We start from the raw sequence: 144179 nt of genomic DNA on the forward strand, positions 1-144179 counted from the left end.
GGGATTTGAACACTTCCTCCACCACCTTTTCACTGACATTTCCCTCTTCTCTGTGGTCACATTTCTACACTTCCACCTGAAGATAAACACCTGGTTGTTATGTTTGCTGTGAACAGCACCGTGAGGGTCCCTGCTCCACCCTGTCAGAGCTGTGCGACCACCACACAGCCATGCGCGGCCAGTAGGAGGGGCCATGAGGCGCTGAGGTGTTTGAGAAGGTGATGCCGTAAAAGCGGCCAGTGTGTCGCAAACCAGGTGTTTTTTCTTTTTTGCTGGGGAAGGTGATGTCGTAAAGCGGACAGGGGAAGGGAGGGGTGAGAAGGGTGAGGAGGGAGGAGGAGGAAGGAGAGACAGGAGGAGGGGGGAGGGAGGAGGTGACTCGCAAGCGGCTGCGTTTCAGACCCAGCGAGAGGATCATGGCGGATGGCCCCAGGTGTAAGCGCAGAAAACAGGCGAACCCGAAGAGGAGCAGCGGTAAGTCCGAACTCCTCCGTAACCGCCTGCGGGCGACCCAGGCGGGCTGCCGGCGAGCTTTCCACTCGGTAAACTCCTTCTGGAGACTTTTTGGGAGTGAGTTGGAGCACGTTTCGGGGAGTTTTGGGGAGTATTGGTTTGTTCATAGACCAGTGTGGTGGTGTACCGTTATACCTGGCTGGCTTCTCTCTCTCCGCCTAGTGGTGCACGGGGCCGCCTGACTGGGTGAACCGTTATCCGCCTCTTATAATAACCCGAGGAGCGCTTCATACTCTGTTTTTTTTATTTATTATTATTTTTTTTTGCAGTTTTCTACACTTTCCTACTCCTTTTTTGTTTCTTGACTTTTCTGCCACTTTCCCACTCACTGCAACTCTTGGCGGCAGGTTGCGGGGCTTTCACATAACAACGTGGCCCGTTGAGCGCAGTTTGTAGTTTTAGTGGATGAAATTTTCAGGGCGAGGTTGTTGCGGGATTAGTTTCGTGCTAACTTGCTGCTCACTCGGCCCCGGACGGCTCGGTTGCTCGGTACCGTTCAGAATAATCCAACTTCGGCTGTTTGTTTTGATGGTCGGGGGGTAAATCGTGCTGTTGCGGCGAACGCACTGGATTTTTTGCATGGGCTTTGGTCGGGTTCACTGCTGCTCCGGTGATGGCAAAGAGATGGGATGTTTATTTTATCTCCAGTTCACCCCTCCCTGCTGCAACTGCAACACCACATGCTCCCGTAGTTAAGGTAAGAGTGGAAATTATATTGTTGATTCTCCAAAAGTAGATTGAGCATATATTTCTTCATGCTTGCATGCATTTCCTTCTCATCCGAGCCAGTTTGGCTTCAGAAAAGCAGCAGTTTTTGTTGTTCGGTGTGGGTTTTTTGTTGATTGTCGTGCATATTGCTCCTATTGCACATTCTCGACTGTCGCTTATCGCACCTGTAAAATCGGGTTTGTGAACCCTTTCGCTGCTGGAAGATAAATGTTGTTTTTGGCCTCATTTTGGGCGTTATAACCGGATATATGGACTTGGAGCATGTCTTTGGCTGCCGGTGCTGATATTATCTTTACTCTCTTACGTTGTCTCTGTCGTAATATGGCTCTAATAATCCTCTTATGTCACCTGCAGGGGTTTTATCTCCATGATATCACTGTAAACATGATTTCAGAGTAGGTGTTTTTGGGGGCTGGGGCATTTTCTCTCTCAATAAGAGTCCACCTGTGAAGAAGTAGAGGCTATAAAAAAGAAATTGTATACGTAGCTTTAAATTTAGACAACCCCTCGGATCCGGAGTCTCTCATTGGCCAGTTTCTCACCTGTACTCTCCCCCTCTTACATCGTATCAACCAATAAAAAAGTAAAGCCATAAATATATATATTTTTGGACACCGTTATCAGGCATGATGTGTGTGAGCCGAGGGGCTGGAAAGCACCTTTTTTTTTTTTTTCCCTCTCTCCTCCTGCTGACGACACGACGGTGACTCTGTGCGTCCGTGCAGGAGCCATCATCATCATCACCATCATCATCATCACCATCACCATCATCACCATCATGTTTACCTGAACGCGGATAACGGGTCTGACAAATGGCCTGGAAATAAACACAAATAACACCTGCGGCTCTCGCTTGTGAACGGAACAGGATCTGCTCGCCGTTTCCTAAATGCTCGGTGTCTCCTGAGGAGCCAGGAAAACCGCTCCAAATGTCAACTTGTGCAGGTAGAGATGATGATTTTTTTTTTTTTTTTTTTTTTTTTTTTGGGGGGGTAGTTTTCACCGTGTACCGTGGCAGCTTCGCATGGATGCTCGTCCCCCCCCCACACACACCCCACCACCTTCACTCTCGCGGGATTTATCTCATCGACACGCATTTCTGACCCACTTGTGCATGTCTCATCTCTGCTTTTATGTATAATTTCTTTTTTTTGTGTGGATTTGTTGGCTCGTTTGGTCGAGTGCACCCCACAGCTCTCTCTCTCTCTCTCTCTCTCTCTCTCTCTCTCTCTCTCTCTCTCTCTGCATGTGTGTGTGTCCAGGAAAATGAGCGCTGCATAAAGTGGTTATTCCTGTTATTCCCCCACCGTGTGCAATAATACCGTCAAAAACCTTTTCGTTTCCATCTATTGTGTTGCGGTAATTCGTTATACAGTTTCCTGAAGGGAATGGCGGTCAGTACCATTACTGCAGTGAAGGCGGGGTTGCTGCTTTTTTCTGGACCGGAGACAGCCAGGTACGCAAGGTGATGCAACACCTATGTAGGTGTATTTTTAACCGATTTTCCCCGTGATATTCTCCCCGTGTGAGGGGCAGATACTTAACAGAAACATCCCTGAGCGTCTAGTTTAGATTGATTTCCACAGGAATATGGGGTTAAATGAGATTATAATGTGAAAGGAGCGCGTCCTGGTCCGTGTAACGGTGATTCAGTGCGCACCGCTTTGATCAGGTGCTTGCGAAACTCATCTGCCTCGTTTTTGTTTCATTTTCAACCTGCCTCACTTCAAACGTGTAGTTTTTTTTTTTTTTTTTTTTTTTTTTTTTAGTTTTCATCCACATGACACACACTTCTCGTTCACAGCCCGTTCACCTCTTTGAATTTCAAAAGATCTGATGTGCCAAGCATTAGCCTGTGCTAATGTACCATGACCTCCAGCCTGTCATCAGCATGAGGAGGCTGCTGATACTATTTATTATACCGTCACAGAAGCTTTAATTTGCGCCTGGCATTTTCCCAACACTTCATATACTGCATTACTTTATAGTACTGACTGTGTGTTAACTCAAACTCATTAACATATATATATATATACTAATATAAAGGTGGACAAACCCTCTGCCATGTGTTTGAAATTGAGTAAACAGACAATAGATGGAGGGATCTATTGTCTGATCTGTGTAACAGCTGATCCTCCTCAGGTGACCATAGATGTGTTTCACTTAAAGCATTTTCAGTCATTATGGAGCCTCCTATCAATTATTGTTTACCAGTTAATCTGCAAATTATTTTCTCAACAATTCAGTGATGATTATGGAAAAAAAAAATGCTCATTATAATTTCCCTGTGCCCAAGACATTCGGATTTCTTCTTTTGTCTGTCCAACAGTTCAAAAGCTAAAGATATTAATTTACTAAAGCGTCTCACATCTGAGAAGCTGGAACCAGAGAAGTTTGGCGTTATTGCTTAGAAACAATTGATTGTTGAAATTGATTATCATCGCCAATTAATTCATTAAATGACTAATTAGATAGTCACCAGCTTGTGTAAGCTCTGCTCCTAACATCTCACATGTCCCAGGGACACATGTCCTGTCCACACTTGAAAGTTTTGCTGAATCTTGTTTATTATTGATTAAGGCAGCAATTATTATTTTAATTATCGGTTTACATCTGATGATTATTTGTTAATTTCATGGCCTTTAATGTTTTGCAGGAGAGCAGTGCATAGCCATATTTACAGTCATATAAAACAGAGAAAAGTAGCAAACCCTTATATTGCAGAGAATTGTGTCAGTTTTTGCCTGAAAAATGACTGAAACCATTAATCAGTCATCAAAATGATTGCCAATTAATTTTCTCACCATTGATTTATCATTGCAGCTATATTATGGATAATAACCTGAGAATATTTTAGGCAAAGTATTACACAGACTTTTACAGTCCGCAAATTACATACACACAGGTTAATAACAGTTTTTCATTTTTAGAAGATATGTGTTATCATCTCAACACTCCCTCCAAAATGTTTTCCTAATTTTCTTTGATTTTTTTTTTTTTGTCGCTGTTTATTTGCATGGTTGAGCTTTAAGTGAACCAGAACTGCTAACAAAATCATTAGTAGATCGTTACCGGATAGATTAGGTAGATTAGGTGTCATCCTCTGGTTAAAGGCAGAGTTGGGGGTTGAAGACAAATCTACTCCCACTCCATGAAGGTTAAGATAAACACTGTCTGTGCACCTCCTCCGGTGTTTAAACTAGTTAGGAACACAAGAAAAAGCTGGATGTGAGCAACAGCTCAGACTTTGTCCTTGAACATTTTTATACATGAGCATCACTGGCAGTCAGGTGTTGACATCCATCTTTTCATACCCATAAAACCTTGTTTTGAAGTAATTTCTAGGATTTCTGATCTCTTTTTTTATAATTAGCCACATTGGAGTTTGTTTGAAAGAGGCCTGAGACTCATTTTCTGCTGTCCCTGAGCTGTTATATTGTTCTGCGTGAATTCAGATGTTTTTGTTCTCACCTTGCTCAACAAACAAACCCTAACCTGCCTGGTATTAATGATAGTTCACAGTCAGCTGCTCTTGCTCTGCTTCTTGACAGAGATGATTTCCCACCAGGCGGAAACTGTAAACATGCCAGTACAAAAGCCTTGCAAATGATGAGAGTTATCTTGATATAGGTCTGCAGAGACGCCCAAAAACTTTCACTTCTCCCTGACTGCACTTGTTTCTACCTGAATTATATCTGTTACACATTAAAGTGAGTAGTAGCAGCTTGTACGGTACATAAGACAGTTACTCCTGTGTTTCTGAAGTAGTTATAAACAGACATCAATGCACGGAGAAAAAGAGCAGAGGAGAAATATGAAGTTGTTTTTGTTAACTGCAGCCTTGATGATCTCATTTTCGGCTCTACCTCATGCCAAGTGTCTGGAGCTCCACTGTGAATGGCAGGTGACAGCGCTCCATGTGCACTGCCTGTTGCTGCTGCCACCGCCGCCGCCGCCGCTGTGCGCACTGCTTCGTCATCCAAAGGCCTCTCCTCTCGCTTTGAAGCGCTCCATGTTTGTGTGCCCTCTCATCTGGGCTGTAATCTAACACTGCAATTTGGGGACTACAGGATTGAGGCCTGGTGTTAACATACCTAGACAGGATAAAAACACTACCCTACTCTAAGGCTTGGGCTGCCCGTGCGCACAAGCTGGCCAGGGTTCGACCTTTAGCACGGTCTGTCCGCCTGTCCTGTCCTGTGGAGGTTTTTGGAGAAACGGTAGCTGGAGTGGGTGGTGAGGTAGGTTGTTTTTGTTTAGGTTCCCTGTTCTGGGGGTGTGGTAAAAATGTTGTTTATTTTCATATTTAATAATAATCCCACACTTGATGGTTAAATTAGATGGCGGTGCATTAACAGACAAGTGTAGTGTTTACAACAGCTTTCAGTGACTTCTTATATCAGGTCAGGCTGATATAAACAGACATTTGTTGACATGAAAGTGCTTTGAATCACTGTTTTTAAGGAGAACGCTCTCTCTTTGGTGTTAGACTGTGTCCAGCTGCGTAGATGAGGAGCATTTTCTCTCTGCGTCTCTTTTACAACATGAATGACCCTTTGACTGAGCATGTTTCTTCAGATAAGTGCTGTGTTAAACTATATTGTGTTTACCAGCATGTCTGGACTATGACACACGGTGACATGGCTCAAAAACCTCTGTCTTGAACACTCACACTCTCTTAAAGGAAAAGGGTTGAATGTGAAAGCTGCAGCATGTTTTTCAGGCCTCTTTTGTCTTTATGTATGAATGAACCATTTTCTTGAGGTCACCCTAAGGTGCTCCAGTTAGAGCTTTCCAATGAAACAGAGCAGTCATGTGAGTGTTTTGCCTCTGAGTTAATACTCAGCATTTATTTGCCTCGCCATAGTCTGGGTTCATCCTATCACACTCATTTGATCAGACTGATAGAAAATAATAGATGTTATAATAATGTATAATGCAGTTCCAGAAAATCAAACCATTGATTTTTGCCTCACCCAGATTTTTTTATCTGCATTTGCTGAACCCCAAACTGCTGTTATATGGAGGACTAGTGTGTTTTTTTTTTTTTTATTATTATCTGTTTTTATTACTTCAGTCTGATGTCAATATTTATGCACACGCCCACCTTTGTTTGTTAGTGTCGGAGGGAAAATGGTCCTGAGTGGGATTAGAAGTGGTTGTGGTCAACAGTAGCTGTTAATTGATCCATGACCATTGGTCATTCATGTTACTTTCTCCTTGTGCATAACAGCCTGGGGCTGTGTGTGTGATTGTGTGTGTGTGTGTGTGTGTGTGTGTGTGTGTGTGTGTGTGTGTGTGTGTGTGTGTGTGTGTGTGTGTGTGCTGTTTCCCCTGCACAAATGGGCCTGTGGAATGACAAAGCACTACAGGATGTCTTTAGCAAGTCAGCATCAATCCCTCCCATTGCCTTTTATGGTTTGGAGGGGGAGGTGCATCAGGGCCACTGATGCTGCTGCTGTGACTAATTGAGTGGTGTGTGTGTTTATGTGTATGCGTGTGTGTTAGTGTGTGTTAGCATCAAGGTGGGAAACTGCTACTTTCCTCCAGGCTTTGCATAACAACACGGTCCTGCTTGTTGGGATTTACATGCATTAACATGATGCCTGTGAGGGGAAAAATCTTCCTGCTGATGCTGTTGCGTTTCAATTAGGTGACGTCAGCTGATAAAGGCACCTTGACAAACAAGCCATGGAAAGTTGAGGCAGGTGACTCAACACAGCCAAACAATTAAACGCATCAGTTTTAAACTGGTTTGAACAATGTACACCCTTGCGTCTGACTCGTAGTGGGTGTCTGTATTCATATGAAGTTAAATTAAATAAGGTAATCAGAGCACGATGAAGATGATAAAGCAAATGTATAAAGCAAACATCGAAGTTCTAACACAGAACAGCTTGGTGGATATAAATAGTAATACATGCGTCACTTGAGAAAACCTCAAACCACTATGATATCAACTATGGTATTTTTTTTTTTTGTTTATTTTTTTTTTTAAGTTTCCTAAGCTGAAACATAGGAACATAATGACACGGTTTTCACACAGCATCATTGATTTGCACTGTTGATTAGCAGATGTTCATGAGGTGTCTTGGAAAGTTGCGGATGTAATCTCTGACACTTGATTTTACTGAACTGCAAATTCACAAAGTTTACTCAAATGTGCCTGTTTGTCATGCAGGTGGGATTTGTCCCAGCAACTCAACCTGAGAACTATTTTTAGTAGAGGTTGAAGGGAACTGGTGAACTGCCTCTGATTTAATACAAAACTAAAAGCAACACATCTTTTCATTCATGCTGCACTTGAATTGAGAAATGGAAATAAATCTGAAACTCGCATGGCAGTGTGGCCTTTTTAACAACAAACTATACATCGTCTATACCACACTCCCTACCCCCAGTTCTCCACATCGAGGTCAGAGGTCAATGAAGCAGCCCTGGAGCTGTGGTACACCACAGAAGACATGAGCCAAACGTGCTGTGGAGCTCTGTGGCAGTCAACAGGATGTGGATGCTCCGTAGGGTTTCAGTGTTTGGCACAAGTGTACACAATAAAAATACATGGAGTATTACAAATACTGTGTCAATATAGTAGTAAACCTAACTGTGTCTCACCTGCTCTGATGTCACTTGCAAAACTAGAGCTGCTGGAAAAACTTAAAGAAGTGACGGATCTTTAAGGCAACGTTGAGAAAAATAAATTTACTGTAGCAGGAATTTAAGAGTACTCCTTTTAAAGTTGGTCAGCATAATCAGTGCCTTCAAGAGAAATCAACAGTTTAATCTCTGTTCTTTCTGAATAAGTAGAAAATGCTGTAATTTAATGAAAGACATTCAAATTTCAAAGCTGTTGTGCCCTTATAAAAGTGTAACAGGACAGGAGGAGGTGAGACGAGTGGTAGAAAAGCTCTGTTTGCTGTACAGTCTGCTGTGTTCAACTCAAAATAAGATTACAGCAAAGCCAAATCCTGCTTTAAACTTACAATGCTGTTTAAAATTGATGTTATGAAGACAAAGTTTGCTCACTGCCACCTACGCTCAAAACAAAGCCAAATGTGGAACCAGAAGTGAAATTTACCTCCGGCACCACTGGTGCATAAAATCTCTGAGGAACTGCCAAACTCGTATCGGCACCTTCCTTTCTTAAAAGTGGCCTAAACCGTTTCCACAAGTAACCTGCTTTGCTGCTGCCTTTCATCATTCTCATTCAACCACCTGAATATTCATGTATTCAAGAGGCTCCCTGAGCAGCTAACAGCTAAAACTTTAATCTACGCTGCTCTGCAAACCAAGGCTGAGCTGTGAAAGACAGCCTGTGGAGAAGGGACCCAGTTTATTCTGCTGCTGCTGCTGCTGCTGACCAGCATCCCACCTCAAATCATGCACGTGTGTGTTTGTGTGTGAAAATGTGCATGTTTGAATGCATCTGTGCATTTTTATGAGTGTTAAATTAGCTTATACACATGTTTGGGTTTTATACATTTGTTTGATTGTGGGGGTTATGTGGGCATGCAGGCCAGTGTGTGTCAAAAGAAAGAGTCCCATTCAAAGTCCTGTGTGTGTGGGAGAGGGGGAGCACTCTTTCACACTCAGCTGGTGGGAAACTCCTCTCCCTCTTCTTTGGTGGTGGTGTGATTTGCATATTCTGCCATCCTCCATTCTCTTTTTTCTCCTGCCACCTGAGAGGCAGAACAGAGGCTGTCGGCTCCTCGAGCTCAGAGGAAATCATTGGAAACGTAGCCCAAAGCCGCCGCCTGCCTTCAGGCACAGTGCCGAACCACAGCCGAGGGTGCCATGCAGCAGAGACTAAGTCGAGCCGTAATCCTGTGAATGTTGGTAATTGAAGAGGAATGCCGCTTGCCTGTGATAGGCCACTCGCTTTGATTTGCTTCCACTGAAAATTGGGACACATCTCAAAGGTAAACCGAAAGGAAACAGGTACAGGAAAGTTGAAACAGAAAGACACGTGGAGCTGAGAGGAGGAGGAGTGGAATAATGAAAAGAGTAAATAAAACAGCGAAACAGTACAAAGTTACAGCCCAGCTCATCATTATCACCTCTGTGATTGGCCCTCTAATAAAATATTGTTCTTCACATTAGTATTAAGCTGTTAGTGTCATTCAATCATAGAATCAAACCGCTGAAACGACTGATTGGATCATTGATTAGTCAACTGACAGAAAAATAATTATCAGCTATTTTTGTCACTTAATCGTTTATATTTTTTCAAGCACAAACATTTCATTGTTCTACCTCTTCAGTTGTGAGGATTTTCTGCTTTTCTTTGGCTTATGTGGTGTTAATTAGATATATTTGGATTTTGGACTCAGTGATACCAACAAAGCATCACAGATGTTCACATGCTTCTTTAGACCTGCACTGTGGCCTATCCTCTCAGCTTTTACCATGCTTGCATACCTTTTTACAGGAACAAGGTTATTTTCATATGACTGTTATTATTATTATTACAATAAATTCAAGAACCACAGTGAGTTATTTATTATATATTAACAAACCAAAGCTATATAAAGTCAACACCTATACCGAAGCTTAAAAAAAAAAGAGGAAAATCTACAGTAGGAGCAGGGGAGGCAACCTCCCAGCAGCCCCAGTGGTCTCAGGAGACATAAATCATGAGTGGTGGACAGGTGGGTTAGGAGGGGCCTGGACTCACTAAAGACACCCCAGGGACCTCAGAGGGTGCAGCAGCAGCAGCAGGACAGGTGGGAGTGGAATAGAGAATTAGATTAGAAGCACAGCAGTGATTTATCTGCCCTCTTTTACTCTGTAGCTGGGATCTCCATTCAAACCCTCTTTGTTTCAGATGTGTGTATCAAACAGGAGGAGGGGGTTTGAGAAAAGTCTGCGGTTACTAATCTCCTGTTCACACATATGTAAAGTGACAGGCGCTCATGAGCCTGGAGCTTGTTGCCATGTTTAGCATTGAGTCGGTGATCTACATACCCAGCTCTGATTGGACAGTTATTTCCTCCTGTTGCTGCTGTTCTGGTGCATGATGGAGTATTTCATGTCTGGAGCGATGTGTTTCCTTGTATTGTTTTTGTCTCAGAGTCATATCTTAGGGGTTATCAGGATGATTTTTATAGCTGAAAATAATAATGTGCTTCAGATTCAAAAGGGAATCAAATGAACTTGATTGGTTGTCCAGTTTTTGTTCTTTATGCATAAATACTGTGAGTTTTGAGTCTTTCAGCAGTGATTGATCTTGCCAGCATGTTTTTCAAGACTCAGTCTACATCCACATGAAGTTTTAGATTGAAATGGAGAGTCGTGCTGGCCGTGTTTTCGTTTGAAAATTCATTTCGCTCTTATAATGTGACCCTTTTCTGGAAGAAAATGACGACTCCCAACCTCCAAAATGATTATACAGTTGAATCATCACCTCTCTAACATTACAACCAGGCAGTGCTGCTGTTGGTATTTGAACATTGTTTAGTTTGCTCAGTTTTGAAGAAGCATGTGACAACCGTTCTGCTAATGGTGATAGGAGTGTAAGTGGTGCACCACTTTCCTGTGGTTCTGCAGACAGGTTTCTCTTTATTTATTGTGATCTTACATTTGTTTTATAGCTGGATGGAGACAGAGCTGCTGTCTCTCTGTTTTCCCTCTCCCGCCGTGCAGGATGGATGGTGAGCGAACACGTTGAAATGGAACAGAGGATTTGATTAGAAGCTGAGTAGAGATGTGCAATGTGGATTCTCTTTGTGTCTGTCCTCCATCCTGTGTCCTGTGGGCTTGATTTGCAGTGCGTGGAGCCACAGGGATGATATATGACGCTTGTAAAAGTGAACACCGGGAGGAAGAAGGGAGGGGGGGGCAGACACCTCTTGCTTGCAAACAAAGTATGCAAGTCTATTCAAGCCCCTTAATAAACTGTCAGTGTAGATTTAGATTTGTCCGTTGATGTAGGAGAACATTAGGAGTCGTCCTTTTTAAATCACGCAAGCAAATTCACGGTCGAGTGAAAGAGGGAGCGGGAGAGGCTGAAAGAAAGGGAGTGTTGTTATTGAATTACAGGTGATGGTTGCTAATTGGGCCCTCCAGAGGTTGTGTGAGTGTGTGTGTGTATGTGTGTGTTTAGTGCGAGTGTGTGTGTCTGGCCCTAGGGATGCAGAGTTGATGAAGCTGTTAGGGTAAAGTGCGGGGCCCCAGTGTGCTCCCTGAGTGCTGTGCTTTAGAGGCTGTCCTGTCCCTGCGGAGGAGCGCTAATGGAGGCCACCCAGCCCTGATGAAAATACAGCCAGACTGGATGGATGGAGGGACAACTGATCCGGGGGGATGATGCTGCTGTAATTGAGGCGGCTGCTGGGTGAGAAGAGTGCTCGGTTTTTGATGAGCTGTAGGCATGAAGCAACACGTTTACACCAGCGCTGTGACAATAACTGCATTACTACCTCACCGTGTTTCTTGGCAGGGTGTCAGCAGGGCCTGAAAGTCATGCCGCACAAGCTTTTTATCTGAGTACAAGTGATTCTACCATCAGCCATTCATGTGACACAGTCGCGACTCAGCTTATAGCCAGTCCATGAAATCGTAACAATGTGATGTTGTCAGTTTTCTGGGAATATCTTTTGTTGTAAAAGAAGCAAAGTGTTCTTTACTACGACTGCTGCAGCTTGGATAAATAGAAATGCTGGAGGCTAATATCAGCAGTACCCAACAGTAGTGTTGAAAAGATTCCTTTAGGACCGATAATTAGGCGGTTCAGTCACGTCTCTTATCATCTTTATGCTGATGATATTCAGCTGTACTGCTCTTTCAAGCCCACCCAGTTCCATAAACTATCCTCCTTAATCAGCTGCTGGACTAGCATCAAGCAGTGGTTAAGTGAAAACTACCTACAATTAAATTCTGACAAGACAGAAACCATAATCATTGCCCCTGATGGTAAATCCCTTCTATTAAGCAGCACGTTGGTTCCTCAGGCTCGGCTGGACAGACGAGTTTAAGGAATCTGGGTGTTGTTTTTGACTCAGCAAAGTCCTTGGAGCATCACGAGCATCAAGAGCTTGACCGTCTCCGGGCTGTCCAGACCTCTGCTGCAAGGCTTTTAACCCACACTTGCAAAAGAGCACATATCACACCTGATCTGCTGCATCTTCATACTCGCGTAGTTTAAGGTCGTCAGGTCAGGGTCCTTCCAAGCAGTAGCACCCAAACTGTGGAATGCCCAACCTTTGTCATTACGCTGCTTTGATTCTGCAGCTGAAGACTCTGCTTTTTAAACAGGCCTTTAGTTAAACAAGGGTTTTTATGGCTGTCTGTTTTATGTTTTAAGTCGTTATTTAATTGTTATTTTATTCTTTACTACGTTATCTCATTTATACTGTGAAGCACTTTGTGATTTTTATCTGTGAAAGGTGCTATATAAATAAATTTCACTTACTTCATAAAAATCTAATTAATAATAATCTTTTATTTACTTAAGTGATTTATCAAGGGAAAATGTTTGATCTTTGCTGATTGCAGCTTCTCTTTATCTGACTACAAATTGAATATATTCAGCTGGAGAATTGTTGGTTGGACAAAATAAGCAATATAAAGATGTTATATTTGGCTCTGAGAAATAGATGTGGACATTTCACTATTTGTGGAGTTTTTAATTAACTAATTCACTAACTAACAGCAGCGCCCACCACATATTTTCCAGCTCTCCATACTCTGCCCACAAGTGATTGGTTTGTGGTTGGCTGAACACGCCTGATCAAGCTAGATCTTGGAAAGATGGTAAACTATGCAGTGATGGGATCCTCTCGGACCAGGAGGCGAGAAGGAGGACGACCTGTAAACTTTTTCTAGGATTTTAAGGACATTAACACTCAGTTATGATGTATGATTTCTGGTAGTTTTGTCCTTCATTTCCTTGTATAGTTTAGAACTGCAACAATTGATCAGTTGATTTACATACAGTAAACACACCAAACATTATCATCTTCCTGCTTCTCAGTTTCCCAGGATTTGCTGTTTTTATGTTTTATGTGACAGTTAATTGTCTTTAGCTTTTTGACAATTTAAATACATAATTTTGGGCTTGAGGAGATTGTAATTTTTCACTGGTTTCTAACAGAATAATTGGCAGATTAATTAATGAAATGGAAATAATGATTAACTGCAGCTCTAGTGTAGTGTCGTGTGTAAATACAAGGCGTTTTGGGTAAAAACAAAGACATTTTTCCTTCCCTTTCTCTTTCACTGTATTTTTGTATTCATCATCACTTCCAATTTACATTCTCTCTGTAATTGTTGTTCTCTTTTCTGCTGAGTGTTCAGGATGTAGGACACAGTCTTTTCCACTGCTGCTGAGAATGCCACCGTGCTTATCCACTTTGGTAGATTTTTGTTGATCAAAGCAGTTTTGGCCGCGGTGTTGCTGCTGCAGAATGACTGCTGAGGTGTCAGCTGTTCAGTCTAAAGAGATGTAGAGCAACAAGCTGCAGGCTCTCTCATCATTTTCTATCTACCTTCGCTGAGTGAAACCTGTGGGGCAAAGCCGGAGCGCCTTTAGATATGTTTGTGTGTGTGCATGTGTACTGTACGTGACAGCATCAAAGCAAGTGCCTGTGACACCATTTGCATTACCACACCTGTCGAAAGCTGCAAAGCCTCGCTGTTAAAAGGTTACAGGACTGAAGTTATCAACAATAAACAAATGTGCAAATGATTGTGTGGCTTATTTACTTTGAAGAAGGTGTGTCTGTTATGGCAGGATGTGAGTGACGGGGGCTTCTGTGTGTCCTGACAGGGTTTCCTCTGCACCAGTGCTGCAGCAGTGGCTGTTTGGATCATTGCAATTTTACTGTTTGGAAATTTTCTATTTGATTTACTTACATTTTTTTGACAAAAAGCTGATATTCTTAATATTACACTATACCTTCAGCTGTGCATCTGCTTGGTGCACCACAGCTGAGTGAATGCAGAGGAAACTGTGTGTTATCTTTACACCTGGCTAGGTAAACCGTCATCTTCGCTTTGCAGTGTGAAGTATAAACATCAGATGTCAGATCACTGCCTCAATAGGTCACAGTTTATAACTAGCAACATGTGAAGTTTTGTCTATGGATGGTTAGTCTGGGTAAGTTTTGGAAGTTAGATTTTTTAAGAAAAGTTTTAGACTGATATCACAGATTTTCAGATTTTGGCCTTGGTCTTTAAATGTTGGTATCAGCCATGTTATTCTAAATGAGCTGTTGACTTGAGGAAGCCATCAGCTGGTGTAATCGATGGGCAGAAAGTTTAATTTCCTGCCCTCATCAAGTATGAAACCTAAGCAGAAGTCTGGCTCGGCTGCAGTTTTCCTTTTTTGGCTGATGGTTATAGGAGAATTGGCACAGGTGCAGCTCCCAGGCTGCAGCTTTTACGCCTTGACTGGGTTTCATCAACGCTGTTTGTTTTCCCCTCCAGTCTCATGCAGCAGGCATCTTAATGTGAGCTCAGAGATACTTGGAGTTAATCTCGCCAACCTGTAGTGAGCCTCATTAGTCACCAGTCGCTCTGGCCCTAACGATCTAACGGGGAAGGCAGATGGGGGCCGGGAGTTCAACAACAGGACCATTTTTACAGCGGTGACCTGAACTTTCATGTTTTAACTGCTCTCTCCATCTATAGTCAGTCAGCTGTTTGTCTTGTACCAATGTCGCAACAACAATTAATCCATAATCGATCAAGTGATGAATCATTACAGCAAAAATACAAAAAAATTTAACTTATTCTAGCTTCTCTGTCTGTTGTGTTTCTTTGCCTTTAATGGAATCAAACTGAATATCTTAACGGGCATTCACTCCACTATCTGTAAGACTAAAGGAAAAAAAAGAATCAGTGGATTAATTGATAATGAAAATAACCTTTAGTTGCAGCCCTAATTTGATGAATGTTTGGCTGTGAAATAAACTTATGCTAATTTAGAAAAGTATAAAGGTGCTTATAAAGCTAATTAATCCAGAATATGCCAGGTGCTGTCTGTGGAACCTAAATTTAAAACTCTCTTTACTTCCTCCTTAGAAAATCTGTTGAAACACAGCTCTTGTCAACCTCTTTTCTCCCCCTCTCAGTCCATGTCCTAGACAAGTCCAGTGTATTTATGTACATAGTGCCTTAATCAGATATTTGTAGTAACACAGGGCTGTAAATGTAGCTGAAACAACAGCTGAAATCAAGCAGGAACAAGCAAAATCCAGGATTTGTTGTTAGTATTTGTATTTTTGTCTTTGTGTGGTGGGTGTGTGTGTGTGTGTGTGTGTGTGTGTGTGTGTGTGTGTGTGTGTGTGTGTGTGTGTGTGTGTGTGTGTGTGTGTGTGCGCGTGCCCTTCCCAGCATAGCAGGTGTGCCTGGGCTTCAGTCCCATTACAAGTTTCATAAATACCATCTGACACCGTTACAGCAGGCAGGCCTCAATATAAAACTCTCCTCCTGTGGCGCGAGCTCGCAGCCCTTCAGCACAATCATATTATAGCACACTTCATGGGAGGAAAGCTACACCCCTGCCCAGCACCTCTTAACAGACCGAGCTGGTCTGAGCACACATAGTTTCTCTCAAGCTGCGTCTCATGACTTTGAAATTGAGCTGCTTTTATTTCTGTACTTAAAGCACTTTGTGTCAAACCTGTTTTCTTTAAAAGCACCTCACGAGTTCATTTGACTTTACTCAACCTTAGCTGGCTCCTCTTTTTTAGCGGATCCTTCTGCAAGGCTATAATGTGTAATGTCCACTTCCACGCATGTTTATTTGAGAATTTTACCCTGTCCAAAACACACACAGTTGCTTAAATACACACACTTTCAGAGGCTTCAAGTTTACATCAAATTTAATCGTGTTTAATGGAAAAAAAAAAAAACACGGAGACCTTTGTGTTCCGGATTGTAATTCATCTGTATCCTTTAACTGTTATGGCAAATTGGGTGCAGTCAGTGGCCAGAAGGTGTAATAAATGTGTCTGGCATTCACTTTGTGCAGATACACCTCTGCAGTGTTTGCCTCTCTGCTGCCTCGTCTGGATGACATTTCGGTCGACTAGCGATCTGAACGTGCTTGACATTTTGCTAAACTGCGTTCGGAAGGTCCTGCCTGTCCCTGTGTTTTCCTTCCCCCTCCTCCCTGTATTGTGTGACTGGGTAAACAGGCACGAACACACACACACACACACACACACACACACACACACACACACACACACACACACACACACACGCGTATATCCTCACACACTGCCTGTACATCTAGGGAGTTTGCTTTGTACGCCTGCAGGCTTAGGATTATGCCTTTGTCTTTTATTGCTTACCACGCACCGAGCAGCCTTGAATTGTTTATTTTTGATGTTTTCCCTAAACACACCTGTAAAGGAAAAGTAGGCTAGCATCTCATTATGCTCTCAAAGCAGGCCAGCATTGTCTGTATATGGAGGCTCTCGACTGCTCAGTCGCTCCTGTGCCCAGACATCCAAACAAAGTAGCTGGAAGTGTTTAAATGCACCAAATACAACCGTTTGATCTCCTCGCATGCAAGTTAACAGACTAAAGATCATGTAGGAAACGTTTCCAGACAATGCTGTGGGACCAGACCTTTTGAATTTATACCAAACATGCCGTTGTTGTGTCGTGAGGTAAATATTACGCCTGTAGCAGTGCCCGCTCCAATCGTCCCGGGAGTTCAGTGGAAGTTTTAATCCCCTGGTTGAAAGCACACGGAGATCGTTCTCCCGCTCTGCTTGTGAGCCACTCAGATAATGAAGCCTTCCCTCTGCACTCCCAGCTCTCCCTTGCCCGGGCACAGCCTCATCTCCCAGCTTGACGCTCGCCTCGCTGACAGCCCGTTCAAAGCGAGCTAGCTAGCCGTCCGGCATCCAGACGGCAGCGGCATGGTCTCCATTTAGCGAGGACAGAACTGCTGTGCCAACCGAGGCTGCGTGCCAGAGAGCTGCCCGCAGAGCACGCCATGGCCACTGCCAACTTCTGACATACAGTAGATGGGCGGTTTTGTGCTGGCACTGCCAAAAATACAGTGGTCTGATTAAGTAATATGGTGTAAGATGGTGGGGTGGTGTGAAAGTAGCCTGCTGGATTTGGAGGATGGAGATATCGTTAGTGGGGAAGGGAGGAGGAAGCTGCAGCTCTGTCGTTCTCCATCTGTGTTCTGATTATGAAATTAGGCTGCTGAGTGGATACACAGACCCATTCATAAGAGCTTAATCTTCCAGGAAGGTTGGGACTTTGCAGTTACACAGGTGGATTAGTACAGTGACTATAATAATGTAGCATTTGGATTGTGTTGCAGGATAATATTGTTTGATGCTTTACAAGAAGAAGTGCCTTGGTTAAAAGTAGGGCTGCATCCAACTTTTATTTTTGTTGTTGATAAACCTGCCAATTTTCTGTTTTTCTGTCAAAGGAGACATTTTCACATGTTATTTTTGTCCACACACAGTCCCACAGCCAGAGTTATTCAGTTTACAGTCACGTAAGACAAGAGAGAAGCAGAAAATACTCACATTTGAGGAGCTGCAGTATGACTGAGGTAACTGACAAATACTTTTAGCCTGCGTTGAAAGTTTAATCCAGTTCTGTCTGTATGTCTTTGCACTTAAGAGTCCTCTGGTTTCTTACTGTGGATGACTCCAATACAAATCTTCTGATTTAATAAACCAAATCTAAGTAAACAGTCACAACTGCAACTGACTCAGACTGTCCTGAGCTCCTGTAATGTGTCGTCTGTCTGAGGGAAACAGGAACGTTTGGGTGCAATTTTGAGACAGATATTAACAAAACTTTAGGAGTTTAGGAGGAGAAAAATGCCTGTGACTTTGCAAGAATATAGAGTCTCTGGGGAGCAACAGTAACACAGAGCTGATATAACCCTCCACCCAAACCTCCCTCATCTGTGTTGTTAGAGCAGGAGGTGAAGCAGGAGATGAAAATTGATAAATAAGACAACATGAGGCACTATTTCTGAAATTCAAGCACCTGATATTGATCCACAAGCCACTACAACACACAGGTTTTGATATGTAAATGATCAAAAATGTTGCTTTTTGGTCAAGAGAGACAATAACAGTTAATGCAGGGACCAGGAACAATGATACAATAATTTGAAAATGTATTTTTTGTTCTCTCTGGCCTTAAGGAAACTATATGTTGTGTTTCAGTAGGTAAACCAGCATCAAGCCTTTGCTCTCATACAAACATTTTGACTGATGTCACCTTACAGCTGACCTCAGTTTGCCCAGACAGCCGAGGTCAGCCGTGTTATTCAAGAGCAGTTTCCCTGATACGACAGCAGTTGTGTGTGCTCCAGCCTGTTTACCCAAAAGCTCAAGGCAGACCCACACGAGGCCTGCCTGGTCGAGTGTTAAGCCAAGTGCTTAGTTTAGCGTAGCCTAGCCTAGCGAACCATAGCACAGATACAGAAATTGCTCAGGGCAATACACACTCCCCCCACAGGCTAGCTTGTGTTGCAGAGGCAGCTAAACACACAGATGCCATGTTTTACTCATCACAATGCTCAGCTTTAACTGATGCTGAACAGCTCTTTGTAACCGGTGAAAGTCTACAGCTCTGCGACCTATTTCCCAAGGAGTTTTATGCCAGGGAGAGAGCCTGTGTGATGTGAATACTGAGCAGGTGAGAGAAGGAGGGAAGTGTAGGGGAGCTGGTAGTGAGCAGGAGATCATGACCACAGCAGTGCAGCAGTACCTGCTGGGCCATAAATCAGGCTGACAGAGATTATTATTATTGATAAGATGGAAGTGTTTTATCCTGCTGGAACTCGCAGTGCACAGCCTCCTGACTACTACACCAAAATGAGAAACCCATGTTTTGTCAAACATGATGCAGAACAAACAAGCCAAAGAAAAGTGCTTTGTGCTACCTCGTGATCTTTCTCGGTAAATGTGTAAACGTGGGGAATAAACTGTGAACATCTGGGATATGCTTAAGATCTTAAGATGTATCGTCATGTCAGTCACGCTACGAGCTTGTCAACCATTCAGCAAGAGGTTTTGCAACCTAAACATGTGCATTGCAGAGTCTCCACAGGGACAGATTAGGCGGCAGATATGTTGACTATAGGTTATTGATCTGATGCTTGATTGGCTGAATGCCTCTGCATTACTGCGATTGCCTGTAGGATATCCTTTTTTTGGCTTCAGTGGAACAGAAAGCCTAATGGATATTAAATTAGCCCTAGTCTGGACTGAAAATACATTATGAGTTGTAATGAAAGCATATCTGGAAAATCAGGGTGTGGATTGAAACACAAGATGTGTTGGAGGTAACTGAGTCCTCTGCTCTGCACTCTAGCTGTCACTCGAGTGGAGCTTCATCTTTTCTATTATATTTCATGATAGTCATTGTGTTATAAATGGTTTTTAAGGCTGTGGCAGGCAGGGTGAATCTCAGCGAGTAGTGAGAGTGTGATTAAAGACTTAATAGGTGAACCTGAATGGCATCTTCAGTGCGATAAGCCCGACGGTGTTGTAGAGAAGGTCAGTGGAGGGTGTATGAACACACAGAGAAAAAACACACACATGTTTTTCTCTGAACTTTGTGTTTTAACTTCCAGAGAAGAGGTCAATAGTCTGTGTAGCTTTTTTCTCTGTGGTTTCATTCAGCAGTTTTACACTCTGCATCCTCTAATGGAGGAGGCTTGATGGAGGGGGTATTAACCTTGTTGCACCTAGATGAGATGGCCCCCACCCCCACTTGCAGTGTATAGTGACAGGAGAGATGGAAGACAGAGAAAGGGGGTTGGGCCGTGTGTTAAAGGTCATAAAGCAGTGCTGAACCCACAGCGTAGAGAGTACACAGCACATGCATCAGTCCACTGAGCAGCCTGGACAGCAGCAGACTGTCTATCACTTTGTTTTGTAATATTGTCCAATCTAATACCTGACTGATGCCCGCCGCAGAAATCCTCCTCCTGCACGAAGGGGTCAGAGGTCAAGATCAGCTGCATAACAGCCACTCTGGAACAAGGAGGGATTTCCTGTCAAGGACACTTTATCGGGTCGGGTGGAGGGTGGCTGAACACAGCTGTTTGGTTTTAAGAGCGGTGTCCTCTTCCCACAATGCCCCTGCGCTGACCACCAAAACCCTGCTGGCCTGCTAAAGTGACCCTGAAATCTAGAGCTGCATTATGGCCCTGTGCCATGATTATATTGTTAATTAGTCTACCAATCGTTTTTGTGAGCGGTGAATTAATAAATTATTTGTTCTATATTGAATTAGTTGATTCAAATTAAAATAACTGTCATCATGAAGTCATTTTTCAGCATAAATACTTAACTTTCCCCACTTCCAGTCTCTCATCTGTGCGGATTTGTGCTTTTCTATTCATATGTGACAGTAAATTGAATATCTTAGATTCTAGTTTCAACTACAAGGAATTTAATGGCATCATGGGAAATTTTGAACACATTCGTAATCAAGAAAAAAATTCACAGATTTATAGAATATAATGAAAGGACTTGATGAAATACAAGAGAATATAATGAAAATATATATTGACCAACAGTCCAAAACCCAAAGATATTCAGTCTACTATCATTGAGGATGAAGAAAACCAGCACATCCTCACATGTAAGAAGTGGGAACTGGTGCATTTTTTGCATTTTTGCTTAAAAGTTTGACTTGAATTATCTATAACTTGTTGCAGATTAATCGTCTGTTGTTAAACTCATTTTTTAATGGAGCAATCATTTCAGCTCCACTGAATTCACTCAGGCTGAAAATCAATGACTGTGCTGCCATCTTCTCTTTCTCGTGGTTGCTTCTAATGCTCAACAGTATCTGACAAATACAGACAATTAGCTCATCTGTCATTTTTCAGCTGCATCATTATAAGAATCACAATCACTTGAATGACTGAGTACAATGTGTGGGAAGCTCATTTGTCTGGGAGAGGTTGTATACAGACGGCAGTGTGCATAAAGAGCAGTACGTCACCAACAGACCCAGGGACCTGCTAGATAAAAATATAACATGGGTGGTTGACTCTGGAAAACCAGTGCATGCTGTTAACAATGGATCAGTTTTACCTCTCCACTGAGATTCTGCTCAAACTCAAAACTACAAAAATGCAGCAAAAGTATCACATTTATTCAATTAAAACCCTGCTGAGAGTTTGATATCGCACATAATATTCACCATCTAATTACATGGTTGTTCTGGTTCTACTTTCACTTTCTCATCTCTTACACAAGCACAAGGTGTTGTGTTTCTTTGCTGTACTTTTTTTTTTTTTAACCAAGTTGAGTTTACTCAGCACACAAGCTCAGCAGCTACAGCCCAGTTCACATTCACACAGAGCTGGAAACTGTGTAGTCAGTCTTCTGCTTTCTACCACTCACTGCAGACGTTTTTCACTTTCATGCTTTTCAAAAAAAAAAAAAAAAAGCATGAAAGTGTTGTCAAAATTGTAAACTATCACAGTGTATCTTCAGTTGAGTGATCTGCAGATGGAGCTTAAACAGAATAATCCTTTGTTTTTCACTGCTTTGGGATCCTCTTCCCCTCATTTTGGTGATTTATTATCACCAGATTGAGAATTTGAGATTAATTTTTGCATGTTTCATATGAAATCTTACTGTGAGGGAAACAGGGAGACAATGAAATGTGACAGCCTGTGGACAACCAGTGGCTGAAAAGTTCCACCTGATGTTTGAATGCATGGGTAAGACTGCTACACCCCACACCAAAACCACTGTGCAGTGAAACAAGTAGGTCAAATACTAGTACTGGGCATCCACAGCACAGTGATGACTCAGATTTGCTCCCACCAGTATCTGTCACTCCAGCAATACAACAGGGGACCATAAGGGGCTGCAAAAGCAAACAAATCCCCTAGTACCTTCAACGCTTTATTAAAGTGTCATCTGCTGCATGTCTGCCTGTTTGTTGTTTGTTTTGTCGATCACAAGTCGCACAGTGCAGCATCTGTGCACGGCAGGTAAAGTGTCACATAGGCACATTTCACAGGAATCTGGGGCTGGATAATAAGCTGGTTAGAGCACTTCCTGATCCAGATGTGCACCAGGTCTGACAGATGACAGAGACTCAGAAGATGTTTGAATTTTTTTTTTTTTTTTTTTTGTTCTGTAGCATGTTAAGCATTAAGCTCACGTTCCTGTCCTGATTGATCTGGGTTATGTTGAAAGAGCAGAATAAATCTGTATTCATGAATCAACAAAAACAGAAAACAGGCCGCTGGGATACAATCTAAAACTGAATCAGTTTGTTTGGAAAATGGAACAACTCTACATGGATTTCTCTCTGTGAGAATAGAGAGGAGGCCTCTGTCCACTAAACCTCTGCTGGTCTCAGAGGAACTGACAAGAAAGTTCAGATTAAAAGCCAGTAGCAATGAATAAATTGATTAAAAGTGAATCATGTCATCTTTGAAAATATCTAGAACAAAAACGCCAAAGATTTGCTGCTTCTTGCCTCTTAAATATGAGAGTTTTCTTTTGTTCCTCTGAATATTTGTGGAACTTGGACTGTAGGTCAGACAAAACAAAACAAAACAAAACAAAACACTGGAGGATGTTATCTTGGGTTCTTGGAGGCTGTAATCGGCATTTTTCTGTGTTTTAATGACATTTTATAGACTAAATAATTAATCAAGAAAATAATCTGCCAATACATTTTTTTTCTGCAAAATTAGGATTTTCCAGTGGGAGTTCTGGCAGAAGGCATCACATTTTATTCAGTTTGTCAAGGCTGGGTGACCTCCTCAGAAATCCTGAGTACCCTGACAGGGAAACTTAATATTAGCCCAGACTGTTATAGATTATTTCCATAAATAACATAAAGAAGTTCGATAGAAGAACATGAATCATATCGGAGGCTGGTATCTGTGTCTACATTAAAGTCCAGTATTGGCAGATACTGTAGATATATCAGTCGACCTCTGGCAGGAGCATGAAGACAATGTGATCACAGTACAAGTGTCAGGGGACAACACACTTGATGAACTATGTGGTTCATAAAGTCTAAGCTGCATTAATTGCTTTTGAAGAACTGGCGCTCTGTGGCTCAGTGGGTGGTAGTTGGTGAGTTGACTTCTGGTCAGTGTAGTGGGAGCAGTAAAGCAGGAACACTTCAGAAAGCTGCAGTCTTATAAACAACTTTAGAGTATGTTCCTGTGATATGATGGCCCTTGTTTAACACCTGAAATTGTCACTAGTTGGTTAAAAATAGTGTAATTTTTTTGAGACAGTGTGTGCGAGTTTTCCAGCACATTGTGTCAGAGGGATCGGCAGCTCGGGCTGGAATACAAAACCTGGTGTAATGCTCACTGTGTAAACCGTGTCTGTGCTGATGCCACCAGAGATCCCCCTGCATCTGCTGCTGGATAAACTGATTTATATTCAAACGACTAGATTCAGGAGCAGCTCCAGCTCTACAGCGTCCATTGTTGCATTTCCCCCACATGCTAGCTGCCCTGCTTTCTTCTGTCCTCCAGTTTGTCATGTGGTTAAAGGCCATGTGGTCAGAGCCCCCACCCCCACCTCAGCACAGTGACCTGTCCTGCTTCCTCCTCCTCTCCATGCTTTGTCACTGCTCGTTCCCAGCCAATGAGCACCAGCGGCTGGGTAGCGACCTTTCCGACCTCTTTAGCACTGATTGGCATAGCGTGGCTCTGGGCTTGGCTGCACTTTCTTCTCTCTGGCCTCTGGTCTTACTCTGAAACATGGCAGCCCACTGGGGGGTGGCTGAGGCTGTGGGTAAGCATCAGCATGGTGGTAACCAGCAGCACTTCCATCTACTCTGAGCAGAATCAGCATTGATGTGATTAATGATGTCAAGGCACATTTTATGGTGAGAAATTTGGTCAGATGGCTGCTGGATCTATATCATGTTGCGGCTCCTTTGCATTAAAAACCAGGTAGGCTGGATAAAAAGACCACAGGCGGCTGTTGATATATAGCATCCACATAGATGGCAACAGATTTACTGTTAACAGTGTGGATGAGGCATGTTTTTGTATATGGATTACTTGAGGACAAACTGAAATTGCTGAGGCACAAATAGCTTGTTTGGAAACTGCTGAGCACTAAGAAACACCAGGAATGCATCAACTCAAATCAAGCCACTGAATATGAGAAGAGACTGAAATTAATCTCCATTTGGGTATGAAAGTAGGAATTATAGGCCCACACACTGGATCTTGGTGGAAGTGCACATTTATCTTTATTTTATCTTTATTCATTTACATATTTATATATACCTCCGGAGACTCTGTAAAACTGCTAGGAATGAATCGACCTCACTACCTAAAAAGAAAAGGTCTTGTGAGTGCACCAAGTGAAATGGAAAGCAGCAGGTCTGACCTCGTTAATCACATGTATCGATCTGATGGTTAGAATTATGGTATTGGCATTACATATAAGAAAATCCGTCACTAAGAAAAAAAAAAACCAGCTGTGAACCAGATTTAAATACTTGATTCACTTCAGAAAACCATTCAACCCATAACCCACTCCCAGATGTGGCTTACTAATACTAATGATCTCTGAGCATGGCTTTTCTCTGCACCATCTGAACTGTGCAAGCAGCAGAAAGCAAATGTTGGACAGCAGCGTGGTGCAGTGTGGTCTGCCTCCACGGCTGTGGGGACTCTGTATTCCTTGACCCTCTCATGCTCTGGTTGCCAGGTCTCATCTGCACTGAAGCATAATTAGCCGGAGCTCTGAAACTGTGTTTTCAGTAAAAGCGTGGACTGGTTTCACTGTAGGGCCGACTGCAGCCGAATGCTGCAAAGACCGATATCTAGTCCTGTGTGACTGTGTCTGTATGTTCCTGTATCTGTCAGTGTGTTGGCCGTACTTGTGATGTGTATTTCACAGATGCAGTCAGGCTTCCCAGTGCAGTAAGGCTGAGAGTAGTCAAGAGGTCAGAGACTCACAACTCTGCAGAGACAACAAAGCGAAGCAGCAAGTAGCAGGAATCAAAGTGTAGCTTGTTATCACCTGTTTTCTGTCACTCTCTTTCCAAAAGATTTAAGTATCTCAAGCTCCAAGCACATTTAATCCTAAAAGCTGGGGTCACTTTTGAATCCAGTCCAAGAAATTTTAATCACATTTCACACTGAGACAAGATGTGACACCCCGACAGGCACAGGTTGTAAGCTGTGAGTGATAAGAAGTGAGATACAAGCCTGCTATGAGCTAAACACAGTTGGTATGTTATCACAGCATGTTTAACAACCCACTTATCATCATGATTTAATGCTTGGATCATCTATTTTGTTTATACCAAACTCTGTTCACAAACCTTTCTGTTAGGAAAGTACACTGGTATATAAACTGGGCTGATGGGAAAGACCCACAGGTGTTTCTACAGTAAGCAAGAGCAGAGGGGGGGCTTTTTAACAAGCGTTAGAAGTTCTGTGTAGTGTTATGCCTTCCAACAACTGAGTTTCTCGATATGTCAAACTAAAAGTTAACTGAGCTACACTCGACCTTAAGGACGACGCATTCTGGTGTAAAAGGTGCAGACTGTAAAACTAATCTAGCAAGAACCAGGAACAGGGAAATGAGTCCTGAGCAGCTTTCGATAAGGAACCTGGTCACTGGGGGTCACGCTGCGCACGCACTGCACTCTATTTGTGCCCATAATGAAATCAGAGTCACATGTCGGTGATGTATGGATAATATATAGCCGTCATGAGCCTAGGCACTGTGAAAGAATGCACTCACACACACACACACACACACACACATTCATTTAGCGAGCCAACAAGATTTAATGTCTTAGTCTCGACTCTCATGTCTGCAAAAGTGGAGACTGACATAAAAATGGAATTACAAAAAAGGGAGAAGAAAGGAAAATGCTAGTATAGTAGTTTTTCTTGGCGCTCTGTCTCTCACAGACACACACACACACACAAACATTGACACACCTCTCTCTCTCCCTCTCTCTGTGTGTCTCTGTGTAACAGCTGGGCTTCTTAGGTAAATTGAATCAGTCGCTCCCTGGTCGGTCGGGCTCTTGTGTGGCCCCTGGCATGGAAACTCAAGCTTTCAGATTGATTTTCGCTGTCTCTCGGCCTACCTCCCCCTCACTCCGCCTGGTGTCTCACAGTTGGTCGGAGCAGTCGACTGAGTCCAGCAGAGTTGAAAGCCGGGGAGGCAGGTAAATGGCTGCTGCCTGCTGGACCCATCAGAGTCCATACAGGAGCCACAGCTCATCACCACGTCTGGCTCCTGTATGGACTCTGTCACCAGCGGTGCTCGTAATAAGTCTGTGCAGCCAGTCAGTCTCTCTGTGGCTGTGACTGTAGATGAGAGTGTCTTCTGGGAGTAGAGCTTATGTAACCTCCCTAGTCTTTTATCCTCACAGGTCTGCTTCAGAGACTAGAAGAAAACGGGGTCAGTCCAGCTCCTGTTAATCGCTTATTCTTGGCGAGGCAGCCTTGAGACACACACAGACACACAGACACACACACACACACACACACACAGACACACACATTCACAGACACATGCACACACACATACACATGTATCTCCTTGAGCTATTTTCTGCCTGACTTCAGGTCCTGCCCTCAAACCTGTCCTCCATCTAAGCTTTCAGACTCAGAAGGCTATTAAAGAGATATTTCACCAAAATCCAGCCTCTGGTTCCCCAGGCTGTTTGTCAAACCACAGGGAAGCAGGTCAGACAGGCAGACTCACCACATCGCTGTGATTAGCCTGCTAGCCTCTTACCCCTGGGTGACTGATGTTACACCAGCTCAGAGCCCATCAGCTACTGTGTTTGTCCTAAATAGTATTTTGAAGGTGTCCTGGGACTTAAATACAGCAGTAGTGGTGGGAGGGGTCCACATTGATACATCCGTAATGACCCAGTGTCTCTGACATTAGAGCTGTGTTCATGCTGTTAAAGTTGCATGAGCCTTCTGTGGTAAATCTGATTCTTTTTAAGGGAAAGAATCACAACTAAAACAGTTTAATAGTGTAAATCCTGGATTTTTCTGTTTGGTGGTGTATCTCTTGTTTCTGCTGTGCATATGTGGCTGATTATAAACGATGACAAGATATATTTGAGCAAAAATACCAAACATTTGCTGGTTCAAGCTTCTCAAATGTGCAGATTTTTTGTGATTCTGTGTCACATATGAGAGTAAACTGATTATCTTTGGTATTTGAACTGGTCTGTAAAAACAAGACAAGCTGTGGGAAATCATGACGGGTATTTTTCACTATTTCCTGACTGAATGATTAGTTGCATCTGCAGCCCTGTGCACATGTGCATACTTACGTACATACATATGTGTAACAACAAATTTCCTGAAAGGTGTCACATTTTCTAACTCTTCAGAGCAGAATGAAACATTTTATGCCTTTGCCACAATTTTTTTTGGAGCTTCCTGTTTCATAAATTATGTTTTTGATATTACCATTTTAGGGACTGTTCCAGCGAACAGGAAGCAGTTTATTTTGCTGCTATCAAACCTGTAAGATCCACCCTTCATTGTATCCATGAGAAATTGAGCAGAACCTCATCATTTAGAGGCTGATTTCCTGTTTCATATCTTTTTTTTAACTGAATATATCAGGGTTTTGTTCTGCTTTTTTTTTTTTTTTGCTACTTTGTGACATTTTCTAGACTAAAGGATAATAAATAAAAAAATGAACATGTCAGAGTTATGCTTTAAAATTTGTAGGAGAATATAAATGTAATTTGGAGGGTGTGATGTCATCTGCAGCCGTCTCATTAACTTTTTATCTTGTCAGTGTTTGTCTGCAGCTCCTCTCTGATCACTGACTTAATTGACACTCATGGGATAAAACTGCAAACAGTAACTGTACACAATAAATCATGCATGATAGATTACTGTATAAAAGCCTTTAATCCAGGAGTGGAGCTGCTATGGATGGCCTTTTGGCAGAGGAGATTAGTGCATGTGTGTGTGTGTGTTTGCCTCCCGATGCGGCAGATTAATGCATGTAGTGTAGTATTAAATTAAATGTAAGCTGGTGCATGAGCTCTCCTGTGCAGGGAGGATGGGAAACGCCCTGCCAGAGGGGTTGTAATGAGAGAGGATGAGTATGTGCTGTCGAGAGCTAGAATGTGTGTAAGTAGGAAGAGAGAGTGTGTGCGCATATGTATGTGAGTGGGAGGGAGGTTATGACTGAGGATGACAGTGCAGGTTATGTGATCGACAGCCTGCCCGCCTCATCCCTCACACACCTCTCCTGTACTCCAGCCCTCTCACATACTCTTACTGACAGGCTGCAGGGTGTTAGGTACTCGCCGTCTCGAAGTGACTACTTCTGTTTTTCCTCCCGTGCATTTAAGAGACCTGGACTGGCAGCAGGGAGTTTCCACCAACAGCCTGCTGATAGCACTGATGTTCTTCTGGTTTCCTAGATGTGAATCAGCAGTGAGCAGGTGACAAATGAGAAGGGGATCGGTCCATTAGGCCAGAAAACAGTTACAGACCTACAGCCACGCTCTGTGACTCTGTCTGTGTCTCTCTCTCTGTCATACTTTGTCATGTTAAATGTCATGTTATCGACACTGGGAATTTATTGCTGGGTATTAAATTATGACAAATGAAAACAGGCTTTTCTGTAAAGCCAATGTAAAATGTGGCAAATCCATACAAGAAATTTTCCTGAAATAAAACTTGGAAAAAATAAAAAATCAGGTAAGAAGTCTGATCAGACTATAGCTTCTTCTTTGTAGCACTTTTGGACATTTGGTTCCATGGAAACATTTTGGTTTGTTGCATGAGAGTATGCCGTGTTGTTTTGCAGATGGTCAAATGTTTGTTTTGTGAGTGATTTTTTTTCCTTCTGACTGCTTGTTTGTTTGTTCATGCATTGCTTTGCAACTGCTGATCAAACTTTGACAAGGTTTAAAGAAATTCTCCACAGCACAGTAAAGCTAATATCACGTGAGACGTTTGCTCATGTTTTGAAGAGACATGCACCAAAGCCATGTGGTGGATTTGTGCTGGAGCTGATACTGACATCATAAAAGCAAACTTGATAACGGCCATGAAGTGATGGAGCCACATTAAATAGAATCTCTATGAAATTCAGTGTTTCCACAATCAGTTGCATTGATTTAGTCATGATGAGCCTCTGACTCAGGTTTTACATCCACAAATTCTGGCAACATTTTACCATACAAAGAAAAGATCCTAGTGAGAACCACACAGATTTTGAATATGAGAAACAGAGCACTGGTATTAAATCAGTACTTAGTGTCAGGAAAGAAAAAGTTGGATTGGTCCATTCCTAATTTTTCATTCAAAGATAAAAGGAGCAAGTTGTACTTTAGGTGTTATTGTTGTTTGTTGTGCTGTTAAATGTAACCGAAATGAACAGTATTCTTGCATTTAGTCACATTGCAACATAGATCCAAGTTGCCCGGTTTCACTTTTATCTTCATCAACCGTGGAAAACTGTAGATATAAAACATTCCCTTTATAATTCAATCAAATATACTTAAATGTTGATGCTGTGGAAAGTAAAAAATGATATCCAGTGTCAAAATTAAATTGCAGTGTCAGGCCTTTAACATCTGCCTTGTGACACATCACTTTTAAGTGTACTCTAGTCTGCAGATTCAGTCACTGTGGCATTAGTATTAAAAAAAAAGGCTTTGTGTCCACTAATCACTGATGTTTGCAGGGAAGGCTGATCTGTTTTAACCCAGAGTAGAGCTGAGAGTGGAGGACGGGGTTGAGAGGTGAAGGCAGGGCGAGGGAAGGTACTAAGGTAAACAGGAAGTGACCACTCACCACTTTTACCCCCCACTTCCCCATATGTCATTTCCTGTATGTGGAAGTCTGATTACTGTAAGTGTGTTTTGGTTACTCTGACAGAGGGAGAATACCCACCTCCTGTCACTGAGCCAGATGTGTGTGTGTGTGTGTGTGTGTGTGTGTGTGTGTGTGTGTGTGTGTGTGTGCGCGCGTATGTTTGTGTGTGTGTTTTTGTGTGTGTCGGTGAAGAGAGAGATGTGACATGTATTATAAATGACAAGGCTCGACTGTGATGTGTTGATATGTAGGTCGAAGCTGTGTTTATACTTTACGTCTGTATATATATATATTGCATGTGTGGGAGTAAATTCCTAATAGCACGATGTTAGCGTGTGACCCAGTTGTTTTCAGAGAGAGTTAAATCCTGCTGATCGTACAGTTGTCTCTCTCACACACACACACACACACACACACACACACACAGTGGATGTAGTATGCGTGTGTGCGCTTTGTCAGGCAGGCAGCGGTAAGTCAGTGTGGCAGGTGAATGAGATGCTTGTTGTTGCTGATCTCTTTTTACAGTGGGACTCGGTGAAACTGCAAAACCAACCTTTCCTCTCACTGTGGAACCCTATTCACAAAAGCTCTGTTTCTTTTGTCTTGTGTCGCCCCCCCTGTGGGGTCAGAGGTCAGAGTGCAGGTTGCATGCAGAGAAATGCCCTGGAACTGGCAGCTGCAATAACTTTAGACTTTTCAGTTGACAACAGTGCATAATTAAGGCTCTGTCTGTAATTTTTGACCATTTAAATAAACAGATATATTCTCATTATTGAACAGTTTGACTTTAAGATTATTTAGCCGTTGTTAAGCTTGAGCAGCCGTTTTAAAAGACCTGTCAATCAATGTGGTTGTGATACCAGGTTGCTTTGTGCAAAGTGGCCACTTTCACTTCAATACAGGACAGGCTCAGTCGTACAGCATCCTGTCTGCTTTACCTAAAACAAAAGAGCTTAATGGACTTAGCCTGTAGTGTTAGTATGTTGAAACGGAAAGAGTCAGATTTGAACATTTTGTGAAGGAACGTAAAATCAGGAAAACACTCAAACATTACTTTTGCTCTTTGTCATCTGCAGACGCTGAGCACTGAGAAAGTGCTTCTCACTGTGGCGTCTGTTGGGCGGATTCATGTTGTCTTGAACGTTCATATGAGAAGTAACAGCGCTCTGAAAATGTGTTATACAGAGAATATAAACTGGTTTCATTCTGACTTGACTCTGAAGTTATGTAGAAACTGAGAACTGCAGGTGAACAGAAACAAATTGTTGGTGTTTGTTGTGGTTGTTGTTATCTAAAAAATTTCTCCAGCACATTTCCAAAACCTGTTACATATACCGTAAATGTCAAGAAAGTTTGACCTGTTTTAGCCACCTCACACTTCAGTTGACATTAAGGAGGCAGATTTGTCTGTTTGCCTCCCCTGTTTTACCAAAGTATAAATCAATGTTGTATTATTACTTGGGTCATTGTTAACTCTAATGGCCTTTTTGATTGGTAGGTGGCTGATTATGACTCATGGATTACTTAAATATCTAAAGTAGAGCAAGACTGCTGAATCGATCAGGCTGATGAATCAGCTGGTATTAGCTTAATGCAGACATATTGGTGTCTGTGTCTGTGTCGACCAATAAGTGACAAGAAATTGTATCAGGGAAATGCCAAAACCAGGTTTGAGAATCAGTGTTTCCATTACAACGTGTGTCCACCAGAGCGCACTGACAAGTTGATTTATCAGTTGTCATGGTCACAGTTTAAAAATAGGGAACTATATCAATACTGCTTATTATGTTAAAAAAGGATTACTATTGGCGAGTATATTGAGATCTGATGTACTCCCAAATATCAGTATTGGCCTCAGATGCAGCATCAGTGTGGTTATAATCTACAGTGGTTCAGCTGAGGGTGGATACATTTCAATTGAAGTTGGCTTTCTATGAAAAGGACAAAAGAGGAAATGATTGAATGTTGGTGAGGCTGGTGAGCTTACGATAAACATAGCACTCTCTCTCTGCTGTTTAGAAGACATTTTGGATTTCTTTAAGTGTGTTTGACTTATGCAAAGATCTGACTCCAGAATTTAATTTGTATGTCTCAGTTAGAGATACTTTACGTCTTCAACTTAAGGAGACTAATGAGACAGGAGGATTTTTATATAAAGTGCTTGCCCTGCAGCAGCCTCAGTGCATACCTCCTCTCCTATTAGTGTTTATATGACTCAGTGATGAACTTCATTTGATTAGACTTCTGATTTGACTCTAGAGGTGCTGTGTGTTTTTTCCAGGCAGCTGTAACAGGACTGAGATCAGAGCTGAGAGTGTTATGTAATACCCCTGTGTACTGCCACCCCCTGTAGAGCATGAATCATTACACACATAAATGCTCACACACTCACATTCACAGCATACAGCACGTACCAGAGCACCAGTACGTCATCAACCTGATGCAGATGATCACTTTCAAAAATGGACAAAATACGTCAGTCACAAATAAATTTTTGTCACTTTGTCATCTTTATCAGTATAATACAGGTTTATGACACTGATGCAGGCAGCTGAAGGGCTCGGTGTGCTTAATACACAATCAAATTAGAGATCAAAATCCAATCGACTAATATTGATCCAGTATAGTATATATTATTCTATTGTCAGAGTGGCCTTTAGCAAATCCCCAAATCATCTCCTCTCTGACCTCTGACCCCTGCAGTGAAACGCACATTAGAGCTGAAATGAAATCAACATTATCTGGCAGTATCTTTTCTCTGACATATATTATTACAAAGTGAGTATATTTAGGATTTGAACTGTTGTGCAGCCAAAACAACACAATCTGAACATGTCACCTTGGAGAATAAATGAATGTACCTGTAACCAGCAGACTAGTAGAGAGTGAAAATAATCAATAGCTGCAGCTCTGCACACGACTGTAACTTTACAGACATGAAGGATTAAACAGACTGCGTACTGTTGTGGTTAAAGCAGCCCAGTAAGTTATATTTACACAACACATGTCGATCACACTTCGCCCTCTCAACACTTTGTACACACAGACTCTAGCAGTGATGTCAGTAGTTTCTTAGGTGTAGCGTCGTCTTGTGAGTCACAGTCCAGTCAGCTACACTTGCAGTAAACAGGAGTTTGGGGAAATGACATCAGCCGCAGTGCTGTACCACTTGTATCACCTGTAAGTCCCCTAATAACGTCTGGGAAGTTTGAACATGATGTAAGAGTCACTTTGCTTTTATGGGCAGCTGGAGACAAATTCTTAAACTGCTCAAACAGTTTCATTTTTAAATGTGATCTACACCATTAACATTAAAATGCATTCTGGGAAGATTAGGGCTCGCATGAAAGTAAAGCCTAATATGAGTCATCCCAAGGAGACCCTGATATATCCCTCTATGTTTTTCCTTTTCCTCTTGTATGTTTAATGTGGACATGAAATTTTGATTTAGTTTGAGTGGCTGAGTTTAAAGTGACTGCTTTTCTAAATATTACATGCATTTTAAACGCCGTCCTCTAGTTTGACGGCAGAAAGTGGTGCAGTGGGCCGAGCACTTGGGCAGTAACAGAATCTCCTGGTGTCTGATGTGATATATGAGCTGCAGTTACTGTCCAGGAGCTGCATGCTCAGGTGAACGTCGTTAGGTTTGTCCACAGCCTGATGGATCTCAATGATTCTGATCTGAAACCACAGTGATGTGAGCTCTGATGAAGATACTTGTAATCAGCAGCTCGTTTGGCAGACACCGCACACAGATTACTATTTATAATCTTCGCCTTTTAGTTCATTAATATAGATTCACTGATACATATATATGCTGCTTTATTTGTTGATAGAGTGGCATCAGTGCAGTCAAAGTAGATACCTACATCTAGTAAACAGTTCCTGTTTATTAGGATCCCCCCTTTACTTAACTATTGGAATATTTCTTCTGTTTTTCAATGTTTGACTGCACCACACACATTTCTACTGAAATCACAAAATATCCCCAACCAGTATTGGTGGTAGTAGTGTGTAACTGAAGAGTATTTAATCAGAAGATAATGAAAGTAATAATGAAGTAACTCTGAACCGTTAAGACCTGTGCTGTGACTGGAATGTGAATTTAAGGTAGTTTTCCTCTGTCCTTTCAGAGCGAAATGAAACTTTTAAAATCAATCGCTGACACTTGACTCTCATGACGGTGTGCTAAAAGGTCTACCTCATAAAAGAGGATCTGTAATCTCACTGGGACTAACCTAGATTCATGATGACTCTCTCACACAGACTCACTTGTGGAAGGCAAAGCCGGCTGTCAGTCTGGTAAATGAACTGTTTTGGTAACCTGCTAAAGCTAAATAATTCATGGAATACAAGAATATATTGCTGTTTATCATGCACCATCTATTTTCATATAGCAATATAACGTTACGTATACTGTGATACAGACTTTTATCCATATTTCCTCTCTTTTTATATTGCACAAAATGAAAATGTGTTTGTTGTTGGTTGTTGTGATCATAACTGGAACAACTGAGGTTGAATGCTCTCTCACAGGGGCCGTCGTCTTCAGTATATTTATTGTTCGGGTGCTTTGTATCTATATTTTTTGGTTTTATGAACACCTCACATAATTTGAGGAATATATCTTTCACTCGCCTGCACATTTAGTGTCAGTTCAGCTCAGCTTCAGAGCAGCTGCCCCACACTACGTCATGCTTTCCCTGAAAACTCATGCTTTAATCTTCAGTCTCTGTTCATCATCTGGGATGTGAAAACATCAGATTTCCACACAAAGAACATAAAACTTGTCATCTTGGTCATAGCTCAGGTATGAAATCCTCGTCCTGCTGCGCTGCTGACAGTAGGATCTGTTGCTTTGTCATTTCAAGACTCGGTTTGTGAAGTTTAAAGTGCTGTGAGGCAGCTGGAAAAAAAAGTGCAGTGAGCTGACTCACGAAATGCAAGTCGACCTTGGGGTCTCCTCACATTGACTCATCGACTGCTAAATCGATGCCAAACATGAAGCTACAGCCAAGATGCGATTAGCTTAGCATAAAGACTGGAAGTAGGGGGAACAGCTAGTCTGGCTGTGTCCACAGTTCATAAATTCTGTGCTGTGTCTGAATCAATCCTGTTCACTCATTCAATGGCGAATTAAATTAATGACTAAATAATGCCATTAGGTTCTCCACTGCAAATATTTTAATTCCACAGTACTTTGTGACAAATAAATAACTGACAAGCATATACAGCTCCATTGCTTCACCTATTACATAAAGATTAGCCTACATATTGTGGTAGGCCGGTGAGCCAAAACATGCAGCACGTTGGTGAAGACACTGACGGGGATGGTTAAAACTTGATGGATTTTTTTAAGATTCACCAGCCCACTGATGTTCTGGGATTTCTCCCAGGGCTCCCTAAGACCAAAGAGAGGCCGAGTGAATCACTGCACTGGGCACAGATTAACAATGAAATAAGATTTTACCCATTTTAAATGGTAAAAAAGAATAGAAAATCAATATATGCCGACCAATGTCAATTTTGTGGGGAGTTGCCACAAATAAATCAATGTATGGGAAACACTACCAGCCCCTCCAACATCCAATTTAAAGTCTCAGTCCTCTGTCTCAGTGTAGGTTTAGAGCCCTGTGCAGAGAGAGAGAGAGAGAGAGAGAGAGAGAGAGAGAGAGAGAGAGAGAGAGAGAGAGAGAGAGAGAGAGAGAGGGGTCTTATGGGGTCTGATTGAGCACCTGGGCTGAGCAGGAAGCAGCTGGAGAGTCCTGATTACTCTGGACACACACACACACACACACACACACACACAGTCCTGAGACACGTTGGACTTCAGTGACCTACCAGGGTGAATTATAAAGATTCACTTAACAGTTATTAATCACACACATGCACATAAAGGTTGTGTCTCACCCTCCTCTACTCTCACTGTAACACACACACACACACACACACACATTATATATATATATATATATATATATATATATATATATGAATATACACGTGGCAGATGCTTTGTCTCTTGATGAGGGGGAAGGGGGGAGTCCCTGGTCCTTGGCTTACATTTCTGGCTGCAACCAGAGGGGCTTTCCTGTGTGTGTGTGTGTGCGTGCGTGTGGAGCTGGAGCATTTATAGCCCTGCTGTGTGTGCTTATCCAGAGGTTGTTGGTGGTTGTATTAAAGCAAGGTGGGGATGGAAACCCGGCGCGGTGTGCCAGGGAAATAAGCGACCACACCCCTCCTCTCCTGTCTGTCTGTGAGGATGACGCAGCCTCAGTCTTACCTCATGATCGTGACTCTTAACAGACACCTCAAGAATATGACTCAGTGCTACACAGTTAACATCTCCCACTCCTGCAACCAGGCTGCTGCTTTTACTCTGTTGGAGCCCTTTATTAACCTGGAAGATGCTCAAGCATGTAGCAGCTCCTATAAATAACACAAACAAACAATAGCAGGATGGGAGTTTTAGATTTTGTCAGTGTCAGTGCTGCATTTGACATTTGATGGTTGATTGCTGCTGCTCTGCTGAAGCTAAATCATTCAAAGATTGTGGTGGGAGGAGTTAAAATCTGCTGTAGAAATAACTTGAGACTTGGTTATCATCGAGAAAGGAAGAGAGGTCAAGAATCCTTTCGCAACAGGAAACAGTAGAATTTTTAAAAAATATTTTCTTTGCTATTATACTTTGATTTTTTCCATCAATTGTTTTGTCTATTAAATGTCAAAACAAAAGTGAAAAATTTCTGTGAATATTTCCTAGAGTCCACAGTTATCTATTTGGATAACTTGTTTTATTTGACCAAAGGTCACAACCTCCAAAATATTCAGTTTAGTGTCATTTATGACAAAGGAAAAGTATCAGATCCTGACATTTGAGAAGCTGGAACCAGCAACTGTACCTTTTGTGTTTGATAATAATAATAATAATAATAATAATAATAATAATAAGTGATTAGTTGTTGCAGTTCTTAAATTTTGCACTAACAACACCGCTGGCACCTTTGACTTTTTATCTCAACTGTGATCTCAGTTGTTTATGGAAGATGTCATGTAAATGTTATTGTTGGATTGATCGGCCAACTGATAAGTTATCAAGGAAAAATGCCAAACTTTTGCTGCTGGGAGCTTCTCAAATTATGACAGATATTTTTCAGTATTCTAATACATTATAATAAAAAATAGAGCAAAAAAAACAGAGAAGAGATTAATTAATGATGAAAATAATGTTTAGATAATAGATATTTATACTGTAAAAAGCTGAGCATGTTGTGTTCAAGAGGACTTTAGAAAATATTGAAATTGTCCTACAGCATTAGCTAGCTGTCTAATTCAAAGGACAAGAAAATATGTGACTGTCCCTTTAAGTGGGCTGACCGCGCAGCTGCTCAGCATGTTAAGTCTGGTCACATCTAGTAGCAGACAGACAGCTTTAGTGATGTACACTCTTCTGTTTGGTCTGACACACACACACACACACGCACACACACACACACACACACACACACACACACACACACACACACACACATTCAAACTCATACACATGCACATGCACACCCACGCACACAGTGGGGTAATTGTCTGTTAGAGGCTTGGCAGAGGTCCCATCCTACACAGCTGCACTGGGTCAATACGCACGCACACACACACACACACGCACACACACACACAGCAGGAAAACTCGCTGCGGTCATGTCATAGAGTCTAATGTTTTGTTCACACATCTTTCTTTCAGACTTTTCAATAATGGATCATAAATAAAGGAGTTTACTTGTTTTCATTCATGTCCAAAACAATGAGTGTTTGTTCAGCTGCGGCAGGAAATCATCATGTCTTTAATTAATGACTGATTGTGAGTCAGTCACTATTTATTTGTTATCCTATTGACCTCTGACCTTTCATCTAGTGTCATCATGAGGTTGGCACTTGTGGTTTTCCCCTTGTAACTTCTATGATATCTCAACTTTTAATTTCGCACCATTGTCAGGTCAGAAAATATAATGTGTCTAATACCTGAAAAGATCACAGCATTCCCATCAACCTCAGCAGCACTTTGAATTTCATGCTACTTAGCTAATGTTTGCATGCTAACCTGTTGAAGGTGAACATGGTTAGCATTATACCTGCTCACCATCAGCACATTAGCATTGCCACTGTGTGTTAGCATTTAGCTTAAAGCACGGCTGTGCCCAAGTGCAGCCTCTCAGTCATATGATTAAGATCAATTTAATCCTGATGTATTGTATCTGCTGACTGATACGCTATTTTTAGCCCACCCTCACTCTTCCTCCTCCTCTCCCCACTGCATAGCAGCTGACCTTTGACCCAGATACTAGGCAATGTGGCTTAGTCAGGGTTGTGTTGTGGTGTGTCAGACACACATGATTTCCCCTGCAGGGTCCCGTGTCCTGAAGTGGGTCTGGCTCACTGATGCTAACACTGCAGAAGTCAGATGCTTTGTTGCCTGCTCAGTGAACAGCTGGGCTCTGTGCTGTAAAATGTTTGTAGAAACTATTTATTTCCTCCTCTATCAGTCATTGAAAGTCAAAAAGGAAGACACCAGAGTTGATACAGCTGTATGACAGTGCAGGATATTTGCAGGGGTGAAGCATGAACCTCAGCTGTAAATGCTCATTTATAGAGTGAAGTTTCAGACTTGATTTGTTTTTAGTTTTGTGTTTTATTTTCAACCATGTTCATTGAGGTGACTGTTGCTTATCAGTGGTACAGCTTCCTTATTAAGGTCTTATTGCATTTCTCCTTTTTTTAATTTCAGTCAGGCTACCTCATTAAATGGTTAGATCCTCTAAAGTCAGATGAGGCCGACAGGATATTATGAATTCCATCCTCTGACTTATTGCTCTCACCCTCTCTTTACCGTTTCCTTTGTTTTAATTGAGGGAAAACTTCGACCGCAGAGCTGTTGGCTGTGCACCTTTAGAGTTTTATTATGTTGTGGTTTGTTTTTACTGTGACTGCGTAACAGAGGTTATGTAAACAAAGTAGGCTATTGATTACCGGTATATTGAATATCGCAATATTTCCAGCCATATGCAAATTTTTTTCATTATATCAGGGAAATTTAGTCATATCCTACCTGGAACCCTGCCCCAACCATTTAGTCATAGCTTTGGTTGATTATAGATATTACATTTTGGATAGCACCCAAATGTTTTAGTGTTAAAAACTAAAAATATATGAATATAGGCCACCATAGGACTTTTCTATATGTACCCAGATGTGTCTTGTTATCAGTTTTGTTGAATATTTATGAGAGAAAAATGTAGTAAGACTACATCTGCTGCTGAAGTGACCATATTTTCCATTATAATTCACTCACAAATGGAGTGAATACAAGCTGATTTAGAAGTTGAGGCTTTAAAACTAGAATGCACTCCTTGTTTTCATTACTCCTTTTATCGCCTCTTTTGTGAGCTGCTTCAGTTTTCAGAAGTGCAATATGCATCACATTTATCTTATCAGTGATTTGAAATGCTGAGCCAAGGCTGCTATGAGTTTAGTGTCAGTTAGTGATGTTTTATGACAGATTGCAGGCTTGAAGTGGCAGAAATCCTTTCAGTAAGAAACATTAGCTCAGAGGAATAATGAAGGGGCCTGTTACGAAACAGCTTCTTAATCAGAGAGATGGATGACAGGAAGGGAGGAATGCTATCGTCTAGACTTCCCTCTTCCTCTCTTCGCTGGCCTCTCCTCTCTACAGACCTCCAGATGGAGGATTAACAGTTCACTTGATGCATTTCATGATGATGTGGACAGGTCTCTCTCTTTCCACTTAACACACACACACACACACACACACACACACACAGAAAGTTGCTGTCTGTGTGTTGTCATGTTTGCATCACGTGCTGGGAAGCAGTAATTGTCTCTCTGTCTTTTCTACCCTGCTAAGTGCTGCCCCCTGTCTGTTGTCATGGTAACTGCACTCTGACAGAGAAGAGAGGTCACAGCAGAGCAGAGATTCTCCAGTTGTGGATTATTTGTGGTCAGGATGTGCTGCTCCACCCTGTTTGTCATGGAGATGCCTTCAGAACATCTGTTGGACTTGTAAATGACATGTGAGCCGCAGCAGGATGAGTTTTGTTTCTCAGAGTTGTGCTGCTGAGACGTAACCGTCTATAATACCCAGAAATCCTGAATCTAATGTCATTAAAGCACACACAGGGGCTCATGTCTTCTAACCTGATCAGTCTGTAATTGAATCCAAACAGACAAGAGGAGGCGGATCTAATGTTGCTGAGTTCAGGTTTCTCAGGACAGAGCTCTGGGTTGCTGTTTTACAGTTTCTTCTCCAGGTTTTGCTCTCCATCACTTTCTTTGCACTGGTTTTATTTCTTCTTTAAAATCGTGCTGAATGCATTTTGAATGAACATTGACGAAATCTGTTCGTCTGCTTGATGCACATTTTTAAGCACTAAGCTTATTTCAATCTCATAAAACAACCAAGAAAATGAAATGTCACCTCCATCATCCTCAGTGATTATTTTTTAATGAGAACATTATCATACTGAAGAGACTCATCATAACATTGTAGACATTAAGATCAATTTATCTTTGTTATTTCACAGGGAACAGAGACGTCTTTCTGTTCACCATCTTCAGGGTTTCTGCTCAGATCTGCCAAGTCTGGAATAACAGAGACATATTCAAATATTAATTAGTTGAAGGGTTATATTGAGAGACTCAAAACACGTGGAAAATACACTAAATTAGGTGTGTACCCACCAGTTCACATGATTTACTGTATTTAGTCTCCACCAGATACAGCAGATTGAGCCAAGTCTTCAAATTCAATGTAGGAATAAACGTAGACTATAAGAGTATGGCTCCTCAGCTTTTACTTAGTGCCTCTTCCAGTATTGTGTGTTATCTGGCGCTCAGCTGACTGCTGTTCCCTCCAGCCAGCACTGTTAAGAATAACTCACCAGTTTGCAACAGGCGGCCTCTGGTGTGTAGAACAGACACAAGCTGTTTATCTGAAAGTATAGACCTTTTCTATTATTGGAGCTCGCCTCAAGCCTGTCTGGTTATTTTGTCTGAATGAAGGGAGCCACAGTTTGTTGATTTTCAGGAACTCGCTGCCTGCACCAGGGCTGCGTTTGAGCCGACCGTCTGGCGTATAGATATTAACTTCACCACTTCATCTGCATCTGGCCAAACCACAGAGGTTCACTCAGGTTAACATTTAGATACACTGCCTCTCAAATATTGATATCTCTGATGGATATACATAAAGTAGTCAGATTAAAATCAGGTCTTTCAAGACAGTTGATGGCATGATTGCAGATGTTACACCCCCTAGATGACAGTTTTTATTGGTTGTTTATGTTTTTATTTTTTGATAATCAATGTATTGTTTAAGTAATTTACAGATAAAACTCCTGTTCTGATTCTAAATCTGAGTATTTGCTGGTTTTCTCTGTCTTCTACTGAAGATATTCTATTCTCTAATCTAGAACATAATCTGTAGTTAAAGCAATAATTAAAAATAATCATAAGTTCTAGCACCAGTTTACTCAGCTCAACCACAACTCTGTCACAGTAGACACATGAAGGATACGATGTGGAAAATGAACCATGGTCTGTAACACACCACATCTAAAGATTCAAAACATCAACCAACAAAAGCTGTGAATCCCATTTTTATTCATCTGACACCAAATGAAACAACAAACTAGAGCAGCTGCAGGTAGAAACCTCACACTCCTCTCTTTTGCTCCACTCCATGACTCGCCCAGCCTCTTACATCGATTCAGACGTGCATCGATCCAGCCCCACCCCCCACCCCCACCACACACACACACACACACACACACACCTTTGCATTCTGAGCTCCACTCGTCTGTCTGGAGCAGCGACAGAGTCGTCTGCAGATAGCACCACATCTCTTCTGAAGGGTTACATCGGAGTGTGTGTGTGTGTTTGTCGAAGCTGTGTGTGCTCAGGGTGTGTCATGTCGTAGGTGGGTTGCAGTAGGCATGCGTCATCTGGTCTGCAGCGTGTGCATGCAAGGGTGTGTCAGTGGTTAACGGCGCTACCTGAAATAGCTAACCATTTCATGCAGAGCTGCAGAACTACACACATGCAGAGCTTGTTTTGTGGTGTGTGTGTGTGTGTGTGTGTGTGTGTGTGTGTGTGTGTGTGTGTGTGTACCTGTCACCTGTGAGCAAAAGGCTCGGGCTTTCCTCCTCATTAGGCATCTTCAACACCTTCACCAAGACATACAGCTTCCCTTCATAGAGCACACACACACACACACACTTTTGTTCACTTACATACATATGCACATTTATGCTCACACACAGTCATATGCACACAAATGCTGACAGTGGAAAGGCAATTAAACTACCTACTACTACTGTGCTCATCATCACTTAAATCCCCATATACCCTCACATCTCCAACAGCTACAAATTGTCTGCCACACACACACCTCCTCCTCTAAGTTCATTTACACCAGTCCAGTTGATCCATTTCTCACCCTGAGCTTCCATTAAGCAGTGGTACCCCACAGACAAACTCAGTGACTGCAGCACAGTGTAAAATAGATTTGCTCTCTGAGGCTGATAAACAGGTGATTATTTCCCCCTGTGGCTGTAGTCTGTCCTGTTTTATGTCTTCTTGTGTAAAATGAAGAGAGGGAAATTGTGTGGACCTCAAGTCAGAGATTGATTGATTCGATGTGATGAAGATTTTCCTCTGCACAGTTTGAAGCAAACGGCAGCAGTGGATCTGGATTGGGAGGCTGGATCACTAGTTTCCAACTGGTTAAGTTAACATCAGTTTGGTGGCTTACTGGGTTTTGGCTGATTTACTAAGTTTTGACAGTTTTCAGGATGGTTTCATGTTGAAATATTACACAAGAGGAACATTTTCTAGTTTAACTTGCCATACTTTTGGTTTTTATCTGGCAACTCCAACATTTCTCTCCTGCTGAAAAACTGAAGCATCTGCACTGGAAGATGAGCAGCTGTCATTTAATGTTTTTTCCTTTTGTTTTTGGATGAACTGCAGTTTCCTCTTCGTTCCTTACCTCAGTTATATTGATTTATCTTCAATATGAAAAGACAGGAGAGCAAACATTGGCAGGTACAGTGCACTGATGTGTATGCACTTGGAGCACAGGTGGCCCCAGCACTTCCATGCTCCATCTTGAAGAAATTACCATAAACCTAACAGGAACATCATGGCTGCCATATTTCACCCAGTCTTACAGTAAATTTGCAGGAGAGGATTTAAGGTTTGTTTATGACCGGTGCTGTATTTTAGCAAAAGCATTACCTCATTTCCACTTTTAAACAACACCATTTTTATTTTTTAAATTTTCTTTCCAAATTGAAACTCACACAAACCAACAACATAACCTGTCAGTAAAGCATGATTTTGCACTGTTGTGCCATTTACATCATTGTCTATGTCAATGAGCAGAGCGTCGCACTTACGCTGTTCAGGGTTAAGGCTTCTCTTTCCAGAGGTGCCACCAGTGCTAGAAATGTTTGAAGGACTGGACTGTGTCCTGTAGAGGGATATCGCATTACTTTTCCCCCATGCAGACAGATGCTGGTCACACTGATGTCATTTTTGGCAGTCGCTTGATTGCCCTTCCTCTGCATTCCAGATGTAAATGACAGCAGCAGGGTTCTCCTCAGCACTGAACACGTGCTATAATGATTCGTTGACACTAGATCATCTCGCTTCTCTTTGTCTCTTCTCTGCAGTGACAAACTTTAACAATGGCTTGGAGGCCAGTTCAGACTCTGATGATGAGGACAAGCTACACATTGTGGAGGATGACAGCCTGCAGGAGCCTGAGGTCGCCGATGCTGATGGGCCCACGCCGCAGGAAAGCCACGACGCCACCGCGACAGTATTACCCCACAATGGCTCCTGGAATGGAGGTGAGATGCCTACATAGAAAAAAAATGATCGTACGTTTATCAGTATCAGTGTGTAGGTTTTTAATTCCAGCCATGATGTGTGCAAAAGTAAATGTAGGTCAGCCATTCCCTGACTTCAGACTGGTCCTTTAAGACTGATCCTCTTATTATGTGTTATTCCTGGGAGTCTTTGCAGAGTGTGTTTGCTCTTTCTCAGCACTGCCCTCGTTGAGGTCCACACAGTGACACACACATTCCCAGCTGGGAACTTCCCAGTGCACCCACACAAGCTGTCTCCTCACAGCTCTGCTGCAGACACACACAAGATAAACTTTTACCCAGCTGCACCTTGCTAGTCATAGATGAGGGAGGTTAGAGTGTCATTAACTTCAATTACACAGATTTTTTCCTGCTTGTCAGAGTTAAATCAACAAATCAGGGTAGAATCCTGCTTTTGGGACATTTTGGCCAATAATCAGACAGTGATAGCCAATAATTTGTACTGAAATGTCCATATGTTTAGCATTATTCCTCTCTGTCATAAATCTCACAAGGTACATTAATACTGGAGTGAGTCAGCTCTGTGTGTGTGTGTGTGTGTGTGTGTGTGTGTGTGTGCGCACACTCATCTTTATATGGTCATGTGTTGGAAATACATGAGAACAGGTGGTGAGACTAATTATCCACGCAACTGTTATCAAGTGCAGCCAGATCAGGACAGCAGCAGACTTGTGTTCACTGTGCTGGCTGCACATCGTTGTGCAACAGTCGCACACATTCCACCCATCCATCCATTTTCTATACCGCTTATCTGGGGATGGGGGCTGAAGCCAATCCCAGCTGACTTTGGGCGAGAGCGGGGTACACCCTAGAAAGGTCGCCAGTCTTTCGCAGGGCAGACACATGGAGACAAACAACCACACACACACACACACACACACACACTCACCTACAGGCAATTAAGAGTCACCAATCAACCTGTGGGAGGAATTACTCGGAGGAAAGAACATGCAAACTCCACACAGAAAGGCCCCTGGCCCGGGGTTCAAACCCAGAACCCTCCTGCTGTGAGGCGACAGCACTAACCACTGCACCACTGCGCCGCCCCAGTCGCACACATATAGGACATTTTTTACATAACGTGAAGAGAAGATGCCACCAGGATAAAAACCCCTAGACTGAGCATCCTGCTGCCGGTGTTGTTGTGGAATCAGCTGAACACGATCACAGCTCAGTTTGTCATGCTGAGGTTTGTCTGTGTGATCTCCAGCTCTCACATCCAACAAGCCTGGATAAAGCCTCTATATTCCCTCAAACACCACCACTCCTTTTAATAATACACTTCTCTGCCCCAGGTGTTTTTGAAGATCTCTATCAGTACCAGTCATATGACAGGCACCACTGTCATCTGTGTGTTTATAGGGGTTTATTCTTTACTGTTGTGTCAGGTTGTTTGTGTGTGTCTCTCTACCTGCTCTCTCTTCTTTGATCAGATTAGTTCCACCCTCCTCTCGGCCTCGGTGACGCCCACTTGCCTGCAGAGCAAGATGTTCTGCTGCCCTCTTTTCTCTCTGTACATCACCTCATCCTTAAGGCTAATCTAACTACTACACACACACACAGACACACACAAACACACACACACACACCTCCTGAACTGAAATCTCTCTCTCCATCTCTCTCTGATGAAGCAGTGATGAGCTTCACCATCATTTCACGTCGTCTCTGAACTCTCAGGTTCTACATGTTCCTCTATCTTTATTTACATTTTGAAGTCCTTTGTGCATAAAATAATTAATGTAGAAAAACAAACACCTACTCATACCTTTTTTTAAAATATGTGTTATATGAACTAAAATACATTTCAGTAGAAAACAAAGCATTAGGAGAGGAAATTAATATTAAGTAATAAGTTCTTCCTGCTGCTTTTTGTTGGTTTTTAAGGAGAATTTGTTACTAATGTTAAAATATATTGTTTGTTATTATTCATGTTTTTTGTTTTAATAGATGTTTTGGGCTTATGAATAGGACTAGATGAATACCGCTACATCTTTTGATTCGGGCTTCTACCAGCATTTATTTTGAATTATGGATTAATCAGGCAAGTATTTTCCTAATTCACTGAGTAATTGTTTGGTTCTTTAAACTGTCAGAAAATAGAGTTATATAGAGTCATTCACAATATCCTAAAGCCCTGAATGGCAGATGTATTTACTTTACTGTCACATGAGACAAAGAAAAGCAACAAATCTTCACATTAGAGAATCTGGAAGACGAGAATTTTTGGCGTGTGTTGCATGAAAAATTACTTTAATTAATAATCAGTCATCAAAGTTGTTCCCGATTGTTTTTCCAGTTGATCAGCTGTTTATTTCATCTCTACATCTGAGGTCATGATTATCTGTGGCTGTGCTCTGTACAGACAGCTGTGTTGACTGAGATATTAGTGAAATAACATCGTAATGAGTTCCCTCATTAGCACTGCTGGGATTGTGTGTGACTGTGGGGAGCTGAGTCAGCTGAACTGCATCTTGTTTCTCAGTGCAGACAGGTTTTATTTGCACTGCATGTCCACTGGTAGATTAACACAGAGCAGGTTTGGTCATGCAGGAAGCATCACGTCTGTTTTATTACACAGTTGGACCTCATGTTGATTATCAATCAGTTTCCTGCTGTCTGTTCTCTTCTTCTACTCGTTCAGAGTTTCAGAAGTTTCAGTGGCTGCAGGAAGTGCAGACAGAAACAGATGTTTTGGAGGCTTCGTCTCTTTTTGTTTTTTAAATTGGTTTTCACTTCCAGAAAGCCTGCAAAAGCTCGATGTAAAACTCTTACGTTTAAACCTCCACATACCCCCCGGTAAGCAAGTCTGCAGGATTAGCTCCCTACCTATCCGAGCACACTTTTGAAAAACATGACACACCTCAGCATACAAACCAAACTGCGAAAGTGCCGCAAGATTTAATAAGCAGAGGCAGAACCGGGTTTGCATTCAACAGCAGAGGTTGATTGGCTTGTGTTTACACCGCTTCTCAATGCCCTTTTAATCCTCGATTCCCCGCAAACAGCTCAGCCCACGCAAGCATCTGCCTTCATCTCAACAGCAGTTAGTTACAGCCAAGCAGGAAATACTAAAACCATGGAGACAGCGAGAATGTGACACTCAGAGATATTGCTCTCAAGGCTTGTTTCATTGTTGCTGAATAAAGCCTTACATGGTGTGAGCAGTGCTCATGAGTGCTGCTCGCTCTCTCTCTCTCACTTTGTTTTCCTCCCTCTCTCCCCTCGCTCTTTTCTCTGCTATTTTTCTACACTGATCCCTTTTCATCTCTGTATTCTTCTACCTTACTTTCTTCTCGCCTTTTTTTCTTCTTCTGTTATTCTCCTGCCAAGTATCCAGCGTCAGATACTATGTGAAGGCCTCTCCTCAGTGTTTGAAGTGATAGGTGTTGCTCTGCTCGCTTTGGATATTATTAGCTGTTAATTATCCACAGAGACTTCGCTGAGCTTGTTGTTGTTGTTCAGTAAACCTCAACATTCGAACATTAGCATCGCTTATTTGACTTTTTTTGGACAAACTAACTTCTTTAACTTCTGCAGGCCTCATCCTGCCACTGCTGTAGCAGGTCACACAGTGTACAGCCAGACAGCAGCTCCATCTGAATCAATGCAGAAGATATGTGTGGGGACGCCTCGGTGGCTCATCTGGTAGAACGTGTACCATTAAGGCTTAGTCCTAACCGCAGCGGCCTGGGGTTCGAGTCCGACCTGTGGCCCTTTTGCTGCATGTCGTTCCCTCTCTCTCTCTCTCCAACTTTCCTGTCTCTCTCTCACTGTACCTATGAAATACAGGCATAAAAAAGAAGATAGCATATGTCTGAGGTGATGTCAGAAACAGTGTCAGTATTACATTGATCTTTCCAGCTGTGAAACGTCCCACTCACTACACATCTTGGTCACAGTGGTTAGATAACTGAATGTATCTATATCAGAGGTTTGTTTACAGTTATGTGTTTATGTTAATATGAATGAATATTGGCTGAAATATCTCATATGTATTGAACAGCCTCAAACACACACCCCTGGGAAGCATCTAATTGGTTTTCTGTATGTTGCTTTTTTTTTTTTTTTTTTTTATAACTCCTTAGATGATGATTATACAAATAAATGTATTATAATTGTTATCATTAGGTCTGAGGTGTGACCTCATAACATCTGCTGCAAAATCAACAACATCAAACTGTCTACACATATGTTCAACCAACACTGGTGAAGGAACAAAACGTTTTTCCTGCCTTCCTGCTCAGCTGTTAATGACTTCATATCTGCAGATAAATACAAAGTGTAAACAGATTTATCATGATGAACCGCTGGTGCCATGAGTGAGTGTCTAACTGCATTACTAATACTGCATGTGGCAAATGAGACTTGAAGAGTTATGACAAAGTTTTTTTAATTGTTGTATTTAGCATTGTTGTTTTCTCCATGGACCTCTGCTCTAATTAACAACCTTATCCATCATCTATCAGCTCCTGGGAAACTGAACAGTGATAAATTACTTTACTTGTACTCTTTTATGAAGGAAAAGTGTTTTTGGTGTCATTTTCCTTCTTTGTTGGTGCCCTGTGGACCTTTTTACTGATCATCGACAGTGTTACTTAGCTGTGAGGCCGTAGTAACACATACAGTGTTGAGCAGAGAAAAAAGTTGATTTATTATCTGTAAACTGTTTTTTTTTTTACCCTCGACCTTTATTATCAGATGCTTCCCTTTTAATAATATATGATAATAAATGAGTGTGTGGGCACGTCCCGCTCCATTTTAGTAACTCTGCAGTACATAAGAGCAGTTGAACATAAAATATCAATATAATTACTATTGACAACAGTTTGCATGTAACAGATAATAATATTAAATTTACAAAAGGTATAAGTGGATGAGGAAAGTCTGTGAATGTGATCAGTATTTTGGGATTTTCAGTGACTGAGTCTTGGCACAGGAATGTAACATAAGATATTTAACTTGAGTCATGTGTTGTGACGCTACCTGTTTTTCACCTGCACCTGCAGCAGATACCAGCTGTTTGACTCCATTAGAAAAACATTAACGAACCAGGAAGGAGAAATGTGTTTTAGTGTGTGAAGAAGAACTCTGACCGCGTTGAGTGGTGGGTGGTCAGGGGGGAGTCGTGGAAAAGTCCTGAAATGTTGCAGCGCTGTGGAGCCACTGTAGGAACCCTTCAAAAGACGCTGCGTGATATTTTTGGATTGTCTTAACTTTTCACTCCTTTCTTTCCTCCTCGTCGGAGGCGAAAGGAGAGAGCAGGGAGAGCAGCTGCTGTTGAATTGGTCCTCTGGTGAGAGAGATTAAAGTCTGCTACTCCCCCTGCAGCCTGGGCCGCACTGCAGCTCCAATCCATCCTGCCTTATAAATTCACCACGGACTCCCAGTGACAGGTTCTGGCAAGGTATCGGAGTGCAGCGTGTGCAGAGTGTGTGTGTGTGTGTGTGTGTGTGTGTGTGTGTGTGTGTGCGCGCACAGAGTGTGTGTGTGTGTGTGTGTGTGTGTGTGTGTGTGTGTGCTCCTGAATAACTCCGCCAAGTGTGTTTGTCTGCGCAAACGTGTCCCGTTTAGCGTGCATACCACATGATTTCCTGTTTTCATTCCAGTCTGATATCCCACATGTGTGTGTTGCAGGGTCCTGCTCGTCATTACCATGCAGCTTTTTGAGAGGCATTAAGTGTAATTGTAGAGTTTGGTGGGAAAATATGCAGAGAGGTGTATCAGAGGAGGGGGGGAGGGGGGTCAAGAGAAGGAGTGATGGAGGGAAATAAAGCAAGCAACTGAAGGAGGGGGGGAGGGGCAGAAACAAAGAGGCATGAGATGAAGGTGCAGAGGCAGAAGTAACAGGAGATGTGTGTGGTGATATATAAAGTGTGAAATATTGATGGGGGAGGAGTTTGAGAGATTGAGAGAACAAGGAAAGTGATATTTCATTCACACTGAGCTGGCTAATTTTGGAAACACTTGTGAAAATGATAGTGCGTCTATATTTGTGTTTTCAGGTTATTCTTTAGCGTCTTCTTCTTTGTCCTCCTGGTTACTCGGTGGAGGTTCAGCTGGTTTAACCTCCACTCTGTCCCCTCCTGATCTCCATCATCGCCCACTGTGTTGTGTGTTTTAATTCAACTGACATTTCAGTTGTTTTTATTTCAGGGTTTTACCAGCATTTTTGTGGAGGCACTCCACCCAGCCTGAAACAAAGAACACTTACATTTGTATTAGAAACAATTAGTCAAACTACTATCGAAATCATAATATAGCCAAGTGCAATAATCAAACTGAGGAGCTGCGATTTTTTTTTTTTTTTTTTTTTATGTGTCACAGCAATCTATAAATGAAGCATACAAATGATGCCCCAGCCTACAGATCATATTCCAGATATACTCCTCCAGACGCTCCAGATATAAAGGAACATCCTTTATTTTACATCAGGTATTTTTTTTTTTTAACTGCCATCTAGTTACAGCATTAATAATAGAGTGAGATGCTTCAGGATTGACATGTTTGACACTGCAGGTGATTGATCACTTCATGTGTTTGTGTCTCAGCTATGACTCAACACCAAACGTCACGAAGAAGGTAAACCATCTCCACGTTAACACGTTTTTCGGTTTCTGTCGTCAGGCAAACAAGCAGAAAACAGGGATTTGATTTGCATTTCACATAAACTTCTTGCGTTGTTGTACTGAGATGTCGTTCAGATCACTGTTATGATCGGAGCTGTCAGATCCATGCACTGCTGTTTAAAGCGAGCGATCACAGAGGGTTAGAGGTGACACAGAGTTGTCTTCTTAACTTTACTGCCACACATGGGCCCGACTAGCCTGATGTCATCCTTTAAGAAAAGCTCAGCTTTCCCCATCCTTCTAAAAGCTCAAGGCCAGGGGTTTCAGATTTGAGTGAAGCTCAGTTTTCAGGCGTCAAACACCAGCAGACCAAGATGGAGAGAAAAACGACAGACAGAATTAAGAGAGACAGAAAGAAAGAGGAAGGAAAGGGCGTGAGACTAAAAGAAAGGTAGAGGCGCAGAGAGTAGGGGTAGAGAGAGGAGGAGGAACTGTAGGAAGAAAACGAGGGATGAGTGAAGAGGTGGAGAAAGAAGTATGAAAGCTCGATGAGTGTGTCTCTGAGGGGAAAGAGATGTTTGGAAAGCTTTTGGATGAGATCATGGGAAACTAAAATCTGTGCGTTTAAAATGAGGCTTAACAGGGCAAGTCCTGTGCCCGCCTCTTTTTTATGAACACACACACACACAGACTCCTCCCTTCTTTTTATGACTGGTTCTGTGATTACAGATCTGCAGACTAACACACACACACACACTCACAGCTGCACCTGTCCCTGACAAGGCTCAGCAGGAAGAGGCGTGGCCTTTGGCGCCGGTCCTGCCTGCATTTAAAATGCTTGATCTCCATGGAAACGCTGGTCACAGTTTTACCTCACTGCTTGTTCTTATCAGTGTTTTTACACAGAAAGTGAAGTAACTTCTCTGCTGTAGTTTCTTCACCGGTGTTTAATATGTGACAACACCAGAGAGAGAGAGAGAGAGAGAGAGAGAGAGAGAGAGAGAGAGAGAGAGAGAGAGAGAGAGAGAGAGAGAGAGAGAGAGAGAGAGAGAGAGAGAGAGAGAGAGAGAGAGAGAGAGAGAGAGAGAGAGAGAGAGAGAGAGAGAGAGAGAGAACAAAAAACAAAACAGGATCAAATATAAACCATGGACGTAACAATATTTAAATTATGCAGCGTCAGCACCTGCTTCATTTGACTTATAAAGTGGAGGAGTGAGCTTTTAGGAGGCAGCATGGGTCTAAGGAAAGTCACTTTGGGAAATGTAGGATCCATTTTCTTTGGAGCTTGAGCTACAGTAAGACCAAGACATCTCGGCCTCTGTTGCTTCAGTTTAGACCGTTCTCATAAACTGTCTCCTGTAAGTGCCCAACTTTACTTTAGTACTGAATCACTAGAAGACTTCTTTATTTGGACATTCACCCTTTATACACTTCTTCCACTTTTATGCACCTAAAACCTAATGCCAGAGTTGGGCTCTCCCTTGATATTGTAATCCTAACGTGATCATGGACACACAGAGAATAAAAGACAGCTTGAGAATGCATCATAGTCTTTAGTTACATGCAAAAAGTTTCAGCTCATTTTTCAAAGCAAGGACTGTGGTTAACATTTTATATATTGTTTATCAGTGGCTTTGACCTTTTTGCCACTAGTTGTGTGTAGCAGTCAAACAAACACACTGTAAAATATAAATGCAGTAGAGCCTTTTCTCTGAGCCTTGTGATTGGCGACCTGTCCAGGGTGTGCACAGACTCCCACCTAATGTCAGCTGGGATAAACAGTACAGCTAATGGATGAATGAGCCTCTTCTCTGTAATTCATGACAGACAGCAGCAAATTGTAGTGTGGTCACTTGTTTACATTTTCTATTTAAACTACATGAAGAGTAAAATATTGAGCCTGTGCTGGGTAAATTTGTGTCCCGTCTATGTTGCTACATGTCTGTTACCTGAGGTTAATTTGAGCAGAGGAGTGTGCGTGGTATTAATGGGAGGAAGTGCTGGATAGAGGACTGACTGTGTCACTGTTGTACCATTGTTACATCCCTGGGCCACTTTCCTCTGAAGAGCCACATTCAAATGAAGCCCACTGGTTTAGTTATTCTTGGTACGGCTCAGTTTGATCACAGGGAAACACATTGTGTCTCTTTCACAGCAAACCAGCTGCTCCACGTGAACTCAGACATCATCAACAGATTTCATCAGGACAGTTCAGCTGCTGCTTTGTTATCAGACAAGCTGGATGTAACTGTTAGAAATGCTTTAAACTAAGATGGTTTTATTCCTGAAGAAAAAAAAGCTGGTCTAGCAACACATGGTAATTTTGGTGTTTTTCTTTTAACTTTAGTCTGCTGAGTAACTCTGCACTTGAAATCATCAGTGGAACAAGCTCTTTACTTAAGTGGAATATTTTCTTGTGTGATTTTGAATATGTTAAGACTCGGTTTTATACAGAAATGAGCTCTGGGTGAGTCATAAAAGCTGAATCACTGAAGAGCTTTTAGTTGATGTTCCTTTCATCTCTCTCATCAGATTTTCCTCTTTTTCACTCTACTTTTCCTCTGGACTATTTTTTTTTTTTTAAACGTAATGATTTGTAACTGAGCTGTGAACTTTCAGAATATCAACACTGGGGCAGGGGTGAAGATTTTTTTTAGATTTTGGGAAGAGGTGCAAAGAAAAGAGCCTTTTGGTTCATTTTAGGAACCTCTAAACTCATTTCTCTGTGTTTTGGAAGATTGCATTCTTCAGGCTTTGATTTTAGAAATATGAATTGCAGACTTTTCTTTAATAAACTAGAGATAGATGGATGGTTCTCAAGGAGCATGCTCTTCACAAAGGTTTCTGAAGAAGCCCTGTGCTGCTCTCTAGTGGTGATGCTGCAGAACAGACTCACCTGCAGCTGGTGACTCAGTCAGAGTTAGAGACGTTACAGCATCAGCTCTTTATTCAAGAGCGAGGGTTTTAAAACGTGGAGAGAAAAATCAGATCTCTTTGTTTTCTGTGTATGTCAAAATCTGATGGAGGTTTGTAACATTCAAGGTAAGAAATAGCAAATGATGGACAGACTCCACCTGTCATCCTTCTGCTCCACATACCTCCACTCTCCAGCTGCTAAAATGATCCTAAACTTTGTATGCGTGTGTGTGTGTTTTTAGTGAAGGAAGAGTGTGTGTCAGAAGAGGAAGATGAGGCGGTGAAGGATGCTCTAGTGGAGGAGATTCTCCAGCAGGGAGACACAGCCATCATCTATCCTGAAGCCCCCGAGGACGAGCAGAGTCCAGCGGAGACAGGAGGCGCTGATGAGAACGGTAACGCCAACACACAATCACACAACTGCTGCTTAAAGCTGTCGTTAGTGATGGCAGCAGAAATGTCCACTCTCCACTCACAGTTGCACTATTTGTCCACATTATATGACAAATAAAAACCAAAAGAAAAAGTGTGGATTGAGCTTTTTGTCCAGAGAAAAATGGACTCACCAAGATTTAGATTTTATCATTTAGTGTAAAAGATAATATTCTTGACTGTCTATGTTGCTCAAGATTATAGTTTCACACACATTAGATCTTAAGAAAATCCACCGATCTGTTCACTGGAGGCCAAAGTGCAGGTGAGTGAAGGATATAGGAAGATTAGATTGGTGGTTGTTATGTGAGTCAGACAGGCACCACCACTACAAAACACTGAAATAACCCCATTGATTGCAGGTAATTTTACCTGTTTAATATCTAGTCTCAACTGTACAGCATTAAGTATTGGAAACAAAACTCACTTGGAACTATATACATTAAACATTATGAAGCATAAGAAAATATAATGCAAAATAATTAAAGCAGCTGTGATGAAATATAGTTCTCAAAAAGGTTTAAGTGGCAACATCTGATGCAGAGACTGAGCCTCGATGGCCTCACACACAGCGCACAGAGGCTATAGGCAAGTGAAGGTCAGAGGACTTAACCCACCGCCCTGCGTGTACCTGTTCCAGGCACACCAGATTCCTTCTCCCAGCTGCACACTTGCCCCTACTGCTCCCGGGGCTACAAACGCAATGCCTCGCTGAAGGAGCACATCAAGTATCGCCACGAGACCAGCGAGGACAACTACAGCTGCTCACACTGCAGCTACACCTTCACCTACCGCTCGCAGCTGGAGAGGCACATGAGCCACCACAGGGGCAACAGGGAGCAGGTAACGTCAGAGCCTGAAGGCGTTTGGTCAGTGGTGCAGTGAAACCACACAGAGGGTTGGTCTGTAAGAAGTTAAAAAAAAAAATTATTACAGAGATGAGGCCCACAGTGTCTCAGTAACTTATTCGAGGTCTTATATTTGCCAGTTTTTTGTATTGTGTGTGTGCACTATGTTCATGTTTTATGTATCTCAAGTATCATGTTGCTTAGCAGTGAATTGTCTTTCATGATAACTTTAATCCAGCTGAAATATCCTGGTTTTTCTAATTTAATTTCAGCTTTAATTGTTTTTTTTTTTAAATGTTTACTTTTGAGTCTGCTTGAAATCCATATTGATTTATTAATTTTATCATTTAGCTTCAGTCTGGAGATAAAAGCAAACATTTCTGCATAGATAATCAATTTCCCTTTTCAACCTTTGACCTAGAGTACAACTGAAGAAAATGTCAATCTTCAGTGTTTTTTTAATCCACTTTCCGTCTATAATACTGTCCAGCTCAGGCTCATAATCAAAAAAAAGAGGCCTCTCACTTATCTCTATCATATCAGCTCATCTGGGCATATCTGCTGTAGTTACTCATCGCTCTTTTTCTCTTGTTTGTCTTATTTGTCTCAGCTTCACGTGTCCCAGTCGACAGGAGGATCAGGAGGATCAGGGGGAACACGCAAGTTCAAGTGCACCGAATGTTCCAAGGCCTTCAAATACAAGCACCACCTGAAGGAGCACCTGCGCATTCACAGTGGTGAGCTGTTGTCACGGCAACACACACACACACACACACACACACACACACACACACACACACACACACACACAGGGAGAGACACAATCCCCGGGCCTGGCACAGTGTGAGCTGCTGTTCAAATCTCCAGGCCGCTCACGTCTTGTAACAGTCATTGCTGAGCTGGAATCACTGTTTGAGCTCCGGTTTGTTGTTGCTCTTTAAGTTTGGATATGGATGTTAAAGAGCGCTCTCTTACATTAGGTACATTTGGCCTACATTGGTTTAATTTCTGTAGTTCAGAAATCATGTGCATGCAAGCACAAATGTCAACAATAAAAAATCAAGAAACATAAGATTGGAAATTAGACTTTAAAGATGTAAAATAAGAAATAGAGATGTGCAAAAAAATGGTCGGTTTCTGTCCAGATTCTCCTGCTTGGAGTGAGCGTGAAGAAAGTGCAGTAAATAGATGTGTGTTAATGTGGCGATTCCGTTATTACGCCGGTAGGAGGCAGTAACCACTGAACCGCGCCGTCTGCCCGAAAGAAGACGAAGAAGAAAGTGCAGCGTCAACAACATTACACCTTAAAAGTCGCCGTTAGTTACAGGTAAACTCCGAGCTGCACAGTGAATGAAAGCGTAAATTAGTGAAGATGAAAAAGGCAGAAAACAAACTTCCATTCATCATTCACTCTCCTGACGTTTCTTTAATTGTGACGCATTTACAAACAAACACGACAAACTCAGTGTGTTACCTGAGAGCTGCTCCCACGGAGCCGCTGGAAATCAAAGCCGCCTTAGCTTCGCTTTTATAGCCTAGCTAGCCTGTTAGCTTAGCCTGAGCTCTGCCTGCACTGCAGCCTCTCCTCTGAATGGATGTTTCCAATGCGGCCTCATTTGCTCACAAGTAAGTAAATTAACTCATTCAACACACAAGCGACGTGCGTTCATTTTCCTTCCCGCCACGCAAATTACAACCTTCTTCATCCGTGGGACCGTGTAATATTACTGAGCTGGATGTTTGGCTGATGCTGCGTCTGAACATGAGCAAACTGCTCATAAAGTCATGTGATCATGGTTTACAGACGTAAACTTGTCACCATAGGAACAGTTGTTACGTAATTCCAAACCTGCCGCAACTTAACGGTGCCCTCCACGCATGCGCGCACGCCATGTGTGCGCTCCAGTACGTAAACAAATAGCAGTACTCCTCTGAACACCAAATATATGGAGTTTATAGTTTATATGATACCATCGTTTTTGAATCGAGAATTGTTTTTGAAAACGGAATTGATTTTGATACAAAATTGATCGAACACGCCTAACAAGGGACCAGAAAAACTACACAAAGATCAACGAAGAGCTATCAACGAAATTGCACAGAAACCGGAACTATATTAAGTATCTAGGTAATCTAATGTAATACAATGCTCAAATGCAACAAGTTTAACGTCAAATACTTTTGATGCTTTATTTTTTATCAGTTTTTTATACATTTCTTTGATATAACAAAAAAAATATCTAAACACAAATATCTGTAAGTAGATACTGAGTTATGAAGTAAAGCAAAATTTTAACTAAACCATAAACCAAGATTCAAATTCCCACTTTTTCCAACTTAACTGTAAGACTATTTTTCAGTACTGTGTCAACCCAATCAAAGAAACTAAACTATACAAGAAAAAAAAAAATAGCATGTCAAAAAGTATTGAACATTAATTTTACATTTATACAAAACAACATACTGTAAAATGCAGTTGAAATTCTCTTTTAACATTTTTGTAAATTCTCTGTGCACCCCTTTTAGGTGAGAAACCATATGAATGCTCAAACTGCAAGAAGCGATTCTCCCACTCAGGCTCCTACAGCTCCCACATCAGTAGCAAGAAGTGTGTGGGTGCAGCACCCCCCAACGGCGTCGCTCGGACGTCGATCAAGTCCCCCCCACTGACCACCCAGACCGCACCTGTTGTAATCGCCCCAGCCCGCATGATTCTTAAAGAGAAGACAGACAGTAAGCCCCTCCAGGAGCAGCTCCCCGTCACCCAGATCAAATCTGAACCTGTGGAATACGAGTGCAAGCCTGTGATGGCAGCGCCAGCAACTTCAGCTGGTACCAATGGAGTGGTGAACGGAGGGATTGCTCAGCCAGCTGTGGCTCCAGCTGCAACCCTGCCTCAGGGCGTGGCTATGGTTGTGCCCACAGTGGGGCTGATGTCGCCCATCAGCATCAATCTGAATGACTTGCAGAATGTGCTGAAGGTTGCGATGGACGGAAATGTGCTCAGGCAGGTGCTGGGTACAGCCAACGGGGTGGTGACGCAGGGGAAGCAGGGGATTGTGGTTCAGCAGCCACAGCAGCAGATCATCAGCCTGCCGGCTTTCGTGGATCACGACGGCACCACGAAGATCATCATCAACTACAGCATCAGCCCTGCTGCCGCCACCACTGCCACTACCCAGCCTGCATCACTCGTTGTCAAAAACAACCCTCCTGCCCCTCCCGCTGTGACTAGCACCGCTGCAGCGCCTACCCCCTCGAAAACAGATAAACCCCCAAGCCCAGAGGTGGCCGACCTCACCATCGTCAAGGCAGAGCCAGAGTCAGTGCCCATCACAGACGTGGAGAAGGAGGCAGCAGCAGCTACACAGACAGAAAAGGAAACTGTTAAACCTTCAGACACAGCTCAGATGCCAAAAGCCAACAGCACCAGTACATGTTTACTATGTGACGACTGTCCCGACAACCTGGAGGCGCTCCACCTCCTCCAGCATCGCAAAGCAGCCAACGGGGAGGCCGTTGACTCTGCCGCCCTGGACCCCTCGTTCGCTGCTTTGCTAAGCGAGGCAGGAGTGACGCTGGAGGAGCCGCCTGTAGACGACCTCCTCTCACTCCTCAAGACCTACTTTGCCTCAAATGCCAAGCCCAGCGAGGAAGAGCTGACAAAGATCTCAGAGTCTGTTAGTATTCCCGTGGATGTGGTCAGAAAGTGGTTTGCCAAGATGAACTCTGGGAGAAATGTGGGAAAAAACCGCAGCGACACGACAGCGGTTTACAAAAAGACTGAAACTACAAATTCCAGCTCAGAGGAAACTTCGAATCAGAACGGAGAGGAAGACGAAGACGACGCCCAGGAAACATTTAACTCTTCAGAATCTGGAAGCACTTCTCCGTCAGACTCCACATCACTAGGCGTCAACACGGGGGACCTCGTCATCGTTAAAAGTGAGCCTGAAGACCCCGAGGCCCCGGACTCCCAGGCAGAGCCCCTGGACCTCTCCCTTCCTAAACATATCGCAGCAGCAGCAGCAGCAGCAGCAGCAGCAGCAGCAGCAGCATCGGAAACCAAAACGACCACGCCTCCCACCAAGCAGCAGGAGCAACCTCTGAACCTGACCTGCCTGAGGAAAGAGCAGCTCAAGGGTCAAACCATCTTCGTCACCACACCTCAGACCGGAAGACCTGTCAACATCGTCACTGCCGCACAGCTGCCCACGTTAGTGGCCATTGCTGGTCAGGGCACGGTGGGCTGTCTCAGCGCCATCAACACCACGACCAAGAGAACCATCCTTATCCCCCAGCTCACCTACACCTACGCCCCTGCGCCCGGCAACGCCTCTGGAGCCAAGACTGTCGTACTCAATGGCCATAAGGTTTGTACTGTTACTTTAATCAGCAACAGGACATGATAATGTCTAATTTTTGGCAGATGAATTAAGAATCAAAGTAATCGTTACTTGAGGCCCTGGATAGTATTTTAGGCACAAAGCAAAACTTGCTCAAACATGAAAATTTAGATTCAAAGAAGAGACTCTGAATAATGCATGATGCTCTGCTGCAGTGACTTTTTGTAGAATGATGCAGGTGAGACTGACAGAGACCATCTGCAGCACAACATTACGTCAGCAGATGAGAGTTGGACCTGGTCCCAGAGATCTTCGAGTCATGCAGGCAAAGTTTAATTGCTTCAAACCTCCTGAGGGTCTCTGATCGTGAGAAAATGTTTCTCTGCCTGATTGTGGTCTTTCAGATAACCCATCAGAATTGCACCTCTGGTTTCATCAAAGTAAACCTTTTAAGATAGACATTTTTAATTAAGGATGGCATCTTATTTTTCAACAACACCTTGCCTCGTTCTCATTCAGCAGCTGAAGGTATCAACTCAGTCAGACGAGATTGTTACATTCACACTGACTGTGCAAACCTCTCACCCCTCTAATTTTCCTCACTTCCAGGTTACTGCCTCCACTTCACACAACATTAAATCATGTTTTCATGTATCTTTTTTTTTTTTTTTTCCTTTTTCAGCAGGAGAAACGTTCCGACAGCAGCTCAGATGCTGTGTCCACAGTGGAGGAGCAGAACGACTCAGATTCAGCCGGGCTGATGAAGAAGCGACGCCTGGAGAACGGGGTCTACCCCTGTGATCTTTGCTCCAAGGTCTTCCAGAAGGGCAGCTCCCTGCTCAGGCACAAATACGAACACACAGGTGCGCCTCACAATAAAACATTCACTAAAAACACACATGCTCAGTCAATGGTGTCTTTGCCTGCTGAATTAAAACTAATGCTCTAATTTGTTTGTTTCATTGCTCATTCTCAGACAAGAGCTGTTTTAAAGATCATTCAGCAGGACTCTGTTTTCCTTTTCCCACTGAGCTGCCCAAAGGCAGTCCCACTTCTCAAGGCTGTGATTTTACATGTGACATCATCTCTCATTAAATGTGTTACACTTGAGTGTGATTGCAACTTTTATGGGACACCTGGCCTGTAAATGTACCAGCCCAGAAACTGTTGACATCAGTATTAACAGAGATGAGACTTTTCCTGAAGTTCCAGCATGATAGTGCATCATATGTGGTTTTATTAAAATCTATCAGCTGTGGTGTGTGTGTGTGTCAGTTCAACCATGACATCATCCACACCATACACACACACACACACCTCAGTGCTGCTGTCATACACCACCAATGTTTATTTGAATGAATCAGGGGCTTTTTTAAAAGGATATTACTGGTGCTATTCTGTCTTTTCTCTAATCATCAATAAATCCTTGATACTACAACAACAACAACAACAACAACAACAACAACAACAACAACAACAACGTTCTTTGTGACGGGAAGAAATTAAATGTTTTCCAAATACTTGCAATGAAGCTCTATGGCACAGAGGAATAATATCAGGCACACAGACAGTAATGAAATTGGGATAAATTCACTGTTGCTTTTAGCATTTTCACGAGATTTCTTGACAATAAGAAAAATGTAGAAAATTGCCTGAAAAGCTACACCCGTTTTAACTTATAATTGCACTGCTCTTAAATGTGTCAAATATGACGTAACAGATAATTACAGACAATGATCTTAAATCAGCAATTGTTGCCTTTTGTGGCCTGAGATACCTTTAAAAAAAAAAAAGCAATGTTTGCATGCATCACTAGTCACATATGACTCCTGTTTTATTCAAATTAGTTAGGGAGGTATGAATCAATAAATTTATCTACTTTCTATCCTGTTAACAATCTGAGGACCTCAGATTTTGTGACCTGCACTTGTGCAGGATATTTAGTAATGTCTGAACTCTTTCTACTCAGAAATGCTGAAGGCTCCCCTGACTCTTTCTTGTTTCATCTGCAGGAAAACGGCCTCATGAGTGCAACATCTGCAAGAAGGCCTTCAAACACAAACACCACCTGATCGAACACTCGAGGCTGCACTCCGGGGAGAAACCCTACCAGTGTGACAAGTGCGGGAAGCGTTTCTCTCATTCCGGCTCGTACTCCCAGCACATGAACCACCGCTACTCCTACTGCAAGAAGGACGGGCCGAACTCGGGCTCTGGCTCAGGGCCGCGCAGGGCTCAGTCGGAGCTCGGCAGCCCTGGCGCTGGGCCACAGTCGGACAGCCGTACCACGACCCCGCCCTCCCAACTGGACTCAGATGAGAGGGAGAGCGAGGAAGAGGAGGATGAAGACGACGAGGCCATGTGTATGGATGACATTCGGGTTGTGCAGGTGGACGACGGCGAGTGCGAGATCTACGAGGGTAACTTTGACGATGAGGAGGAGGACGGAGAGGAGATGGCAGAGGAAGAGATGACCGAGGACGCGGTCAGAGAAAAGGTGGAGAAGGATTTTGTGTGTGATGTGGTGGAGATCGAGCTGGGGGACGATCACATGGAGAACGAAGAGATGGAGGAGGGAACCGAAGACAAGCAGGAAGCAGCAGGTGGGGAGACGGAGGAAATGGCAGACTGTGAAGCAAATACGGACAAAAGCATCAGGGAGGGGTCAGACAGCAGCGAACCCACAGAGGAAGTGGAGACAAACGCCAAGTAAAGGAAGGAAAATCTCTTTGGGACAGTTGGAATGTGTTGGTCGTCAGAGTCGAGTTGATCGAGACAAAACCGCATCTCGCCGTCAGAAGAAAGTCACGGCGGTTGCCTGATTTTAACGGTCCACTACTGTGTACAAAAACCCAGGTGTGCCTGAACTTGAAAAAAGGAAAAAAACAAAAAAACAAAACAGTGACTTTTTTTCTTGTGAAAAAAAAATATCAGTGTTAAAATTGTTTATAGAAGTACAGATTTTAAAGCAGAACTCACCCATCAACTTGTTAGACTTGTTACTGAGACATCCCAGGTCGTTTTTGTTCTGTGTTTATTTGGTCAATGTTACTAATCTTGTTCTTGTTTGAAACATTTTAACCTGTAAAGATGAGAAAGATTTCTATACCTTTTTATTGCCAATGAAGTTTCCTAAAATCAGTATTTTATTGAGTTCTACGAACAAAAACCTCTGCACTACAGTATTCCTGGTTTACCTATGGAAACATGCCTCATGCATTGTATGCCCTTCAGTGTTATATATGTACACTAGCTAGCGAGATGGTGTTCGTGTTAGTATTAGTCTTTGCTAGCTAGCATTACTTTCAGTTTGACTGTTAGCCTTAAGGAAAACAAAGTATTCTTGGGGAGGGTTGTGGGCGGGATGGGGAGTCTGGGATGAGAACGTGGCTTCTGTTCGCCATAACCAAATTTGTCCTATCAGGGAAGGTGGAGTCACAACCTCAAAGCCAGCATCAGGCACTTGTGTTTTGCAACCTGGCGCAGCTCGAACAGGTGGAGTCTCCAAGGTGAGGATTCAAACGCAGACAGCACCTACCTGGCTTTAGCTATGGTTCCAAAACACACGCGCCATTTCTTACCAAGCTTCTCCGTATTTGGCTTAAGTTCTCAGTCAGCGTTTCAGTGTTATTAGCTTATATATATATATATGAAGTCATACTGTACGTGAAGGAACGGGGCCGTTTCCTGCTCCACCCCAATGCCTCCAGCCTTATGCAAGACCTGTGTGCTGTTAAAAGTGCCATTGAACAGTGTTATCATTTCTTCTTCACACATGTAGCCAGTATTATGTCCCTCTGTTACTTAAACAAGACCCATGTTGACTAATGTTTGTTCACTTGCACAGAGCAGCAAATTTATGTCACAGTAATCGAAAAATAGTTCCTGTGAAATTGATGCAAACGTTTGAGGCCTTGAACAGTATTTGAACCACACATGAAAGTTGGGAAACACAGTATTAAGGCTGCAACTAACAATTATTTTTATTAGTAGTTAATCTGCTTAATAACAGATTAATTGTTTTGTTTATAAAATGTGGGAAAAATTGTGAAAAATACACATTATAATTATCTCCAAATGTTCACAACCCAGACATTCACTTTACAGTGACAAACAGAAAAGCATCAGCTTGGACAAGCTGGAATCAGAGAATGTTTAGTAACGTTAGTATATGACTTGATTAATCAACTAATGGTCAGTATGTGGTATTGTTGTCGTTATGTTGTTCCAGAGTGAGCAGCAATGGAAGCTGAAAACAAGTAACAAAGGATTTATCAAAATACCTGCCGATTTTTTCTGTCAATCCACTAACTGACATTGTTTCAGCTACATAGCAGATCTGTGTAAAATCCAATCAGTGCATGTTTTATAAGACTTGAGTACTTGTAATCAAGTTGTGGAATCATTCAGTTAATTGAAAGTCCCTGTTGCCCAACAGTGAAAAAAGGGTTTAGAACCAGATAAGTGTATAGGACTGTACTGTTAAGCAGAAATCAGAAATAGACTCCAGACTGAGGCAAGTGTGGATATAAAATGCCTTGTAACCTTGAGATAATCAGTTTCCCACTGATGTTAAAAGTCTTTAGAAATGCAAGTTCATACATTGGACTCTTCCGTCACAAGTCAAAGTTTTAAAAATGTTTACAGAAGTGCTTAAAAACAGAAAATGTTCTGTTCATGCAGACTGAAATATTTGGAGGGAGTTTTCTCCAGCAGGTTGCATCAGGAGGAAATCAAAAATACACAAAGCCGAGATCAGTTTAAAGTGAATTGGAGACTGAAGATTTTTCAGTAACAGGATCATTTTTGTCAGACGTGCACTTTTTTTTTTAGCAGAATAAAAAAAAAAAAAAAAAAAAAGAAAATTGTTGCAAGCTGTCCCACACTTCAGGTAACAAACGTTAGTGAATGTGGTCTCTGTGAAAGTGTTTTCAGTTGGTTTTACCGAACAGTGTTTATAGTATTAGTCTGTTTTTAATTTCTTGTTTTTATGTGTTTTTGTTTTTGTTTGTTTTTTTCCCCAACAATGGCAGTATTAGAACCCTTTTCACAGAAAAAAAAAAAAAAAAATGTACCTGTTTAGTTTTTAGAAGACTTTTTTATATTTATGTGTCTTATTTTTATATTTTCTTTTATGGTTATTTATTACACATTGTAGTGTACATTACTGTAGTTTGAATTGATACAATAATATATTTTAGTATGAAAAATAATCTCAAGACAAACAAAAAAAAATCCCAAAATGTGGTTCTGGGAGGTGAAGTTTGTTTTAACAAAAACACATAAAAAAGATTAAACATGTATTCTGTAAACATGACTTCTGTTTTAAGCTAAAAAAAGAAGACAGGAATGAATTGAGAAATAGAAACTGTTACACGTGCATCCGCTCTTTGCGTCGTTATGAAGCTACTGAATTCTAAACCTCTGTGATTTTAAAAGCATGAGTCGTCGCTGTTTTAATGAAGGATCTTGCTATGAAGACGTTACTCCTCCCTTTTTATTTCGAAGCCAAATTTAGCTCGTCCCGCCACCTTGTTTTCTGTTGTGTGCCAACTCTGTACTGTCGAAGGCTGCATATCGTTTGTCCTCTACACACCCTTTGTAAATCCACTGTCTTTTTGTATTGTTTTTATTTTAGTTTTGCTCCATTTTTATGACTCCCCATCACAATAAAATATAAGACAGCATTTCTGAGTCGGGTGTTTTACTTCTTCACTTCCTGCTTTATCGGCCAGTAAGGATATAAAATCTGTGGAAAAACTGAGTGTTTTTTTTTTTTTGCTTGTTTTGGTCCAGTTTTACACCAAGTCAGTTTCATATTCACTGTATAGTCTAAAAATCACAGATGGTCTAATAAGGTATAAAGGAACTCTCCAACTAGAAATCTCAGAGCAACAAGATGGAGACACAATAGGTTGTGTACATACAGAGTAGACAAACAGCAACAGTACATTTATAATATGGAGAAACAGAATGGCCACGTTATGAGGTAAATACACAATGGCCTCAGAAAGTGTTCAGGCTCCTGCGCATTCTGTGCCCTTTATATTGTTGTAGATTTAATTATAAATGGATAAAACTGCCATCAGTCTACACTCAATGTCCCACAATGACAAAGTGAAAATGTTTAGAAAAAAAAAAAAAAGAAGAATAATCCAGACTCTTTGCTGTAGCTCCAAGTAGTGATCAGGTGTCTAGAACTCGACTGGCGTCCACCTGTGGGAGATTGATTAGTTATAGTTTAGAAAGGCACACACCTGCACAGCATGTCAGGACAAACACCAAGACACAAGGTCCAAGGACCTCTGTATAAAATTGTGAGGAGGGCTAAATCAGAGCGAGGGTATAAAACCATTTCTAAAGCTTTGAGTGATAACAGAAAATCAGTGGCCTCAAAAAAATGAAATACAAGTTTGGAACCACAAGGACTCTGACTTGCCTTGACGTTGACTTACATATACTGAACTGAGGGTGAACTGAGGGTTAACCACAGTTTGACAGCTGCTCAGTTTCACCTTTTTATGTTTGTACAACAGAGAAGGCCAAAAGTTCAGACCAATCAAATAAAATAAAGGTTCATCACCAGGTGGTGCTAGAAGACCAGGCAGCAAACAATACCAAAGAGGACCGAAGCCTGCAGTGTCCTGAGAAATCAACACTAATCATTCAGAAATAATTGAGCCATGATTATTAATGTAAGCCAGTGTTGGAGCTCTATCCAAATATAAATCCATGAAATCACCTTTTTTTCCTCCTGTGTGCAAATGACAGATTATCTTATGTTATTTTGTGCAATTAGAGGAAAAATCAATGAAATGATAGTGAGGTGGTGGTGGTGGGGTAATAAGGACACAAAGCAGCCAGCCAGCAAAAGATGAGCTGGAAAAAAAACCCCCCAAAAAAACCCTGACTTGACTTACATGTTGTCTAACAGCATGTTTAAAAAGGTTCAGAGAATAAAAGTAACTTTTCAGTTTGATGACTCCCTGAGGTGATGCGAAGAGTAAGCAGCTTTTTTATGGGAGGGGAAGTCTAACGTCCAGGTACTGAGAATGTCAGCTTATATTACACTTTTACCCAGAGCAGAGTACGACACAATAAAAGCAGAACTTTGTAGCGTGAGTGGTTTCTGTGATAATGGACTTAACATAGCTCTAATGAATATTCATGATGCACCTGATGTTTTGTTCGCTGTGGAGCGACTGCTGTGTGCGCATAATGTGGGAAGTAAAGACACAACCACAGCAGCGCCTCTTATCCACTCACGTTTTTCCTCTCTCACTTTTAATTAACAGTGAAACACATCACAACACAGGTGATTTAACATGGACACGACCAACATACAGGGATAAGCACGCGTTCGTGTGTACAAAGACAGGAAAGCCTGTATGAGGGCGGAAAAGACAGGGAGGTGGATACATGTGTTAGTACTTTCAAAGAAAGAAAAACTAAATTAAGAGAAGCAGACAGGTGTCCCAGGTGGAAAGGCAAATTCATTTGTGTGGCACCTTTCAACATTAAAGCAATGTAAAGTGCTTTACATGAGACATAAAAGGTATTGAGACAGGATGTAAAAGAAACATAAGGCCATGTAAAAAGAAACAAATAGGATTTAAAAAGAGTTAAATATAAAAAGGGACAGATGGTCTGTGCTTATTCTTATTTGAGAATGAGGCAGGGCTCCCAAACTGAGCTCCCAAACCCTCAAGGAAACAGCTTGTTCCTGCTGAGCTTGTAGGGTTTGAACAGAGAACAGTGTCAAAGTTCAAGAGTCAGTATCAGCAGGTAGCATGGTGGGCTGCGGCTGCTGCTGCTTACAGAGGCTTTAATGTAACTGTGAGGCCACGTCTGATGCCTTTATCAACTTTTACCTGATTGTATCCCTCTATTGTTTTATCTCTGACATGATTTGTAACATTTCTATTACATTTCTTTTTTATTACATTGTTATTACACATTGAGGGCAGCTGTGGCTCAGGAGGTAGAGCGGGTCGTCCACTTATCAGAAGGTCGGTGGTTCAATCCCCGGCTCCTCTGGTCCACATGTCGAAGTGTCCTTGGGCAAGGCACTGAACCCCAAACTGCCTCTGATGGCTGTCCCATCAGCGTATGAGTGTGTATGAATGTTAGAAGCACTCCATGTGTAGATGTAAGTGCTGTATGACTGTGTGTGTGAATGGGTGAATGCGGCTCACGTTGTAAAGCGCTTTGAGTGGTCAATAAAACTAGAAAAGCACTATATAAGCAGTCCATTTACCAGCAGTCCATTTATTACTTTAAAATAAAAGTAATGTTGTGGAATCCAACCAACACGGCAGCTTTCATGTCCCTGAATCATTGTTGCACTGTTCTGTTCTCAATGGACTGAAAATGTCAAGCATGAACCTCTGACCACACACTAATCTGTGGTATTTGATTTTTAGGATTTTCATGATTTCATATTTGCATCAATTTAAACCTTGAGACATGAATTAACTGCTTGCCCTGGTATAACCAGTGGGTGGCAGTGGAGGTCTGACTCGTGTTAACTATGTTTGTGCTGTCTGCAGTGACTGGAAGAAAACTCAATTTCAATTCAATTTTATTTGTATAGCACCAAATCATAATATACATGATCTCAAAGCACTTTACAGGGTAAGGTCGACACCTTACTTTGTTATAGAGAAAAACCCAACAGTTCCCACAAAGAGAAAGCACTTGTTGATTTGGGGGGGTGGGGACGACTCCCTTTTAACAGGAAGAAACCTCCAACAGAACCAGGCTCAGGGTGGGGGCTGTCTGCCTCAACTGGTTGGGTTTAATAGACAATTAAACATAATATGAAGAAATATTACTGCAGGAGAGGTCAATGTCCTTCCATGAAAAAAAATAAAAAATCAAGGTAGGGCTTGAAAGTGGTAGAACATTAATATATTGAAGCATCAAAAAAGCATTTTTCTTTCTTCCTTCATGTTTCACACTTTGTCAAAAGCGTCTGGTGTTACAGTACAAGTTGTGTTTACAGAATGTGTCTACTGTTCCAGGGTGGTGGGACCCTGGTACCACCAGCGCCAAAGGTAGAAAACCTTTTAATCGTAGACATTGTGGCCTCAAGTAAAGTTTAATACTTATATTACTTGACTTAAGCACAATTGATTTTTCATCACTAAAAAGACCAGTAACTATTAATTATTAAATGAGCTACTGGTAAGTTTTTCTATTGCCGCATTAACTGCTATTTACTTAACACTCTTGACAAGAGCTTCAGCCATTGTTGTATTGACAATACAAGGAGGTTATAATACATCCTCTAGGCAGTGCTACTTCAGGGGCAGCCTGGACGCTGCAGTGACTTGGTATCGGAAAGTGACAAGGCGGGTTGAGCTGGCCAGAGCTCGTTGGTTAGCAAGCTAACTTCAATAGAAGAAAAGAAGTGATAGAAACAGAAGCAAAATAAGAGGCTTTTCTAAGGACTTATCTTAACAGCTGTTAATATTAACATTGGCCATATAGCAAGGGCAAAACTGGCATATAGCTCCTTTAAAGACCAGTACCATGTATTCACAAATTGATGATCCATATAAATTTGAAGTTACATTTTATGAATTCACATTTTCATATTAACATTTAAGCCTAATTTACTCCTGACAATGACACTGATGAAGTATTAAGGGTAAAACAGATGTTAAAATCTGTAATATTGAAATGCATTCTCTTCAGTTTGGCCAAATACAAAACAGAAACAAGTCTGAGCTCACTGGCTTTGTCCACAAATTCACAAAGCCAGACAAAGAAAACAGACCGAGTCATCATGATGGTCTGTTCCTTGTCCAAATAGCAGGTCCCTAAATCAATTCTTCCGTCTACCAATTAAAGCCTCCAAACACCTATAGTCCACCCACACAGTTGTTTTCACTTGTGTTGCCTGATTAGACTTCTCAGGAGTGTGTAGGCGTGTGACAACCTGTGTTTGACATTAAGGGAAAACATGTGTGAACACCTTTCTTCCCTTACTATGAGGGGATCTTCTTCGAGTCCATATGCAGCACAGTCTACAGAGTTTAATAAGGCATGTACGGTGATTTGTGTTTTGAAATGCAGGCTCCACATTAACCTTGTGTTTTTAGAAAACCCAGTGTTTAAAAATTTCTGCTTTTGCTTGTATGAATGGGGAAGCTGCTGGACCACTACACAGTAATGATACACATCTACTAAACGTGACTGAATTCAGGAGGCTTGAGTGAAATAATGAAAACGGTCTCTTACCGCTGCTGTTACTCAACACTATGACCATGACTGAGTACTGAAGGGAATCAGTCTAAAACACCTCGGAGCACAGATGTTTGGTGATGTTCACCTTCAGCATCAGCAACATATTCAACTCATCTACAAACCAAAACAAGTTGGTGTCTGCTGGAGCGAAGAGAAGCACCAACACCGTCAGAGCTGTAATAACAGGCAGTAATTAAAGCTCATTTCACACTGCTGCAATTTGTGACGCTGGGCGCGCACACACACACACACACACACACACACACACACACACACACACACACACACACACACACACACACACACACACACACACACACACACACACACCACATTTGTCAATCAATCCCTCAAATCAATCTCTCTGGTCAGACTGATCAGCAACACTGGCGTTGATGAAGCCTGTACGGCCGAGTTCAGGGTAATGGACAGGAAAGACACCACTCATTCATCTTTGGAGAGAGCTAACGATGTGAGGAATCATGTTCTCTCTTTAGGTTTGTTGTTTTTGTCATCTATTTCTGTCTCAGTGCTCCAGATAACCCTTAAATTAAATGATGAGAGAAATCAGTTTCTGCATTCATTTGCAGTTATTGAGAATTAACCCTGAGAATATTGGCTGCTGTCACATTTAGAGCATGATAAGGCCTGCAGTTAGTTTTTTATTGAGCTTTAGCAACCTGGGAGAATTTTTACCTCACACATTGTGGATGTTGATTTTATGATTTAAGCATTTTTAAAAAAGGTCAATATGATCAAAATGGATTACTTTTGGTCCTTAGAAGTCTCCAGAATTTGTTCCTTTTTTTGCCTGGCTCTGTGGGGAAGGTTCTGGGGAAAGAAGCAATTGGAATTTAATGTCTGGGATAAAAATCCACAGAAAGAATAAATGAACAATTAACTGAATAAAGAAAATGAGACAAATCCAAGTAATGAAGTAAACATTTTTAAAGACCTTGTTTTGTTTTCGAGTCAGTTTGAGAATGGTAATGTGATGCATCGGGTGGGGGGGGGGGGGGGGTCGTGACTAAAATCCTGACAGCAACAATGCACAGAGCTCCTGTTGAAGCTGAACTGTAAAACATGTTTTCAGTCGACTATTAACTTCCACAGATTGTGTTCCTCATGAACAAAGATTTAAAGCTTCATTCTCACCGGTCTAAACTTTATGGCATCGGCTACCCATTTCTCTTTTGTACCAACAGATCCGATGCAGACTTGATGTTGCATGAACCCACTGAGTCAGAGAGATGGTTTTGCTTGAGGGCAGGTTGTACAATCAGTGCTTTAGAGTTAGGACAGCAGGGATAGGAGGAGAGACCCTCCATCACTGGAGGGTCACAGGGTCTATTACCCCACAGTTAACGTGTCCATCTTTGTCAGAGAGTCCTTCAGGGAAGCACTGAACTGTTTCCTGAAGCAGAGCTGAGAGCCTGATCTCTGGGTAATGGAAGGTACAGTGGTCATGTTTCCATACAGCTGCCACTAAATAAACATCCAGAAAAAAATGGATTCGTTTTCAGTATAAATTGATGATTTCAGTTTTATATCTTCTTTATCAGGATAAAACAAAACTCAGACTAGTTTCAGATTACATCCCTGTTTATCCAGAGTCATATAAAATTTTAACCATTTGTGTGAAATTTGTCATAATTGCTGTGTGGAATCCTGAGTAATGGCTCAAAAGTATTTTGTGAGGTCACACTGACCTTGACCTTTGATTACCAAAATCTAATCAGTTCATCCTTGAGTCCAAGTGAATGGTTGTGCGAAATCTGAAGAAATTCTGCCAAGGTGTTTGAGATATCATGTCCATGAGAATGGGACAGACATACAGACAAACTGAAAACAATACGCCTCCAGCACTGGCTGTTGCTGTCACAGAAATTGCTTATTACTGGTCAAACTAATGACATGTCATGATAGATCCTCATTATCGCCACTGCTCATGATAACAGGTTTGTCAAATAATAATGAACATTTCATGATTTGTAAAGCTACTTTGGAAACTTCAAACAAATGGAATAGCTCATTTTTTCCATTATTAGGAGTATTTTAAATCTCCAGCTCAGCTACTCTTTCAGAAATCTTTTTTTGGTGTAAAAGCAAGCAGCAACTCACACTGTCAATGTTGTCATAGTGGCAGGTCATATTCTTCAACACAAATCAATAACAACTCTTGAACTTTCAGCATGAATCAAACCAAATATCTGCACACAGTAGCTAACTGAAAGAAGTGAAAGGGTGGTTACAAATACAGTTTCAGTGAACTACAAGACTAAGAAAGACAATACAATAGAGATACAATACAGATTTTCATGGAGATTTTGTGTCGCACAGCAACATGCATAATGAAATATGACTACTCAGCTTGTGGCGTCCATATGCAGGTTTTTAAATTCGTGAAATCATGTAGAGTAATAGATGCAGATGTAGTCTCAGTCTCTGGAGGTGATGGCAGTGAAAACCATCAAGATGCCTGACAGCAGACAGACAAGTGGAGCAGATTCATCAGAGGTGACTCAAGCTCCTCGTGTGTCAAACTCAATGTGTCTTCATCAGTGTAGACACTTCTCACAATATGACACATAAAGAACAAAACGAAGCCTGAAATATTCACAATATATAACTGTGGATCGTGTCAGCGTGATGTTTGTTATGTACAGCCCAGTCTGCCCATCACTGTCAGCCTCGTGTCTGAAAGGTACAATTTTCATTTCAGTTTCTGGAGCCAATGTCTGTTGAGAACAGCTCAAGACACTGTAATTATAGTCACAACATAGTTTCTGACAGTGTGACAGTATTTATGTGCATAATAAATGCATTGCATATACTTTAGGGAAACCTCCATAAACAACAACAACAACAACAACAACAACAACAACAACAACAACAACAACAACAACAACAACAACAACAACAACAGTAAAATTATCCGTGGAAGTAAAATACTAATAAAGTGAAAAGGGTCAAAGTTCATCATTGACATCAATTACATCACATGATCTTCAGCAGATGAGTTTGCTCAGTTATCAAAGAGTAAAAGCTCCAGAGCATCTACTATTAAATGGACTGTTCAGCAAGGTTTGCTTGTGTAAAGTTTGTGCAAGGCTAAATGGGATTTGTCAAGTCACTTCACAAACCCTGTGGCTTTGGTCAGGAGCATGGAGACGGCCGACACCTGGAGTTGCTCCAAAACCCCAGATACCTGGAGTTTACCCAAGATGCCATACAGCGACACCAAAGAGCAGGTTCCAGTCCATGAAACTTATGTCAGTTGGTCAAAAATTTGGTTTTAAGTAGAGGTATATTTGACCATTTTGTGCATATATTCATGTAGTCTGGCTTTTTACATGACAGAGTACAACAGAAGGGATGGATAATGGCCACCAATGCTAGTTGGCTTTGTTACTTCTGTCAAATTAATGTTGTTCTTGTTGCCATTCTTGTCGTTGTGTCATTTTCCACCTAAGAGGAGGAGGAGGAACCATACGCTCTTGGAAAAGCTTTCTGCAGAGATGAGGGACCTGCTCCAGCAGATGTGCAGTGACTTCAACGAGGGAGGATGATTTCGGTTGTTGGAGCAGTGGCGAGTACGGCGAGCAGGTATGGAGAGAGCACTTAGATGTGGTCTGAGCTCATTTGTGTACTTTATTTAAAGCATACCCTGGCCTTCATTCTCCTTAGTGTTAGAAACTGTGGGTGCTACTGAGCTGGCCTACCAACCCCCACCGAACTTTGGTTGACGAGCAAACTTGTGTAGCAGCTGGGGACAAGCTCAAGATCACCATTTCATTATTCTTCATCAGAATCAGAATCAGAATCAGAATCAGTTTTATTGCCAAGTATGTTTTCACATACAAGGAATTTTTTCTGGTGATTGGTGCAATTGATCAGCAACAGTGGGGCTCTCTAGCCTTGTTGATGAGGCTAATAGCAGATGGGAAGAAGCTATTTTTGTGGCGAGAGGTTTTGGTCCTGAAGGACCGCAGCCTCCTGCCAGAGGGGAGTGACTCAAAGAGTTTGTGTCCAGGGTGGGAGGAGTCAGCTACAATCTTCCCTGCACGCCTCAGAGTCCTTGAGGCGTACAGGTCCTGGAGGGACGGAAGATTGCAGCCAATCACCTTCTCAGCAGAGTGGATGATACGCTGCAGTCTGTTATTGTCCCTCTCCGTGGCAGCAGCGTACCAGATGGTGATGGAGGAGGTGAGGATGGACTCGATGATGGAGGTGTAGAAGTTCACCATCATAGTCCTTGGCAGGTTGAACTTCTTCAACTGCCTCAGGAAATACATCCTCTGCTGAGCTTTTTTGATGAGGGAGCTGATGTTTAGCTCCCATTTGAGATCCTGTGTGATGGTGGTTCCCAAGAAGCGGAAATGCTCCACGGTAGCCACGGGGGAGTCACACAGGGTGATAGGGGTGGGTGGGGCTGGGCTCTTCCTGAAGTCCACTATCATTTCCACTGTCTTCAGAGCGTTTAGCTCTAGGTTGTTCTGCCTGCACCAGGTCACCAGACGCTCAGTCTCCCACCTGTAGGCAGACTCATCGCCATCAGAGATGAGTCCAATGAGAGTGGTGTCGTCTGCAAACTTCAGGAGCTTGACAGACTGATGGCTGGAGGTGCAGGTGTTGGTGTACAGGGAGAAGAGCAGAGGAGAAAGAACGCAGCCTTGCGGGGATCCAGTGCTGATGGTCTGGGAGTCAGACACGTGCTTTCCTAGCTTCACATGCTGCCTCCTGTCAGACAGGAAGTCGGTGATCCACCTGCAGGTGGAGTCAGGCACGCTCAGCTGGGAGAGCTTGTCCTGCAGCAGAGCCGGGATGATGGTGTTGAAGGCAGAGCTGAAGTCCACAAACAGGATCCTGGCATAGGTCCCTGAGGAGTCCAGGTGCTGGAGGATGAAGTGGAGAGCCATGTTGACAGCGTCGTCTACAGACCTGTTGGCTCTGTAGGCGAACTGCAGGGGGTCCAGGAGTGGGTCAGTGATGGATTTGAGGTGGGACAGGACAAGGCGCTCAAATGATTTCATGACCACAGAGGTCAGGGCAATGGGTCTGTAGTCATTTAGTCCTGTGGGCCTTGGTTTTTTGGGGACAGGGATGATGGTGGAGGATTTGAAGCAGGCTGGCACGTGGCAGGTCTCCAGTGAGGTGTTGAAGATGTCGTTCATTCCCATAGCCTCTGTCATCCAAACTGCTTCTTAACCAGCCGAGAAAACTGGAGTTTGAGCTACATCAGCTCTCAAGCAGAATAATTAGTTCACATGAGGGGGAGGTTGATGCTTGCTAAAATTAATTGAGGTGGAATAATTATATATGTGACGTTACTGAGGTCTTACTGTGTCTGCTAGTAAATAACCCCAGTGTTATGCCTTTGAAATCACAGGTGGAGGGAGAAAGATGTTTGAGGACCTCATGTTATCTACTGTACGTGAGGATGAGTGTCTTTATCACTCCTGCTGCAGAGCTTCATTTGATTTGTTGGTGAAAAACTCATTCAGTCCAGTAAACCATAAAAACTGAATATCATCCCTGAGTGAGAGACCTGAAAGACGAGATTGACTAGATAGACAAAAAATAAAATAAAAAAAATAGAGATGAACACTCAGCTTATACATCCCTGTGTGTGCGTCCTATAACTTCTCTTTATGCTTTTATTATGACCACTCACAACTCAGACAAAGCAGATTTTTCAGGTTTTATATGTGCACTTTTATTCCTATTTGACAACCCCAGCAGAGTTTTTCCAGCAGGGAGTAGTGTTAGCATGTGTGAATGTGTGTGTGACGGCAGATGCCCGCTGAGGTTTGTCCCAGTGATTTGTTTGTCCTGCTGAATGAGTTTGCTGCCTGTCATTAAAGCAGTCAAGCAGGGAGAAACAGTCTGTCTGTCACGAAGCCCCTGTGTGGCTGCGTTGAGTTCAGCCCACCCCCCAGCTCCATCTCTGTCGAACTCAATCTCTTTTGCAGACACCATCTCCAGATTTAACTCTGGGTGTCTAATCAATGTCCTTATGCTAAACAACTCACTCAACTCCACTCACACAATGGTAACACAAAGAGCTAAAATAAATCTCCAAGCAACAAGCAAGTAGGCAACCAATAGTGCAAGGAGAGCTAAAAACAAAACAATATTTTATCCTTTTATGCCTCACAAGCACACGGGCTCAGAGGCAGGCTTTGCAGCTGCTAACGTCTCATTACTTCTGCACACAAAATGTCTTTATCAGCAAGATTGTTAGTCTAATACAAATGTGGATGTAAGAGACTGTTTATTTTCCATAAACACTTTCATAGCCTTGCAAAATAACTTTGCCAACACAGATTCTCCAGGTCGTGGGGAACACCTGAGGCACACAAGATTTATCTTGCAGACACGAGATTTGTCTGCAAAGCAGTATTAAAATAATAATAAACAGTTACATTTTAACATCTGCAGAGGCTTTTCTTGAAAATCTCCTAGTTATTAACACCTAAATAACAAGCACTTCAGAAAAATGGTATGGAATGTTTTCAGGGTAGTTGGAAAATATGAGATTCATAAAATAAAGCATTCAATAAGTTACAACAGAAAATACATTTGGAGAAAATGGATTATGTTATGTACTTTTAGTGAAAACAACACCAGTAAAATGTTTATGGTTATGTTTAGACACTCTTTGTTAAAGTTAGGGAAAGATTGGGGGAAGATTAGGGAAGTCAACAGTGCACAAGCTATAGTGTGTTACTTAACATAACTGCCGTAACTGAAACTATAATCTTTGTCTAACCTTAACCAAAGTGCCAAATCCCATCCTCCTGTGTCAAGGCCCTGCACTTGTACACTTTGTCTCATGAGTGTCGTTTTGGACTATAGTGGTGAGGAAGGGGTTGGTACTGAGGGTGGAACCAACCTTCATGACATCTGGATAGTATCCAAAGAATGAGATCACGATACCAGCGGTCATAGGATAGTTGGACTCAGCCTTAGGGACCTGGTGCATCTGTTCAAGATGCCCCCTGGACACCGACCTGAAGATGAATGCCCAACTAGAGGAGACCCTGGGGAGGAAAGAGGGATTATACACAGTATATCATCTGGCCTCATCTGTCAAAGACTGGCTCAGTGAATGTGACAAAAAAGGAGTCCATGCAAAGTTATACTCAGATGCAGACTCCAGGTCTGAAAAGTGAAGCCAATGCCCAGTGGCTTAAACCTGCATTCTATCTAATGACCATCAGGGGGCGACTCCACTGGTCAAGTGAGCACATGGGCCAGTTTTTATAATCTGGAAAGCCCAGGTGAACTGCGTCACCTGACAACCCTCCAATGTCAATGAATTGTCTGCTATTGTTTGCCAGGATGACCTTCACGACAGTGGCAGGGGCGTCACACCTGGGAACACTTCAGGGTCCTTCAGAAAGAACTGGAGGACATAGCTGGGGAGATGCACAGCCGAGGTACTTTTTTTTATCCAAATATGGTTTATGGTGGCAGCAGGTAAACTGTATAAGATGGGTGGTTGGATAAGGTAATAACACAAAATCTATATTGATAAGGAATTAATAATAAAGGAATTAATATATACAGTTCTAACTGTGTGAGAAGTCTTCATTATAGTTGATTAAAATTATGTACAGAAATACACAAAGGGTTCAAATCTGGGTTAAAATCAGTCTGGAAATAGTGTCCTTGAGATAACTAGATGTTTGTTATACAGTAGATAAAGGACCCTATATGGAGTAAATCAACCAGACAGAGGGAAACGCAGGCAAGTAGTAGATCCATAATGCTAAGTCTATAAATACTGTACTACTGTATCTAATACTGCTCCACTAACATATATACTGTATCATCATGGGTCCTCAGCAGAGCCATTATTCAAACAGAAAGCTGATGGAGAAACCGTATCAACACACAGAGTAATTGAGTCCATATTGGAATAAGCAGGATGTGAATGTGAGTGTCAGTGTGCCCGTGAGTATATGTGTTATGAGCCTTTATCTGAACACTCCTAGCTCTCCAGACCTTTACTGTGTATGGATCACAGTGTGACAGCTCAGTCTGTATTAAACCTGCGTACCTCCATCCATCTCTCCAAATAATCCCTGAGCTGCAGCCCTGCTCTCCTCTCAGGTCCGCTCCTGTGCTCCTAATCTCCTTTACATTTCAAATGTTATGATCTTTTCTTTTACGGATGATGTGAGATCAGGAAGCATGTCTGCTTTGGTATGAAGGAAATCCAGTGGCATGTCCGTCCAGTTTGACTCATATGTATCCTAAAGCTCTACGAATTAAAACTTTTAGAATTTTATTTTATCTTTTTCCCTGCAGCTACAGATCATTTTAAGTCATTTTAAGTTTATTTTGGTTCTTTGTTTTGGGTTTATTGCAGTCACTGCATGTGTGAGGCTCAGTGTGCTCATCATCTTCATTTCCATTTTACAGTAGGCAGCTGTTCATGGCAAAAAAGTTTTGTTAAACCTACCCAGTGCTAAATTAAAACGAAAGTGGCTGGTGAAGAAAGTTGAACATTTAAAAAAGCCCTCATAAGATTTTGTTTTTGATTTATTTTGGATATTTACTGTGTTTCATTTAAAGTCTGTGTGTTCCTTTGAAAGTGAAAATGCTTTTGGCACCAAGAGCAAAGCGAGGTAACAAATCAAGTCCAGTATCTGATAACACACAGACTGTCTGATCACAATAGTGTTATTGATCAGTGAATACTTGCTGACTTCACTCTAGTTAGAGACAAACCAAGACTGATGAAGAATCAAAGGCTGTACCAAAAGTACCCTTAATCAAATAAAAGACAAGAGAAAAACATGTACACAGTGATCATGTACATGGACACACACACACACACACACACACACACACACACACACACACACACACACACACACACATGATACATAAAGCAGTTACAATCCAGAACAGTGGAATATTCCAGCTCCTCAGAGATTAAAAACTAATGAAAGACATTTGGGCTTTAGTCCAGTGGTCAAGAGAAACAGACGGAGGCTGTTTAACATCTCGGGTCATTACACATAGTGCAGGGAGACTTTGAACTTTATTTCCCTAAAGAGGAGGAAAGGGGAAGATTTTACTGATCAAAGATTTCTAAGCTCCTCTTGTTCCGTAGTAGAAAGAGAACTAAGTATTTTTACTGAGAGAACAATTAAAAAAGGTTTTGAGCTCAAAGAGACAGAAATAAGACTAAATGTGTAATCTGATGGTTGCGACTCAGGTAAGAAAGAAAGCAGTTCATTTTCTGTTAAATAAATAATGAAGATCTCCATGTCTCATATGTAAGTAAACACTGTACAGCCTATAAGTCATTTACAATTTTTATGTCTGATTATCAATGAGCATTGTACATGACAAATTAGAATAATTTGCCATGTTTTATTTGATGTTTAATTAAAAAAAACACAAAAAAAAAAAAACATTTAGTGTAAGTCACTTGCACAGACTGTCCTCCCACACAGAAAGAGTAATTTCAGCCCCAAAATGTCAAGGTCAGTGGGTGCATAAAATATGATGGGGACTAAGAAGAAGTAGGGTGATGTTGTTATAAAGCAATAGAGTCCATGTAGGGAGGAGGTCAGAGTGGGTGAATGGATGGGTGAAAAAACAAACACAGGAGACCACTGTTCATTCCCTGTTTCAAAGCAAGAGGCAAAATTGTTTCTGTAAGTGTGACCAGGATAATTTCCTAACTTTAACATGTGTTTATCATTGTAACCATGCCAACAAAGCTCCCTTAACCTTAAAAAAGGTAATCTTTTTTAAATAAGGGGTTATTAGTAAGTTTTCTCTGCCGCTGAACGTGGTTTCTTGCCAGGAGTGGATGGTGGTGATTGTCATTTGACAAGAGCTTCGGCCATTGTTGTTTTTGTAATACAAGAGATTATAATATGTCCTTTCAACAGCGCTAGGTCTTCAAGGCAGATTGGAGGCAATCAGAAAACGATGAGATGGGCAGGGCAGACAAAAGGTAACAATGACTTTCCACCTCTGGAGGCAGCTCTTGGTGAGAAAAGGACTAAAATTTGATGCTGAACTTGCAACATTTACTCCTTCTGTCAAGTAAACAGTTGTTATCATTAATGCTAGCTAGGACAATGGAATTATGAATATCAAGTAGACTAAAGGCAATCGCAAAAAAAAAAAAAAAAAAGCCGGGAGGTAGTAAACACTGAGGTTCTTCAGTAGAAGTCGGCAGTGAACATTGTAAAAAAAGGTCAGTAAATTGTTTTGTTTGTCCTTAATAGTAAATATCTGAAAATCTTTGATGAGAGCCATTAATGCAATGACCTTTACTTATAGTTGCAGCCTTTAAAAAAAAAAAAAAAAAAAAAAGTACATGTCATTCTACAGCTGAAGTGATTAACCACGTGAGTAAACAGCATCGTGCTTTCCAGCTGTGAAGCTCCAGCTCATTAGCCTCTGCTCTTCTCTTCTTTCACTTCAAACCTCTTTCATCCTCAACCACCTCCCTCCAACCTCCCTTCATCTGACACCTTTGCTTTAACCCTGTATCCTCTCATCCCTCCTTCATTTTCCTTACATCCTTTCCTCTGCGATGGGAGTCTTGCCTTTTCTCCAGCTGAATGATGATGACTTGGCTTGACTCCAGCTCATTTTGTCAGTGAGCAGTAGGCAGTAATTCAGTCCTGAGAAGCAGTTGGGTGTCACAGTGCAACCCCTGCTCAGTGTTTGCTGTCACAGTTTGTCTTATAACCAGAGGAGAAGTCTTTTTTTTATAGGGGGCGGGAGTAAAATAAGTGTTTGCTGTCTCAATCTGTCTTGTAAATGGAGTGAAGGTCAGAAGTGGGAAGAAATAAATTTCCAATACAAGACAAGAAACAAAGCATTTTATTTAAAAGCCAAGTTAAATATTTATACATTCACTCTTACAACTCAACTTGTGACTCGAACTTATGTTTTTATCAATCGCTGGAAGACTAGATAAACTGTCTTATTCTGCCTTTAGACCCAAAAGAGAACATTTGTAAACTTAATATGCCTGTGGTGAGAAATGAAAAAACCAGACACAAAGATTTTAAAATCGGCTTTATTGTCAGTGCTGCTTAGAGAACTGACACATTAAATGCGATCCTTATTAATTCTTTAAAGAAATAAACGATTACAAGTTATTCTTGACTGATGAGACAATGTGTTACGGCTTGTGGTGGCCATTAAACAAGTGTCTGTGTCATAGAAAATTAGTTGAAAAAAAGTAAAGTAGAAAAAAAAAACTACATGATATACAATGTTTTCTGAACAGTTACGCATACATTTTTCATAATGTGGCTGATCTGATTGTCATTTCTTTAGTTTTCATTCAAAAAGTACTAGTAAAATGTTTTCATTTAAGGCTGAGGGGAATGTCAATTTTGAAGTCATTTAGATAAATTGAAATTTTGACCTGCTGCTGGCACTAGAGTAAGAAGTCAATCAAGTAAATGTGATTCATCCTCTGGACCATTAATGTCTGTATAGAATTTCATGGCACCCCATCCCCAATCTAATGAGTTCTTTCAGTTTTGTCGAAAGTGACAGACTGAGCGATGGCCTCATAGAACCACAGCTAGAAAAATATGAATAAGCGAGTTCTCATGTAAAGGCAGCTTGGTGGTGCTAGAATCAGTTTCTCGCAGTGTCTGACCCTTTGTCTTCACCCTGGGAAACCCTGCATATTTACCGTCAGCTTGTTTCACTCCACTGGCGGTTCTGGGATCCTTTGACCCTTCCAGTTGAGAGAGAAGAAATCAACAGAGCTGCCGAAGCTTGAAGACGAGCAGTCAGAGCTGACAACACTTCATCAATTCAGACTCTTCTACATTTTAAAAAACAGGACAATGACAGAGAAGTCCCTCTGCAGGTCCAACATGGTAGAGAAGCCTCAGACCAGCCAAAGGTCACTCCAGCTTGTTCAGAAAGTCCTCTTAAGTGCAGTAGATTTAAAGTTTTTTCTTCAGACTGCTCTGAGCCTTGAGCGACATTTGTCATCTGACCTTTCTGTCCAGCTATAGACTAAATCCTCTGTCCAGTCCCTCTTCACCCATTGTCAGTCAGTCTAGTCCCTGTTGTCATCATCCTAAACATGACTGATGGCAAACTCTCCTCTCAGGGACTCAAATTAACAGCCTGTGGTGCAGAAAGACCTTGAAACTTTGAACCTAGCTGAAAGAAACTCATGTATTATAAGTCGGCACTGAATGCCTCCAATAATACACGAGTGCATAATGTGGTATTTTACTCTTTACATGGCTTTTTAATGCAGTTGAATATGGAAGTTCCTTCTGCACCTTAGGGGCCCTTGTGGATGATTTATGAGACCCCGTGACTGAAATAATATTTTCTTCACAACCCAGATGTGAAAAATGAAACACTTTGGTCAAACATACATATGTGCAGCCTGAAGCTGTGACAAAACTCTGCAGCACACGATTGTGGTGACACACAAAAAGCAAATAGAGAATAAGATTGACCGTCAGCAGCACAGTAAAAACACATAATGGTCTTTTGTTGTATAGAAGTGAGAAAAAAGTCAAACTAAAAACAGACTTTAGAGTCTACCAGCACCTCCAAAACTCAGTAATTATTTACATCTTGTTTGTTTCATCAGTATGAACCTGGGTAGTGTAAACATCAGTTTGTCAGGCCGCTATAAAACTAAACTGTTTCAGGATAATGTGTTACTCAGTGAGCTTAGGAGCTGGTAAACACATTGTTACCTTTGGACAGAGCCAGGTTAGCTGTGTCCCTGTTTAGAGTCTTCAAGCTAAGCTAAGCTAAGCAGCTAATATACAGTTACTGGCATCCTATTTTTTGTGTACAGACACAAGCGTGGTATCGATCCTAGGTCTGTCTCCCAGCAGCAAAGCAAACAGACATTTCCCAAACTGTCAAACTCAGTGGCATGCTGTCAGGGCAAGCAAGGCAAGCAGTGCCTTCCCAGTTGAAGCTAAAAATAGACATTACTCAGAACGATACTGAGGTGGAGGCGATATCTCTGACATCTGTCCCATAAAAGGACCTGATCCCTGTTTGCATCCATCATGTGATTCACTGCCCTCTTGCGGCAGCAGCAGGGTGTCATTGTCTCTGAGAGCTAGCTTGACTTCCAGCATCCATCTATCGTTTGTCATTTTTGTGAGCATGTTCCATTAATACAGGCTGGAGCTTGTCAAGTGAAGAGGACAGCAGACTTTCTTGGGGGTTGTGTATACGCACTGAAGATAATCCTGGGATCTATGACAGGTGTGCCTGCCCTTCACTCAGCTTCTACAGTTCTGAGACCAGTTACGATACTGCACCCATTACATGATGGAAGCTAAATTTATCACCTCTGTGCAAAATCTGCAGCAGGTTTGAGACAGAATATTGTTGCAGGAGGAGAACAGCTCAGTAAGTATGTTGTGAGCAGATAGCGCTGACGGTGGAAACCAAAGCATGATGCTTGCCCATTTGTAAAAGTCACCACACACACACACACACACACACACACACACACACACACACACACACCGCTGAACCAACTATGCCTTTTAAGTTTTTATTCAAGAGTTATTGTGTGGATTTCACACTTCAATAAAAGCGCAGTTGAAAATGATCAAAGTGCTCTGAAAATCAGATCAAACGAGATTCCTCTGTAACTGTCAAAGCATAGCAGAGATGCAAACCCCTCAGTGACTAGGGCACAAGTTCAGATGCCTGAGAATAGTTTGGATTCACTGAGAAAATGAAGCCATAACCCATCATGACCCTTTCCTGAGTCCAGACCAGCCCTCTGGCCCACTTCCAGCCTTGATCCAAGCCCAGCCTCAACCTGCACCCCTGGCCTCAGACCTCTGCACCTACCCGGTCACTGAACAACGCCTCCACCTATCCTCTGCTTCAGTCCTAGCTCCGTCTCTTAGCCCTGAACTGTCAATCACCTGCAGCTGCAGTCATGGATCCAGCAGACCACTCGCGCTTGTTTTCCACCTCAGGCAGCAAAACCAATTAGTGTCTCCAACAGTTGGCCATAAAGTAACTCCTCAAGTTTCCAAACATTTTTTATTTTCCTCTCCCTGTGACCACAAAACAGTCTGTTCCATTGACCCGTGTCAGCACAGGTCAGCAGAGAGGAGATGCTGCAGGACACCTCAGTGTTGCTGTGATTCATTTGTCCCCAGACTGTCCAAACCAGATCCTCTTTGTCCTTTTGTCTTTCCAGAGGGGCTGTTTTAAAGTCTCGAGAACATTTATGCATCTATTGACTTAATTTTCACTCAGAATAAATCCCACCGAGGATGTAACAATCACGGCAAAATCACCAGCAGAGTTAGTGTGAGCATCCTAAATTAATTTGAGATCAGACACAAATTACCCTTGTGGAACTGTTAATTTCCTTCAGGAGCATGTGCCATTTTATTTCAATATGAAATCTGTTTTATTGTTCTCTGATGAGTCTTTCAGCTCTGTGGCATTTAGAAAAGTTTCCACTTCTGATTCCACTTGGCAAATGGGCCGTGGCGAGTGTGATTGTGCAATGTGATGTTAGATCAAGCCGACCACAATATGCAGAGCATGACAGCATCCATTGTTTCTATGAATCATTTCATCAACTCTTCTTATTGGTGGAGAAGAGTAATTAAGATAATCTGCCTGCGTTTTATTCAAGTGTTCTAATCACAAGTTGGAGAAGCCCAGGAGGCATTTCTCTTATTTATAGTCTTGTTCTGTAATGAGATATCCAGTGTATGAAACAACTGATGCCTGCACAAACAAATGACAAAATGAAGCTTTCATCCTTTATATATATTTTTTAATATTTTAGTTTACAGATGCAGCCATTTAGAAAAGAAAAAAAAAATCTGCATTTCCATCAACAACTTTAATTTTCTTTCACCTGCTTCTCATTCAGGAGTGTGTGTGAGTGTGTGATAGATGTCGTGAACGTCTGCAGAGTGGGCACTCTGATTACGCTGCACATCAGTGATAGCAGAGATGGCTGGAAGAAAAACAGAAGTTTGTCGTCACAGAAAAGATAAGTGCAGGTACAAACTCTTAAATCCTTGGGCGTAAAACAAAAAGTTACACAAAAGTGGAGAGAATCAAAAATGAGTACGAGTTATTATTTCACCTTGAATGCCATTCACCAGCTTTCTCTTGTTTCTTTTCTTCGTCTCTAATCTCATCTGTTCATCTAGCACTCACTACTCCCCCCCCCCCCCCCCCCAAACACAGACACATCCACCCACACAGCAACATTTCAACATTTCTAAATAATATTTTCTCAATCTTTACCACTCCTCAGTTAACTGGAAAAATTAATATGCATGCTAATATAGGGAAAAACTGATTATTCACTGGCATTTTGACCCCAATCGCAATTACCCAGTATATGCTAATTATTCATTAATTTATTGCTCTTCTTTGTCCTTAGAATGAATTTGAATTTCAAATTGTCCCTAACATATTAAATGTTTTGTTGAATATTCATCATTTTCCCCACTAAACACTTTGATTACTTCAGGATGGAAGTTGTTCATGCTTTCCAATCAGTTTACATATTTTCATTCCACACACAGTAATCAAATTAATACATGGTCTCTAAACCATGTGTCTGCCAATGATATGGATTTATATATAGATTTGTTTAGTGTTGTCACGTTCACGCCATCGATGCTGATTTTGAATGTAGCATTTTTCCCCTTTATTTGACATTCTTTTGCCTTCTCACTCGTCCTTCTCTCCCTCTCACTATCTTCCCTCTTTTTTCCCCTCGGTCACAGGCTGTGGTCGGCTGATAGCAGGCCGTCGGTCAGAGAAGACAGAGCTGTGATGTTTCTATCAGCAGACAGAAGAAATAAATGAACTTCTGTCTCTGAAGCTACATCAGCCTTCCTCCTCCTCCTCCTCACCACCACTCTGCCTTCACACCCTCTGCTCGTTTTATCCTCCTGTCACACTCTCCTTTGTTTTATATGAACTGTTGCCACATCCAGGATGTGTTTTGCTCCTGATTCCCTCCTTGTGTGTAGTTGAGAAAGAATCATTTTAGAGGCGGTTGTCTTGTTAGGGTATCAGTGTTTGGGTGTGTGATGAGGTTTGGATCATGTTGGGGGTGGTGCAGTGATTTCAACTGGTTTCTCCTCCGTCCAGAAGCTGCCGTTGAAGCTAAAAGCAGAGCAGCTGCTGTTCAACAACCTGAAGCTGTTGATGAGCCGACACATTCACCGCTGCCCTTTACAAACATTGTGGTTATGTTTCAAACCACTGGTGGGAGAAGTACTCATGAACTTACACCATCTATTGGCAGAATGATGTTCATCCTCCAGTAGACTTGAAGAATCAATGCCGAGGCACATGGTGGCCCAACATCTTACCAACACACTTTATGGATGCACGGACCATTTTGCCCCCAGCATGGTTTAGAGAATTTTTTGTTTTAGTTTATTATCTTAGTTTAAGATAGAGATCAGTGGTAGCCCAGAAAACCAAATTCTTCCTCCAGTGGTTGATGCAAAAGGAGGAAGAAAAAAAAAAAAAAAAAAAAAAAAAAAAATCTGAAAAAAAAAGTCCCTCAAAGTAATGAAATTTAAAAAAAAAAATCTGTTTTGTGCTAATATTTTCCAAAAATGATATGACTGAATTTCCTTATGTGACCCTTCAAGACAGCATCAGCTGACAGGCCTGTATGAACTGATCCAATACTTTTAAACTTCAGTCACATCAGCTGGCACTTCTCAGTGAGCGTAGAAGGTCAGTGTTCAGAATTAAATTTGCATACTGTGTTAACATGCCACTTTACCTCCAGGAATCAGATTTAATTATCACAGAGAAACAAACATGTCATGTGTTTTAGTTGATCCACACTCTGCCTTGATGACAAAGTGTTTGTATAAAATGCTGTTGAATTTATTAGAACCAAGCTGCTCACATTCATTTGCACTCGCAGCAGTACAGACAGCCAAGCTCCCCGTTTTCTGCAGCTGGTGTAAACATGCTTCTCAGGAGACTGGAAAATGGTTGATTTGATTCTGTTCTGAAATGTAATGTGGGTTTAAAAAAAGTGAAGACATGAGTATAAATCTGGTGATGCATGTTCATGTGAAACAGGGGCATCAAGATCACTACTGGCCTTTGTTGATTGTATCACTACCTTTTTCACTCTTTTTGTACCAAGTGTTTTCAGTTATCAGAAACACTGCAGCATTGTTGACTCGTACCACGTCACCTGGATTGAGATCTGTTATGGTGCCAGTGGATTGTACGGAAAACAATAGTTTATAAACCTCTTCTTTTCTATGCCCTTAGGTTTGTGATGTAAACTTTATGTGGAACCTGCTGATTTAAACAGATTTGGCAGTAGATGTGCTGCAGACCAGCTGCTGTGTGCCACCCTGGGCCGAATGCTGCAGACTGGAGCTGGTGTGTAGTAGCCTATTAAATTCAGGAATTACCCCCCCCCCCATGCTTTTTTAATGTTGTGTGTAAAACTTTGTTTTAAATCAGCCTCACATCAGTGGAAAAAGCCAGCTCCGGCACTGGTGTTGGATCAGCGGAGTCCCAGAACTCCAACACAGGGTCCTGAGGCCGACACTGAGTACCCTTCATGTGATAACGATGCCTTCATGTAACGAACAAGATCCTGACAGCAGAGTTGATGCAGGACAGTATTACAGCCTTCCTAAAAAACAAACAGGTTCATGTAAAGACATGAACAGTTTGAGTTTTAAAAAGAGTTAAGAAATTACAGCAAATATAGAGCACGAGCCTGTCATACTTTGAGTTTAAGATCTGTCTGTCTTTCCACAGCACATGGATGAAATATTTGAAGGTTCTTGGGTTGCGAGTGTCTCAGAGGCCACAGTCACCTCAACACCTCTCTTCTGAAGCAGATCATGTAAGCTATATCAGAACAGGCCAGCTCACCAGTGACTGAACACCCTGTTCACCCTGTTCACCCTACATCAAGACCCTCTGCTGACCGGCCAACCAGCAAAAGACCAGCTGGCCAAGCTGCCACTTTTTTTTTTTTAAATAAACAAAACCACGGTGAGCCCAGGCCTGGAGAAGTGTCAGGAGAGCCTACGAAAAGAAACTTGCTAACTACACTCATACAAGCACCTTAATTAAATTAGCAAAGGGCAAGAAAATAATAGAACTGATTGAATAAAATGCTCAGCTCAAATTATTCTGAAAACGTATCTGTGCCATCATTTTGTCATACTCTTTGGGATGTATTCTGTATTTTAACATTTCTATTTGCAAATACAGTGGCTGGTTAGTCAGTGTAAACCAATGACTCTAACTCTGGGGACCACCATAACTCCAAGTTCCCCTGCTGGCCAGCACTGTAGTCAGTTATACATGGCTAAACAGGGCTTCAGTTATAGTAACATGAAGCTCACATTACCCATTTAAGCTTTATTCGAGGAATTTTAAATTAAATTTGCCGTTCCAAATGCCACAATATCAACGATGTTGAACGTTGCTTCTTGCTATGGGAAGTGGTCTGTTGTCTGACTTGACTGCAGCCTTTTCATACTCTGCCCCTGAACTCACATCAGTTCATGTTGATGATCAAGTCAGCCGAAGTCAATCTTAAATGAACCCAGTAACAAGCTGTGAGCCAACGACCTTCTGGGAAGAGGCAGCCATGACAGACTGCTGGCTGAACGAGAAGCAAACAGTCTGAATGTTGAGACTATGATTAATGTCTGCTGGTGGTTTTACAGCGATGAAGAATATAAAAGTGAATGATACAATAGAGGAGGCAGCAAAGTAGCTGGTATTAGAACAGATAAATAACAGGTATTATAGGAGGAAGATATATGGAGCTGCAGAATCATTTGTTAATCCATATGTTTTGGTGTTGGGCTGCAGAGTAATGAGAAGGTCCAAGGAACTGAACAGAAATGGCCCAACAAAGGGTCATTCTGAGAAGATGTGAGGCTCCTGGGAAATCAACATAATGAAACCTTCTCACCTGAAAACACAGAGAGCCGAGCCACAGAGCGATTACCTTTCATCTGGTTGTCTGGACCAGATGGAAAAATGAGCCAACCATGATGTTGACAAACAGAGGCTTGTGAGAGACGAGGGTTTACGTGGCCTGTAAAAGATCTACCAATGTGTGTATTTGACTGTAACTGCTGTTGCTTTAGTCTACCAAATACACAGGGAAACATTTGCTTAGACATGTTTGCTGCTATAAAGCAGAGTAATGGGAACAGACGTATAAAGGAGTAAAAATGTTCCTGCTGTAGAAATGGAGAGAACTGAGCAAAGTGATGCTTTGGCCCTTCCTAAACAGACTGAGGACTGCCAGCAGCACATAAACTCCCTGACCAGGGAACAGCCGGCTGGGTAAACTGGATGTAACACCTGAAACATGTAGGTAGACTTTAAAAGGGTGACTACAGCCAAGGTCCGGAGTCTTAATTGTGATTTGTTGCTCTAAACTGCAATAGTGAATCAAATAAGTAGCTATAATCTCCCAGAATAGAATAAGCTGGTGGCAACAGTTCACAACAAAGCTGTGGCTCCCACCATGTGGTTGTTTTGTCTCTTTCAGCAGCATTTCTCAGGAGAAGCCCAGGGGTCAGTGGACCTGTACCTAGCAGGTCTGTTCAGTCATCTATCCATGAAAAAACAATATAGCGTCACAGCTTCTTTGAAATGCACCAGATCAGTACAGTATTTACTTTCTGCAGATTTCAATAAATCTTTAACCAGCTGGTATAAGACTTTGCCTTATTTCACCAATTTCACCATTTACATGGCTGCATTTCCTTCTCCTGCCTGCAGCCTGAGTCTGCATCAGAGTTCAGTAGCTGGGCGGCCCAGATCTAATATACAGGTAATGCAGTGACTCCTCACACATGATGAAAAGAGTCACCATCTCCGACTGTGGCAGGAATAAACAACCAAATGATGTTAGAATGAATATGGAACAGATAACATTGTGACTGCAGGTGTTTTCTTTCAGCCATGTGTGAACTTATTCTCTCTAATTACCAATGTGTGTGTGTGATGAGAGCAGATTCCAACAGGGTGTTAAATACGTGACACTTTTCATCTGGGCAGAGAAACTGGTTTGATATCAGGCGGCTGGTGTTCTTGCTGAATGTGATTATGAAATAATGCACGTCCAGATCTGTGCCATCTGCTCTGGTGGTTTCACTGGTTTTTATGGATCAGAGGAGGCAGAAATCAACAAATGGATGAAAAATACTATAATGAGTGTGTGGGTAGACGTGTGCAAATGCACTGTCCATTTATCATGAGGTTAAGAAAATAATGAATTCCCCTCTAAGCTGTTTGTTTACTCCTTTTTTCTCCCACTGAAGAATTGTGAGCAATTTTGTTGCAACAAAAGAAAAAAAAAAAAGCCATCCAAGGTGTGCATTTTCATTCGGGATGCTTTCTCCATTCTGCACAGTTATAGATAAAATATGCGTATGATTCCGACGCAGAACTTCAGAAACCCATTTTTTCAGATCTTGTGGTAATTTTTCTGTTCCTGTCAAACTCTTTGTGGTGCTTTGAAAAGCATGAGGAGTGTCGAGCCATGCCGACTCTCATCACAACCCCAACACTGGAACTGTAACAAGCTGCTTTATTAGTGCAGGTGTGTATCCAACCGAACTGTGACCGAACATGAAAAGTCCACAGCAAAACCTGGTAGTTGTTTCCTTCCCCAGTGACTCCTTCAGAAGTCCCATCTTGTTTCAAATGAAACAAAAAGGTTAAACAGGTGTTTGTGGAGTCAAGAGCAAACTGACAAACAAGAGTCAAAATCCATTGTTAGATAATGATTTAAAAGTTAAAGTGGTGGGGAAAATACTCAGTCATTTTGTGATTCAGTGTGATTCTTAAAACTCGAACTTCTTAAAATGTCAGTTTTAAATTGTCATTCATTTCATTCTGATAAAGACTTTCAAGTTATCATTTGCCCATAGATGGATTTTTAGCTGTGTACTCTAGATTTTCTCTGTCTGTATTTTTACATAAAACAGGGAGTTTGTCCTTTCACGCATCAGTGTGGAGGTAGATAGTGATCTAATACTGAGCTATTGCTGCCATCACTGCATAAACAATAGTTTGCAGGGAAGCCCCATGTTTCAGACCTTCCTCAGCACAAACAGAACACAACTGACACACTTCACTTTATAGACCAAATCACCTGACACAGGTGTGGTTCTCAATTAGCAATCAGCAGGTGAGGCACCTGACACACTTCCTGTTTCTTCCATATATGGTCTCCTATGGAGGTCTTAGATATATAAAAATATGTAACAATTAATTGAAAATCTTGAAATTATTTTTTTCAATACTATCCTAGATTTGTATGAGATTAAAGGCAAATAAAATGCACATCATCATGATAAACTTGATTTATATACCACTGAGCAGAGAAAGGAAAAGCAAACACAATACAAGTTAATATCACCAATTAAAAAAAAAGAGAGGTAAAAGAAAAGTAGAGAAAACCAAGGTTTGAAAATCCATATGTCCAAATATTAAATATTTACTCATGACTGTTTCCTTTAATAAGCTTCTAAACCTGCTTTTAAAAACATCAGCTGACAGGCTGCTCCAAATCTTGGTTCTCACACAATGAAAGGACGTAGACCAAACAGAACCATGCGTGTGAATTTTTCACTGTCTAGTATTTTACCTGTGATGCTCTCTGCACTGAAACACTTTTTTTCAGTTTCTTCCATGTTGGGAAATTTGCATTTTCACCAGTCTTGTCTCCCCTGTAACAATGGGAGCATGAAACATCACATTGATATGAAACTACATCTCATACATCATACATTTGTTTACTCAGTTTTTGTTATAATACATCGTGTTTTATTGTGTGGATTCTATAATTGGATTTAGTTTGAAGTACAAAATAGGAGCTACTGTTTGACAGCGAGCTGGACCATAAGATGTTACTGATAACTGGCAAAGTGAAGGCAGGTGAAGCAACAGGTGACACAGATGACAGTCTGATTACTGAGGGATCCAACCACCCAATAGGAAGCTTTCTAAGTGTTTGACAAGTCTGGATATAAAGTGTTTTTTGCCATCACTGCAGTTTTAGCTGATGGAGGTGCAGGCAGAGATGCTGGAGCGTGTTTTTAGGTTCACTAAAGAAGACACTATTGAGCTGTGTTTGTGTTTCTTAATTTGATCCTCGAACAAGTCACAAGAGTCTGTGCTTGACTTGCTGTTTAGGAGCCCTTGTTTTAAAGGGTTGTTAAGAATTTTATCACCTTGAGTATAGCAAGGTTTTGCAGTGTTGTTGCAGACATGATTATCCAGGAGCTGGAGAAGTGAGACTAGCCCTGTGTTACAGTTCTCCAGGAGCCCCATCAGTTTGAATACCAGAAGATAAAGTAGATAAACAGAAGACTGGAGTGAAATTTTATGAACTTTATTCACTCTAAATGTCAATGTGGTTGCTTAACAAAGTGTCCTCACAGACTTCTTCTACTGCTAGAGGCTAAAAAGTGGTGATCATGTTACCTCATGTACTCACTTTCATTAGAAATCTGAATATTGCTGTTGGGGTGCTTTTGAGAGAATGAGTGCAGCTAAGCCTGTGACAAGTTCAAGGGAATTGCCACCAAATAGCCTGTTAGGTTATGAAATGAGAGAATGAGCTGAAATCATCTGCTCATAACCTGGTAGCAAATGCTTTGAGACCCAGTGCTAGTCCATGACCTTGGGGTTGGAAACTCGGTTATAGATGGCCTACAGGATTGGAAAATGTACTCAAAGAGCCCATGTTGAGAGGTGTAAGTCTACTGGATGTTGAAATTAAATTGCATCCATCATTTTTACAACCCCCTCCCCCTTTGGCTGCTGCTGATACTTGCGTTGTGTGTTTGTGCATTACAAAATATTGACATGGGTTTGTTTGTTTGTTTGTTTGTTTGTTTGGGGTTTTGTTGTTCAAAGATTTGTCATTTAAACATCAAAGTGAGTTTGATCTGCGCTAATGTGGTGCTCACTCCAAGATTTTCTTTACACATGCTATATATCTAGCTCCAGCAGAGGTGTGAATGCTTTCTACAACCGTCATTTCAACAAGGCCAAATCTGCCCCGTGGGGAAATTAATCTGAGGCTGTCAGCTCCACCTCAACTATGCTGCTCTGCGTGTGAGCACACAAACAAGCAGAGAAAACCTATCTTGGTTTAAATTGATCCATTTGCAAATACATTATTCATGTTCCCGTGGTAAGCACTAATATATTTTTACCTGCTGCTATGTTTAATTCATTACTTGGAGACATTTCTCTTGCCTCCAAACTGGGTGAATAAATTGTGAGATATGTTGTGTGATATTTCTCAGAGGCCGTTGTGTCCACTCAGACTGCATGCCTCGGGTGGCACTAATGATTCCTTCAGCACCAAAATCAACTTTACTTGAGTAAGATATATTTATCTAGAGGCAACACACCAGGGACAAATAGCAGGTGCTACAAGTGTCATTTTGGGGGGGGATACGTTTTCCCACAAACGGCCAAGAGATAGGGAATAAAAATCAGGAGGGGGAAAGAAGGGGAAGAAAGAGGAGGAGGAGGGGGAAAAAAAAATGCGTTCCAAAGACACAACAAACAGGATTATTGGTATAGACTAAAGCTGCTCAAATTGAGAGCAGCTTAAAAATGTATTAGCTGTCACCTAAAAACAACACAACCATTATTTTGGTCAGGTTAATGTTATACTGCATTAACTGGCAAAATGCAGTCTCCCTGCATTATTATCTTTAAATGGGCAAGGTACAGTTAATCAGTCTGTAGGAAATTATGCACAAAAGGCACGCAACAGTGCAAGAAACAAACAAGGAAGCAAATGTATAAAAGGCTGAAAACATGATATTAAATTGCAGATGGAAAAGGCAGAGAATGGGAAGGAGCCTGCTGAGCTGAAAATGGCTTTATTGTGTGCCAGGTAACTGTAAAATGCGACTCCATTGTAAATGTCTCGATGTAGGTGTATGTGATTGGAGAGGAGCAGAGAGATGAGTGAAATGAGACACTTCAGCGAGTGACTGCCACAAGATACTGATGACAGTGGAGGCGCTTGAAGATCTACAGAGAAATAACAGGTTGGGCTGTGATTTGAAAGCAGTAGTGTTAAATGAGACTTATAAAATCAAATCATACAGAGTGTTTGTCCTCTAACTTTAACGGATCCCATGATAGCCTAATGGTTGGGGTGCGTACCACATGGGCTCCCCATATACAAATGAAATGTACTGACTTTCCATATGAAACATAATGTAGAAAAATGTCAAATGCTTTAAGCAGCAAGTCCCTGGTTACCTGCATGTCACTCCCCTCTTCTCTTGGATGGCAGGGGGCTTTTTATTTGTCTGTGCCTCCAGTCCCATTTTATCCATCCATCCATGGAAGGACGCACAGAAAAAATCCTTCAACTGTTTGTACATTGAACATTGGTAAACATGAGATGTTCAGAATTTTTCATAGCTCTTCACCTGCTTCACAAGAGCATGCAGAGGTGAAACTGAAATTTTTCTAGGAAATCAATTTTTTTTATTGGATAGCGAGGCTGTAAGGTGGCTTGGCCGTGATAACTGCTACACATGACAAACACTGACTCCTCTGCGTGCAGGCAGACACAAAGAGGAGAAGCAGGAAATGCTTTGGAGAGAGATGGTGATGAGTATGAGGATAATCCTTTAAAAGTATGTGTTGTCTGCGGACAGCCATGTTTAAAAAGTTGTCCTCTACTGCTGTTATTTCTGTTACAGATTAGCTCTGTTTCTCCAGGGACTGTTATTTTTCCATTAGAGGTTAGACCTGTGTTATCTCCTATTAAGAAGGAAAGGTGGGAAGAGTCAAGGTGCTCTTAAACTGCATCCGTGAGACAGAAATGATAAATATTCTCTGCAGATGTACACAACATCAGCTTGACGTGTTCCAGAAGAAATCTTTTAATTCACATTGCTTGTCCAACTTTGTCTTGTGTGCTCTCGTTGCCTAAAACATCAAGTGACAGCATTAAACCATGACGGTGTAAAATAATTCACTGAGAACAGGTTGGAAAGAAACTGCTTTGGCAACTACAGGCTCACATGTCAGAAGCATCTTAATGGAAATGGAGGGAACCCGTTTTCCACAACTCCGTGACCTGAATAAATCTTCACTTGTGCCATGGCCATTTGAATATCAGCTGTGATTGGATGGCAGGTGAGCCTCAGAGCCAGAAGGCATAACTGTCAGAGGTGGACAATGTACACAGCTCCTCTACTTGAGTCAAAGTATAGATACTGGTCAAATATTACTTTATAAGTGAAAGGTGTGTTGGTGGTGTCTTGAATTTCAAAAATGGACTTAAGTTAAGACTGGTCTGAAGAATTTTTGCCTCATCTTTTTCTAACATAGCCATCATGGGGACACTGCCAAGTTCAAACTAAACTGTTCAAAAATGCAGCAACATGACTGACTGTGTAGGAGGAGCCTGTGACTGTGTGTTTTTTTTTTTTGTTTTTTTTTTTTTTTTTCTCCAAAATAAAAGGAATTTCATTCCACTGACTAAAACCTCTTTGAAGTAACAAGTATAGAAATGTAGTGAACTCACAAGTACAATATTTGTCTAATACTGAAGTGCAGATACTTGAGACAAATAAGAAGTTTACTCAAGTAAAGTTTGTCACTGTCCATCGCTGACAGCTGGACTGTTACAGGTGTTAAAGTTTTTGGTTGCAAATGACTGTACTCATTAATGTTGGAGGTACATCAAAAGATTGTGTACACTCACACATTAGGATTCGTGCTCAGACCTCACATTCTTAAATGTTTAATAGATTTTAATGAGCTGTTGGAGTCGAGGCAGGTTCTGAATCTAACAAATGTTCTGAATTAACAAACCCACACATGAATGAAATGAAGGGTTGTTAGATTAGAGAAGTGAGTGGGTTGATGGTGGACTGACTCTGCTCCCTCCTGAATGTTGTAGGTGGGCTGATGATGAGCAGGACAAAGTGTCATCTAATTACTCATGTGATTGAATTCAAACTCCACAATGAGAAACATCTCCACAGCTGCTCAGATTATAAACTGTAGGTGGGCTGGATAATTACCAGCCGCCTGCTGGGAGAGAGGAGAGCTTTTCCCTCCAGCAGCATGACAGAACCATGGAGGGTTATAAGCTGAAGCAGAGAGCATTTGCTGTTTCTCACTGCTTTTAATGAGAAACTTTTCCTTTATGCCAACAGTGTTCCCCAGCTCCCCTGACAAGCACAACAAAACAGGAAGTCTCATCCAAAACCAAAAAGTTAATGCTTCTGATTTCTTGAGAGCAAAAATCTTCCACAAGAGTGAAAAGAATCTTGAATTAGTTTGTAAAATAATAAAATAATAATAATAAAAGAATAAAAATACCCGACGCATGATCTTTTTCTCTCATTCTGGTCTCAACATTATTATTATTATTATTATTATTATTATTATTATTATTATTATTATTATTATTATTATTATTATTATTATTATTACAACCCAACACACCCGGGTAGCTTTGGCGGTGTAGACCGCCTCTGTAGGGGAGTGCATGATGAAATGAGCAAGAAGGTTGAGCGTGAAAAGGTCAGACTTTTTATCTGGAGAGGATGCATACACTCTACACAAACCTGTCAGAATACATTCTACTAGAAACAGAGTTTTTTTTTTTTTTTTTTGTCCCACGTCCTTTAAACCAATTTCAAGCCGACCTATGCGATATGTAAGTCTCAGCAGAGTATAATGACGGGTATAATTATTTATGAACGGTCACAGATGTGTTTTCCAAAAAGGCTTATGTACGTGCTCTAAAGAGAAAAACCGGATCCGAGGTGGTTGAGGCCTTCGAGTCAATTTTTGAGGAGAGTCAGACACCCTTAAAACTACAAACCGACGCTGGAAAAGAATTTTTTTTTTTTTTTTTTTTTTAAACAAGCGTTTTGAGGTTCTGATGAAAACACGGCATCATACATTTTTCCACAGCTAGCGATCTCAAAGCCTCTGAACGATTTAATCGCATCTCCGTGTGAAAATCACCAACGCGGACGGTACAGACTTGGCCAATGATGCGGCGGTGGGCCTTATCAATTAACCTCTGAATACAATGCAACGTTATTTTGGGGGATAGGCTGATCTCACAATCGAGCGCCACACACCCCTACCGTGTCATGACTGAGACCCTACTCAACTTTTCAGGAGATGTGCTCACCAGTCAGTTCTCAGCCGGTCTTTTTTTTTTTTTTTTTTTTTTACAAAGACACCCCCAGGGCCATGGACTCTAGAGTGACCGTCAACGACCCCATTAGAGGGTTAAACACGAGCCGCTTTCACAACTAATTCACGAGAACTACACCTGTTTGGTCCTCTCGCAAAAAATACATCCCCGTGGAGAGACTTTTGCTGAACTCTGTTGGCCTGAGAATTAAACTAACCCGTGCCAGCGACGCTTTCTGTCTAATGGGAGCCCGTGACTCCACGTTTCGTCTGAAAATACTGGGGGCATCTCTATTTGCCAAAAGTGTCTGTGTCCCCAGCCGTGCGATTGGGTCACACAGCAGCCTTAATGAAAGGTAACGCGCTCTACCCCATCTCACGCGTCAATGTGAAGACATACTCTATCCCAGAAAACTCTAGAATATGCAGCCAGGAGAATCTTTTTCTAGGGGCTATGCCTAAATATATAGTTTTGGGTATGGTGCACCACGAAGCTTTCACCGGGAGAAGAGACCTGTCACCCTTCAATTTTATTCACAACGATGTAGAATATCTAGCTCTCTGTCAGGATGGTAAACAGATTCCCGCTAAGGCTTTTCAACCTCAGTTTAACAACGGACAGTCCATTAGAGTTTTACAACATGTTCCTGGCTACAGGGAGACATCTTAAGGATTTACCCCTGAGCTGACGACAACAATGCCTTATCTCACGTCTCCAGTGGTAATTTAAGACTAGAGATGAGATTCAGAGCACCCTTACCACAAACCACTACCCTTATCGTCTGTGCCTGTTCTGATTCAATTCATGATCGACTCAAAAAGACAGGTACTTGTGGATTATTACTAATTTGAAGAGAAAATAAAAAAATAAATAAAATAAATAAAAAAAAAAAAAAATAAAAAAAAATACTTAAAAAAAATGGATAATATTCAGAGTATTTTGAATCGTTTGCTGGGAGGTGTGTGTGTGTGTGTGTGTGTGTGTGTGTGTGTGTGTGTGTGTGTGTGTGTGTGTGTGCCTGTGACCTATTACCCTCGCTGAATCCATCCTTTAGGACACTGGCCTGCTTCATAGTCAACACACACCCTGCTCACATGCCTGGGGAACACTGGTTAGCTTTAACCCTAGAAAAGGGAGGCGAAGCCACCTTTTTTGACTCTTATGGATTTTCACCAGACTTTGATCACTACCCCTCAAGCATCTTACAGTTTTTGGAAAACGGTTCTCAAAACATCAAGTACCACAACCGTCAACTGCAACACCCCCTGTCAACCGTCTGCGGGCAACACTGCATCTATTATCTCTGTCATCGGGCCTGCGGATTATCTTACCACCAAGTACTGTCTTTATACAGCGACGATGTGATTAAAAAATGATTGTATGGTGTACGACTTTGTGAGAACACCGTCTCAAAAATAAAATCAACGTCGTCCTGAAACAGAGGAACTACTCTCTACAGAGGTTTAAAGACTGTTGCGAATAAATGTTCTTATATGAAACTTTTATAGTTTGAACCGATACTTAATTGTAATTCATTGCTGATTGGAGGAAAAAAAAGACTGTCATTCATTAATAAAGTGTTTTGAGCATATTTTTTGTGTACAAAGTTGTGTGTTACATTTATTTATGGTGAAATACCAATCCAAGTGGGTGACAGAGTAATTTGTTTCTTCAGCTTTCCACGTCTTGTACGAGGTGTTTCTTTTCCAAACATGACATTTTGGTCATGGACCGTACCCGTCTTGAGGGAGCGGTACTGGTCACAAGCTTGTGGGTTTTTCACAGCGGAAGAAGGGATGTTCAAATCAGCCAGGGTATTCAAAAATTTTGACCAACCCGTCGGTGGAGCAGTTCGGGATGATTTATAAGAGTGTGATAGGTGTTTCAATAAATCAGTCATATGAGACCCCTTCACAACTTGACCCTTATAAACAAATTTCCCCTTTGCATTACAACCTTTATCACTTTTTTTTTTTTTTTTTTTTTTTTTTTTTTAAAGATGTATTCGGTGTTGTTGTGATCTCCTGGAGGGCAGCTTTTCAAAATTTCGATCACACGGTCAGCATCATCCGACGCCTTAGATGATACCCGAGCGCTTTGATTTGAGAATTCGGTCTCATCGCCCTGCTCGTCCGGGTGTTCCCTCTGAAGAGTTAGGATTACACGCCGCTGGTCTCTCTGACCCTGCTTCATCAAAGTTAAATATCTTTGCAGTAAAGCGTTGTACTTTTTAATTTTTTCATCGGGAGTCAACCCCAGCTCATCTAATACGGCTCTCATTTTGACATCCAAATCATCCTCGGCGGTTTCTCTGATGGTGGCTGGTGGTTGAGTCATACAGTTTAGCTGATGGGGTGAGACGAGAAACATTTTCTGCGCCTTCCTCAAAGACATCTTCTCACAATCTTCTAGCGAGTCCCCCGATAAGATCCCCAATCATAGGTACGACGGCGGCTAGCAGGGGTAAAAGAAATCCGCCCGACTGCTTCTTTAAAACCTGATGTTTGCGTTTTTTAAAGTTGTTTTCTTGTCCGCCAACAGTCTGAATTTTTTTTTTTTTTTTTTTTCCCCTGCCTTTTCAGTTTTTTGAATTGAGAAGGTGATAAAAGGATGTTTCCCTTCAAAAGGTTTAAAGCAATCTCACACAATGCTTGGATAAAGTCTGGAGAGCTGTGAATAAGAATATCTTTACGTTTCTTGGGTGTGGCGTGGTATAAAGCCGAAAGTAAAGAAGCGTTTCTTTTTAAACGTACCGACATGATGACGATGATCTAGGTCATTTATTTTGGTACATAGACGGTCGGCCGCTGGTGAGAAAGTACAACTCTCCTCAGTCTGTATCGTTCTGGGCAGACGAGTGTAAGGTCTACTATTAAATACCCGTGAGGGTCTCTGGTGGCGACTTCAAAGCTCTCAAAAAAATGCCTTTTGAGACAGAAAGATTTGACGGGCTAATATATTTATTTGTAGTTTGTCTCGAGGATTTTTAAACAGCACCAAATAATTGCTGTTCAAACTAATGGTGTGACTGTGTTTACCCTGATGAAACACATTTTGAGTCAACATCATGACGCTCATGTTTTTGTGATGCCGATACTGAGTAAAGATTTTTAACTACATCAGGATGGTCAGAGGCTTGGAAAATAATATCGTCCAAAATGATCAAATGTGTTTGATCAGGAGGAAACAGCTTTTCATCGTCAAAAGAATCTGGCAATCCTTAAACAAATTTAATCTTTTTATTCAACCTTTGCAACTCGCTGTACATAGGTTGAAAGGAAGTATAAATCCACACAATATTTTCAGGTACAATATTCATGATATGTTAAGTTTTCAAGTACATTTTTTTACAAAATAGGTTTTCCCGCACCCACTAAAACCTAGGTTCAAAATCAACTTCCTCCATTACATTCTGGTGTGACATTTTTAAAACAAAACTCAAATCAAACTCAATATCCAAAAGGCAAAGTTGTGCCGTCAGCAAAGAGGCGTCTTTTGTCATACACCACTTTTTCTGAAATGATGTGTTTTTCAAGACGAAGCTCTTTTTATTGCGACTAATGTTGTGCTGTGGGATATCAATCACACTCTCACCAGAATCACGCAGGTAACCCTCCACCAGATCTCTGATGCTGTCAAAGTTTACCAACTCACAGCATTCCTGAGTCTGAGTGATGCCTTTGACGTGCATTGCTACTTTTTTTTTTTTTTTTTTTTTTTTTTGTTTTGTTTGGTATGCATAGCTCTTTGGACCCGTGGCTACAAATTCTTGAATACTATCCCCATCCAGTTCATCTGTCAAGTCCCCTAGATAATTACCCATCTCTAAAGGCGTTGCACCCTTCTTTACCGCATAGTTTAATCTATCGGTGTCGATGTAAAGAACCCTCTCTTTCAACTTTTCTAAATAACTGTACAGTTTTAGACGTGTGTGTGTGTGTGTGTGTGTGTGTGTGTGTGCTGTGGTGAATGCCACAACGAATATATTCTGTTTACCCGGGGGTTGAATGCATCGGTCTGTGTATCTCCACCTAATTAAGGCTCTCTCGTTGTCTAGAACGTTGAAGTATTCAACCTTGTGTGTGCCCAAAAAAAGGTAGGAGAAAAACTCTTCAGATTCTGAGATGATGTTGGTATGGAGTGGGTTGTCTCTCTGTGCAAACTTCCCCCAAAGACTGTTGAGACACAATTTAGCCACTTGTCTCTTGACAGGATTCGCTTCAATTTTGTCCACGTCTAACAGAATGCCCTGATTTGTATGATAGTCCCTGATGTATTTTTCTCCGGTTTCCTGATCCATCGCATCAGGCGGGTACCCCGATGCTTCCTGTTTACCTTTGAGAAAACTGTGGATGTAGTCGACAAACACTGAGTCGCTACTTTTGTCAAAGTGCCACACTTCTGTGATTTTTGCCACTCTGTACCCTAGCTCGAGGGCCTTGTTAAACTCGAGCATGACCCACACCCCTGTCAACGCTCTGGCTTCATCGTTGTGTCTACAGAGACCCTCTTGGTTGTTTTCAGCACAGGTACGACACAACGGGAAGATTAATTTACCGGATGAGCATTTGTACGGTAAAACAGGGGAAAAAGAGACCGCGTGGTGGGTATACAGTGGCTCTGATTAACCCAAAGTAGTTACGAGGATCCCCAAAATCTTTGTGAATGATGGTGCCCTAGGGGAAACTTTTGCGTACTCATGACATATGGGTACAATGAGCAAACGTCAACATAATGCACAGTTTCATCAGACCCCGGCGTATGTCTCAGCTTTAAAGCGCTCGTTCTGCCTCCATACAGTGCTCGACGTGGTGTGAGGTTCTGGGAAGTTGAAATGCTGGAGAAAGTTAACTACATCGCTCGAAGTTTTATTTATTTTTTTTTTAATATTTTTTTTTTTTTTTTTTCCCCATTTCATTCCACGTGTTCTCTCACCACAATGACGCAGAGGTTGTGTTCAGACTGTAACATCTGCACTTTCTCCGCACTTTTTGTATGCAGTTCCCCAAAGGTCAAACCCCTTATTGGACAAGTCTTTGTAGGATTAAAACAATCAGGACAACCGTGATAAAAACATCCGTAACCGTAACATGTGTAACCGTCTACAAAATAGCGACCAATCTGTTTTTTTCACCCATGTTGAGAGCATGCTGGATAAAAATTTTTATTTATTTTTTTTTAATTTATTTTTTTTTTTTTCCTTGTGCATAACCCACTTTAACCATCTGATGGATTTGTTTGAGAATCTTTTACACCGCTGGGTGTAGTTGTCAGGGCATGGTATGGCGAGGGTTTTAGGTTGCAAGTAATTGGTGAGAAACACCTTCATGCAGGCTGAGGCTATGGTAATAGTGCGGAAAGGGTCCACACCTGTCTCACTGAGATACTGCTCCCTGAGTTTAACACACCCTGTGTTGAGAATATCAACGTCATTCTTACAGTAATGCAAAGCTTCCTTCCTAAAGTCAAAGACATCCTGACTGGCTTTACTGTACCAGCTGTAAAACTCCTCCTGCTCGCGCGTCATCATGCATTCTACACCGTAATCAGACGGCGGAGGGTAGGGTCCTACATATGTGAGGTGCTTTTCTGAGCTGAATCTGTGCGGAAAATACCCCTTGGTCTGATCGCTGAAACCCAAAGCCTTGGGCATGGCGTTAAGATGCATGGGTAGGAAAGAAAGGGAATCTATGAACTTGAGTTGATAATCAGGTTCCTCAAAACTGAGGATTTTACAACCTGTCATGAGAATGTTTTGTGGCGATGCTTTCTCTTTCAATATATCTTTTTTTAAAACTAGGTAGCTGTCAAATCCACAAGCGTTATGCGCAATAAAAAACATTTCCCCGGTACTGATTCCTCCTGAAATACAGGAGAAAGCGTTTAACACAGTCCAGACCATAAAACACCTTCTCTTCACTTTTCAATGTTTTTGCATACACTAGAAAGGGGTTGTTGTTGTTGTTGTTGTTGTTGTTGTTGTTGTTGTTGTTGTTGTTGTTGTTGTTGTTGTTGTTGTTGTTGTTGACAAATGTTTCAAAGTCATAAAAAACCAAACCGAGGTGTTTGGTCTCACTGGCAACGGATTGAATGTAACATAGGTGATCGTCTGTTTCAGAACCAGACGGTAATGTTTCACCGCAGATTCTACATCTAGATGTGCTACAACGATGCTTGGCCTTGCCTGTGGTCATATTAACGTAGTAGCATAGATTGCATAGTTTGCATTTTTTTACTTGATCACAGAAACTAAAAGCCTGTTTGTTCATAGGAGGCTTAGCCTCTTTGTGTCGAGCAAAACAGGAGAGTGAACGACACGTCCTGTGACAATCTGAGCATTTTATGGGTTTGAGCTCTTGTGTAGAGCAGATGGGGTCGATGCAGACTTGACAGTAACCCTTACAGCTGTGCACATAGGGGTTACTTAAACCCTTGTAACAATAATTACAAACAAACTTTGCGCGCATAAAGGCTTTGAGGTTTTTAATCCCGTAGTAATGATTTTGCAATAGGAATAAAAACAGATTTGGAACGATCAGGGAAGTCTGTTGCAAAATGTGAGAGGGGTTCATTATGAGATGTTCTGTAAAACACTACAATTTTGCGCTTCAAGATCTCCTCAAATTTGGCTATGTCATTGAAAGTGACAGGTGTGCGATCATTTAAACCAGCCTAACGATGCTCAAAAGGCACTATCACACTGGCTATCTGTGAAATCCGGATGGATAACATGAGAGAGGCTGACGGCAAAGCAGAGCTGATCCTTACTGTCATCTACAAAATAGAGATGGGGTCTTTTCTTTTTGAGAAGTTTTCTCCATCTTACATTTGACACCACCCGTAGGGTTCCGCACTGTGAACAATTAATTCTACACCTTCGTCAGTGGCTATGTTATTGTTTGACTGTAGTATACGATCGAGCAAACCTTCAAAAGCTGGAAGAATATTTCTGCCTTGGTCGTTGCTTGACTGAAACATAATCACGCACATTTTCACCTACCACCTCCAACTGAATAATTGCGACTAGCTCGTGATTCTACGTCATTGGCTAATTCCCTAATTACTCATGACTAGAGTGTTAAACCAATCGTAAGAGGCTGTTTCTGTCTCTCTGCCCCCTCTAAACCCCTCCTCCTTCTGCTCTTCAGCAGGAGTGTATGTGCTCCAACCCTTCACCCCCTGGTGAGGCTGAGGCTGCGACTGAGATTGTGGCTGAGACTGTGACTGAGACTCATTTTGTTCATTTTGAGGTTCATTTGATGAGCTGAGAGCTGATATGTTTGTCTGATTTAGATTTTGGAGTATGTTTTCTATGTTGTGGAAGGCATCTTTGTTTGATTTAATCTTTGGGATGTGTTTTCTAAGGTTTGGAAAGGACTTTGTGGTTCTGAAGGCGAGCTATTTTGCACATCAACATTGTTGGATATTGGGATAGAACGTAATTGATCTACAGCTATTTGCAAGTCAAGAGGGACTTGGTGGACAGAAGAGGGTGTTGGAATATGACATAATTGCTCTACAGCTAACTCAATTTCAAGAGGGACTTGGGATGAGGGTGAACAAGAGAGACTCAGAATCAAATTCTCTATTCATCTTTTAAATTAAAAAAATGTCATACAAATATACATACGTACTAAGATTACAACATTTTTTCACAAATGGCCGTGAAGGATGAAATGATAGAATGCATTACTTGGGTAACCATCTGGAGCGTTTCCAATTGCTGGTTTTGGGCGCCTCTTTGGGTTCTTGCCGCTCCTCTTCTTCCCACTATCGGTCCTGGTGAATGATAGTATCCACAAAGAGTTTGCGGACAATCATCGATCTGACGCGTTGTATATTACGCCGTCTGTGGGGTCTCACCGGAGCCTTCTCAATGTCGGTTGTAGTGGTAACCCTCGCAGAAGTGTAACGCTTCTGTCCTCCGGGAGGAGATGAAAGAACAAGTGTCACAGGTGCTGTTTGTCGCCTGACAGGAGATGGGAGGTCTACCCGAGCTGGTGTCTGGGCCCTCAGGGGTGTTGAGACCATAGGCCGAGAGTCTGTTGGGTATAACAAATGTAATGGGTTAGCATCATCAACAATAAACTTTTTAATCTTTTAAAACAAACATTTTAGTTAGACAGAGTTTTAATTTCAGATTCAGAATTTACTTTATTTATCCTAGACTGGAAAATTGAATGAATAAAAAAAAAAAAAAAAAAAAAATCCACACTATGCAAAATGCATTTCAACCTGCTTCCAGTTAACAATGAAGCAGTCTGTGTTTATAAGTGTGTATGCACAACATACATACATACTCACTCACTCACTCACTCACTCACTCACTCACGATATTTGAGCCCTGTCCCTTATGGGTAATCTTGCTCAACCATATTTCTGATTTGCACCCTGAGAGCTCTGTTGTAGGATGATAAGGACCTATGAGAACATGTTACGTCATCGTTACCGCCTTGCGACCAAATGCAAGGAAGTTGTATTTTCAAGAGTTAACTTCCTTCCACATATAGATTACATTTAAAAAATGGTCAAGATTACCTGATATCTCCTGTTCCCCGTCGGATCCTTGTGCCGGTGGTCCCTGCTGGATCTGCCTTTTATTTTTACGCGGACGGTTCGCTTTTGGTCAGTCGGTTAACCCACGACATACCGCCGAATCACTCTGCTGGTTCTTTCTTTTACTTTTTCCCCGGGGTCGGACCAGCGACTCTCCCGCTAGGATCTCATCGATACCCCCGTGGAAGATGGCCGGATTCCACGCCCCAGCCGGCACCGGAGCTATCGGAGTGATTCGCTCTTCACCCGCCGGAGGGGTGGTGTTGGTCAGGGCAGGTGGAGGAGGTGGTGCAGCCTCTGACGGGGGCAACACCGAATCCTCAACCGCTTGAATTTCTTGTAAAACCTCTGAGAAACTGCCGTCAAGGTCTCGTACCTCGTTCAGACCGTTGGTAAAATCTGTAAGTATATAGTTCAGCTAAACCTAAGTATGTTTTGTTGAAACTGTTATGATAACACAGAAACGGATGCAGTGTGAGTTTTAAATTTTAAAAAGACAAACCTTACCAAAATGTGATTGTGAAAAGTTGATTCCTTCCAAATCTGCGGCTGTGACTTTAAAAGATGGATAATTCTGATTAAAAAAAACACAGTCCAATGTTTAGACAATGAATCTAATACATAAAAATATGGTAAATATAGTAAATACTTACCAGAAAACTGCGATGTTGGATGGACATCTACGGAGACAGTAAATGCTAAAATACACAGATCTTTCGTTTAATATTTTTAAATGTCATAAAAAAATAAGAAGCAACGTGTGTAGAAACGCAAAGTCTTTTTACCGTGAGCCATCGTGCTGAGTTTTGAGTCGTACGTCTTGGGGCCTGCTCCGTCATACAGCCGCTCAGGATGACGGTGTATTTATACCCGTATTTCTTATCTTGAACACAATTACCCTGTGTCTTTTGTTTAGTTTGTTGTTTAGTTTTCCAACCAAAAAAAAATTGGATTCATATGGAAAGCTATCTATCACCCTAAGGTTGGGTCAGGTCCAGTTTATAAGAAACAGAAAATTAGGTGCATATGGGTGTGAGATGACTTCTTAAAGTGACTTTACCATGATCTTGAGAAACTCTTTGTATGTGAGGGTTGAATGAATTGTGGTGAGTAGGGCTCTCCTCCTGAAAATACACCGACTCTATAGTTCTGTGACAAAGTCTAGACTCTGAGAAACTTAAGTGCAAGCATGGGGAAAAAAGGGGGGTGGGTCAAAGCTCAACCGCTCCCCCTATACAAATTAGGTCAAAGGTCAGACCTGTCAAAAGTTTGATGAGAAGTGGATACTTCCTCTAGGAAACATTAGGAGGCACCAGATAAATTTCCATTGTTATGCAGATGACACCCAGATGAAGCCAGGTGAGACTAACCAGGTGGCCAAGCTTCAGGCGTGTCTTAAGGACATAAAAACCTGGATGACCAGTAATTTCTTACTCTTAAATTCAGACAAAACTGAAGTTATTGTAATTGGTCTAAAATACCTCAGAAATACACTGATAATATACTGACTCTGGATGACATCACCTAGCCTCCAGTGACCAGGACTTGTCCTTTACTGCACATATAAAGCAAGTCTCTAGGACAGCCTTCTTCCACCTGCACAATCTTGCAAAAATCAGACCCATCCTGTGTCTAAAGGATGCTGAAAAGCTAGTTCATGCATTTGTTACCTCAAGACTGGACTACTGTAATTCTTGTCAGGATGTCCCAAAAATTCAGTAAAAAGCCTCCAATTGATCCAAAATGCGGCAGCACGAGTACTGACAAGAACTAGGAAACGAGATCACATCTCTCCTGTGTTTGCTTCTCTGCATTGGCTCCCTGTAAAATCCAGGATAAATTTTAAAATCTTCCTCACCTACAAAGCCATTAATGGTCAGGCACCATCGCCCCGATAGGACACTTCACTCTCTAAATGCAGGTCAACTTGTGGTTCCCAGAGTTTGTAAGAGCAGAATGGGGGGCAGAGCCTTCAGCTATCAGGCTCCTCTCCTGTGGAACCAGCTCCCAGTGTGGGTTTGGGAAGCAGACACCCTCTCTACCTTTTAAGATCAGGCTTAAACTGTCCTGTTTGGTATAGCTTATAGTTAGGGCTGGCTCAGGTATGTCCTGAACCATCCCTTAGTTATGCTGCTGTAGAGCTAGACTGCTGGTCTCTCTCTCTCTCTCTCTCTCTCTCTCTCTCTCTCTCTCTCTCTCTCTCTCTCTCTCTCTCTCTCTCTCTCTCTCTCTTCTCCCCCCCCCCCCCCCCCCCCCCCCCGCATATCAGAAATAATAACCTATGGTATTATGGCAGTGCGGCACTGTAACTGCAGCAATTGTCCTGGAATGGTAATGGGGCTGGTTGTGATGACTGCAGATAAAACCGACAAGTTGCTTCAGCTACTGAAGGACTCACAAATCAAAACACTGCATTGAACTGAAGTGTTTGGGGTCTTTTTGTTACCACATACCTACCCACCTTTTAGTGCGTTAACAAGTGGAATGAGAACTGACTTGCACTTAAAGCAAGTGTATTCACTCCAACTATATCAAAGTTATCACTTGTTGCTCTGAATAGACAGTGATAAATGGTGGTGATAGGCTGTCACAGCCTGGCTCTTACAGCCATGACAAAGAGGGAGACGCACCATGTTAACAAAAGTATTTATTTATTTTAACAGACAAAGCAATAAAAATATAATTGTTAACAAAAATCCTAAATCATGGGGAGTGACAGTCAATGGATCAGTGTGAGTGTATGCAAGTGTTGTAAGGTGCATAAAATAAACAAAAGGATAACAGAATAACCAAGGGAGCTCACGTCACCACAGGGGATGCCTACCAAAAGAGGGAGAGTGTGTGTGTGTGTGTGTGGCAGGAAGTGGTTCTTATAGGCTGAACACTGGGCGGGGGTGCCACTAGGAAGCACTGATGACCAAGGATGTAAAATCCTGCCACACAATTAGAGGGGTCACCACAAGGCAATTTAATTCAGGGAGAAAATGTTGCATTTTCCACATGACCATAAGCCAAATTCCAACAGGCTGCATTGGAGTGTTAAATAATCACTGTTCGTTTCCCATTGACATTAAAAAAGGCTGATTATAATCTTTAAATTACTTTTAAGAGGAAATACTGTATGATACAGCACATTATTCATCAGAAGTAAAACGTTGGCTATTTAAAGTCACTGTTAATTTTTCCACCTCAATGAATAAAGTAATTATATGAATATAACAGAAGAACTCAGAAGATCTTAATCTTTAAATTACCTTCACGTTTACATTTTCAAGCCTCCAAATGAAACTCAGAGGAATTTTAAATTGAAAGCAACTGGACTTGGTTATTCGTCTAGGAAAACGTTTCACCTCTCATCCAAGAGGCTTCATCAGTTCATGTTCGCATCTGACCGGGCTGGGACTGGTCCAACTATCTGGTGTGGAGACCCAGGTATTTAACCTCTGGGAGGGGCTTTCACAAGGCTGATGTCACTGGTTCCCTTTGTGCTCCATGTGCCAACAACAGTCGTTAGTGACTATCTTGATGGAAAGTTGGTTTCGACTTCATTAGTGCCCTATTGTGTTATAACGACAGTCGTTGGAGTCACATGCCACTTGTGAACAGTTGTTTTTCTTAGAGGCTAAAATGTTGAATCTCTTGAAGGGATGAAAGGGCAGCATTGTAAATCGGAGATAGGTGGTGTCTGAGACCTCCTCCCCTTTTGAGGGATGGTTTCTCTACTTTTACATAGATGGCTTCTTTCAAACCACCTGTCCTCTCTGTCTAGGATGTGAACATTGCTGTCCTCAAAGCAGTGGGCTTTCTCCTTGAGATGTAAATGGACAGCAGAGTCCAAGCCTGAGGAGTTAGCTCTCCTGTGTTGGGCCATGCGTTTATGCAGTGGTTGTTTTGTTTCTCCAATGTAGAGGTCTTTGCATTCCTCGTTTCATTTGACTGCATACACCAGATTGCTTTTGCTGGTGTGTGGTGTTCTGTCCTTGGGATGTACCAGTCTCTGAGTGTGTTGCTAGGTTTGAAATACACAGGGATACAGTGTTAAAGATCCTCCTGAGTTTTTCTGATACCCCAGACACATATGGGATGACTCCTGTTTGTTTTTTCTTTCTCAACCACTTTGCTGGTTTTCTTTCTGGAAGCAGCTGCAGTTTTCTCAAATGTCCAGTTGGGGTAACCACAAGTTGTGAGGGCGCCTCTCAGGTGCTTGTGTTCTGCCCCTTGGGCCTGTGAGCTGGTGGGTACATTATCAGCTCTTTGTTGCAGGGTTCCGATAACACCAAGCTTGTGTTCCAGGGGGTGGCGTGAGTCGAAAAGTAGATATTGGTCTGTATGTGTGGGTTTTCTGTATACCCCAATGTGGAGGCTCCTGTCCTTTTTCACAATCTAAGAAAGGCAGACTATTGTCCTTGACATCCTCTCTGGTGAACTTGATGTTTTTGTCTACTAAGTTAATGTGTTCGGTAAAAGCTTGCACCTCTTTGGTTTTGATTTTAACCCATGCATTGTCCACATACCTGAACCAGTGGCTCGGTGTAGTTCCTTCAAAGGAGTTCAAAGCCTGGTCCTCTACCTCCTCCCATGTATAGATTTGCCACAATGGGGGATACTGGTGAACCCATGGCACAGCCGTGTTTTTGTCTGTAAAATTTGCCATTAAACTGGAAATATGTGGTGTTCAGGCATAAATCCAAAAGATGGCAAATGTGTTCGGGTTTGAGTTTTGTTCGGTTTTGCAAGGAGTTGTCCTGTGTGAGTCGTTGTCTTACTGTGGCCGAAGCCTCCACGGTTGGAATACAGGTGAAAAGAGAAGTCACATCGTAGGAAACCATGGTTTCATCTTGGTGTTTGGTCTCACTGGCAACAGGTTGAATGTAACATAGGTGATCGTCTGTTTCAGAACCAGACGGTAATGTTTCACCGCAGATTCTACATCTAGATGTGCTACAGCGATGCTTGGCCTTGCCTGTGGTCATATTAACGTAGTAGCATAGATTGCATAGTTTGCTTTTTTTTTTTTTTTTTACTTGATCACAGAAACTAAAAGCCTGTTTGTTCCAAAGAGGCTTAACCTCTTTGTGTCGAGCAAAACAGGAGAGTGAACGACACGTCCTGTGACAATCTGAGCATTTTATGGGTTTGAGCTCTTGTGTAGAGCAGATGGGGTCGATGCAGACATGACAGTAACCCTTACAGCTGTGCACATAGGAGTTACTTAAACCCTTGTAACAATAATTACAAACAAACTTTGCGCGCATAAAGGCTTTGAGGTTTTTAATCCCGTAGTAATGATTCTGCAATAGGAATAAAAACAGGTTTGGAACGATCAGGGAAGTCTGTTGCAAAATGTGAGAGGGGTTCATTATGAGATGTTCTGTAAAACACTACAATTTTGCGCTTCAAGATCTCCTCAAATTTGGCTATGTCATTGAAAGTGACAGGTGTGCGATCATTTAAACCAGCCTGATGCTGCAACTCCCTACCCAGACTATCACACTGGCTATCTGTGAAATCCGGATGGATAACATGAGAGAGGCTGACGGCAAAGCAGAGCTGATCCTTACTGTCATCTACAAAATAGAGATGGGGTCTTTTCTTTTTGAGAAGTTTTCTCCATCTTACGTTTGGCACCACCCGTAGGGTTCAGCACTATGTGAACAATTAATTCTACACCTTCTTCAGTGGCTATGTTACTGTTTGACTGTACTATACAATCGAGCAAACCTTCAAAAGCTGGAAGAATATTTCTGCCTTGGTCGTTGTTGGTGACTGAAACATAATCACGCACATTTTCACCTACCACCTCCAACTGAATAATATCATTGCGACTAGCTCACGATTCTACCTCATTGGCTAATTCCCTAATTACCCCTATCACATTTCGATAAAATGCGGCAATATCAGGTACATTGCCGGGTCGAGGAACTGTAAATATGTGTCTCATGACTAGAGTGTTAAACCGATCATAAGAGGCTGTTTCTGTCTCTCTGCCCCCTCTAAACCCCTCCTCCTTCTGCTCTTCAGCAGGAGTGTGTCTCTGCTCCAACCCTTCACCCCCTAGTGAGGCTGCGGCTGAGACTGTGGCTGCGACTGAGACTGTGGCTGTCGCTGCGGCTGCGACTGAGACTGGCTGCGGCTGCGGCTGAGACTGAGACTCATTTTGTTCATTTTGAGGTTCATTTGATGAGCTGAGAGCTGATATGTTTGTCTGATTTAGATTTTGGAGTATGTTTTCTATGTTGTGGAAGGCGTCTTTGTTGTTTTGATTTAATCTTTGGGATGTGTTTTCTAAGGTTTGGAAAGGATTTTGTGGTTCTGAAGGCGAGCTATTGTGCACATCAACATTGTTGGATATTGGGATAGAACATAATTGAGCTAAAGCTATTTGCAAGTCAAGAGGGACTTGGTGGACAGAAGAGGGTGTTGGAATATGACGTAATTGCTCTACAGCTAAATCAATTTCAAGAGGGACTTGGGATAAGGGTGAACAAGAGAGACTCGGAATCAAATTCTCTATTCATCTTTTAAATAAAAAAAAAAAAAAAAAATGTCATAAAAATATACATACGTACTAAGATTACAACATTTTTTTTTTTCCCCCACAAATGGCCGTGAAGGATGAAATGATAGAATGCATTACTTGGGTAACCATCTGGAGCGTTTCCAATTGCTGGTTTCGGGCACCTCTTTGGGTTCTTCCCGTTCCTCTTCTTCCCACTATCAGTCCTGGTGAATGATTGATAGTATCCGCAAAGAGTTTGCGGACAATCGTCGATCTGACACGTTGTATTTTACGCCGTCTGTGGGGTCTCGCCGGAGCCTTCTCAATGTCGGTAACCCTCGCAGAAGAAGTGTGACGCTTCTGTCCTCCGGGAGGAGATGAAAGAACAGGTATCACAGGTGCTGTTTGTCGCCTGACAGGAGATGGGAGGTCTACCCGAGCTGGTGTCTGGGCCCTCAGGGGTGTTGAGACCATAGGTCGAGAGTCTGTTGGGTATAACAAATTTAATGGGTTAGCATCATTAACAATGAACTTTTTAATCTTTAAAAACAAACATTTTAGGTAGACACAGAGTTTTAGTTTCAGATTCAGAATTTACTTTATTTACCCTAGACTGGAAAATTGAATGAATAAAAAAAATCCACACTATGCAAAATGCATTTCAACCTGCTTCCAGTTAACAATGAAGCAGTCTGTGTGCATATTCATAAGTGTGTATGCACATTTTTATATATATATATATATATATATATATATATATATATATATATATATATATATATATATATATATATATATATATATATATATATATATATATATATATATATATATATATATATATATATATATATATATATGAGAGAGAGAGATATAGATATAGATGGATGGATGGGGGGAGAGAGAGATAGAGATACAGACAAGCTCATAGCGCTTGGCGACAGGGGGAGGAAAAACTCCCTTTTAACAGGAAGAAACCTCCAACAGAACCGGGCGGCCGTCTGCCTCGACCAGTTGGGGGGGAGGAGAGAGAGAGACAGACAGACACCAGCAGTCTAGCTCTATAGCAGCATAGCTAAGGGATGGGTCAGGACATACCCGAGCCAGCCCTAACTATAAGCTTTGCTAAACAGGACAGTTTTAAGCCTGATCTTAAAGGTAGAGAGGGTGTCTGCCTCCCGAACCCACACTGGGAGCTGGTTCCACAGGAGAGGAGCCTGATAGCTGAAGGCTCTGCCCCCCATTCTACTCTTACAAACTCTGGGAACCACAAGTTGACCTGCATTTAGAGAGCGAAGTGTCCTATTGGGAAAATAGGGAACTATAAGCTCTCCAAGGTACGATGGTGCTTGACCATTAATGGCTTTGTAGGTGAGGAGGATTTTAAATTCGATTCTGAATTTTACAGGGAGCCAATGCAGAGAAGCTAACACAGGAGAGATGTGATCCCGTTTCCTAGTTCTTGTCAGTACTCGTGCTGCTGCATTCTGGATCAATTGGAGGCTTTTTACTGAATTTTTGGGACATCCTGACAATAAAGAGTTACAGTAGTCCAGTCTTGAGGTAACAAATGCATGAACTAGTTTTTCAGCATCCTTTAGACATAGAATGGATCTGATTTTAGCAATATTGTGCAATGGAAATTCATCTGGTGCCTCCTAATAATGTTTCCCAGAGGGAGCATATATAGACTGAAGAGCATTGGTCCTAGCACCGAACCTTGTGGAACTCCATGACTGACTTTAGTGTTGATAGAAGAGTCACTATTAACATGAACAAACTGGAGTCTATCTGACAGATATGACTTAAACCAGCTTAGTGTGGTTCCTTTGATGCCGACCATATGTTCTAGTCTCTGTAATAAAATCTTATGATCGATGGTGTCAAATGCAGCACTAAGATCTAGTAGGACAAGTACAGAGACAAGTCCATTGTCTGAAGCTATGAGGAGATCATTGGTAACCTTAACCAGAGCTGTTTCTGTGCTATGATGGACTCTAAAACCTGACTGAAAATCTTCAAACAAACCATTCCTGTGCAAATAATCACATAACTGGTTTGCAACAACCTTCTCAAGGATTTTGGAAATAAAGGGGAGGTTGGATATGCAACTTTAAAAGCCTGCGGTACATAACCAGTTGATAAAGATAAGTTAATCAGACTTAATATAGAGGTGTCGATTAAAGGAAAAACTTCTTTGAACAACCTTGTTGGAACGGGGTCAAGAAGACCACTCGATGGTTTAGATGATGAAACTGTTGAAACGAGCTCAGGGAGATGTACAGGAGAGAAACAGTCAAAATATAAGCCAGTTACAGTCGACTCCGAGGCTGCTGAACTGGACAGTACATCTGAGCCAGCTGTGGGGAGGAGATGGTGAATTTTTTCTCTAACAGACAATTTTATCTGTAAAGAAGCTCATAAAGTCATTACAGCTGAGGGCTAAAGGTATAGATGGGTCAACAGAGCTGTGGCTGTCTGTCAGCCTGGCTACAGTGCTGAACAGAAACCTGGGATTGTTCTTGTTTTCTTCTATCAATGATGAATAATAGGATGTTCTGGCTTTACGGAGGCTTTTTTTTATACGCCAATAGGCTGTCTTTCCAAGCCTTTAGAGATTCATCCAGGTTAGTAGAACGCCACCTTCTTTCTAGTTTCCTTGAATTTTGCTTTAAAGCTCGTGTTTCTGAGTTGTACCATGGAGCTCGCCTTCTCTGACTCACCACCTTCTTCCTCAGAGGGGCCACAGTGTCTAGAGTTGCACGCAGTGAGGCTACAGTACTGTCAACAAGATCATCAACCTGTGTGGATGTGAAGTTAAGAGAGCTGTTCCCTACTGCATTGATACATGGCAGTGGGCTAAGTACTGATGGGATCCTTTCTTTAAATTTGCTAACGGTATTGTCAGACAGACGCCTGCTGTAATAGATTTTTTTCCCCAGATGCTGTGTAGTCCATGACTGAAAACTCAAATGTTAACAGAGAATGGTCAGATAAAAGAGGGTTTCTGGGAGAAACTTAGATATTCAATGTCAATCCCATAAGTCAGAACCAGATCAAGGGTATGGTTAAAATAGTGAGTGGGTTCATTAACATGCTGAGAGAAGCCAATTGAGTCTAATAATGAATTAAATGCAATACTCAGACTGTCACTTTCAACATCTACATGAATGTTAAAATCACCCACCATGATAACTTTATCTGTGCTGAGAACTAACTCAGATAAAAAGTCTGAGAACTCAGATAAGAACTCAGAGTAAGGGGCAGGTGGACGATATACAGTAACTAGTAGGACTGGTTTTTGTGTCTTCCAGTTTGGGTGAGACAGACTAAGAATAAGGCTTTCAAATGAATTATGATTAACTTTAGGCTTAGGATTTATTAGTAAATTGGAGTGATAAATGGCTGCCACCCCTCCTCCTCGGCCTGTGCTTCGAGGGATATGAACGTTAACATGAGTGGGGGGTGTTGATTCATTCAGACTAACATATTCATCCTGCTGCAGCCAGGTTTCAGTCAGACAGAGCAGATCAATGTGATGATCAGTTATCAGATCATTGACTAGTAGAGATTTAGATGAGAGTGATCTGATATTCAATAAGCCACATTTAATTTTCCTGTTATTTGGTGCTGGACTAACAGTTGTGTTAATTTTTATTAGGTTTTCATGTCTAACTCCTCCTCTGTTCACTTTTGATTTATTATATTTAAATGTAGGTGGTCGGGGGACAGACACAGTTTGTAGGTGGTGAATGGCAGGCGACTGCTCTAAGAGAGGCGCAGAGAAGAGTGTAAGACTGCGACTCTGCCTCCTGGTCTCAACTCTGGTTTGTCATGGCTTTGGCTTTCTAATAAACTCAGTGAAGGTTCTAGATAAGAGCGCAGCTCCATCCAGCGTGGGCTGTATGCCGTCCCGTCTAATCAGACCAGGTCTTCCCCAGAAAGTCTGCCAGTTATCAACAAAGCCCACATCGTTAGCGGAACACCACCTCGATAACCAGCGGTTGAACGATGACAAGCGGCTGTACATGTCATCGCTGGTCAGATTGGGTAGGGGCCCAGAGAAAACTACGGAGTCCGACATTGTTTTAGCATAAGTACACACCGACTCCAGATTAATCTTAGTGATCTCCGATTGGCGTAATCGGGTGTCATTAGTGCCGACGTGTATTACAATCGTACTGTATTTACGTTTATCCTTCGCCAGCAGCTTCAGGTTTGATTCAATGTCGCCCGCTCTGGAACGCATTTGACTATGGCCGCTGGTGTCGCTAACTTCACGTTTCTCAGAATAGAGTCACCAATGACCAGAGTTTGTTTCCCAGCGGGTGTGTCGCTGAGTGGGGAGAACCTGTTAGAAACGTGAACAGGTTGGTGGTGAGCCGTGAGCTTTTGCTTAGGACTAAGCCTCTTGTTACAAACAGTCACCCAGCCGCCCTGACCTCCCGGCTGCTCGGGAGCTGCTGGGGGGAGAGAAGGAGCTACAGAAGGAGCTACACCGGGTCGGTCCGCACCAGCTGCTGGGGGCTGGCTAACTGGAGAAGCTAAAGATGTGGTTTCCATGGTGCGGAGCCGAGATTCCAAATCATTGAGCCTCGCCTCCATAACTGCAAACAAACTACATTTATTACATGTACCATTATCGCTAAAGGAGGCAGAGGAGTAACTAAACATGAAACAAGCTGAGCAAGAGAGGGAGAGACAGAAGCCAGCACTAACTGCTAAGCTAAAGTAGCTAACAGAGCTAGCGTGTAAACAGCTGTGTTTTAATGAGAATCTCACAAAGAGAAGGAGAGAGCTAGGAGTGATCGAACAGAAGTTCGACAGTACAACAGATAATTAGCGGTTATATACAAAGATACAACTAGGATCAGCTAAATTCAGGGAGAGCAGCAACAAACACAACACCACCAACAACTGGAAGTGACACAATACACTTACCGCAGCACGTCGCAACTCCCCCGCTAGGATCTCATCGATACCCCCGTGGAAGATGGCCGGATTCCACGCCCCAGCCGGCACCAGAGCTATCGGAGTGATGATGCGCTCTTCACCCACCGGAGGGGTGGTGTTGGTCGGGGCAGGTGGAGGAGGTGGTGCAGCCTCTGACGGGGGCAACACCGAATCCTCAACCGCTTGAATTTCTTGTAAAACCTCTGAGAAACTGCCGTCGAGGTCTCGTACCTCGTTCAGACCGTCGGTAAAATCTGTAAGTATATATGTTTTGTTGAAACTGTTATTATAACACAGAAACGGATGCAGTGTGAGTTTTAAATTTTAAAAAGACAAACCTTACCAAAATGTGATTGTGAAAAGTTGATTCCTTCCAAATCTGCGGCTGTGACTTTAAAAGATGGATAATTCTGATTAAAAAAAAAAACACAGTCCAATGTTTAGACAATGAATAGAATACATAAAAATACGTTAAATATAGTAAATACTTACCAGAAAACTGCAGTGTTGGAGCATTTACTGTCTCTACGGAGACAGTAAATGCTAAAATACACAGATCTTTCGTTTAATATTTTTAAATGTCATAAAAAAATAAGAAGCAACGTGTGTAGAAACGCAAAGTCTTTTTACCGTGAGCCATCGTGCTGAGTTTTGAGTCGTACGTCTTGGGGCCTGCTCCGTCATACAGCCGCTCAGGATGACGGTGTATTTATACCCGTATTTCTTATCTTGAACACAATTACCCTGTGTCTTTTGTTTAGTTTGTTGTTTAGTTTTCCAACCAAAAAAAAAATTGGATTCATATGGAAAGCTATCTATCACCCTAAGGTTGGGTCAGGTCCAGTTTATAAGAAACAGAAAATTAGGTGCATATGGGTGTGAGATGACTTCTTAAAGTGACTTTGACCATGATCTCAACATACTTGGCAATAAAACTGATTCTGATTCTGATCTTGAGAAACTCTTTGTATGTGAGGGTTGAATGAATTGTGGTGAGTAGGGCTCTCCTCCTGAAAATACACCGAATCTATAGTTCTGTGACAAAAGTCTAGACTCTGAGAAACTTATGTGCAAGCATGGGGAAAAAAAGGGGGGTGGGTCAAAGGTCAACCCCTTCGGGTGGGAAAAAGCTCAACCCCTCCCCCTATGCAAATTAGGTCAAAGGTCAGACCTGTCAAAAGTTTGATGAGAAGTGGATGTTTCCTCTCTCTGATTTCAGTTTCTGTAATGAATGTTCAGCTTTCTCTTTTAGCCCTTCAATAGTGAAATTGACCTGTCTTATTCATTCGTTAAGGTTTTGAGCCTTTTCTATGATTTCCTCCATTCATGCCCTCTCATAGTGGAATCTCCCAGGAGATTCAACAATTTAGCCTCTAAGAAAAACAACTATTCACAAGTGGCATGTGACTCCAACGTCTGTCGTTATAACACAATAGGGCACTAACGAAGTCAAAACCAACTTTCCACCAAGACAGTCACTCTAATGATTGTTGTTGGCACATGGAGCACAAAGGGAACCAGTGACATCATCAGCCTTGTGAAAGCCCCTCCCAGAGGTTAAATACCTGGGTCTCCACACCAGATCGTTGGACCAGTCCCAGCCTGGTCAGATGCGAGCATGAACTGATGAAGCCTCTTGGATGAGAGGTGAAACGTTTTCCTAGACGAATAACCAAGTCCAGTTGCTTTCGATTTAAAATTCCTTTGAGATACTATGACCTGGACAAATGAGAATATTCACAGGCCTCCAAATGAAACCTGTGTAGGTACAGATGAATGAGCAGCTGTCCGTCAGCAGGAGTCCTCTGGGTTTCTAATGTGGGCTGCATGAAGTGCTGATGACGAGAGGATCGACTCCCTCCTGCGAAACATCTGTATCATCTGGAGAGTAGAAGAGCTGCTGATCAAGATTATCTGGAAGGAGACGCATATCGGAGGAGAGAGCGACTCCTGGATCCCAGCAGGATTCAGATCTCCTTTCCTCTGCTTCATTACGACTAAGTATCAACACAGCTGTTTAATGCATCAGTGGCAGATTGGAGTTGCAGCTTCTTTTAAAGAAATAATCTCATGGTGTGAGTAAATCAGATTGGAAAAGGTAGTTTCTGGGTGTCAAACATTCAAAGACTTGGTGGTTGTAAAGTTGCTACATCTGAAACAGCTGCTTAAAGTACTTGTGAAGATTTGGACATTTGGGATTTCTTACAACACAAAATCACGTAAGCACGACTTCTCATCTGTCCATCCACTAGCTTGGTGACCATTTTGACAAAACTGCAAAATAAGAAACTTGATACAAGTCCCACTTGACGTGAACAAACTTCATGACAACTGAGGCAACACCCTCCATTTGAAGGCCATGAGGTTGTGGCCAAAAGCTCTGTAAACACCTAGAAAGTGGCCCTTGAGTTAGAGGAGAATATTGATGCACGGGTTATGTTGCTGGAATCATGCGAGCACAGTAGCACCAGGAATTAAGTCCATGTTGGATGATTTTTGCACCTCACAATTAATGTTCATTGCCAAATACAACATCAATAGAGGAGTTTGTCCTTTACACTTGTGAAGAAGAAAGTGAATGTGGAGTAAGGACATCTAACTTTCATGCAGCAGATTTCATATTGTGTCCCAAACCTCCAATTAATGTTTGAACTTGAAAGAGCAGCTTAAAGAGCAGTGTGTTGCTGCCCTCTCCTTTGAGGTGTGTTTCATCTCTGATGTTTGGTGTGTTTGGGCAAGAAATGTGTTCTCTTGCACCTATAATTACATCCAGCACACATCAGGGGTTGTAAAGTTACCCTTTAACTATAATCCTTTTCCCTTAACAAGATGGTAAGTTGTCTAACTCCAACCACACCTTAACCATTGTCTGTTTGCTATAACTACCCTGACTAACCTAAACCATACAATAGATACCCTGAACTTGTATTGCGAAGGGTGAGATTTCAAAAATGACAGCTATAATCGGGGATTTTGCAGCATCTGTCATTTGACTAAGCCACTAAGCGACACATTTAAGGTGATGTTATAGAGCAACAGTCCGCATAGAAAGGATGTCGGGCTGATGGGTGTTTTTTTTTTTTGTGTTTATACTACAAAATTTGTACCCTAACCTTAATCAAATGTTGTGGCCTGGTCCACTGAGGTTCAGCTGTAAAATCCAAGCTTTGAAGATCAGGATCTGTCGTCGTCGTCGTCGTCGTTGTCGTCGTCCCATCCGAGTGGTATTATAATGACACACATCTATTTACTGCTCTGCCTTAAGCTGATCTTTGAGTTTCCTTCACTTTGAGTCTATCACTGATGCTGAAGATAGATATAGACAGTTATCAGCTCCACATCTTGTCTCTGATCTCACCCAATATGAGGGGATTTAAATGAGTCAACACAGATTAATCAGATCTGAGGCAGTTAAATCAGCTTGTGAGTGTTCAAACGGGCAAAAAGGCTAAAAGACCTTTCCCACAGAATCACTGACATCCTCTGCTCCTCGATGCTTCTGCACATTTCCTTCTCTGGTCTGCAGCAAAATGGCATCAATATTATCATGTTCCCACACGAAACTGACAGGGAGCAACATTGGAAAAATGGAAGTTAATTGTACTCAGAGAGGTAAATTCTCACTGTCAGAGGAACAGCTCTTTTTTTTTTTTTTTTTTTTTTCCTTCTTTAAACAATTGGGATTATTACCAGTAAAACTTACTTGTTGGATACTGGATTTTTATGTCAAAACATTGTAGTAAAGAACAGATGCTTGTACTGAAGAAACTGTGAAAATGGTTCCACAGATCATTATATTGCTGACTTCTATACGGACAGTGTTACTGTATGACTGTTAAAATCCACCAGATTCAATGAAAATCACACTTTTTCTCTGGAAAAAAACCCCACTTTTTTATTTTCATCAAACTGGATTTTGTCTGTAAACAAACAGAACATGGTTAAAATCTCCTGGATGATTTTTTTTTTTTTTTTTTTTTTAAGTAATGGCATGTCGCTCATGACTCACTGACATCACTGTTATTCACCAATACTATGGACCATCACATTATAGCTACACTGATAACCAGTGACAAGAAATCAAACTGTCTGCAAAGTCTCGATTCTTAAATTTAAAGCTGAACAGTGTACCACACACCTACACAGGCCAAATATATCACTGTTATGACACTCGTCTTCTGTCCACTCACTATGGTTTGACAGGATCTTTGTCTGTCAGCTGACAATTTGAAGGTCTGTTTTCTGATTTGCCACTGAATTTCCTCTCGTGAGTTAATATGATCCAGTCATTTAAAAAAAGGTAGTGTTTTTGTTTTTTGTTTTTTTTTAACATGGTTTTTATAGCAAAACATTACAAATCAACCATAGCACAACAAAGCCACTGTGTTTTCTACATGAGGCATTTCAGCCACCTTTTGTCTGTTGTCTACCTCTCACTTCTGATAGAACAGATAATCAATACATCTGTCCACACAGGCCATGTAACGGCGCGTGTTTTAGTTTCATAGCCCTGTAGTGTTGGACTGAGAGCTGCCAAAACATGGGTGACCTACATTTAATATTGTGCCTCAAAGCACAAAAAACCAACCAGTTATTGGTGCTCTCGCTACGTCACCTGTGTATACATGGTAAAAGATCAGCTGGAGCTAAATGCTCACATCAACAAGCTCACCATGAAAATGTTAACATGCTGATGTTCCTCAGGTATGTTTACATTTTCTCTGCCAGGTTACGGTGTTGGCATGCTAAATTTGCACATCTGCATTCTACACATAGTAGCTACAGCTGAGGCAGATGGGAGCGTTGTTTGGTTTGGTACCAGATATTTGAAGAACTAAATATGAACACAGGTGAAAATGTAATCCAAACTTCAGAGCAATGAATCCAAGAGTTTTCAATATTTAAATGGAAAAAAGAAGCACATGGTGATGCTATAGAGGAAAGGTCATGGGTTCACCAAATTCTTCAGCATTCAGTCACAATGTGTATAAATTTTCATAATCTGTCTCATACAGTGGTTGATTTCAGTCTGGACCAAAGTGGTGGACCAATCAGACAAATAACACCCACATGTTTTGAAAATAAAGTTTGTTTTGTCAGGAGATGAATATCGGTAAAATAATTAAAATTTCAAATTAATTGGGATTGTTATCGTCTTTTTTTTCTTCTTCTAATAGGGCAAAAAAAAAATGCTGACCCAACTCTTATTTGAGCAGCAAGGTTACTTGTTTAGCTTTACTCATCAGTGTGTTGAGAGTGAGCGGCTGATACAACAGATGTGCAGCAGTGGTGAGCACTTTATAAAATCAGTGACAAACAGCTGAGAACAATGCCTGCACCAACTTCTTGTTGTGGGGTGAAAAAATAAATATGATGCACTTTGAATTTTTAGCAACTTTTGTCATTAAAATCCCATCTGTGCTTTGGGGTCTCGTAGAGAGACGGTGGTGAACATTTGATAAACAGCTGCTGTCGATTCTCTTTCTGCTTCTCAGCTTCCCTCCACCAGCAGCACATGAGCTGAATTAACACATGGAAGGATTTGCTTCATTTTCAATGATAATATCAGAATGTGTTTTCATTACATCCATGTCCGCCTGACACTCAGTCTCTTGGATTATCTCGCAGTCTCATTCCCATCATCTCACTGCTTTCTATCGAGTCACAATCCACCTGTCAGACCGAAGCAGATTAGCATTTCAAAAACACATTAACTGTCTCTGCGTGCAGTGAACGAGGTGACAGACAGCTACTGTGTTTCAGAGCCTGTGCTGCTGTCAGTGTTAAAAGCCTTACTGTTCAGAGAGCTGGGGGAGGAAGCTCCCAGCAGGCGGCATGCAGCAGGGAGGGGAGAACTTAAGTGGAGGGTTGAATGTAAAAGTTAAGTGGATGTAACGGCTTTTGAATGAACCACGGATGGTAGAAGTCCACAAATGATCAGGACTATGGTTGTGATCTGGTTTCCTGTCTGTGCTTTGTCTTTAGAAGAAAAAGAAGGGGGTAAAAAACAAGCTGAATGTCCACATCAGACCACTTCTCCCCTGGTTATGGCTCAGATATCTGAAACCGTCATTACAGGAAACATTCGCTGTCATACACGTACAAAACTCCTGATAAATGAATCCAGACTACAGACTAGGAACCGAGTTTTACTAGAACAAAGTTGTTTGAATCACTTGAACCATGGGAAGGTGAGACGCCTCACTCTGGTGACAGAGTTTCTGCAGGAGAACCAGCTTGAATTCTTCAGATGGAAATTAAAGAGGGTAAGAGGCAACTTTGTTGTACTTCAGTCCACTTTTTATAGCTTTAGTCACTGTGCAGCTTTGAAACTTTCACGATTTGTGTAACTATAGGGGTAAAGGCTGATTAGCAGATGTTACAGCTTTCTCGCTGCAACTTCAAGCTGAATTTTAAAATGTATATTGACGCGATGTAGCATGTTTAATTACTTCTGTTCAATGGAATCCACTCTGTGATTTTAAAGGTTAATAATGGTCAGTAATGTTTGAGTGTTTTTTTTTTTTTTTCTTTCAAAAGTGAAACATCATGACTGAAATGTAGAACTGCAAGATGACCAAGGTCTCAGACTGGCTTGCATATGGGGACAGTTGCAGCCCCCACAGATGCATAATAGTTTTTCATATATACTGTGCATGGAGTCGTTTACGTACTGTGTGCATGTGAACTATGAAACAAATTAAAATGGCATCTATGCAAGAAGAGCTGCTTTTTCTGCTGTACTCTTTATTTTAATGATGACTTGTACAGGTGAAAGTAGCGGCAGACCTCGGCACACAGCCTTTCCTCAAACTCGGCGTCCCTGTTAATTATCCTACTCATGCATCGTGGTTTATGTCTGTGATATAACAAACTGGTCAGTGCATGGATGTCCACGCCAGAGGAAGGGGAAATGAAGTAGCTTCCTGCCAATCAGGAGTTTGCCCCTGTCGATATACTAATTTCTCTCCCGGAGAAACTCAACCACAAGAGGGTGTAGCTTCACATTTTCCCTACCGGTACCTCATAAAAATACTGAAACCTCTACTATTTCAATATGACAAAGTGACGTTAGCCAGAGATTGTTACAAAGACATGAATTCAGCATTTACATTTTTTGAATATTTACACATGATACGAAGAAATCAACACCTTAGTCCAACACTGTTGCCTGTTTGTATCGGTATACACAATGTACAGAAAGACAACACTGTGCGCATTGTTCTATTTTTTTTTTTTTTTTTTTTGCTTTCCATATCTTGTAGAGCCAGTTCTACCAGTGAAGTCTCAAGTGTCTGAGTGCAGTGTGAAGTCCTGAGGGGTGGCAAGACATCCAAGCCTGCACCCTCAGCTCCGAAAACCCACCAGTTCATCAGGTTCAGTTAAATGAAATATTCCTTTCGACTTTCCCTGGAGACGTTCTGGGAGTCAGTCTGGTTGTTGAAAGGAAAATCTGGACTGTCTTCCTGTCTGACTCCCTTCACTTCCTGATTTCGATAGGTCTCTTTTCTCCGGTAGAGGAATCTGGCAGTTATGGCCAGGCCAGTCACAACCACAAAGATCACCACAGCTATCACACCTGCAGGGAAGAGGATAGTTCATGATGTAAAAGGCTAAGATCTCAGAGATAATTGTTTTTCTTTCAAATTTCAACATGCGTGAACACTTCAAAGACTGAAAGAAACTACTCAATTCGGAACAAAATATCTTTCCCCTGAGGTACAGTCATTTCATTTCCCAATGTTCTGATTATCTTGCTAATCCAAAAGTACATTAAACACCATTTTAATTCTATTGGGCTCTCTTGCTCTGTTGAGCACATGTAAGGATGTGATGGCAGATTTCATTTAATTGGAAATCCAAAACACATCTGAAATCAATTTAATACCACATTACATTGTAAAAGGCTTGCTTTTTAAGATAACAGCAAGAAAGCTTTCCCATCAGCAAGTCATTGCTGCACAGGTTTAATTAGGTGAGCTGCCCTTTGTGCACTGAGACAGAGTCAGGCCATTTTAATGGGCAGTTTTAAATGACTTTTCCCAGGGTCTCACCTTTTTCTATCTACACGATTATAGATTGAACCCTTCAGTCTTCACTTTGAATCAATCTGTGCTGGCAGAGCAACAAAGTTTTAAATGAGTTTTCAATGCACTCTTGTCTAGCACATTGCTTTATTCTTTCTTAGAGCTCAGCATCTGTCCACAACTTTGTTCACCTGAGTAAAGGTGACGTGGAAAGTCAGCATTTGTTAAAAATGCATCCAACAAAAACAATAGCAAATATTTAGATAATAGAAGATCATTGTAACAAGTTTAAATAGCAGTATGATCAACTTTACGATAAAAAAAAAACCAAAGGTCTTGGTGTTTTATACCAGTAAGTTGATTCCTGTTCAGGTACAGTGAAAGATGGTAAAACAGTTCAGTACCTCCAATCAGAGCCGAGTCAGTCCTGATGGCATTGACTAAAGGCTGACCTGAACCCACTGAACCAGATTGGTCTACAGCAGAGGAGAAAGAGAGAAAGGAGTGGAAGAAAGGAGGATATAAGGGCAAAAAGAAAAACCAAAGGCCACCAAGAAATGTGAGAAATAATACAGAGGAGAGAGAAAGAAAAGCAGAAATCATTAAAGGAAGTGGAGAAACAAAGAAGGGAATCATAGAAAATGGAAGGGGAAAAAAGACAGAAAAGGAGACGGGGTAAAAATCCAGTGAAAAGATAAGGAGATAATCATTCAGAGCAGACAGGGAATAACTGCAGCACCTCCCCAACTGACTCTAATAAACCACCACAAACTGGATGAGAATTAAACCAGAGGAAATAAGTCGCAAAGGAAACTCCCTCCTCTGTGGTCCAAATTAATTAAATCATTGTTCACACTGTCATTAGTGTCTCCAAAACAAGAAGCATACTGTATGTGATTAATGAGCCCCTCATGAGCATGAAAAGCAGCTTTCATGCAATTTTTCTAGGCAACAGGAGGTGCATGCTACTGGATTAAACCCCCAAAGCAGACAGATGGGTGGGGGAAAGAGTTGAAATAAGTGTTTTCCCCATCTCAACAAATTTCTAATAAGTGATAGTAAAGCTATATAATCATAAACGTCGTTGATTTAGAGCAAAATGTTCATTGGGTGCCATTAAATTTGTGTCGTTGCTCAATTTGTAGAGTGTTAGCGGAAGCAAAAAGCCATGTCAAGTCTGAGCGGGTTGAGCAGAACAGCTACATAATAAGCGCTTCAGGCCTGACAAGTTAAACCAGACATTTTAATGACTCCCAATCTGGAACACAACACTCCACCATTGTCGCTGTCAGCTGCACTGACTCTGGCTTCTTATTCAATACTGACGGATTAACGCTGACGATATTCTGTAGTCTTGTTGTTGTCAAGGAATTGTATGAAAAGACCAAAATCAACAATGTATTAGTTTGTCTATCAGTACATCCTGACTTCCTGATGCTGTCTGTCACACTCAGCACCAAGCCCACTGGTTGCTACTGAAGATGCAATTCTTTAAAACTGGGTCATACATAGTTTTATTTAATGTTCAGTAATTTCTTAAAACTTATTTGTGGTAACTATTTTCAGTGACAGATAATGAAAAAATGTGTTGCTCTAGTAATATTTCAAACAGCAGGATGGTGTATTTGGAACTTACTAAATATAAACTCTAGTGTGTTTTTTATTTTTAGTCGATATATAACCCACTGCAACAGTGTGACTTCTTGATTTATTTTTAATAAACAGCAATGGAGCTCTATAGCACAGAGGAACAGGCTATAACAGGCTTTAGCTCCATTGGGAACACTTGTTTTTGGTCTTGTCATGGCAATTTTGACAGCAACAGAAATATAGAACGTCAACATATCCTTCAGCTATGATTTATAGAACCTGCCATCCAGCTCTTATCCTCTACATAAAGCACAGTCTTGTCTCTGACTTTATAAGGGACTCAGAGGGGCTATTTGTAAGTTTTCTCTGCTGCTAAATGTGGTTTCTTGTCAGTGGTGATTGTCACTTGACAGGAGTTTTGGTCATTCTTGAGTCTACATGACAAAAGGTTACAATACGCTCTCTGAGCAGTGCTTTGTCTTCAGGAAAGATCAGAGGCTATAGTGAGTCGCTATGGGAAAGTGAGCTAGCTGACTAGCATGCTAACTTCAGTAGAAAAAACACGATTCACATTGATCACAATGTCCACCACTAAACATTGGCTCTTGGCAAGTAAAGGAATGAAGTTTGTAGCTGAACTCATGTTTCTTCTAGACTAGTAAGTAAGCAGCTGTTAATGCTAACATTGGCCATGTAGCAATAGCAAAACTTACAAATAGCTCCTTTTAAAATGTGATTTGCCTTCAAAACTGTCTTTCAGCTTGTTTTGAAACTTCACACTTTACCCTCAGCTTCATGTGTGAAAATACACATTACAAATTTGACTGAACCAGCTCCTCCACCATTTACCTGACAGGTGGTGCGTGTTCTCTGCTGCGTAGGGATTGGCTGAAGCTGAGGAACCACAGTTGGACTGTAGTAAAGGTCCAGTGATGACAACAGGGCTGGTGTCTGGGTGAAGCAGAGCAGCTTTCAGAGGAGTGATGGAGTTGAAGTGGACCACTGACAGACAGCCGGTAAAACCAAGAGACGCCAACCTGGCCAGGTCTGGATCCAAGTCATCAGAATCTGTAAAAGCAGAACTGAATATGTATCATTGTTGTAAACTGCATTGAAATGAAACACAAATGATGAATTACATTTATTAAAAGTTTATTTAAATCCCTTATTTCTCATCCCAGTTCATCACAAGATGCTGAAAACTAGACAAAGTTATAAATCCCCACTGGTTCTAGTTTAATACTTTCCATTGCTTCTGCACATAACAGCAATATTATGTAATTCCGTGTCAATTACCACTTAACAGGTCTGTTGTGAATGAGAGATATTCACTGCATTGCTGAGGTGAATGTAGCAGTTATGACATGCATTGGAAATGCTGTCTCTTTTGCATTCATACCAACACAGTAAAAGGAACTGAACAGTCCTGAGATGAGAGCCTTGAGATTAATGCTGTTTGTTTTTAACTGCCATGGATAAGAACCATTCATCTTCCCAGCTCCGAAGATGTACTTGGCCACAGCAGTGCTTTGGGCAAAGACCAGTGTTCTCCTGCTAGCATGCTTACAATGGCAATGTAACACAAACACACTGATGTAAAGTAATGTTCACCATCTTAGTTAGTAGTGTTGGCGTGCTGATATTAGTTGCGCAAAGAACCACTGCTGATGGGGAGGTCATTAGTTTTGTAGGTTTTTGGTGCTAAAAAATTAGTACCAGTGTCACACAGTGACGGACTGAGCTGCAGATCCTGCCTGTTATCCCTCATTGCGACATAAGTGAAGTATTTTGACTTGCACTGATTAAGCACCTATGCTGAGTACGACACTACTTCTGTATGTTCACGCTCCTGAGAGCAGCAGCAGCAGCAGGATACAAACTGCACGTCAGGATCAATTATGCTCATCCCCCAAACATACAGTCACATACACCCTCATTACAGTAGGCAGACTGTCAGTGGTTCAGCCTCCATCTATCACTCCACGAGACAGATGTGCACTCTCGCACTGTGTCTGTTCATTTTATTGACTTAAATCCCTTCATCATTCACCTCCACTCCTTCACAGCAGTGTAAACAGCAGCTGTGAAAGCCGACATTACCGTGGAAACCGGCTGCATCGGTGTCAGATGACTGAGAGGTGACTGGTTTTACCGGGACACATCTGCATGTTGACAAGAGCGGCAGGAAACATTACTGCAGCCTGCAAGCTCCTCTCAGCTGATCCACTCCTCACTCCATCACCTCTCCCCCTCTCTGTCTCTCTGTATTCCTTCCGGGTCCATTAGTTAGGCTGATGGATGATGGGGTTGGCAGGGAACGACAGAAAAACTACTTTCCTGCTGCTTTTCTGATCCTGATCTGACTCTCTGCCTCCTCTGGTTTGACAGAGATGAGGAGCGGTCACATGCTGACATGAAAGGGTTAAAACACGCTGTGCTACACTGAGCTGAGGATTAACATCCAAAAAGACAAAAGATATTGAGAGATTAGTATTAGTTATTTCACAAGATGTGTGGTGTTCGTGCCTGATGTAAAATGCAGATTTGATTTGGGTTTTATTATAAAATTTTGCTGCTTTAAACAGTATGTGAAATTAGTTTTTGACAGATGTGGATATTTGCAGACCAAAACAAAAAACAATGTTTTGGAATGAAGCTATTAATGACAATGTATTTCATGTTTTTAATATTGGTCAATTTCATGCATAAAAATGCAAGTAATTACAACTTTTGAGCACCGATAGAGTAGAAAAGCCTCCGAAACATCAGTTACAGACAGAAACAGTCAGTCTCTCTTGAAGTCAATCAAAAGGAAAAGAACAAATAATCATAACACTTTTATGCTTCACGCTTGAATACTGAAAAAGTAGAAACTTTATCAACTAGTGAGTTTTTTCAAACTCAGAATTGACAAACTGCTGGATCATACAGTATGTATCTGTAAATGTATAATTTGCAGCACCATGTAACAGCACATTGCTGCTTATTATCTTGCACAATACTGACATGATAATAAAGGGCCATGAAACACTTTGATGGGATATACCTATGCAAAAGTAATCTTTGTCTTACTGGGTGTGACTTAACAGTCCTGAAGGACACCTGGTATAAAAAGCTGACCAGAGTTTTACTACTGATAGCCAGTGTGTTTCCTGTTAAATGGATGGTGTGCTGCTGTGACTCTGTCTTATCAGTGAGCTGTAACTGCCGCATGTGGCCTCTCAGCCCCTCATGTTATTAACAGCTTATATCTGAGTCTGTCTCTGATGGAGCTGCTCCAAGAGAACATGAATAAGTCATGACAGAGCAAATTACTGTCTCATCTCGGCTGTAACACGTCCCTGTCCAGGACTACACAGCTAAATGGATAAAGCATGGCACTAAAGCACCCAGGGTTGGCGAAACTTTGCAATAAAGTGTCCATTACATGGACTGTCCTCTGTTCACTTCTACAGAAGTGACAAGGAGGAGACAGCATGTGATGGCAGTTGTGGTTTACAGAGAAAAAGAAGTGACACTGGCTATTATAGGCTGCCAAAATGCAACCATGTGACATTTTGACCTTCAAGTTCTTCATGTAGCAGTTGGAGTTGGGACAAAGTCTGAACTCTTCAATTAGAGCTGGACAATAAACCAAATCAATTTAATAACATTATGGATCCATAAGAGCATACATCCCATATAATTAAACTGAGTACAGCTACAGCTCATGATATCTATCCAGATGTTTAATCTTCAACTTGTGTAATTCACTCTCACACTCACACTTGATTTGGAGGATAATCATGCTCAGATTTGGAACTGTGGTTCCAAAACAGGCCTGTTTGCTTAACTTTGTTTATACTTTTACAAATTGGCTCCAGTAAAAGTAGTTGAATTTGCTGTCAGTAGTTTGTAATGTACCTGTGGATGTACAGACAACAATCTTAACTTGTGCTGGATCTAAAACTAGAGACAATGAGATCACACCAACCACAACATCCATTAACATGTTGGCATAAAGACCCATGAGCACCCAGTGGCTGCATCAACTTCACTGCTAAAGAGATTTTCTGTTTACATCTCAAATTGGCTCCAGTTAGCACATGATAAAGTGACTTTTCATTTCCATCTTAGTACTAACAGCCTTGGCTACACTTTCCATAAGAAAGCTGAGTGTCAGATCAGGCCAAAGTTCCCACAGCTGTAATTCAAATGACTGAGTAAAAAGGGTGTGTGTGTGTGTGTGTGTGTGTGTGTGTGTGTGTGTGTGTGTGTGTGTGTGTGTGTGTGTGTGCTGCCTCCTCACTTACCATGCACTCTTCCCAACACCAGTGACTTGATGGCGTTGAATTCTCCATCAGATGTCAGGTTGAAGTCCTCTCTGGCATTTTGGTCGATCTGAAACAACCGACACATCCCAGTATGGCATTCAAAAAACATGGCTGAATTTAAAACTACACTTCTTCATAGTTGAGTTTTTTTTTTTTTTTTTTAAACAGTGTTCAGATTTCCCTTTTTGTTTCATCTCACAGCTCAGTGGGTCCAAATTTTCAGTCCAAATTTCCAGTGGAAAACATTCATTTGTCTGGGGTGAAATTCTCCACTGGAGATGATTTCAATGAAAGCTGCTCTAGAGTCTCAGTGTGGCTGTGGAGAGGAAAACTAGCCAGAAAGTTCCAAACTAACTTCAGCATTTAAAGAACTTTTAAGCTTTAGGAGACTTTTCTATGATCTGATATTTTTGTTGCAACCCTATCTGACTCTGAAATAAATCCTATAGGTAATGATATTCAGAGCTGTGAAACACATCTGCATGGATAATGTCCCAAACTTGAGCTCTTTTTAAAACCACTTCTCAAATGGAAACACTGACTGACTGACTGACTGACTTTCTTTATTGGTATCTATTTTATGTTTAAGGTTAATGTGCCACATTTAACAAACCATAATATCAATTAAATATAGAGGAAAAATATGGAATCAATCACTTTTACCCCAGTGACAATGGAAAGAAATCAATGCATTCATGGAACATGTAAAAGAATTTGAACATTTAAGTTAGCATTGTAAATGAAAGCGACAGTGACCTTAAGAGAAAATCAATTTCCTGTGCACTGCTTGAAGATTCCTCTGAAACGTCTGGAACCTAAATAACTCTGCTTTATGACCCGAGGCGGTGGAATATGACAGAACTGGTGTCCCTAATTAAAAAATCAGACTGAGACTGAGTTACACAAACACACACAATTAAAGGATCTCGACTGATTAATACATGTTTTAAATTGAGAAATGGTAGATGTTGCAGAGAAATAAAAAGTTAGAAGTTTAAAGGTGAAATTTTCTTTGCCCTAAATCGCTATGATTTATTTGGCAATTTGTTTCTGGATATTATGACCTGGAGTATTTCTCCTGCAGTGTTTGAACAGAGTGGACTAACTGGAGCATGTAGTGAGATGAACAGGAAGCCCTCAGAGGGACACACTGGACTCTGGACTCTCTGATAACAGTGCAGGAACAGAGGACACAGTATTAGTTGCCCAGACTGAGTCATTTTTCAGCGGGACATCTGCTCAGCAGACGGGATATCACACTGTCCACTTGTGAGACCGGTGTGCAGACTGGATGCTGGTGGCCATCAGGAAGCAGCTCAGTGAAACTCTTCACCCAATGTCCTCGCAGTCTGTTGCTAACGATATGATTCAAGGTGATAGAAACCGGCAGGATGAGATGCAACCCATATTTGGCTGAACCCAAGCAAGACGAGGTCACCTTATATTTTATCTCATTGTGTTGATAATTATACAGAAGTTCAGGCTGCAGGCTCCTGGTTAGATGAAGTTAAACTCATACATCAACTGAGGCTGTTAACAAGATAAGAGATTCAGCAGATCCAGATACGATTTAAGATGCTTCATATTTCATCTGGAGCTGGTTTTAATGTGTAGTTTGTCCCTGCTGCCTTGCCATAGCTCTGCTGTCATCACTCAAGCTTAATTATATGTGAGAGGAACAACACAGTGCTGTAGAGACGAGACTGTTTGTTCCTTCTATTTACTGATTAAAATTATACACAAACGTAGGTGATCGCCCGAGTGTTGCTGGTAGATCATTAGTTCCAGTATTCGGACATTTCAGTATATACTATCTGGAGTGACAGCGGGCGACTCATTATCTCAAAAACGGGAAAACAAAACATTTTAAATGCCACGTGCCTTCACTTTTGTGGTAAATTGGTAAAAGTTTGACTAATTGTTTTCATCCATTAACTCAAGCTCTGTTCAGTCTGCAAGTCAACATTTGAGAGCGAGCAGACACAAATTCTCAAAGAATTAGATTTGAGCAAGAGGGCATGAATGTTGAAGTCTGTATGGTGAGAGGTTGGAAACCCTGCAAATACCCCTCGATCAAAACATTATTTTTAAATGAAATCATTATTTTTAAATCAAAAGCTTTTATTTTGAAAGCAAGACGAGTCTAACAAGATGACCCTTTAAACTGAACAGATTAGGCTCTGCTCTTTGTTTCAGACTGAAAGTGAAGAAACCTTATTGATCACAAAAATATAACTCTTTTGCAGGTTCAGTTCATCTGCATCTACAGTGGCCCAGCATGAATACAAAAGCCACAACTCAAATTTAGCCCATACAAATGTAATTCTGCTCTAACATAGCTTTGCTTGCATGCTCTCAAATATTAATTTGCAGATTGAATTTTGTTCAGAATTACCTTGTCTCAAATGTGGTCACTCAAATCTTTTGTCATCTGTATACTTCCATACCGTACATTTCAGGCCAACCTAGTGTATTGTGTGTGTGTGTGTGTGTGTGTGTGTGTGTGTGTGTGTTACCTGCACAGACACAGAGTCCGTGAGTCTCCTGATGGTAACTGAGTGTAGTTGTCCGTTGGCCAGACTTCTCACTCTGCTCCTCAACACTTCAGCTTCTCTGCTGGTGTCCAGCTTGTACCTCACCTCCAGCTTATCTACACAAACACACACAGACACACACAAAGTTCCTTTTAAACTGAAACTTTTCTATTGATGAAAACATCCAGTATGCTTCTCTAATCTTGTTGTTTTTTTTGTTTTTTTTTTTGTTTTTTTTTCTTTTAAGATTTTTTTTTTGTTTTGTTTTTTTTGCCTCGGTGATGAATTTGAAGGATGAGGATCCGATTTTAATAAAGCTCAAGAGGATTAGAGTTTAATTCCCTATCAATAACAAAACTAATCTAAATTCAAATCTAATTAATTTTTACTAATATTCAGAGCATTAAGAGCAGATTTAATGACAGCGCTGTGATGTCTGTGGACTTTTAAAATTCAAACGGTGGATATGAAAATACACATCGTCCTTCAGGTGCATACATAATAACATTTAGCATAATTTTCAAGTATAGTAATTAATGATTCACTATGTTCACTGCAGATGTGGATTTACCAAGAAGGAATAAATGTGTTCATTCAGTCAGCTATTGTTTCTCTTAATAAATGCATGTATTCTTAAACAGCCAGTGATTAACAGAGTCTCTGTGTTTGGTCTGAGGAGGTTTGACTGCAGCAGAGGGCACGAGAAATAAATGAGCAGAACACCACAAAGCCCTCAAGGATTTAATTGGACACTTCAGTTTAAGAACATTTTACTTGACAACTCCACAGTCATCATGAAATCTCAGCGCTCTGCTGTCCATCAGCTTTGAGTCATTAACACCAGAAAAATCCATTTACAGCTAATCTAGCCGCAAAGTGCTGTTTTATTAGACTCCTGGATGGTGAAAATGTAATTCTAAATTCAAAGTACCTGCTCCTTCTCTTAAAAGCCAAACTCAAAAGTTGATAAAACACATCAGTAGGTTTTCTGCTGTTTTATTCAGCAGTGCATTAACATCCCACCAAACCTTTATTCCCTCAGCATCACTCATCAGGTCTCACTGGTAAAACCAGTGAACGCCTTTTTCAGCCGCAGACAAAACATAATAGCCGGCCCAGCTGGACAAATTAAAAGGCAGCAGAGGCTGACGGGGTGAATCCAGAGAGAGGAAAGGTCTGACAGATCCTGATAGATCTGGTAAAGCTGCAGAGCAAAGGACGAGGAGGAAGGAGAGAGGAGAGGAGAGGAGGAGGAGGAGAGGTGAGAGATGAGAGGCTGGGAGATGTGGGGAGAGGAAAGTCATTGGAAAAACAGTTCAGGGAGGAAGAGGATCAGGAGAGGTCTTGACAACATGTTTGATTTGAGGTTTGAATATGTGGAAAAAATAACAAGTGAAGGGAGACCAGCACCAAAGAAAAGACAGAAGTGATAAACTGTACAAAGAGGGATGAGGAGAGTGGCAGTTAACAAAAGATGGGTGAAAGAGGACTGCAAGGGAGGAGGAGAACAGGAAGATAGGATTACAAGAAGTTTTTGCTGAATAATAAAGGATATTCAATCTCAAGTCTGAATGAACTGAGAAGAAAGGAAAGAATAAGAAAAAGCCTGTTTAAGAGTTTTTGTTGTGTTTTTTTTGTTTTTACAAAAGGTGGTTCACTTAATCTTGTGTTTCATCTTATCTAAAAAGTATTTAAATGAATAAAAGCTGCAGGAAAAACAAAAAACCTCCTCCTCACCGTGCTTGTTGATGAGCAGGGCCAGGTACTCTCTGTAGTAGGAGCTGATGTAGAGCAGCAGAGCCGGACTCTGGTTCGTCCTGAAGCTCAGGGAGACGTTCTCTCCTCTCAGCGTCATGTCAGAGTAGATGGAGGACGGCAGGGCGCTGCTGTTCCTGATAAACTCGTACGGCTCCTTGAAGGTGTAGCTGACAGACGTGTCTGACTTAAAGATGGCCGACACCTCTGCAGAAAGAGAGACAGCCACAGAGAGGCTCATTATAGAAATTCTTTATTTTTTTAGCAATTCTAAATTGGGAAAGAAATGTTCTTTGATCTTTAAGGCAACTCTTTTTACCACATTAAAAAGCTGTTATTTTGGGCCATTGACTCCAGACTACAAATGTATTTAAACCTGTTGAACCATGAAAGATAATGAAGCTTTTCATATTTTCAGTAGAAGAGAACTGTTTTTTGTTTTTTTTTCTTCAAGGAGATACTCAAGTACTTTTTTCTTTGTTTCGTAAGTACCTGTATTTTTATATTTGGGAATATGACTATTCACACCGATTCAGAGCGACCAGAGAAGAGGATCCTGGTCATGATGACTAAGCAGTGTCAGAAGGAAAAACAGTGTCTATGTAATCAAAGAGAGTCCCCAGGTCTCACTGAGCTTTTAAAGAGTCTTCTAAAAAGAACCTTATCTTAATTTTAATACAGTGCAAGACCTCTGATCTATCTGCACCGGCTGGGTCGAAGACATGTTTCCATTTGAGGACTATAAGGCGTCTGGCTAACTGCTTAGTGAATAACACACTGAATTGCTATGGAAAGGTCGACAAGTCCTCTACTGGAGTTTCAAATACAGCTGTGAAATGCAGAACGATAGGTTAAATATTTCTAACCAATAGTCTCTTAACTTGGGGCAGGTGACTGTTTACATCTGTAGCATTTGTGTAGTGAACTTTGTGGAGGATCTTGCATTGCATAACGCAGTGTCTTGCACAAATAGAAGAAGAAAGAACCCATTTTCAGAACAAGTTTTCATTTTTCTTAGACAGTCCCAATCCCAAGTCATCCTCCCGTGTTCTTTTAATATTTAAAGAGTATATCAAATTATAAAAAACCAAGGTGAGACGTCTTTGCTCGAGATCAAGATCTCAATTTTAGAGTCACTGGGAAATTGTTTCTGTGCCTGTTCTCAAAGAAACAAAACAGATGGATATTAGGCAGGTGAATATTTCAGTGATAATTTTGAAGAAAACAAACTGCAGTATTTAGAAATCCCAAAGGTGTGAGCTGAGATGGATGGTGGCTGCCGGTGGAAAACAGAACTCCCTGTTTGGGGAAAAATTTGGGCTGCAGATCATGTATGGTATCTTAACAAATATCCCACCTAAAGCCAGACTAAAGGAATGCTAGTCTTAGCAAAAACCTGAATAATCAGGTCCGCTAGAGCTAAACCATAGCTTCATTTATTACTTTTCGTTTTTTTTATACATTTAGGCTAAGGCTTAATCAGGAAAAATTACTGCATATATTTTGTATTTCTGAAAATTGGGTTTTGAAGAAGTGGGATTAGTGTTGACGACATCAGATATAGTCTTTGTAGAAGGCTATGTAACACTTGTACTCACTCCATTCAGTGTGTTAATGTTAATGTTGCTTGGGTAGCAAGTGTGTGAGTGTGTTTATAGTGAGTCTTTTAGCGCTAGCCCTGGAAAAGGCACCATCCTCTGAACATACCATCCAGTTTGAGCCTGATGTTTTGAAACATTAAACTCTCCCAACTCTTCCAGCTCCACCGACACATCAGTCAAGGACTGGAGATATTTTATATTTTGCTTCCCTTTCACAGTGTTTCAATGTTACAATAAATTGCTCAGGGTTAATTCAGCTCAATCAGATATTTAAAGCATATAAACAAACATACATGGCCTAATTAGACTGCCAGAGAAAACAAGGCTGTTCTCAAAATACAAGCACAAAAGCAAAATAAACCTTTATACTAATTGCAGAAAAGTGTTCAACAAATTTTACTGACAACTTTAAACACAGTGTTTCACCCTGCTCAGTGTGATGATGCAATTTATTTAACATTAAACAAACACTTTAATAATTTAACTTTCAACAAATCAGACAATATTCGCATCAAACACTTGAGTGCAATGAAAAGATATAGATTCTTAACAGAGCAGTAGAAAAACATCCACACAAGGATGCTGTGAATAAATAAGAGTGTTATGAGAATATATCCTATTACAGTCCTTTACAAATAAAGCCTTTATGGAGATGCAAATTAGCAGACTCTGCTCAGACAATCACCAGCTTCGACTTTTTCATTCTCCTCCTGAAGGAACTAGAAACTGACACATAACGTCAAAGCAGCTCCGACCTTGTCTGGTGAGATGTACGAGCTAACTACAGTAAATGTACAGCAGAGGAGCGGGGGCGGATGTGACTCTATGCAATATGTTGTAAAGTGGTTAGACAGCTCTCACGGAAACAGGTCAAGGCAGGTGGCACCACTATTGTTGTCTGAGCTATGGAGAAATGTGATAGTAAAAATGGCTTCAGCTTCATAAAGACTGTGAAAACTTTTTCAGCAGAACTTAAACTCTCTATATCGGTCTGGTTGTCACAGTAGTCTGGCAGAAAAGACACATTTTTTTTAAATCAGAATTTGTCAAATTTTTCCTTTCAAATGAATTTTTATTCAATACAAAAATAACATCTAAAATAACTTCCAAAGTTAAACCTTTACAGCATGAAGACACGCTTTGCCTACACCACTAACGTCAGCAGATTTGGGGTTGAATATCTTGCTCATGCATCTAACATGTGGACAGTACCTGTGTGGCAGAAGACCCCGGTGTAGGCTGACAGCCCACAGTCACAGTGGAAGCCGTTGACTCTCTCCACACAGCGACCCTGGTTCTGGCAGAGCGAGCCGTAGCTGCTGCAGTGACCCGGGCAGCCGGGTCGAACCCCGGGTGTGATCTTCGCCCTCTCCTCCAGGTCCAGGGTGACGCCGTTCAACTGCAGAGAGCGGATACAGCCCCGGAAACCCTTCTGCCTGGACGCTGTGCCTCCTGACAACATCAATACAGGAAATTGTATTCATTGCTTTATATCTAATGTTTTTTTTGTTTTGTTTTTTTTTGTTTGTTTTTCTTTTGTTTTTTTGTTTCATGCAGAGATGTAAAATGCTACGGTTTAAATTTCCTGTGTAGCTAAAACTGCAAATATCACAAACAATCAGCATCAGAGCATGTAGCGATCAAAGCAAGCACTCAAAGAAAGAACAAATATTCCTGTCTTCCTCTCCCCAGCCTTTCTTTCATTTCTTTGGGTGCTGACAAGTCTGTATGTTTTCTTTCACTTCAGTTTTTCGTCTCTCCTCCTCCTGTCATCTACAGCAGATCCACATGTCGCCTCTGCTCCTCCAGAAGTTCAAGACTGTCAGCACCCTTCTTATGATATGACACAACAATGAAACGGCAATGAGGCAACAAGCTGTAGGTGGAAAACTGATCTGGGAGCATAACTTTCATCAGCCATCTTTAGTTCATCATTCTAGCTGTTGACTCGCTAACTAGGTGGTTGGCTGCCTTGCTGAATTACCGTCTGGTTGTGTGTCTGGTCATACATCTGTCTGCGTGGAGCAGGCAGGCAGAGTTTCCTCCATTTCCATCACCTTTCCTTGCACAGCTTCTCGCACCTCACTTGTAATTTGTCAGTTTTTTTCTTTTAATAACGGCTACAACCCTCAGGACAGAGAAATAATATCAAAAAATACATGTCCACCTTTGCACACACACACACACACACACACACGCACACGCGCACACGCGCACGCACACGCACACGCACACACACACACACACACACACACACACACACACACACACACACATATACTGTGCTCTCATATGTGATGGCACAGCAGGAGTTCAAACCTGACAAGCTGTCATTTCTGCAAAGATCACAGGGTGAAATTGTTATTGTCCTCAGAGTTCATGCCGACACTTCGCTCTCAGCGCCCAAAGCTGACACCACCCTACTGCTCAGCAGCAGCTTTTCACACCAATAAATCACTGAGCTCTGTCACACTCCTCTCTGCTCTAATACAAGACACAAACTGTAAATTATTGAAATGGGTTTGAAACAAAAGCGGAGCAAAAAATAAGATGAAATTACCCACAAACTTCTTTTTTAATGGAGCGGGTAAGAGAACTTTAAGTTGACTAAAATGATTAAGTGACTAAGTGATTATTATACAGTGTTTGTGACTGAACAAAGGTTGAGACACTACCTTACAGGGCATTAGTAATTAGCAATGTTATGAGTCATAAAAAAAGAGAGCTTGCCAGCAAAAGGAACTTGAGACTTGTGAAAAACATTTTCATTAGGATCTTGTTAATTTGATGTGTGTCCTCTCGAAGTCTGATATTGGGGTGAGACAGGAGATCTTGCAAGGCAAGATCATTAAAAACTGTAATCTAATGACATGGCTGAATGGAACTTAACTCAAATATTTACGCATAGGGAGTGAAATTACTGCCAGCACTACAATTTTAAAATGGATATTTTTGGATTAATGTCTGGTTTACAGGATTTAATTTTTTTTTTTTTTTTTTTTTTTAACCCATGCTAGTAGCGTGGTTCTGGGGATGGCAAGGTCCAAACTGAAATATCTTAACTACTGTTGGATGGATCATCATGAAATTTTGAACATTATTCGTCTAAAGAGGTTGACTTAAGTGACTTTTCATCTGGTCCCATAATGAGCTTTAACTGTCAACTTCCACCACTGCTAATTGCAAAACTAATGATTTTCCCATTAGCCTCAGTTGTTCCTTATGTCTGGTGCTAATGAGTTAATATTGGTATGCTAACAATCTGAGCTAAGATTGTTAATATGGTAACCATTGTATGGTCTTACTGTTATATGTAGGTTTGCACAGGGTTGGACATGATTTCAAAGTAAATTGTTGATCATCTTAAACATAGAGGTGCACATCTTAGAGGTCCAGTTCTCCCTTTTTTGTCTCATTTAGAAAGGCACCCATACAAAACCTCCAGCTTATCTCATTACAACAGCAACTCACAGGGCACTGTCTAACATCTTCTTCATTTAAAGGGCACTTTATAATGTTTTCTCCCTTCTGAGGAAACTTTACATGGTACTAATCACATTTTCTTCCACTAAAAAGGGCATCCATGAGAGCACTTAATTCCAGACTCAGACACAGAGGCACTCTATAGGGAACTTCATTGCTTGCAGAAATTCCTTTCAGGACAGTAAGACTGTTTATAAAAAGCATAATTAGGGATTTGTGGAGTGAAGATCAAAAGCAAAGATCAAAAAATCCAAATGCAGATAACCTCTGACCTAAGGAGCAGGGCTATCAGTAAGACCTTCAAGATAAGAGAGAATTTGACTCTCCATATACATCCTCAGCTCTAACAAGATGATTACAGCCTCTATATGAGATCATACCGTGAGAGCGCACTCTGTCCTGAAGTATACGCCATGAGAACACGGGAGCGCAAAGGGAAAAATTCTTATTGAATTAGTTCAATTCGTGAAATTGAGATAAAACAAATCATCAAAGGGAATGCATGTGGCTCAAAATCCATAGAACCTCAACCTGCAGGTCCAGAGATTAAAGTGTAGACAGAGGTCTACAAAGAGCTTCTGTGGCCTAGAGCATGAAATTACAGACAACATGAAAGTAAGAGGTTATGCAATAAAGCACATACTGGATGGTTCATCTGCCTCCTATTTCTGGGGTAGAGATCTAATGAATGAACAGATAGTACAGAAGGGCAGCAACAAATGATTATCTTTAATCATTTAAGTGGTTGTTTTTGGTCACATAGCTGCAGGGCTCTGGGAATGACAGTGCCAGTCTGTCAGTCAGTTCAAACCTTTGGTCCAGTCTGAAATATCTCAGCATCACAAGGTGGATGATGAAATTATGAAATTTAATACAGTCATTCATGGCCCCCAGGGAGATGAGTCCTTATGGCTATAAACTGATGTTTTTTCCAGCACCACAAGGTTTGCATTGATGGTTTTGAGTGAAACATCTCAACAACTATTGTGTAGGTTGCCATGAAATTGTTGTACATATGTCCATGTCCCCCCGAAGATGAATTGTAATAACTGAGCTGAGCCTCTAACCTTTCATCAAACACCATCATCAGGTCAAAGTTTGAGTTTTGAAGAGGAAGAATTAGCAAATGTTAGAATCCTATCACGCATCATACTTGCTAAACAGCATCATACTTGCTAAACAGCGTGTTATCATCATCATTGTGAGCGTGTTAGCATGTTGTCATTAGCATTTAGCTAAAAGCACTGCTGTGTCTAGATACACTGAGACACTGCAGTGGCTGCACACTCTTGGTCTCGTTATCAACTAATCAATTAATTATTTAGTCTATGAAACAGTGAAGTCAATCTATAAACCAGTGTCTGTAGTTTGTGGTGATAGGCTACAGTAAAAACAATATTATTGACTAATAAATCACTTTGTACATTCAAAAACATTTGTCTTTAATTCATTTCCTGTTGATTTACTATTTGTTTCAGCACTAATGTGGAATGCTGAATTTGCTGCAGGAAAAATAAGAACATAAAATATTTGAGCATCATCAAGTATGAATAGATTGAGAGATATACTGTAGAGATAATTCTCCACTGAGATAGCATTGAGGATTGTTATTTATGAAATCCAAGAATAATTTAAAAGGTTTCATTTTAAACTAAGTGGAAATACTGTGTTTATGCCACCACTCACAGGATGCACAAATAAACACACCAGCTAACCCTGATGCCAATACAGCACCAATAAACTACAGCTTATCTATCCAAACCAGGCAATACAACAAATAATGTGAAATGCTGCTTGCAATGAATGCAAAAATCTTTCACTTAAAACTGCTGCGTGAGGATATTTCACACCAACAAATATCAAGCAATGAAGAAACTGAAAAAGCAGGCCTATGGCTTATAAATCCCCGCAAGGCAATAACATGGGTTATTAATAGTGACAATGTAATTCTCTTCCTTATAAATCTGTATGTGGAATACTTAAGGCCTATTAATACACTGTTTGTGGAATTACGGCTTATAAATTCATACAAGACTGCACTTTATAATTAATACAACTAAGCAGACTGACATAAAAATCTGTCTAAAAATAAATAAATTCACTGAATAAATAAATTCACTGTACATGATAATATAGCTTTGGTGTGCAAAATGCATGCAAAGATTAGAAATCCAGAGAAAAGTAAACATTTTTCCTTATGAATTTGTTGAAGACAGGGTTACAACTCATACATAAGCCGCACATAATAACATAGCTCACACAGCAGTGTTGTGGCTTTTTATTGCAGGAGAGCTGAGCTGATATTAATGCTTATTTATGCATATGAATGTATGTACATGCAGTACATGTATATTGTGTAATTCTAAATAGCTCAAATCTTGTCCGTCAAGTCAAATATTTATCACATTCCCATTCAAACACATAAAGCTGCCAATACTCCATTGTACACTATAATTCAGAGGTAAACACAAGCAGGTTTAGGCCGATGGTGGCGACCTGTTGGCTGTTCAGAGCGGATTATCGGCTAAACACATGCAGCCAATCAATATTCACCTCAGTGTCCCTGCTGTAGAAGATGAAGCTGAGATAAACAGAAGCTAGTATTGATCAAGTTGGGAGTCAGATATTCTCAGAGTGCACTGTGTTATTTACACGAGTGTTGATGAATAACTTACAAGTTCAGATTCATTTCCAGATAATTTAAAGACCCTCGCTGCAAGAAACTGCATTGCGTACTATGTATCATCACTGCTCCTTGCTGCATGTTTATTTATTGAATGTGGTTATTGCTCAGAGGTCAGAAACCACCAACTCAGCACTTTCAGAGTTATGGTAGCAGCTGGTGGCATTTGTCCAACAGCAGTTTAGGAATTTGAATTATTAGTTTCATTCTCTTTTTCAGTATGTGCGACTGTGAGAGGAGGACATACTTGATACAGTCCTGAGTCCTGGATCTCGGTCTATCAGGAGTTTGTATTGTGGTGCTGTGGATGAAGAACTAGAAGAAGCCCTATAGAATAGATGTGCAGACTCAGCTTCTTTCATACCCAATACTGCTGAGCAGACAACAGGAATCAGCCAACAGCAGATCTACATATGTAAAAGAGTATTTTTAGCCCTTTTTCTGAGGATTTAATCCCAGTCTCATGCGGACACAGCACATACTGCAGTAGCTGTTACTGATCTCCCAACTTTTCAGGTTTGGCTGTAGATGGCAAGGTATGGTGTCAGACTGCATATATATATACATGTGTCAAACTGGGATCTTCTGTATTTAGCACCATTTGACAAAAATTAAGAGCGGAGGTATCAGACTTAGTGTTTCTCTTCTTGGCCAAAAAAACAGAAACTGACTGAATAGCGTAACTGAGAGCCTATAGAATACTGTCAATGTTATTATAATATTAACCCTTGTCATCCCCCTAAACTTCCAAACAATACATCACTTACTTCTCTCTAAGGTGGCTTTTTTTTCACATGCCTCGAGGGTCTTCACTGGTAATGCCAGGCCACCTCAACCTGAGTAAACTGGGTTCACAGGCAGTTTAGGATTCATTGAAATGCACCCTCATCAGAGTTAGTTGGCTATACTCAGTTTTTAGTGTTTTTTTGTCTATTAAAGGCGCCCAGTGACATTTTTGACCAGTAGTAGCGCCCTGGAGCAATGTTTTTAAGACTGGGTTTCTATTTTGTTTTTCGTATGATTTCATACACATGTGATAGACAGTACAGTCCTAGTTTTATGATATTCCAGTGATCAACAGTTCATGACAGTAATGTGCCAACTTAGTAAAAAAGAAGACAGCTACATTGCCCACATGAAATTTAGTTTCCTAATTCTTGCAAAAACTGGCTTTGCAAATATTTGACAAGGAAGGAAATGCATTCAACACATTCAATAGGCCTTGTGAATACATGCACTTCTTTCTAGAGAAACAGTGGAAACCTGCCTGTAATATACAGTAAATAACCTTGACAGTGAATGCTTGTAAGTAATAAACTCCCTGGTAGAGATGACTGAAGGCAGATAGCTCCTGTAAATGACCTTGTCTGTATGAAAACTTTGAGTAACAAGTCACAGCTCTGAACTTGTCTGTTTCATAAACTACTGAGTTTTCTCCCCATAAGAGCCAAAAAAAATAGTAATTTGACTAAAAGTTCTATAATCAAACTGCTAAGTTTAGGAGGAGCTGCAGAGACAGAAAAACTGAGCTGCTTGTTCTCTCAAGAGCGAAGGGGATTAAAAAAAAAAAAAACAAAGCAAGTAAAGGAGATGAGAGAGACTGAGCCTGTT

At 41.5% G+C, this 144179-nt stretch overlaps 1 protein-coding gene, 1 long non-coding RNA gene and 2 pseudogenes across 4 annotated transcripts; 1 reads left to right on the forward strand and 3 right to left on the reverse strand.

The window, feature by feature from the left end:
- The first annotated feature begins 335 nt into the window (after nt 1-335).
- LOC139628768 (zinc finger E-box-binding homeobox 1-like) lies at nt 336-64784 on the forward strand. Of its 2 annotated transcripts, none has more exons than XM_071490807.1 (8): nt 336-474; nt 43771-43950; nt 53714-53866; nt 54544-54746; nt 55362-55488; nt 57278-59124; nt 59780-59960; nt 61110-64784. In XM_071490807.1, the coding sequence occupies exons 1-8, from the start codon at nt 417-419 to the stop codon at nt 61808-61810; spliced, it is 3450 nt and encodes a 1149-aa protein (XP_071346908.1). In that variant the 5' UTR covers nt 336-416; the 3' UTR covers nt 61811-64784. The 2 variants fall into 2 exon arrangements, with proteins under 2 accessions (XP_071346908.1, XP_071346909.1); XM_071490808.1 differs by lacking the exon at nt 336-474 and adding an exon at nt 1269-2187.
- Nucleotides 43819-56875, reverse strand: LOC139628769 (uncharacterized). 2 transcript variants are annotated; one of them, XR_011692855.1, is made up of 3 exons: nt 56226-56875; nt 54696-54807; nt 43819-43959 (listed from the first exon to the last, which is right to left on the reverse strand). It is a non-coding gene; the product is annotated as an uncharacterized lncRNA (long non-coding RNA). The 2 variants fall into 2 exon arrangements; XR_011692854.1 differs by lacking the exon at nt 43819-43959 and adding an exon at nt 46836-47765.
- A 50536-nt stretch (nt 64785-115320) lies between the features above and the next one.
- On the reverse strand, nt 115321-116459 carry LOC139629641 (uncharacterized; annotated as a pseudogene).
- A 7342-nt stretch (nt 116460-123801) lies between these two features.
- The window catches only part of LOC139629172 (contactin-associated protein-like 4), a 102567-nt pseudogene continuing 82189 nt past the window's right edge, over nt 123802-144179 (reverse strand).

This window comes from Trachinotus anak, unplaced genomic scaffold (assembly GCF_046630095.1).
Source record: "Trachinotus anak isolate AG129_WGS33_773 ecotype Australia unplaced genomic scaffold, CSIRO_AGI_Tana_v1 ptg000012l, whole genome shotgun sequence".
NCBI lineage: Eukaryota > Metazoa > Chordata > Actinopteri > Carangiformes > Carangidae > Trachinotus > Trachinotus anak.

Coding starts and splice junctions, on each gene's coding strand:
- LOC139628768 (XM_071490807.1), top strand. CDS start 417: ATGGCGGATGGCCCCAGGTGTAAGCGCAGAAAACAGGCGAACCCGAAG. Junction 43,951..53,713: donor CAATGGCTCCTGGAATGGAG/GTGAGATGCCTA, acceptor GTGTGTTTTTAG/TGAAGGAAGAGTGTGTGTCA. Junction 53,867..54,543: donor AGGAGGCGCTGATGAGAACG/GTAACGCCAACA, acceptor TACCTGTTCCAG/GCACACCAGATTCCTTCTCC.